We start from the raw sequence: 133,429 nt of genomic DNA, 5'->3' as shown, positions 1-133,429 counted from the left end.
ATGTTCGCCTCCTGTTAGTGCTTCATCTACACGTTATAGCCCTGCATTTTCCAATGCCTAGCTCTTTGCAAAAGAGAGATATTGGCAAGGAAAAGCTGTATTGTACCTTTGCATTTTTCTCCCAAACGAAAGACACTAGAATGAAAATTTTAAAGCCTCCTGTTAGTGCTTCATCTACACGTTATAGCCCTGAATTTTCCAATGCCTATCTCTTTGCAAAAGAGAGATATCGGCAAGGAAAAGCTGTAATGTACCTTTGCATTTTTCTCCCAAACGAAGGACACTAGAATGAAAATTTTAAAGCCTCCTGTTAGTGCTTCATCTACACGTTATAGCCCTGAATTTTCAAATGCCTATCTCTTTGCAAAAGAGAGATATCGGCAAGGAAAAGCTGTATTGTACCTTTGCATTTTTCTCCCAAACGAAAGACACTAGAATGAAAATTTTAAAGCCTCCTGTTAGTGCTTCATCTAAACGTTATAGCCCTGAATTTTCCAATGCCTATCTCTTTGCAAAAGAGAGATATCGGCAAGGAAAAACTGTATTGTACCTTTGCATTTTTCTCCCAAACGAAAGACACTAGAATGAAAATTTTAAAGCCTCCTGTTAGTGCTTCATCTACACGTTATAGCCCTGAATTTTCCAATGCCTAGCTCTTTGCAAAAGAGAGATATTGGCAAGGAAAAGCTGTATTGTACCTTTGCATTTTTCTCCCAAACGAAAGACACTAGAATGAAAATTTTAAAGTCTACTGTTAGTGCTTCATCTACACGTTATAGCCCTGAATTTTCCAATGCCTAGCTCTTTGCAAAAGAGAGATATCGGCAAGGAAAAGCTGTATTGTACCTTTGCATTTTTCTCCCAAACGAAAGACACTAGAATGAAAATTTTAAAGCCTCCTGTTAGTGCTTCATCTACACGTTATAGCCCTGAATTTTCCAATGCCTATCTCTTTGCAAAAGAGAGATATCGGCAAGGAAAAGCTGTATTGTACCTTTGCATTTTTCTCCCAAACGAAGGACACTAGAATGAAAATTTTAAAGCCTCCTATTAGTGCTTCATCTACACGTTATAGCCCTGAATTTTCCAATGCCTATCTCTTTGCAAAAGAGAGATATCGGCAAGGAAAAGCTGTATTGTACCTTTGCATTTTTCTCCCAAACGAAGGACACTAGAATGAAAATTTTAAAGCCTCCTGTTAGTGCTTCATCTACACGTTATAGCCCTGAATTTTCCAATGCCTATCTCTTAGCAAAAGAGAGATATCGGCAAGGAAAAGCTGTATTGTACCTTTGCATTTTTCTCCCAAACGAAAGACACTAGAATGAAAATTTTAAAGCCTCCTGTTAGTGCTTCATATACACGTTATAGCCCTGAATTTTCTCATGCCTATCTCTTTGCAAAAGAGAGATATCGGCAAGGAAAAGCTGCATTGTACTTTTACATTTTTCTCCCAAACGAAAGACACTAGAATGAAAATTTTAAAGCCTCCTGTTAGTGCTTCATCTACACGTTATAGCCCTGAATTTTCCAATGCCTATCTCTTTGCAAAAGAGAGATATCGGCAAGGAAAAGCTGCATTGTACTTTTACATTTTTCTCCCAAACGAAAGACACTAGAATGAAAATTTTAAAGCCTCCTTTTAGTGCTTCATCTACACGTAATAGCCCTGAATTTTCCAATGCCTATCTCTTTGCAAAAGAGAGATATCGGCAAGGAAATGCTGTATTGTACCTTTGCATTTTTCTCCCAAACGAAAGACACTAGAATGAAAATTTTAAAGCCTCCTGTTAGTGCTTCATCTACACGTAATAGCCCTGAATTTTCCAATGCCTAGCTCTTTGCAAAAGAGAGATATTGGCAAGGAAAAGCTGTATTGTACCTTTGCATTTTTCTCCCAAACGAAGGACACTAGAATGAAAATTTTAAAGCCTCCTGTTAGTGCTTCATCTACACGTAATAGCCCTGAATTTTCCAATGCCTATCTCTTTGCAAAAGAGAGATATCGGCAAGGAAAAGCAGCATTGTACTTTTGCATTTTTCTCCCAAACGAAAGACACTAGAATGAAAATTTTAAAGCCTCCTATTAGTGCTTCATCTACACGTTATAGCCCTGAATTTTCCAATGCCTAGCTCTTTGCAAAAGAGAGATATCGGCAAGGAAAAGCTGTATTGTACCTTTGCATTTTTCTCCCAAACGAAAGACACTAGAATGAAAATGTTAAAGCCTCCTGTTAGTGCTTCATCTACACGTTATAGCCCTGAATTTTCCAATGCCTATCTCTTTGCAAAAGAGAGATATCGGCAAGGAAAAGCTGTATTGTACCTTTGCATGTTTCTCCCAAACGAAGGACACTAGAATGAAAATTTTAAAGCCTCCTATTAGTGCTTCATCTACACGTTATAGCCCTGAATTTTCCAATGCCTATCTCTTTGCAAAAGAGAGATATCGGCAAGGAAAAGCTGTATTGTACCTTTGCATTTTTCTCCCAAACGAAGGACACTAGAATGAAAATTTTAAAGCCTTCTGTTAGTGCTTCATCTACACGTTATAGCCCTGAATTTTCAAATGCCTATCTCTTTGCAAAAGAGAGATATCGGCAAGGAAAAGCTGTATTGTACCTTTGCATTTTTCTCCCAAACGAAAGACACTAGAATGAAAATTTTAAAGCCTCCTGTTAGTGCTTCATCTACACGTTATAGCCCTGAATTTTCCAATGCCTATCTCTTTGCAAAAGAGAGATATCGGCAAGGAAAACTGTATTGTACCTTTGCATTTTTCTCCCAAACGAAAGACACTAGAATGAAAATTTTAAAGCCTCCTGTTAGTGCTTCATCTACACGTTATAGCCCTGAATTTTCCAATGCCTAGCTCTTTGCAAAAGAGAGATATTGGCAAGGAAAAGCTGTATTGTACCTTTGCATTTTTCTCCCAAACGAAAGACACTAGAATGAAAATTTTAAAGTCTACTGTTAGTGCTTCATCTACACGTTATAGCCCTGAATTTTCCAATGCCTAGCTCTTTGCAAAAGAGAGATATCGGCAAGGAAAAGCTGTATTGTACCTTTGCATTTTTCTCCCAAACGAAAGACACTAGAATGAAAATTTTAAAGCCTCCTGTTAGTGCTTCATCTACACGTTATAGCCCTGAATTTTCCAATGCCTATCTCTTAGCAAAAGAGAGATATCGGCAAGGAAAAGCTGTATTGTACCTTTGCATTTTTCTCCCAAACGAAAGACACTAGAATGAAAATTTTAAAGCCTCCTGTTAGTGCTTCATCTACACGTTATAGCCCTGAATTTTCCAATGCCTATCTCTTTGCAAAAGAGAGATATCGGCAAGGAAAACTGTATTGTACCTTTGCATTTTTCTCCCAAACGAAAGACACTAGAATGAAAATTTTAAAGCCTCCTGTTAGTGCTTCATCTACACGTTATAGCCCTGAATTTTCCAATGCCTAGCTCTTTGCAAAAGAGAGATATTGGCAAGGAAAAGCTGTATTGTACCTTTGCATTTTTCTCCCAAACGAAAGACACTAGAATGAAAATTTTAAAGTCTACTGTTAGTGCTTCATCTACACGTTATAGCCCTGAATTTTCCAATGCCTAGCTCTTTGCAAAAGAGAGATATCGGCAAGGAAAAGCTGTATTGTACCTTTGCATTTTTCTCCCAAACGAAAGACACTAGAATGAAAATTTTAAAGCCTCCTGTTAGTGCTTCATCTACACGTTATAGCCCTGAATTTTCCAATGCCTATCTCTTAGCAAAAGAGAGATATCGGCAAGGAAAAGCTGTATTGTACCTTTGCATTTTTCTCCCAAACGAAAGACACTAGAATGAAAATTTTAAAGCCTCCTTTTAGTGCTTCATCTACACGTAATACCCCTGAATTTTCCAATGCCTATCTCTTTGCAAAAGAGAGATATCGGCAAGGAAATGCTGTATTGTACCTTTGCATTTTTCTCCCAAACGAAAGACACTAGAATGAAAATTTTAAAGCCTCCTGTTAGTGCTTCATCTACACGTTATAGCCCTGAATTTTCCAATGCCTATCTCTTTGCAAAAGAGAGATATCGGCAAGGAAAAGCTGTATTGTACCTTTGCATTTTTCTCCCAAACGAAGGACACTAGAATGAAAATTTTAAAGCCTCCTTTTAGTGCTTCATCTACACGTTATAGCCCTGAATTTTCCAATGCCTATCTCTTAGCAAAAGAGAGATATCGGCAAGGAAAAGCTGTATTGTACCTTTGCATTTTTCTCCCAAACGAAAGACACTAGAATGAAAATTTTAAAGCCTCCTGTTAGTGCTTCATATACACGTTATAGCCCTGAATTTTCCAATGCCTATCTCTTTGCAAAAGAGAGATATCGGCAAGGAAAAGCTGCATTGTACTTTTACATTTTTCTCCCAAATGAAAGACACTAGAATGAAAATTTTAAAGCCTCCTGTTAGTGCTTCATCTACACGTTATAGCCCTGAATTTTCCAATGCCTATCTCTTTGCAAAAGAGAGATATCGGCAAGGAAAAGCTGCATTGTACTTTTACATTTTTCTCCCAAACGAAAGACACTAGAATGAAAATTTTAAAGCCTCCTTTTAGTGCTTCATCTACACGTAATAGCCCTGAATTTTCCAATGCCTATCTCTTTGCAAAAGAGAGATATCGGCAAGGAAATGCTGTATTGTACCTTTGCATTTTTCTCCCAAACGAAAGACACTAGAATGAAAATTTTAAAGCCTCCTGTTAGTGCTTCATCTACACGTTATAGCCCTGAATTTTCCAATGCCTAGCTCTTTGCAAAAGAGAGATATTGGCAAGGAAAAGCTGTATTGTACCTTTGCATTTTTCTCCCAAACGAAGGACACTAGAATGAAAATTTTAAAGCCTCCTGTTAGTGCTTCATCTAAACGTTATAGCCCTGAATTTTCCAATGCCTATCTCTTTGCAAAAGAGAGATATCGGCAAGGAAAAACTGTATTGTACCTTTGCATTTTTCTCCCAAACGAAAGACACTAGAATGAAAATTTTAAAGCCTCCTGTTAGTGCTTCATCTACACGTTATAGCCCTGAATTTTCCAATGCCTATCTCTTTGCAAAAGAGAGATATCGGCAAGGAAAAGCTGTATTGTACCTTTGCATTTTTCTCCCAAACGAAGGACACTAGAATGAAAATTTTAAAGCCTCCTATTAGTGCTTCATCTACACGTTATAGCCCTGAATTTTCCAATGCCTATCTCTTTGCAAAAGAGAGATATCGGCAAGGAAAAGCTGTATTGTACCTTTGCATTTTTCTCCCAAACGAAGGACACTAGAATGAAAATTTTAAAGCCTCCTGTTAGTGCTTCATCTACACGTTATAGCCCTGAATTTTCCAATGCCTATCTCTTAGCAAAAGAGAGATATCGGCAAGGAAAAGCTGTATTGTACCTTTGCATTTTTCTCCCAAACGAAAGACACTAGAATGAAAATGTTAAAGCCTCCTGTTAGTGCTTCATCTACACGTTATAGCCCTGAATTTTCCAATGCCTATCTCTTTGCAAAAGAGAGATATCGGCAAGGAAAAGCTGTATTGTACCTTTGCATGTTTCTCCCAAACGAAGGACACTAGAATGAAAATTTTAAAGCCTCCTATTAGTGCTTCATCTACACGTTATAGCCCTGAATTTTCCAATGCCTATCTCTTTGCAAAAGAGAGATATCGGCAAGGAAAAGCTGTATTGTACCTTTGCATTTTTCTCCCAAACGAAGGACACTAGAATGAAAATTTTAAAGCCTTCTGTTAGTGCTTCATCTACACGTTATAGCCCTGAATTTTCAAATGCCTATCTCTTTGCAAAAGAGAGATATCGGCAAGGAAAAGCTGTATTGTACCTTTGCATTTTTCTCCCAAACGAAAGACACTAGAATGAAAATTTTAAAGCCTCCTGTTAGTGCTTCATCTACACGTTATAGCCCTGAATTTTCCAATGCCTATCTCTTTGCAAAAGAGAGATATCGGCAAGGAAAACTGTATTGTACCTTTGCATTTTTCTCCCAAACGAAAGACACTAGAATGAAAATTTTAAAGCCTCCTGTTAGTGCTTCATCTACACGTTATAGCCCTGAATTTTCCAATGCCTAGCTCTTTGCAAAAGAGAGATATTGGCAAGGAAAAGCTGTATTGTACCTTTGCATTTTTCTCCCAAACGAAAGACACTAGAATGAAAATTTTAAAGTCTACTGTTAGTGCTTCATCTACACGTTATAGCCCTGAATTTTCCAATGCCTAGCTCTTTGCAAAAGAGAGATATCGGCAAGGAAAAGCTGTATTGTACCTTTGCATTTTTCTCCCAAACGAAAGACACTAGAATGAAAATTTTAAAGCCTCCTGTTAGTGCTTCATCTACACGTTATAGCCCTGAATTTTCCAATGCCTATCTCTTTGCAAAAGAGAGATATCGGCAAGGAAAAGCTGTATTGTACCTTTGCATTTTTCTCCCAAACGAAGGACACTAGAATGAAAATTTTAAAGCCTCCTTTTAGTGCTTCATCTACACGTTATAGCCCTGAATTTTCCAATGCCTATCTCTTAGCAAAAGAGAGATATCGGCAAGGAAAAGCTGTATTGTACCTTTGCATTTTTCTCCCAAACGAAAGACACTAGAATGAAAATTTTAAAGTCTTCTGTTAGTGCTTCATCTACACGTTATAGCCCTGAATTTTCAAATGCCTAGCTCTTTGCAAAAGAGAGATATCGGCAAGGAAAAGCTGTATTGTACCTTTGCATTTTTCTCCCAAACGAAAGACACTAGAATGAAAATTTTAAAGCCTCCTGTTAGTGCTTCATCTACACGTTATAGCCCTGAATTTTCCAATGCCTATCTCTTTGCAAAAGAGAGATATCGGCAAGGAAAAGCTGTATTGTACCTTTGCATTTTTCTCCCAAACGAAAGACACTAGAATGAAAATTTTAAAGCCTCCTGTTAGTGCTTCATATACACGTTATAGCCCTGAATTTTCCAATGCCTATCTCTTTGCAAAAGAGAGATATCGGCAAGGAAAAGCTGCATTGTACTTTTACATTTTTCTCCCAAACGAAAGACACTAGAATGAAAATTTTAAAGCCTCCTGTTAGTGCTTCATCTACACGTTATAGCCCTGAATTTTCCAATGCCTATCTCTTTGCAAAAGAGAGATATCGGCAAGGAAAAGCTGCATTGTACTTTTACATTTTTCTCCCAAACGAAAGACACTAGAATGAAAATTTTAAAGCCTCCTTTTAGTGCTTCATCTACACGTAATACCCCTGAATTTTCCAATGCCTATCTCTTTGCAAAAGAGAGATATCGGCAAGGAAATGCTGTATTGTACCTTTGCATTTTTCTCCCAAACGAAAGACACTAGAATGAAAATTTTAAAGCCTCCTGTTAGTGCTTCATCTACACGTTATAGCCCTGAATTTTCCAATGCCTATCTCTTTGCAAAAGAGAGATATCGGCAAGGAAAAGCTGTATTGTACCTTTGCATTTTTCTCCCAAACGAAGGACACTAGAATGAAAATTTTAAAGCTTCCTTTTAGTGCTTCATCTACACGTTATAGCCCTGAATTTTCCAATGCCTATCTCTTAGCAAAAGAGAGATATCGGCAAGGAAAAGCTGTATTGTACCTTTGCATTTTTCTCCCAAACGAAAGACACTAGAATGAAAATTTTAAAGCCTCCTGTTAGTGCTTCATATACACGTTATAGCCCTGAATTTTCCAATGCCTATCTCTTTGCAAAAGAGAGATATCGGCAAGGAAAAGCTGCATTGTACTTTTACATTTTTCTCCCAAATGAAAGACACTAGAATGAAAATTTTAAAGCCTCCTGTTAGTGCTTCATCTACACGTTATAGCCCTGAATTTTCCAATGCCTATCTCTTTGCAAAAGAGAGATATCGGCAAGGAAAAGCTGCATTGTACTTTTACATTTTTCTCCCAAACGAAAGACACTAGAACGAAAATTTTAAAGCCTCCTTTTAGTGCTTCATCTACACGTAATAGCCCTGAATTTTCCAATGCCTATCTCTTTGCAAAAGAGAGATATCGGCAAGGAAATGCTGTATTGTACCTTTGCATTTTTCTCCCAAACGAAAGACACTAGAATGAAAATTTTAAAGCCTCCTGTTAGTGCTTCATCTACACGTTATAGCCCTGAATTTTCCAATGCCTAGCTCTTTGCAAAAGAGAGATATTGGCAAGGAAAAGCTGTATTGTACCTTTGCATTTTTCTCCCAAACGAAGGACACTAGAATGAAAATTTTAAAGCCTCCTGTTAGTGCTTCATCTAAACGTTATAGCCCTGAATTTTCCAATGCCTATCTCTTTGCAAAAGAGAGATATCGGCAAGGAAAAACTGTATTGTACCTTTGCATTTTTCTCCCAAACGAAAGACACTAGAATGAAAATTTTAAAGCCTCCTGTTAGTGCTTCATCTACACGTTATAGCCCTGAATTTTCCAATGCCTATCTCTTTGCAAAAGAGAGATATCGGCAAGGAAAAGCTGTATTGTACCTTTGCATTTTTCTCCCAAACGAAGGACACTAGAATGAAAATTTTAAAGCCTCCTATTAGTGCTTCATCTACACGTTATAGCCCTGAATTTTCCAATGCCTATCTCTTTGCAAAAGAGAGATATCGGCAAGGAAAAGCTGTATTGTACCTTTGCATTTTTCTCCCAAACGAAGGACACTAGAATGAAAATTTTAAAGCCTCCTGTTAGTGCTTCATCTACACGTTATAGCCCTGAATTTTCCAATGCCTATCTCTTAGCAAAAGAGAGATATCGGCAAGGAAAAGCTGTATTGTACCTTTGCATTTTTCTCCCAAACGAAAGACACTAGAATGAAAATTTTAAAGCCTCCTGTTAGTGCTTCATATACACTTTATAGCCCTGAATTTTCTCATGCCTATCTCTTTGCAAAAGAGAGATATCGGCAAGGAAAAGCTGCATTGTACTTTTACATTTTTCTCCCAAACGAAAGACACTAGAATGAAAATTTTAAAGCCTCCTATTAGTGCTTCATCTACACGTTATAGCCCTGAATTTTCCAATGCCTATCTCTTTGCAAAAGAGAGATATCGGCAAGGAAAAGCTGCATTGTACTTTTACATTTTTCTCCCAAACGAAAGACACTAGAATGAAAATTTTAAAGCCTCCTTTTAGTGCTTCATCTACACGTTATAGCCCTGAATTTTCCAATGCCTATCTCTTTGCAAAAGAGAGATATCGGCAAGGAAATGCTGTATTGTACCTTTGCATTTTTCTCCCAAACGAAAGACACTAGAATGAAAATTTTAAAGCCTCCTGTTGGTGCTTCATCTACACGTTATAGCCCTGAATTTTCCAATGCCTAGCTCTTTGCAAAAGAGAGATATTGGCAAGGAAAAGCTGTAATGTACCTTTGCATTTTTCTCCCAAACGAAGGACACTAGAATGAAAATTTTAAAGCCTCCTGTTAGTGCTTCATCTACACGTTATAGCCCTGAATTTTCCAATGCCTATCTCTTTGCAAAAGAGAGATATCGGCAAGGAAAAGCAGCATTGTACTTTTGCATTTTTCTCCCAAACGAAAGACACTAGAATGAAAATTTTAAAGCCTCCTATTAGTGCTTCATCTACACGTTATAGCCCTGAATTTTCCAATGCCTAGCTCTTTGCAAAAGAGAGATATCGGCAAGGAAAAGCTGTATTGTACCTTTGCATTTTTCTCCCAAACGAAAGACACTAGAATGAAAATTTTAAAGCCTCCTGTTAGTGCTTCATCTACACGTTATAGCCCTGAATTTTCCAATGCCTATCTCTTTGCAAAAGAGAGATATCGGCAAGGAAAAGCTGTATTGTACCTTTGCATGTTTCTCCCAAACGAAGGACACTAGAATGAAAATTTTAAAGCCTCCTATTAGTGCTTCATCTACACGTTATAGCCCTGAATTTTCCAATGCCTATCTCTTTGCAAAAGAGAGATATCGGCAAGGAAAAGCTGTATTGTACCTTTGCATTTTTCTCCCAAACGAAGGACACTAGAATGAAAATTTTAAAGCCTCCTGTTAGTGCTTCATCTACACGTTATAGCCCTGAATTTTCAAATGCCTATCTCTTTGCAAAAGAGAGATATCGGCAAGGAAAAGCTGTATTGTACCTTTGCATTTTTCTCCCAAACGAAAGACACTAGAATGAAAATTTTAAAGCCTCCTGTTAGTGCTTCATCTACACGTTATAGCCCTGAATTTTCCAATGCCTATCTCTTTGCAAAAGAGAGATATCGGCAAGGAAAAACTGTATTGTACCTTTGCATTTTTCTCCCAAACGAAGGACACTAGAATGAAAATTTTAAAGCCTCCTATTAGTGCTTCATCTACACGTTATAGCCCTGAATTTTCCAATGCCTATCTCTTTGCAAAAGAGAGATATCGGCAAGGAAAAGCTGCATTGTACTTTTACATTTTTCTCCCAAACGAAAGACACTAGAATGAAAATTTTAAAGCCTCCTTTTAGTGCTTCATCTACACGTAATAGCCCTGAATTTTCCAATGCCTATCTCTTTGCAAAAGAGAGATATCGGCAAGGAAATGCTGTATTGTACCTTTGCATTTTTCTCCCAAACGAGAGACACTAGAATGAAAATTTTAAAGCCTTCTGTTAGTGCTTCATCTACACGTTATAGCCCTGAATTTTCCAATGCCTAGCTCTTTGCAAAAGAGAGATATCGGCAAGGAAAAGCTGTATTGTACCTTTGCATTTTTCTCCCAAACGAAAGACACTAGAATGAAAATTTTAAAGCCTCCTGTTAGTGCTTCATCTACACGTTATAGCCCTGAATTTTCCAATGCCTATCTCTTTGCAAAAGAGAGATATCGGCAAGGAAAAGCTGTATTGTACCTTTGCATTTTTCTCCCAAACGAAGGACACTAGAATGAAAATTTTAAAGCCTCCTATTAGTGCTTCATCTACACGTTATAGCCCTGAATTTTCCAATGCCTATCTCTTTGCAAAAGAGAGATATCGGCAAGGAAAAGCTGTATTGTACCTTTGCATTTTTCTCCCAAACGAAGGACACTAGAATGAAAATTTTAAAGCCTCCTTTTAGTGCTTCATCTACACGTTATAGCCCTGAATTTTCCAATGCCTATCTCTTAGCAAAAGAGAGATATCGGCAAGGAAATGCTGTATTGTACCTTTGCATTTTTCTCCCAAACGAAAGACACTAGAATGAAAATTTTAAAGCCTCTTGTTAGTGCTTCATCTACACGTTATAGCCCTGCATTTTCCAATGCCTATCTCTTTGCAAAAGAGAGATATCGGCAAGGAAAAGCTGCATTGTACTTTTGCATTTTTCTCCCAAACGAAAGACACTAGAATGAAAATTTTAAAGCCTCCTGTTAGTGCTTCATCTACACGTTATTGCCCTGAATTTTCCAATGCCTAGCTCTTTGCAAAAGAGAGATATTGGCAAGGAAAAGCTGTATTGTACCTTTGCATTTTTCTCCCAAACGAAAGACACTAGAATGAAAATTTTAAAGCCTCCTGTTAGTGCTTCATCTACACGTTATAGCCCTGAATTTTCCAATGCCTATCTCTTTGCAAAAGAGAGATATCGGCAAGGAAAAGCTGTATTGTACCTTTGCATTTTTCTCCCAAACGAAAGACACTAGAATGAAAATTTTAAAGCCTCCTGTTAGTGCTTCATCTACACGTTATAGCCCTGAATTTTCCAATGCCTATCTCTTTGCAAAAGAGAGATATCGGCAAGGAAAAGCTGTATTGTACCTTTGCATTTTTCTCCCAAACGAAGGACACTAGAATGAAAAATTTTAAGCCTCCTGTTAGTGCTTCATCTACACGTTATAGCCCTGAATTTTCCAATGCCTAGCTCTTTGCAAAAGAGAGATATCGGCAAGGAAAAGCTGTATTGTACCTTTGCATTTTTCTCCCAAACGAAAGACACTAGAATGAAAATTTTAAAGCCTCCTGTTAGTGCTTCATCTACACGTTATAGCCCTGAATTTTCCAATGCCTATCTCTTTGCAAAAGAGAGATATCGGCAAGGAAAAGCTGTATTGTACCTTTGCATTTTTCTCCCAAACGAAGGACACTAGAATGAAAATTTTAAAGCCTCCTATTAGTGCTTCATCTACACGTTATAGCCCTGAATTTTCCAATGCCTATCTCTTTGCAAAAGAGAGATATCGGCAAGGAAAAGCTGTATTGTACCTTTGCATTTTTCTCCCAAACGAAGGACACTAGAATGAAAATTTTAAAGCCTCCTGTTAGTGCTTCATCTATACGTTATAGCCCTGAATTTTCAAATGCCTATCTCTTTGCAAAAGAGAGATATCGGCAAGGAAAAGCTGTATTGTACCTTTGCATTTTTCTCCCAAACGAAAGACACTAGAATGAAAATTTTAAAGCCTCCTGTTAGTGCTTCATCTACACGTTATAGCCCTGAATTTTCCAATGCCTATCTCTTTGCAAAAGAGAGATATCGGCAAGGAAAAGCTGTATTGTACCTTTGCATTTTTCTCCCAAACGAAGGACACTAGAATGAAAATGTAAAAGCCTCCTGTTAGTGCTTCATCTACACGGTATAGCCCTGAATTTTCCAATGCCTAGCTCTTTGCAAAAGAGAGATATTGGCAAGGAAAAGCTGTATTGTACCTTTGCATTTTTCTCCTAAACGAAGGACACTAGAATGAAAATTTTAAAGCCTCCTGTTAGTGCTTCATCTACACGTTATAGCCCTGAATTTTCCAATGCCTATCTCTTTGCAAAAGAGAGATATCGGCAAGGAAAAACTGTATTGTACCTTTGCATTTTTCTCCCAAGCGAAAGACACTAGAATGAAAATTTTAAAGCCTCCTGTTAGTTCTTCATCTACACGTTATAGCACTGAATTTTCCAATGCCTAGCTCTTTGCAAAAGAGAGATATTGGCAAGGAAAAGCTGTATTGTACCTTTGCATTTTTCTCCCAAACGAAAGACACTAGAATGAAAATTTTAAAGCCTCCTGTTAGTGCTTCATCTACACGTTATAGCCCTGAATTTTCCAATGCCTAGCTCTTTGCAAAAGAGAGATATTGGCAAGGAAAAGCTGTATTGTACCTTTGCATTTTTCTCCCAAACGAAAGACACTAGAATGAAAATTTTAAAGCCTCCTGTTAGTGCTTCATCTACACGTTATAGCCCTGAATTTTCCAATGCCTAGCTCTTTGCAAAAGAGAGATATCGGCAAGGAAAAGCTGTATTGTACCTTTGCATTTTTCTCCCAAACGAAAGACACTAGAATGAAAATTTTAAAGCCTCCTGTTAGTGCTTCATCTACACGTTATAGCCCTGAATTGTCCAATGCCTAGCTCTTTGCAAAAGAGAGATATTGGCAAGGAAAAGCTGTATTGTACCTTTGCATTTTTCTCCCAAACGAAGGACACTAGAATGAAAATTTTAAAGCCTCCTGTTAGTGCTTCATCTACACGTTATAGCCCTGAATTTTCCAATGCCTATCTCTTTGCAAAAGAGAGATATCGGCAAGGAAAAACTGTATTGTACCTTTGCATTTTTCTCCCAAACGAAAGACACTAGAATGAAAATTTTAAAGCCTCCTGTTAGTGCTTCATCTACACGTTATAGCCCTGAATTTTCCAATGCCTAGCTCTTTGCAAAAGAGAGATATTGGCAAGGAAAAGCTGTATTGTACCTTTGCATTTTTCTCCCAAACGAAAGACACTAGAATGAAAATTTTAAAGCCTCCTGTTAGTGCTTCATCTACACGTTATAGCCCTGAATTTTCCAATGCCTAGCTCTTTGCAAAAGAGAGATATTGGCAAGGAAAAGCTGTATTGTACCTTTGCATTTTTCTCCCAAACGAAAGACACTAGAATGAAAATTTTAAAGCCTCCTGTTAGTGCTTCATCTACACGTTATAGCCCTGAATTTTCCAATGCCTAGCTCTTTGCAAAAGAGAGATATCGGCAAGGAAAAGCTGTATTGTACCTTTGCATTTTTCTCCCAAACGAAAGACACTAGAATGAAAATTTTAAAGCCTCCTGTTAGTGCTTCATCTACACGTTATAGCCCTGAATTGTCCAATGCCTATCTCTTTGCAAAAGAGAGATATCGGCAAGGAAAAGCTGTATTGTACCTTTGCATTTTTCTCCCAAACGAAGGACACTAGAATGAAAATTTTAAAGCCTCCTGTTAGTGCTTCATCTACACGTTATAGCCCTGAATTTTCCAATGCCTATCTCTTTGCAAAAGAGAGATATCGGCAAGGAAAAGCTGTATTGTACCTTTGCATTTTTCTCCCAAACGAAAGACACTAGAATGAAAATTTTAAAGCCTCCTGTTAGTGCTTCATCTACACGTTATAGCCCTGAATTTTCCAATGCCTAGCTCTTTGCAAAAGAGAGATATTGGCAAGGAAAAGCTGTAATGTACCTTTGCATTTTTCTCCCAAACGAAGGACACTAGAATGAAAATTTTAAAGCCTCCTGTTAGTGCTTCATCTACACGTTATAGCCCTGAATTTTCCAATGCCTATCTCTTTGCAAAAGAGAGATATCGGCAAGGAAAAGCAGCATTGTACTTTTGTATTTTTCTCCCAAACGAAAGACACTAGAATGAAAATTTTAAAGCCTCCTATTAGTGCTTCATCTACACGTTATAGCCCTGAATTTTCCAATGCCTAGCTCTTTGCAAAAGAGAGATATCGGCAAGGAAAAGCTGTATTGTACCTTTGCATTTTTCTCCCAAACGAAAGACACTAGAATGAAAATTTTAAAGCCTCCTGTTAGTGCTTCATCTACACGTTATAGCCCTGAATTTTCCAATGCCTATCTCTTTGCAAAAGAGAGATATCGGCAAGGAAAAGCTGTATTGTACCTTTGCATGTTTCTCCCAAACGAAGGACACTAGAATGAAAATTTTAAAGCCTCCTATTAGTGCTTCATCTACACGTTATAGCCCTGAATTTTCCAATGCCTATCTCTTTGCAAAAGAGAGATATCGGCAAGGAAAAGCTGTATTGTACCTTTGCATTTTTCTCCCAAACGAAGGACACTAGAATGAAAATTTTAAAGCCTCCTGTTAGTGCTTCATCTACACGTTATAGCCCTGAATTTTCAAATGCCTATCTCTTTGCAAAAGAGAGATATCGGCAAGGAAAAGCTGTATTGTACCTTTGCATTTTTCTCTCAAACGAAAGACACTAGAATGAAAATTTTAAAGCCTCCTGTTAGTGCTTCATCTACACGTTATAGCCCTGAATTTTCCAATGCCTATCTCTTTGCAAAAGAGAGATATCGGCAAGGAAAAACTGTATTGTACCTTTGCATTTTTCTCCCAAACGAAGGACACTAGAATGAAAATTTTAAAGCCTCCTATTAGTGCTTCATCTACACGTTATAGCCCTGAATTTTCCAATGCCTATCTCTTTGCAAAAGAGAGATATCGGCAAGGAAAAGCTGCATTGTACTTTTACATTTTTCTCCCAAACGAAAGACACTAGAATGAAAATTTTAAAGCCTCCTTTTAGTGCTTCATCTACACGTAATAGCCCTGAATTTTCCAATGCCTATCTCTTTGCAAAAGAGAGATATCGGCAAGGAAATGCTGTATTGTACCTTTGCATTTTTCTCCCAAACGAGAGACACTAGAATGAAAATTTTAAAGCCTCCTGTTAGTGCTTCATCTACACGTTATAGCCCTGAATTTTCCAATGCCTAGCTCTTTGCAAAAGAGAGATATCGGCAAGGAAAAGCTGTATTGTACCTTTGCATTTTTCTCCCAAACGAAAGACACTAGAATGAAAATTTTAAAGCCTCCTGTTAGTGCTTCATCTACACGTTATAGCCCTGAATTTTCCAATGCCTATCTCTTTGCAAAAGAGAGATATCGGCAAGGAAAAGCTGTATTGTACCTTTGCATTTTTCTCCCAAACGAAGGACACTAGAATGAAAATTTTAAAGCCTCCTATTAGTGCTTCATCTACACGTTATAGCCCTGAATTTTCCAATGCCTATCTCTTTGCAAAAGAGAGATATCGGCAAGGAAAAGCTGTATTGTACCTTTGCATTTTTCTCCCAAACGAAGGACACTAGAATGAAAATTTTAAAGCCTCCTTTTAGTGCTTCATCTACACGTTATAGCCCTGAATTTTCCAATGCCTATCTCTTAGCAAAAGAGAGATATCGGCAAAGAAAAGCTGTATTGTACCTTTGCATTTTTCTCCCAAACGAAAGACACTAGAATGAAAATTTTAAAGCCTCCTGTTAGTGCTTCATATACACGTTATAGCCCTGAATTTTCCAATGCCTATCTCTTTGCAAAAGAGAGATATCGGCAAGGAAAAGCTGCATTGTACTTTTACATTTTTCTCCCAAACGAAAGACACTAGAATGAAAATTTTAAAGCCTCCTGTTAGTGCTTCATCTACACGTTATAGCCCTGAATTTTCCAATGCCTATCTCTTTGCAAAAGAGAGATATCGGCAAGGAAAAGCTGCATTGTACTTTTACATTTTTCTCCCAAACGAAAGACACTAGAATGAAAATTTTAAAGCCTCCTTTTAGTGCTTCATCTACACGTAATAGCCCTGAATTTTCCAATGCCTATCTCTTTGCAAAAGAGAGATATCGGCAAGGAAATGCTGTATTGTACCTTTGCATTTTTCTCCCAAACGAAAGACACTAGAATGAAAATTTTAAAGCCTCCTGTTAGTGCTTCATCTACACGTTATAGCCCTGAATTTTCCAATGCCTTACTCTTTGCAAAAGAGAGATATTGGCAAGGAAAAGCTGTATTGTACCTTTGCATTTTTCTCCCAAACGAAGGACACTAGAATGAAAATTTTAAAGCCTCCTGTTAGTGCTTCATCTACACGTTATAGCCCTGAATTTTCCAATGCCTATCTCTTTGCAAAAGAGAGATATCGGCAAGGAAAAACTGTATTGTACCTTTGCATTTTTCTCCCGAACGAAAGACACTAGAATGAAAATTTTAAAGCCTCCTGTTAGTGCTTCATCTACACGTTATAGCCCTGAATTTTCCAATGCCTAGCTCTTTGCAAAAGAGAGATATTGGCAAGGAAAAGCTGTATTGTACCTTTGCATTTTTCTCCCAAACGAAAGACACTAGAATGAAAATTTTAAAGCCTCCTGTTAGTGCTTCATCTACACGTTATAGCCCTGAATTTTCCAATGCCTAGCTCTTTGCAAAAGAGAGATATCGGCAAGGAAAAGCTGTATTGTACCTTTGCATTTTTCTCCCAAACGAAAGACACTAGAATGAAAATTTTAAAGCCTCCTGTTAGTGCTTCATCTACACGTTATAGCCCTGAATTTTCCAATGCCTATCTCTTTGCAAAAGAGAGATATCGGCAAGGAAAAGCTGTATTGTACCTTTGCATTTTTCTCCCAAACGAAGGACACTAGAATGAAAATTTTATAACCTCCTATTAGTGCTTCATCTACACGTTATAGCCCTGAATTTTCCAATGCCTATCTCTTTGCAAAAGAGAGATATCGGCAAGGAAAAGCTGTATTGTACCTTTGCATTTTTCTCCCAAACGAAGTACACTAGAATGAAAATGTTAAAGCCTCCTGTTAGTGCTTCATCTACACGTTATAGCCCTGCATTTTCCAATGCCTATCTCTTTGCAAAAGAGAGATATCGGCAAGGAAAAGCTGCATTGTACTTTTGCATTTTTCTCCCAAACGAAAGACACTAGAATGAAAATTTTAAAGCCTCCTGTTAGTGCTTCATCTACACGTTATAGCCCTGAATTTTCCAATGCCTATCTCTTTGCAAAAGAGAGATATCGGCAAGGAAAAGCTGTATTGTACCTTTGCATTTTTCTCCCAAACGAAGGACACTAGAATGAAAAATTTAAAGCCTCCTGTTAGTGCTTCATCTACACGTTATAGCCCTGAATTTTCCAATGCCTATCTCTTTGCAAAAGAGAGATATCGGCAAGGAAAAGCTGTATTGTACCTTTGCATTTTTCTCCCAAACGAAAGACACTAGAATGAAAATTTTAAAGCCTACTGTTAGTGCTTCATCTACACGTTATAGCCCTGAATTTTCCAATGCCTAGCTCTTTGCAAAAGAGAGATATCGGCAAGGAAATGCTGTATTGTACCTTTGCATTTTTCTCCCAAACGAAAGACACTAGAATTAAAATTTTAAAGCCTCCTGTTAGTGCTTCATCTACACGTTATAGCCCTGAATTTTCCAATGCCTAGCTCTTTGCAAAAGAGAGATATCGGCAAGGAAAAGCTGTATTGTACCTTTGCATTTTTCTCCCAAACGAAAGACACTAGAATGAAAATTTTAAAGTCTACTGTTAGTGCTTCATCTACACGTTATAGCCCTGAATTTTCCAATGCCTATCTCTTTGCAAAAGAGAGATATCGGCAAGGAAAAGCTGTATTGTACCTTTGCATTTTTCTCCCAAACGAAAGACACTAGAATGAAAATTTTAAAGCCTCCTGTTAGTGCTTCATATACACGTTATAGCCCTGAATTTTCCAATGCCTATCTCTTTGCAAAAGAGAGATATCGGCAAGGAAAAGCTGTATTGTACTTTTGCATTTTTCTCCCAAACGAAAGACACTAGAATGAAAATTTTAAAGCCTCCTGTTAGTGCTTCATCTACACGTTATAGCCCTGAATTTTCCAATGCCTAGCTCTTTGCAAAAGAGAGATATCGGCAAGGAAAAGCTGTATTGTACCTTTGCATTTTTCTCCCAAACGAAAGACACTAGAATGAAAATTTTAAAGCCTCCTGTTAGTGCTTCATCTACACGTTATAGCCCTTAATTTTCCAATGCCTATCTCTTTGCAAAAGAGAGATATCGGCAAGGAAAAGCTGTATTGTACCTTTGCATTTTTCTCCCAAACGAAGGACACTAGAATGAAAATTTTATAACCTCCTATTAGTGCTTCATCTACACGTTATAGCCCTGAATTTTCCAATGCCTATCTCTTTGCAAAAGAGAGATATCGGCAAGGAAAAGCTGTATTGTACCTTTGCATTTTTCTCCCAAACGAAGTACACTAGAATGAAAATGTTAAAGCCTCCTGTTAGTGCTTCATCTACACGTTATAGCCCTGCATTTTCCAATGCCTATCTCTTTGCAAAAGAGAGATATCGGCAAGGAAAAGCTGCATTGTACTTTTGCATTTTTCTCCCAAACGAAAGACACTAGAATGAAAATTTTAAAGCCTCCTGTTAGTGCTTCATCTACACGTTATAGCCCTGAATTTTCCAATGCCTATCTCTTTGCAAAAGAGAGATATCGGCAAGGAAAAGCTGTATTGTACCTTTGCATTTTTCTCCCAAACGAAGGACACTAGAATGAAAAATTTAAAGCCTCCTGTTAGTGCTTCATCTACACGTTATAGCCCTGAATTTTCCAATGCCTATCTCTTTGCAAAAGAGAGATATCGGCAAGGAAAAGCTGTATTGTACCTTTGCATTTTTCTCCCAAACGAAAGACACTAGAATGAAAATTTTAAAGCCTACTGTTAGTGCTTCATCTACACGTTATAGCCCTGAATTTTCCAATGCCTAGCTCTTTGCAAAAGAGAGATATCGGCAAGGAAATGCTGTATTGTACCTTTGCATTTTTCTCCCAAACGAAAGACACTAGAATGAAAATGTTAAAGCCTACTGTTAGTGCTTCATCTACACGTTATAGCCCTGAATTTTCCAATGCCTAGCTCTTTGCAAAAGAGAGATATCGGCAAGGAAAAGCTGCATTGTACCTTTGCATTTTTCTCCCAAACGAAAGACACTAGAATGAAAATTTTAAAGCCTCCTGTTAGTGCTTCATCTACACGTTATAGCCCTGAATTTTCCAATGCCTATCTCTTTGCAAAAGAGAGATATCAGCAAGGAAAAGCTGTATTGTACCTTTGCATTTTTCTCCCAAACGAAGGACACTAGAATGAAAATTTTAAAGCCTCCTATTAGTGCTTCATCTACACGTTATAGCCCTGAATTTTCCAATGCCTATCTCTTTGCAAAAGAGAGATATCGGCAAGGAAAAACTGTATTGTAACTTTGCATTTTTCTCCCAAACGAAAGACACTAAAATGAAAATTTTAAAGCCTCCTGTTAGTGCTTCATCTACACGTTATAGCCCTGAATTTTCCAATGCCTATCTCTTTGCAAAAGAGAGATATCGGCAAGGAAAAGCTGTATTGTACCTTTGCATTTTTCTCCCAAACGAAAGATACTAGAATGAAAATTTTAAATCCTACTGTTAGTGCTTCATCTGCACGTTATAGCCCTGAATTTTCCAATGCCTAGCTCTTTGCAAAAGAGAGATATCGGCAAGGAAAAGCTGTATTGTACCTTTGCATTTTTCTCCCAAACGAAAGACACTAGAATGAAAATTTTAAAGCCTACTGTTAGTGCTTCATCTACACGTTATAGCCCTGAATTTTCCAATGCCTAGCTCTTTGCAAAAGAGAGATATCGGCAAGGAAAAGCTGTATTGTACCTTTGCATTTTTCTCCCAAACGAAACACACTAGAATGAAAATTTTAAAGCCTCCTGTTAGTGCTTCATCTACACGTTATAGCCCTGAATTTTCCAATGCCTATCTCTTTTCAAAAGAGAGATATCGGCAAGGAAAAGATGTATTGTACCTTTGCATTTTTCTCCCAAACGAAGGATACTAGAATGAAAATGTTAAAGCCTCCTATTAGTGCTTCATCTACACGTTATAGCCCTGAATTTTCCAATGCCTATCTCTTTGCAAAAGAGAGATATCGGCAAGGAAAAGTGTATTGTACTTTTGCATTTTTCTCCCAAACGAAAGACACTAGAATGAAAATTTTAAAGCCTCCTGTTAGTGCTTCATCTACACGTTATAGCCCTGCATTTTCCAATGCCTATCTCTTTGCAAAAGAGAGATATCGGCAAGGAAAAGCTGCATTGTACTTTTGCATTTTTCTCCCAAACGAAAGACACTAGAATGAAAATTTTAAAGCCTCCTGTTAGTGCTTCATCTACACGTTATAGCCCTGAATTTTCCAATGCCTATCTCTTTGCAAAAGAGAGATATCGGCAAGGAAAAGCTGTATTGTGCCTTTGCATTTTTCTCCCAAACGAAAGACACTAGAATGAAAATTTTAAAGCCTCCTGTTAGTGCTTCATCTACACGTTATAGCCCTGAATTTTCCAATGCCTATCTCTTTGCAAAAGAGAGATATCAGCAAGGAAAAGCTGTATTGTACCTTTGCATTTTTCTCCCAAACGAAGGACACTAGAATGAAAATTTTAAAGCCTCCTATTAGTGCTTCATCTACACGTTATAGCCCTGAATTTTCCAATGCCTATCTCTTTGCAAAAGAGAGATATCGGCAAGGAAAAACTGTATTGTAACTTTGCATTTTTCTCCCAAACGAAAGACACTAAAATGAAAATTTTAAAGCCTCCTGTTAGTGCTTCATCTACACGTTATAGCCCTGAATTTTCCAATGCCTATCTCTTTGCAAAAGAGAGATATCGGCAAGGAAAAGCTGTATTGTACCTTTGCATTTTTCTCCCAAACGAAAGATACTAGAATGAAAATTTTAAATCCTACTGTTAGTGCTTCATCTGCACGTTATAGCCCTGAATTTTCCAATGCCTAGCTCTTTGCAAAAGAGAGATATCGGCAAGGAAAAGCTGTATTGTACCTTTGCATTTTTCTCCCAAACGAAAGACACTAGAATGAAAATTTTAAAGCCTACTGTTAGTGCTTCATCTACACGTTATAGCCCTGAATTTTCCAATGCCTAGCTCTTTGCAAAAGAGAGATATCGGCAAGGAAAAGCTGTATTGTACCTTTGCATTTTTCTCCCAAACGAAAGACACTAGAATGAAAATTTTAAAGCCTCCTGTTAGTGCTTCATCTACACGTTATAGCCCTGAATTTTCCAATGCCTATCTCTTTTCAAAAGAGAGATATCGGCAAGGAAAAGATGTATTGTACCTTTGCATTTTTCTCCCAAACGAAGGATACTAGAATGAAAATGTTAAAGCCTCCTATTAGTGCTTCATCTACACGTTATAGCCCTGAATTTTCCAATGCCTATCTCTTTGCAAAAGAGAGATATCGGCAAGGAAAAGCTGCATTGTACTTTTGCATTTTTCTCCCAAACGAAAGACACTAGAATGAAAATTTTAAAGCCTCCTGTTAGTGCTTCATCTACACGTTATAGCCCTGAATTTTCCAATGCCTATCTCTTTGCAAAAGAGAGATATCGGCAAGGAAAAGCTGTATTGTGCCTTTGCATTTTTCTCCCAAACGAAAGACACTAGAATGAAAATGTTAAAGCCTACTGTTAGTGCTTCATCTACACGTTATAGCCCTGCATTTTCCAATGCCTAGCTCTTTGCAAAAGAGAGATATCGGCAAGGAAAAGCTGTATTGTACCTTTGCATTTTTCTCCCAAACGAAAGACACTAGAATGAAAATTTTAAAGCCTCCTGTTAGTGCTTCATCTACACGTTATAGCCCTGAATTTTCCAATGCCTATCTCTTTGCAAAAGAGAGATATCGGCAAGGAAAAGCTGTATTGTACCTTTGCATTTTTCTCCCAAACGAAGGACACTAGAATGAAAATTTTAAAGCCTCCTATTAGTGCTTCATCTACACGTTATAGCCCTGAATTTTCCAATGCCTATCTCTTTGCAAAAGAGAGATATCGGCAAGGAAAAACTGTATTGTACCTTTGCATTTTTCTCCCAAACGAAAGACACTAGAATGAAAATTTTAAAGCCTCCTGTTAGTGCTTCATCTACACGTTATAGCCCTGAATTTTCCAATGCCTATCTCTTTGCAAAAGAGAGATATCGGCAAGGAAAAGCTGTATTGTACCTTTGCATTTTTCTCCCAAACGAAAGACACTAGAATGAAAATTTTAAATCCTACTGTTAGTGCTTCATCTACACGTTATAGCCCTGAATTTTCCAATGCCTAGCTCTTTGCAAAAGAGAGATATCGACAAGGAAAAGCTGTATTGTACCTTTGCATTTTTCTCCCAAACGAAAGACACTAGAATGAAAATTTTAAAGCCTCCTGTTAGTGCTTCATCTACACGTTATAGCCCTGAATTTTCCAATGCCTATCTCTTTGCAAAAGAGAGATATCGGCAAGGAAAAGCTGTATTGTACCTTTGCATTTTTCTCCCAAACGAAGGACACTAGAATGAAAATTTTAAAGCCTCCTGTTAGTGCTTCATCTACACGTAATAGCCCTGAATTTTCCAATGCCTATCTCTTTGCAAAAGAGAGATATCGGCAAGGAAATGCTGTATTGTACCTTTGCATTTTTCTCCCAAACGAAAGACACTAGAATGAAAATTTTAAAGCCTCCTGTTAGTGCTTCATCTACACGTTATAGCCCTGCATTTTCCAATGCCTATCTCTTTGCAAAAGAGAGATATCGGCAAGGAAAAGTTGCATTGTACTTTTGCATTTTTCTCCCAAACGAAAGACACTAGAATGAAAATTGTAAAGCCTCCTGTTAGTGCTTCATCTACACGTTATAGCCCTGCATTTTCCAATGCCTATCTCTTTGCAAAAGAGAGATATCGGCAAGGAAAAGCTGTATTGTACCTTTGCATTTTTCTCCCAAACGAAAGACACTAGAATGAAAATGTTAAAGCCTACTGTTAGTGCTTCATCTACACGTTATAGCCCTGAATTTTCCAATGCCTATCTCTTTGCAAAAGAGAGATATCGGCAAGGAAAAGCTGTATTGTACCTTTGCATTTTTCTCCCAAACGAAAGACACTAGAATGAAAATTTTAAAGCCTCCTGTTAGTGCTTCATCTACACGTTATAGCCCTGAATTTTCCAATGCCTAGCTCTTTGCAAAAGAGAGATATCGGCAAGGAAAAGCTGTATTGTACCTTTGCATTTTTCTCCCAAACGAAAGACACTAGAATGAAAATTTTAAAGCCTCCTGGTAGTGCTTCATCTACACGTTATAGCCCTGAATTTTCCAATGCCTATCTCTTTGCAAAAGAGAGATATCGGCAAGGAAAAGCTGTATTGTACCTTTGCATTTTTCTCCCAAACGAAGGACACTAGAATGAAAATTTTAAAGCCTCCTATTAGTGCTTCATCTACACGTTATAGCCCTGAATTTTCCAATGCCTATCTCTTTGCAAAAGAGAGATATCGGCAAGGAAAAGCTGTATTGTACCTTTGCATTTTTCTCCCAAACGAAGTACACTAGAATGAAAATTTTAAAGCCTCCTGTTAGTGCTTCATCTACACGTTATAGCCCTGAATTTTCCAATGCCTATCTCTTTGCAAAAGAGAGATATCGGCAAGGAAATGCTGTATTGTACCTTTGCATTTTTCTCCCAAACGAAAGACACTAGAATGAAAATTTTAAAGCCTCCTGTTAGTGCTTCATCTACACGTTATAGCCCTGCATTTTCCAATGCCTATCTCTTTGCAAAAGAGAGATATCGGCAAGGAAAAGCTGCATTGTACTTTTGCATTTTTCTCCCAAACGAAAGACACTAGAATGAAAATTTTAAAGCCTCCTGTTAGTGCTTCATCTAGACGTTATAGCCCTGAATTTTCCAATGCCTAGCTCTTTGCAAAAGAGAGATATTGGCAAGGAAAAGCTGTATTGTACCTTTGCATTTTTCTCCCAAACGAAAGACACTAGAATGAAAATTTTAAAGCCTCCTGTTAGTGCTTCATCTACACGATATAGCCCTGAATTTTCCAATGCCTATCTCTGCAAAAGAGAGATATCGGCAAGGAAAAGCTGTATTGTACCTTTGCATTTTTCTCCCAAACGACGGACACTAGAATGAAAATTTTAAAGCCTCCTGTTAGTGCTTCATCTACACGTTATAGCCCTGAATTTTCCAATGCCTATTTCTTTGCAAAAGAGAGATATCGGCAAGGAAAAGCTGTATTGTACCTTTGCATTTTTCTCCCAAACGAAAGACACTAGAATGAAAATTTTAAAGCCTACTGTTAGTGATTCATCTACACGTTATAGCCCTGAATTTTCCAATGCCTAGCTCTTTGCAAAAGAGAGATATCGGCAAGGAAAAGCTGTATTGTACCTTTGCATTTTTCTCCCAAACGAAAGACACTAGAATGAAAATTTTAAAGCCTCCTGTTAGTGCTTCATCTACACGTTATAGCCCTGAATTTTCCAATGCCTATCTCTTTGCAAAAGAGAGATATCGGCAAGGAAAAGCTGTATTGTACCTTTGTTTTTTTCTCCCAAACGAAAGACACTAGAATGAAAATTTTAAAGCCTCCTATTAGTGCTTCATCTACACGTTATAGCCCTGAATTTTCCAATGCCTATCTCTTTGCAAAAGAGAGATATCGGCAAGGAAAAGCTGCATTGTACTTTTGCATTTTTCTCCCAAACGAAAGACACTAGAATGAAAATTTTAAAGCCTCCTGTTAGTGCTTCATCTACACGTTATAGCCCTGAATTTTCCAATGCCTAGCTCTTTGCAAAAGAGAGATATTGGCAAGGAAAAGCTGTATTGTACCTTTGCATTTTTCTCCCAAACGAAAGACACTAGAATGAAAATTTAAAAGCCTCCTGTTAGTGCTTCATGTACGCGGTATAGCCCTGAATTTTCCAATGCCTAGCTCTTTGCAAAAGAGAGATATCGGCAAGGAAAAGCTGTATTGTACCTTTGCATTTTTCTCCCAAACGAAAGACACTAGAATGAAAATTTTAAAGCCTCCTGTTAGTGCTTCATCTACACGTTATAGCCCTGAATTTTCCAATGCCTATCTCTTTGCAAAAGAGAGATATCGGCAAGGAAATGCTGTATTGTACCTTTGCATTTTTCTCCCAAACGAAAGACACTAGAATGAAAATTTTAAAGCCTCCTGTTAGTGCTTCATCTACACGTTATAGCCCTGCATTTTCCAATGCCTATCTCTTTGCAAAAGAGAGATATCGGCAAGGAAAAGCTGCATTGTACTTTTGCATTTTTCTCCCAAACGAAAGACACTAGAATGAAAATTTTAAAGCCTCCTGTTAGTGCTTCATCTACACGTTATTGCCCTGAATTTTCCAATGCCTAGCTCTTTGCAAAAGAGAGATATTGGCAAGGAAAAGCTGTATTGTACCTTTGCATTTTTCTCCCAAACGAAAGACACTAGAATGAAAATTTTAAAGCCTCCTGTTAGTGCTTCATCTACACGTTATAGCCCTGAATTTTCCAATGCCTATCTCTTTGCAAAAGAGAGATATCGGCAAGGAAAAACTGTATTGTACCTTTGCATTTTTCTCCCAAACGAAAGACACTAGAATGAAAATTTTAAAGCCTCCTGTTAGTGCTTCATCTACACGTTATAGCCCTGAATTTTCCAATGCCTATCTCTTTGCAAAAGAGAGATATCGGCAAGGAAAAGCTGTATTGTACCTTTGCATTTTTCTCCCAAACGAAGGACACTAGAATGAAAATTTTAAAGCCTCCTATTAGTGCTTCATCTACACGTTATAGCCCTGAATTTTCCAATGCCTATCTCTTTGCAAAAGAGAGATATCGGCAAGGAAAAGCTGTATTGTACCTTTGCATTTTCCTCCCAAACGAAGTACACTAGAATGAAAATGTTAAAGCCTCCTGTTAGTGCTTCATCTACACGTTATAGCCCTGAATTTTCCAATGCCTATCTCTTTGCAAAAGAGAGATATCGGCAAGGAAAAGCTGTATTGTACCTTTGCATTTTTCTCCCAAACGAAAGACACTAGAATGAAAATTTTAAAGCCTCCTGTTAGTGCTTCATCTACACGTTATAGCCCTGAATTTTCCAATGCCTATCTCTTTGCAAAAGAGAGATATCGGCAAGGAAATGCTGTATTGTACCTTTGCATTTTTCTCCCAAACGAAAGACACTAGAATGAAAATTTTAAAGCCTCCTGTTAGTGCTTCATCTACACGTTATAGCCCTGCATTTTCCAATGCCTATCTCTTTGCAAAAGAGAGATATCGGCAAGGAAAAGCTGCATTGTACTTTTGCATTTTTCTCCCAAACGAAAGACACTAGAATGAAAATTTTAAAGCCTCCTGTTAGTGCTTCATCTACACGTTATAGCCCTGAATTTTCCAATGCCTAGCTCTTTGCAAAAGAGAGATATTGGCAAGGAAAAGCTGTATTGTACCTTTGCATTTTTCTCCCAAACGAAAGACACTAGAATGAAAATTTTAAAGCCTACTGTTAGTGCTTCATCTACACGTTATAGCCCTGAATTTTCCAATGCCTAGCTCTTTGCAAAAGAGAGATATCGGCAAGGAAAAGCTGTATTGTACCTTTGCATTTTTCTCCCAAACGAAAGACACTAGAATGAAAATTTTAAAGCCTCCTGTTAGTGCTTCATCTACACGTTATAGCCCTGAATTTTCCAATGCCTATCTCTTTGCAAAAGAGAGATATCGGCAAGGAAAAGCTGTATTGTACCTTTGCTTTTTTCTCCCAAACGAAAGACACTAGAATGAAAATTTTAAAGCCTTCTATTAGTGCTTCATCTACACGTTATAGCCCTGAATTTTCCAATGCCTATCTCTTTGCAAAAGAGAGATATCGGCAAGGAAAAGCTGCATTGTACTTTTGCATTTTTCTCCCAAACGAAAGACACTAGAATGAAAATTTTAAAGCCTCCTGTTAGTGCTTCATCTACACGTTATAGCCCTGAATTTTCCAATGCCTAGCTCTTTGCAAAAGAGAGATATTGGCAAGGAAAAGCTGTATTGTACCTTTGCATTTTTCTCCCAAACGAAAGACACTAGAATGAAAATTTAAAAGCCTCCTGTTAGTGCTTCATCTACACGGTATAGCCCTGAATTTTCCAATGCCTAGCTCTTTGCAAAAGAGAGATATCGGCAAGGAAAAGCTGTATTGTACCTTTGCATTTTTCTCCCAAACGAAAGACACTAGAATGAAAATTTTAAAGCCTCCTGTTAGTGCTTCATCTACACGTTATAGCCCTGAATTTTCCAATGCCTATCTCTTTGCAAAAGAGAGATATCGGCAAGGAAATGCTGTATTGTACCTTTGCATTTTTCTCCCAAACGAAAGACACTAGAATGAAAATTTTAAAGCCTCTTGTTAGTGCTTCATCTACACGTTATAGCCCTGCATTTTCCAATGCCTATCTCTTTGCAAAAGAGAGATATCGGCAAGGAAAAGCTGCATTGTACTTTTGCATTTTTCTCCCAAACGAAAGACACTAGAATGAAAATTTTAAAGCCTCCTGTTAGTGCTTCATCTACACGTTATTGCCCTGAATTTTCCAATGCCTAGCTCTTTGCAAAAGAGAGATATTGGCAAGGAAAAGCTGTATTGTACCTTTGCATTTTTCTCCCAAACGAAAGACACTAGAATGAAAATTTTAAAGCCTCCTGTTAGTGCTTCATCTACACGTTATAGCCCTGAATTTTCCAATGCCTATCTCTTTGCAAAAGAGAGATATCGGCAAGGAAAAACTGTATTGTACCTTTGCATTTTTCTCCCAAACGAAAGACACTAAAATGAAAATTTTAAAGCCTCCTGTTAGTGCTTCATCTACACGTTATAGCCCTGAATTTTCCAATGCCTATCTCTTTGCAAAAGAGAGATATCGGCAAGGAAAAGCTGTATTGTACCTTTGCATTTTTCTCCCAAACGAAGGACACTAGAATGAAAATTTAAAAGCCTCCTGTTAGTGCTTCATCTACACGGTATAGCCCTGAATTTTCCAATGCCTATCTCTTTGCAAAAGAGAGATATCGGCAAGGAAAAGCTGTATTGTACCTTTGCATTTTTCTCCCAAACGAAAGACACTAGAATGAAAATTTTAAAGCCTCCTGTTAGTGCTTCATCTACACGTTATAGCCCTGAATTTTCCAATGCCTAGCTCTTTGCAAAAGAGAGATATTGTGCTTCCTAGCTGTTTTTTATAAAATCACTTAATTAAATCTAACTCTGATTACGTCAGAGAAGGCCAGGTACCCTACACCATAAGAGGGGGTTTGAAATTTTGACTTGTCTACTTAAAGATCACCAAAATCTGATGACAAGGTCAATTACATCCCTGGGTGGGATTGAACCTCCAACCTTTTGGTTAATAGCCCATGTAAGTGCAAGAAATCCTGAAGCACTCACTCATCATGGGAAAGTACCAATGTGTATCTTGATTATTGACTTTTTAAAGTTTTTCTAGGAAACGTTCTAGATGAATGATTATTAGCCTTTGTCAGTATTGACTTTTGCAAGGTGTCTCTGTGGCGCAATCAGTTAGTGTGTAAGGCTATTAACCAAAAGGTTGGTGGTTCAATCCCACCCAGGGACTTAATTGACCTTGTTATCAGATTTTGGTGATCTTTAAGTAGACAAGTCAAAATTTCAAACCCACTGTTATGGTGTAGGGTACCTGGCCTTCTCTGATGTTTAGATTTGATTCAGTGATTTTATAAAAACAGCTAGGAAGCACAATTTAGCAGTGGGTTGCAGAGAAAAAGAAATATGCTGGCAGAAAAATCCAATTGAGTGATTAAACAGCTCTTCATTTTCTGGCTTTATTTTTATACTAACAAATTTGTTCTCTGAAAAGTGTCCACAAAGCCAAGTCTCTGATTAACACCTTTGTAGGGATGGTTTTTCACCTATTACTAAATTAAACTTGCTTCATTGGAAAGGCAGCAAGATGCATCCTCATTTCAATGTCTACTGAAATAATACAGGTTGACACCAGGAAACATTAACGCCACTGCATCCTTGCTGCTTTCGCATGTGGAAGTCTGTTTAATGTGAAAACAAGGTGATATCTAATTAGCACACAGGTAAGGAATTAAGAAAATCTTTATTTAAGGGTGAAGATGTTTCTCACAAAATCGTTGCCCCAATGCATCATTGAAATTCAAGCTGGAAAGATGATTTTAATATATCACCTGTACATTTTGCATTGCTCTTCTGGTGACAATGTAGTTTGTTTTGTCAATTACCATTTTAATAATCGGGTAAAGAAAATTAATTGGATTTTTGAAAGAAAACAATACTGTCAATATACTATTAAAACAAATTAAAATGGTAAAAGTTATTGTACTTTAAGTAAAAATAAAAGAGCAAAAATATCAATCCCAGTTTTTGATTACTTTAATTAACAAAAAAAAATGCACATAGCAGAGGATAGTTTCGATCAATCAACCTCTGGGTTATGGGCCCAGCATGCTTCCATTGCACTACTCTGCTGCTCATGGAAGTGTAAGAGATCCTGAAGACTAAATTGATTAAAGGCCTAAAAGTACTGGACTATAAGGAAAGACTTACTAGGCTGAATATTTATACACTAGAAAAGAGGTGCCTAAGAGGAGATATTATTAATATCTTCAAATATGTAAAGATACATAACAAAGAGTTATCAGAGGAATTATTTATTAAACGAACACGTGGTCACTCGCTGCGACTGGAGGAAAGTTCAGAACGCAATGGAGGAAAGGTTTCTTCACTGTTAGGGCAATCAGGATGTGGAATTCCCTGCCAGGGAAGGTGGTAATGGCGGACTCTGTAATTGGATTTAAAAAAGGAATGGATACATTTCTGAATGAAAAAGCTATCCAAGGTTATAATACTTAAAATATCAACATGGTTAATCCGGGGGTAACATGAGTTATAGTAGCTAACTAGTCATAAAACATTATTCAGCAAGTATGTAGAATCATCACAACTTAAAACAGGTTGAACACGATGGGCAATTTGCCTCTATTCAACCTCAAAAACTATGTTACTATATTACTATGTTATTGTAGTATACAGAACACCACAATGCAATGAGCAGTGATAGTGAGCACTGATGAGGATACTAGAACTGACACTGAGCAGCAAGATGCAGCACTGGACTATTAGTAATGTACTGTAGTATGCTGAGCACCACAATGCAGCACAAGACAATGAGCAGTGATACTGAGCACTGATGAGGATACTACTGAGAACTGACACTGAGCAGGAGAGACACACTACTAGTATTACTGAGCAGCAATAAGTAACCACTGATACTGAGCACTGATATTGAGATTTCCACTGAGAGAACATAGCCACGTCCTCTCCGCTCTCTCTTCAATGCACGAGTAAAAATGGCAGCAACGCGCAGCTCTTTATATGGAATCCGAATCTCGCGAGAATCCGACAGCGGGATGATGACATTTTCCCTTGTTCAGGTTTTCCGAGTCAGGCGGGAACAACCGAGCCTGCCTCGGACCAGTGTAAACAACGTGGAGTTCGTGGGGAATTCGGTTCTCGGAGAACCGAACCCGCTCCTCTCTACCTTATACCCATCAATTTTTTTATTTTCAATCTAAGCCCCTGCAGTTTTCTGTAAGCATCTGCTTCGCTATGATGATCAACAAGTCACAAGGGCAAACACTCAGGGTTTGAGGCGTAGATCTTAGGACCAGCTGCTACAAGCATGGCAGAGGTGTCACTATCACTGGTGACACCCAGAGAGGTGGCGAGGGAGATTGTAATGCAGTGCGCGCAGATAAGCAGCGCAATGGTAAAAAGGAGGCATGGTTTCATAGGTAGGGGCGTGGCCTGGTGGCCTGAATCTACATTTTGTTGCTCCGGGTGTCCCGGGGGTTGGGGGCTGCACCCGGGGACTAGTGTGTGAGCGGTGCTGGCTCCTGCACAGTGACAGGGCATGGCCACCCAGCATGACGCCTCCCTTCTTGACCATGCTGTAATTGCAGTCGCACTGCAGTTCAGCGTGATCATAAAAAATGGTGTAGGCTCCTGCTGGTGCAGACTGTATGTGCGCGCAGGAAGCCGCCACCATTTTTGTGATCACAGCGGCTGAATGTGATGTCATACAGCCGCTGTGACCACGCCCCCTGTGTCTCCTCCGTTGCAGACCCCATTTTGAAGCCTTGCCCCCGCACCGCTCCATCCCTGACTTGGAAATGGAGTGTTGCTGACCCACCTCTCCCCCCCTTCCCCGCCCCGATTGACAGGCAGAGGCGATCACATTCTCTGCGGGGTGCCGCAGAAAATGCAGGCACATGCGTATGCTCTTAGCAATTTTTGCAGTTGGATCGCTTATTGCGATTGCAATCCAACCTGAATCAGGCCCTATTACCTATCACAATGCGCTGCGGGCAGTACAAAATTGGGTTAATATAGGAGAAAAACCCCCAGACCTGTGCTCCTTAACTGTACCTGGTGGCTAGTGGAGCGGCTGCCCAGTAATCAGTGTCCACCGCAGTGCGCACACGGCCCACCCCCTACGGCCTCGCTCCCCTTCATCAGCGGCCTCGTGATCCGGAAGGGTGGTGTGTGTGTGACTGACCTTAGGATGAAACCGGAGCCTCCGCTGCAGTGACCCAGCAACCAGGGCACGGGAGTATACAGCGCCGCTGGGAGTGATGAAGCTGCAGTAAAGATGTCTATTAGACCTAGCCTGCTGCAGCCCTTGTAGATTCTCATAAAACAAGTTCTTCTTTTCTTGTCAAAATTAATAGCTAAGAATAGGCTGCCTGAGGCAGGCCCCTGTTAATTGGCCTGCTACTGAAGGCACCAACTACAAACTGAGCTCCCTGTTCATGGAAGCGGGGTTATAGAGGAGAATGCACTGAGCTTCTTGGGAACAGTCAAAAGCTTTGAGCCGGTTGGTGCCTCAGATCAAGATCCTACTCTACACCCCAATGTGAATCCTTGTGGAGTCCAGTGTACCCCACAGAAGAAATTAATGTGTCACACCCATTGGCAGCAACCTTAGAATAGCTGCTGACGGGCACAATTGAGAAAGGAAGGGGGGGGGGGACATTTGAATCCAGCACATAGATGCAATTCAAATATGTAATTTGTACCTTCCTATTTTAAAATATAATGGATGAACCTCACCCTGTGAGAACAATCTTCATGATCAAGAGATCTAATATGTAAAATAAGTATGAGTTGGGATAGGGCTGGGGAGGGTGGCAGCTCGGGCAGCCCCTCCCCCGTCAAGTTAAGGAGATTCAACTGAGGAAGCACAAGGGAACTCTCGTCTGGGGACAACAACTGCAGGGAGACCACATCTTTTCAGATGAACATGGGAGGGCGGAAGGCTGCCTAATACTGAAGCACCATCAAATATCAAACCATATCCAACAACTAGTACAAGCATTCCTGGGGGAAGGTCTGCAGCAGACGGATTTGCATACGGTGATGTCATCCAAGCAGTGGGCCAAAGTTGGCTGGAACCCTCATCTGCATATAAAAAGAGAAAAGGGGCATGCAGGGCATGGCGGCCTTTTGCAGTGCTTGGATGACCCCTAGTTCGCATTAAACACCCCCACCCTCCTTTGGTGTGGGGCTCATGTTGGCCATGCCCCATCCCCTGAAGCATTCATGCTGATTTCTTGCAGCAGCTGGGCACTGTAACAGCTCCAGAGCTGCTCTGTAAGGCAAGTAAAAGGGTGTGGGCCCTGCAGCACCACCTGTAGTTCGCATTGTGCGTTGGAAGGCACAAAGTAAGCAGACGGGAGGAGAAGTCAGGATAGTACACAAGGGCATCCTTTTCTCTTAGTCCGTAGAGGATGCTGGGGTCACATTAAGAACCATGGGGTATAGACGGGATCCGCAAGAGACATGGGCACTTTAAGACTTTCAAAGGGTGTGAACTGGCTCCTCCCTCTATGCCCCTCCTCCAGACTCCAGTTATAGGAACTGTGCCCAGGGAGACGGACATTTCGAGGAAAGGATTTATTGTTAAACTAAGGTGAGCATCTTACCAGCTCACACCTTAAGCATGCCGCAGAACGTGGCATTCAACAGAACACAAGCCAACGGCATGAACAATTGCAGCAAAAAGCTGACCAGAACCGTAACACAACATGTGTATAACCACAAGTAATAACTGCAGACACAGTATGGACTGGGACGGGTGCCCAGCATCCTCTACGTACTAAGAGAAAAGGATTTACCGGTAGGTATTAAAATCCTATTTTCTCATACGACCTAGAGGATGCTGGGGTCACATTAAGAACCATGGGGTTATACCAAAGCTCTTGAACGGGTGGGAGAGTGCGTACGACTCTGCAGCACCGAATGACCCAACTTGAGGTTATCATCAGCCAAGGTATCAAACTTGTAAAACTTAGCAAAAGTGTTTACTAAATAGCTGCTCGGCAAAGTTGCAATGCCGAGACTCCCCGACCAGCTGCCCAGGATGAACCCACCTTTCTAGTAGAATGGGTCTTCACCTAATTCAGTAACGGCAATCCTGCCGTGGAATGAGCATGCTGAATCTTACCACAGATCCAGCGCATAATGGTCTGCATGGAAGCAGGACACCCAATCATGTTGGGAGCATACAGGACAAACAGAGCCTCTGTTTTCCTAATCTGAACCGTTCTGGTGACATAAATTTTCAAAGTTCTGACCACAGCCAGAGACTTTGACTCAACGAAGGTGTCAGTGGCCAAAGGCACCATGTGGAAAGATGAACCACCTTCGGCAGAAATTGTTGACGTGTCCTCAATTCTGCTCTATCTTCATGAAAGATCAAATAAAGGCTCTTGTGATACTGCATGGTTTGTACTGTTTTCCATGTGCTCCCAGATCTTTCAAGCAAGTAGCATGGTCAAGAAAGTTCTGTTTGAAAAGAAACAAACATTTACTGTCATTGTTATGCAAATAAACTTACATTAAAGCTAACAAGAAAGCACACTCGTTCTGTCTTTAAACTGATAAAAGAAACCCCAATAATATGGGGCATGCAAAAATTGAGATAAAACTCAGTTTTGCTCCTCTCCACGGAAATCTTTAATAAAAGGCGAAATATTTGTTAGTTCTGAAGAGAAACCAGAGCATGACCAAGATTCCACCTGTCGCCTGAGTGCCATGCCAGCAGTTCTCATTCAGCTCAAAGTGAGCACCCAATTTGAATGAAAGAAAGCAGATTTCTCACCAGGCTTCCCCTTGCTATAAACATGGTTTGTACTCTTTTCCATGTGCTCCCAGATCTTTCAAACAATTAGTGTGGTCAAGAAAGTTCTGTTTGAAAAGAAACAAACATTTACTGTCATTTCTATGCAAATGAGCTTACATTAAAGCACACTCGTTCTATCTTTAAACCAATAAAATAAAACCCCAATAAGATGGGGCATGCAAAAATTGAGATAAAACTCAGTTTTGCTCCTCTCCACGGAAATCTTTAGTAAAAGGCGAAAGATTTGTTCGTTCTGAAGAGAAACCACAGCATGACCAAGATTCTACCTGTCGCCTGAGTGCCATGCCAGCAGTCCTCATTCAGCTCAAAGTGAGCACCCAATTTGAAAGAAAGAAAGCAGATTTCTCACCAGGCTTCCCCTTGCTATAAACATGGTTTGTACTCTTTTCCATGTGCTCCCAGATCTTTCAAGCAATTAGTATAGTCAAGAAAGTTCTGTTTGAAAAGAAACAAACATTTACTGTCATTTCTACGCAAATGAGCTTACATTAAAGCACACTCGTTCTATCTTTAAACTGATAAAAGAAACCCCAATAAGACGGGGCATGCAAAAATTGAGATAAAACTCAGTTTTGCTCCTCTCCATGGAAATCTTTAGTAAAAGGCGAAAGATTTGTTCGTTCTGAAGAGAAACCAGAGCATGACCAAGATTCCACCTGTCGCCTGAGTGCCGTGCCAGCAGTCCTCATTCAGCTCAAAGTGAGCACCCAATTTGAAAGAAAGAAAGCAGATTTCTCACCAGGCTTCCCCTTGCTATAAGCATGGTTTGTACTCTTTTCCATGTGCTCCCAGATCTTTCAAGCAATTAGTATGGTCAAGAAAGTTCTGCTTGAAAAGAAACAGACATTTATTGTCATTGTTATGCAAATAAACTTACATTAAAGCTAACAAGAAAGCACACTCGTTCTGTCTTTAATCCGATAAAAGAAACCCCAATAATATGGGGCATGCAAAAATTGAGATAAAACTCAGTTTTGCTCCTCTCCACGGAAATCTTTAGTAAAAGGCGAAAGATTTGTTCGTTCTGAAGAGAAACCAGAGCATGACCAAGATTCCACCTGTCGCCTGAGTGCCGTGCCAGCAGTCCTTATTCAGATCAAAGTGAGCGCCCAATTTGAAAGAAAGCAGATTTCTCACCTGTCTTCTCCTTGCTATAAGCATGGTTTGTACTGTATTCCATGTGCTCCCAGATCTTTCAAGCAAGTAGCATGGTCAAGAAAGTTCTGTTTGAAAAGAAACAAACATTTACTGTCATTTCTATGCAAATGAGCTTACATTAAAGCACACTCATTCTATCTTTAAACCGATAAAAGAAACCCCAAAAAGATGGGGCATGCAAAAATTGAGATAAAACTCGGTTTTGCTCCTCTCCACGGAAATCTTTAGTAAAAGGCGAAAGATTTGTTCGTTCTGAAGAGAAACCAGAGCATGACCAAGATTTTTATCTGAAAATATGTGTTCTCCCTGCAGTTGTTGTCCCCAGATGAGAGTTCCCTTGTGCTGCCTCAGTTGAATCTCCTTTACTTGACAGGGGGATGCTCGAGCAGCGACCCTCCCCAGCTCTAGCCCAACTCCTACTTACCTGCCAGGTGAGATACTATGATCATGAAGGTGCTTCTCCCAGGGCAAGGCTCACCCATTGCACTCTGGGTGTGCTGCTTCTGCGATTTCCCCAAATGTGGGAAACTTGACTGCATAATTTGTGTTTCCCCTGGTCGGCTCTCGTATAATTCAGATCTCTTTGTCTCAGGTCTCTCTCCAGCCTAGTTTGCTGTCTGTTTCTACTTCTCTTTTCTTGAGCCGCTCCCTTCTATGCCCTTGCGCACTATCCTGACTTCTCCCGTCTGCTTACTTTGTGCCTTCCAACGCACAATGCAAACTACAGGTAGTGCTGCAGGACCCACACCCTTTTACTTGCCTTACAGAGCGTCTCTGGAGCAGTTACAGTGCCCAGCTGCTGCAAGAAATCAGCTTGAATGCTTCAGGGGCTGGGGAATAGCCAACATGAGCCCCACACCGAAGGAGGGTGGAGGTGTGTAATGCGAACTAGGGGTCATCCAAGCGCCGCAAAAGGCCGCCATGCCCTGCACGCCCCTTGTCTCTTTTCATATGCAGACGAGGGTTGAAGCCAACTTTGACCCACTGTTTGGATGACATCACCATATGCAAATCCATCTGCTGCAGGCCTTCCCCCAGGAATGCTTGCACTAGTTGTTGCATTTGGTTTGTTGTTTGGGGGTGCTTCAGTATTAGGCAGCCTTCTGCCCTCCCATGTTCATCTGAAAATATGTGTTCTCCCTGCAGTTGTTGTCCCCAGATGAGAGTTCCCTTGTGCTGCCTCAGTTGAATCTCCTTTACTTGACAGAGATGTGCCTGAGCAGCGGCCCTCCCCAGCCCTATCCCAAATCATACTTATTTTGCATAGGCGATACCATGGTCATGAAGATTGTTCTCCCAGGGTGAGGTTCATTCATTGCATTCTGGGTATGCTGACCCCTGTGATTTCCCCAAATGTGGGAAACTCGACTGCATTATTTGTGGTAGTGGGGGACTGTGTTTGTGCTTTCCTCTGGTCAGCTCTGGTAAAAATCAGATTTCTTTATCTCAGATCTTCCTCTAGCCTTGTTCTTCTTTCGAGAGTTCCCTTGTGCTGCCTCAGTTGGATCTCTTTCACTTGACAGGGGGGTGCCCGAGCAGCGACCCTCCCCAGCTCTAGCCCAACTCCTACTTACCTGCCAGGTGAGATACTATGATCATGAAGGTGCTTCTCCCAGGGCAAGGCTCACCCATTGCACTCTAGTTGTGCTGCCCCTGTGATTTCCCCAAATGTGGGAAACTTGACTGCATAATTTGTGTTTCCCTTGGTCGGCTCTCGTATAATTCAGATCTCTTTGTCTCAGGTCTCTCTCCAGCCTAGTTTGCTGTCTGTTTCCACTTCTCTTTTCTTGAGCCGCTCCCTTCTATGCCCTTGCGCACTATCCTGACTTCTCCCGTCTGCTTACTTCGTGCCTTCCAACGCACAATGCAAACTACAGGTAGTGCTGCAGGGCCCACACCCTTTTACTTGCCTTACAGAGCAGCTCTGGAGCAGTTACAGTGCCCAGCTGCTGCAAGAAATCAGCTTGAATGCTTCAGGGGCTGGGGCATAGCCAACATGAGCCCCACACCGAAGGAGGGTGGAGGTGTGTAATGCGAACTAGGGGTCATCCAAGCGCCGCAAAAGGCCGCCATGCCCTGCACGCCCCTTTTCTCTTTTCATATGCAGACGAGGGTTGAAGCCAACTTTGACCCACTGCTTGGATGGCATCACCATATGCAAATCCATCTGCTGCAGGCCTTCCCCCAGGAATGCTTGCACTAGTTGTTGCATTTGGTTTGTTGTTTGGGGGTGCTTCAGTATTAGGCAGCCTTCTGCCCTCCCATGTTCATCTGAAAATATGTGTTCTCCCTGCAGTTGTTGTCCCCAGATGAGAGTTCCCTTGTGCTGCCTCAGTTGAATCTCCTTTACTTGACAGAGATGTGCCTGAGCAGCGGCCCTCCCCAGCCCTATCCCAAATCATACTTATTTTGCATAGGAGAGACCATGGTCTTGAAGATTGTTCTCCCAGGGTGAGGTTCATTCATTGCATTCTGGGTATGCTGACCCATGTGATTTCCCCAAATGTGGGAAACTCAACTGCATTATTTGTGGTAGTGGGGGACTGTGTTTGTGCTTTCCTCTGGTCAGCTCTAGTAAAAGTCAGATTTCTTTGTTTCAGTTCTTCCTCTAGCCTTGTTCTTCTTTCGAGAGTTCCCTTGTGCTGCCTCAGTGTGTATGGTTATTAATCAAAAGGTTGGTGGTTCAATCCCACTAAGGGACGTAATTGACCTTGTTATCAGATTTTGGTGATATTTAAGTAGACAAGTCAAAATTTCAAACCCCCTGTTATGGTGTAGGGTACCTGGCCTTCTCTGATGTAATCAGAGTTAGATTTGATTCAGTGATTTTATAAAAACAGCTAGGAAGCACAATTTAGCAGTGGGTTGCAGAGAAAAAGAAATATGCTGGCAAAAAAATCCAATTGAGTGATTAAACAGCTCTTCATTTTCTGGCTTTATTTTTATGCTAACAAATTTGTTCTCTGAAAAGTGTCCACAAAGCCAAGTCTCTGATTAACACCTTTGTAGGGATGGTTTTTCACCTATTACTAAATTAAACTTGCTTCATTGGAAAGGCAGCAAGATGCATCCTCATTTCAATGTCTACTGAAATAATACAGGTTGACACCAGGAAACATTAACGCCACTGCATCCTTGCTGCTTTCGCATGTGGAAGTCTGTTTAATGTGAAAACAAGGTGATATCTAATTAGCACACAGGTAAGGAATTAAGAAAATCTTTATTTAAGGGTGAAGGTGTTTCTCACAAAATCGTTGCCCCAATGCATCATTGAAATTCAAGCTGGAAAGATGATTTTAATATATCACTTGTACATTTTGTATTGCTCTTCTGGTGACAATGTAGTTTGTTTTTGTCAATTACCATTTTAATAATAGGGTAAAGAAAATTAAGTGGATTTTTGAAAGAAAACAATACTGTCAATATACTATTAAAACAAATTAAAATGGTAAAAGTTAGTGTACTTTAAGTAAAAATAAAAGAGCAAAAATATCAATCCCAGTTTTGGATTACTTTAATTAACAAAAAAAATGCATATAGCAGAGGATAGTTTCAATCTGCCTACCTCTGGGTTATGGGCCCAGCATTTTTCCATTGCAGTACTCTGCTGCACATGTAAGTGCAAGAGATCCTGAAGCACTCATTCATCATGGGAAAGTACCAATGTGTTTCTTCGTTGGTTGATGGAAGAAACATCTTACAAAAACTCTCCAGATTATTGACTTTTTAAAGTTTTTCTAGGAAACGTTCTAGATGAATGCTTATTAGCCTTTGTCAGTACGTACGTTTGTAAAGTGTCTCTGTGGCGCAATCTGTTAGTGTGTTTGGTTATTAATCAAAGGGTTGGTGGTTCAATCCCACCCAGGGATGTAATTGACCTTGTTATCAGATTTTGGTGATCTTTAAGTAGACAAGTCAAAATTTCAAACCCCCTTCTTATGGTGTAGGGTACCTGGCCTACTCTGATGTAATCAGAGTTAGATTTGAATCAGTGATTTTATAAAAAAAAAAACAGCTAGGAAGCACAATTTAGCAGTGGGTTGCAGAGAAAAAGAAATATGCTGGCAGAAAAATCCAATTGAGTGATTAAACAGCTCTTCATTTTCTGGCTTTATTTTTATGCTAACAAATTTGTTCTCTGAAAAGTGTCCACAAAGCTAAGTCTCTGATTAACACCTTTGTAGGGATGGTTTTTCACCTATTACTAAATTAAACTTGCTTCATTGGAAAGGCAGCAAGATGCATCCTCATTTCAATGTCTACTGAAATAATACAGGTTGACACCAGGAAACATTAACGCCACTGCATCCTTGCTGCTTTCGCATGTGGAAGTCTGTTTAATGTGAAAACAAGGTGATATCTAATTAGCACACAGGTAAGGAATTAAGAAAATCTTTATTTAAGGGTGAAGATGTTTCTCACAAAATTGTTGCCCCAATGCATCATTGAAATTCAAGCTGGAAAGATGATTTTAATATATCACTTGTACATTTTGTATTGCTCTTCTGGTGACAATGTAGTTTGTTTTTGTCAATTACCATTTTAATAATCGGGTAAAGAAAATTAATTGGATTTTTGAAAGAAAACAATACTGTCAATATACTATTAAAACAAATTAAAATGGTAAAAGTTATTGTACTTTAAGTAAAAATAAAAGAGCAAAAATATCAATCCCAGTTTTGGATTACTTTAATTAACAAAAAAAAATGCATATAGCAGAGGATAGTTTCAATCTGCCTACCTCTGGGTTATGGACCCAGCATGCTTCCATTACAGTACTCTGCTGCACATGCAAGTGCAAGAGGTCCTGAAGCACTCACTTATCATGGGAAAGTACCAATGTGTTTCTTCATTGGTTGATGGAAGAAACATCTTACAAAAACTCTCCACATTATTGACTTTTTAAAATGTTTCTAGGAAACGTTCTAGATGAATGCTTATTAGCCTTTGTCAGTATGTACTTTTGCAAAGTGTCGCTGTGGCGCAATCAGTTAGTGTGTATGGTTATTAACCAAAAGGTTGGTGGTTCAATCCCACCCAGGGACGTAATTGACCTTGTTATCAGATTTTGGTGATCTTTAAGTAGACAAGTCAAAATTTCAAACCCCCTGTTATGGTGTAGGGTACCTGGCCTTCTCTGATGTAATCAGAGTTAGATTTGATTCAGTGATTTTATAAAAACAGCTAGGAAGCACAATTTAGCAGTGGGTTGCAGAGAAAAAGAAATATGCTGGCAAAAAAATCCAATTGAGTGATTAAACAGCTCTTCATTTTCTGGCTTTATTTTTATGCTAACAAATTTGTTCTCTGAAAAGTGTCCACAAAGCCAAGTCTCTGATTAACACCTTTGTAGGGATGGTTTTTCACCTATTACTAAATTAAACTTGCTTCATTGGAAAGGCAGCAAGATGCATCCTCATTTCAATGTCTACTGAAATAATACAGGTTGACACCAGGAAACATTAACGCCACTGCATCCTTGCTGCTTTCGCATGTGGAAGTCTGTTTAATGTGAAAACAAGGTGATATCTAATTAGCACACAGGTAAGGAATTAAGAAAATCTTTATTTAAGGGTGAAGGTGTTTCTCACAAAATCGTTGCCCCAATGCATCATTGAAATTCAAGCTGGAAAGATGATTTTAATATATCACTTGTACATTTTGTATTGCTCTTCTGGTGACAATGTAGTTTGTTTTTGTCAATTACCATTTTAATAATCGGGTAAAGAAAATTAATTGGATTTTTGAAAGAAAACAATACTGTCAATATACTATTAAAACAAATTAAAATGGTAAAAGTTATTGTACTTTAAGTAAAAATAAAAGAGCAAAAATATCAATCCCAGTTTTGGATTACTTTAATTAACAAAAAAAAATGCATATAGCAGAGGATAGTTTCAATCTGCCTACCTCTGGGTTATGGGCCCAGCATTTTTCCATTGCAGTACTCTGCTGCACATGTAAGTGCAAGAGATCCTGAAGCACTCACTCATCATGGGAAAGTACCAATGTGTTTCTTCGTTGGTTGATGGAAGAAACATCTTACAAAAACTCTCCAGATTATTGACTTTTTAAAGTTTTTCTAGGAAACGTTCTAGATGAATGCTTATTAGCCTTTGTCAGTATGTACGTTTGTAAAGTGTCTCTGTGGCGCAATCTGTTAGTGTGTTTGGTTATTAATCAAAGGGTTGGTGGTTCAATCCCACCCAGGGATGTAATTGACCTTGTTATCAGATTTTGGTGATCTTTAAGTAGACAAGTCAAAATTTCAAACCCCCTTCTTATGGTGTAGGGTACCTGGCCTACTCTGATGTAATCAGAGTTAGATTTGAATCAGTGATTTTATAAAAAAAACAGCTAGGAAGCACAATTTAGCAGTGGGTTGCAGAGAAAAAGAAATATGCTGGCAGAAAAATCCAATTGAGTGATTAAACAGCTCTTCATTTTCTGGCTTTATTTTTATGCTAACGAATTTGTTCTCTGAAAAGTGTCCACAAAGCCAAGTATCTGATTAACATATTTGTAGGGATGGTTTTTCACCTATTACTAAATTAAACTTGCTTCATTGGAAAGGCAGCAAGATGCATCCTCATTTCAATATCTACTGAAATAATACAGGTTGACACCCGGAAACATTAACGCCACTGCATCCTTGCTGCTTTCTCATGTGGAAGTCTGTTTAATGTGAAAACAAGGTGATATCTAATTAGCACACAGGTAAGGAATTAAGAAAATCTTTATTTAAGGGTGAAGATGTTTCTCACAAAATCGTTGCCCCAATGCATCATTGAAATTCAAGCTGGAAAGATGATTTTAATATATCACTTGTACATTTTGTATTGCTCTTCTGGTGACACTGTAGTTTGTTTTTGTCAATTACCATTTTAATAATCGGGTAAAGAAAATTAATTGGATTTTTGAAAGAAAACAATACTGTCAATATACTATTAAAACAAATTAAAATGGTAAAAGTTATTGTACTTTAAGTAAAAAAAAAAGCTAAAATATCAATCCCTGTTTTGGATTATTTTAATGAACAAAAAAAAAATGCATATAGCAAAGGATAGTTTCAATCTGCCTACCTCTGGGTTATGGGCCCAGCATGCTTCCATTGCAGTACTCTGCTGCACATGTAAGTGCAAGAGATCCTGAAGCACTCACTCATCATGCGAAAGTAACAATGTGTTTCTTCATTGGTTGCTGGAAGAAACATCTTACAAAAACTCTCCAGATTATTGACTTTTTAAAGTTTTTCTAGGAAACGTTCTAGATGAATGCTTATTAGTCTTTGTCAGTATGTACTTTTCGCAAAGTGTCTCTGTGGCGCGATCGGTTAGTGTGTTCAGCTATTAATCAAAAGGTTGGTGGTTCAATCCCATCCAGGGACGTAATTGACCTTGTGATCAGATTTTGGTAATATTTAAGTAGACAAGTCAAAATTGCAAACCCCCTCTTATGGTGTAGGGTACCTGGCCTTCTCTGATGTAATCAGAGTTAGATTTGATTAAGTGATTTTATAAAAAAAAACAGCTAGGAAGCACAATTTAGCAGTGGGTTGCAGAGAAAAAGAAAAATGCTGGCAGAAAAATCCAATTGAGTGATTAAACAGCTCTTCATTTTCTGGCTTTATTTTTATGATAACAAATTTGTTCTCTGAAAAGTGTCCACAAAGCCAAGTATCTGATTAACATCTTTGTAGGGATGGTTTTTCACCTATTACTAAATTAAACTTGCTTCATTGGAAAGGCAGCAAGATGCATCCTCATTTCAATATCTACGGAAATAATACAGGTTGACACCAGGAAACATTAACGCCACTGCATCTTTGCTGTTTTCTCATGTGGAAGTCTGTTTAATGTGAAAACAAGGTGATATCTAATTAGCACACAGGTAAGGAATTAAGAACATCTTTATTTAAGGGTGAAGATGTTTCTCACAAAATCGTTGCCCCAATGCATCATTGAAATTCAAGCTGGAAAGATGATTTTAATATATCACTTGTACATTTTGTATTGCTCTTCTGGTGACAATGTAGTTTGTTTTTGTCAATTACCATTTTAATAATCGGGTAAAGAAAATTAATAGGATTTTTGAAAGAAAACAATACTATTAAAACAAATTAAAATGGTAAAAGTTATTGTACTTTAAGTAAAAATAAAAGAGCAAAAATATCAATCCCAGTTTTGGATTACTTTAATTAACAAAAAAAATGCATATAGCAGAGGATAGTTTCAATCTGCCTACCTCTGGGTTATGGACCCAGCATGCTTCCATTACAGTACTCTGCTGCACATGTAAGTGCAAGAGATCCTGAAGCACTCACTCATCATGGGAAAGTACCAATGTGTTTCTTCATTGGTTGATGGAAGAAACATCTTACAAAAACTCTCCACATTATTGACTTTTTAAAATGTTTCTAGGAATCATTCTAGATGAATGCTTATTAGCCTTTGTCAGTAAGTACTTTTGCAAAGTGTCGCTGTGGCGCAATCAGTTAGTGTGTAAGGCTATTAACCAAAAGGTTGGTGGTTCAATCCCACCCAGGGACTTAATTGACCTTGTTATCAGATTTTGGTGATCTTTAAGTAGACAAGTCAAAATTTCAAACCCACTGTTATGGTGTAGGGTACCTGGCCTTCTCTGATGTTTAGATTTGATTCAGTGATTTTATAAAAACAGCTAGGAAGCACAATTTAGCAGTGGGTTGCAGAGAAAAAGAAATATGCTGGCAGAAAAATCCAATTGAGTGATTAAACAGCTCTTCATTTTCTGGCTTTATTTTTATACTAACAAATTTGTTCTCTGAAAAGTGTCCACAAAGCCAAGTCTCTGATTAACACCTTTGTAGGGATGGTTTTTCACCTATTACTAAATTAAACTTGCTTCATTGGAAAGGCAGCAAGATGCATCCTCATTTCAATGTCTACTGAAATAATACAGGTTGACACCAGGAAACATTAACGCCACTGCATCCTTGCTGCTTTCGCATGTGGAAGTCTGTTTAATGTGAAAACAAGGTGATATCTAATTAGCACACAGGTAAGGAATTAAGAAAATCTTTATTTAAGGGTGAAGATGTTTCTCACAAAATCGTTGCCCCAATGCATCATTGAAATTCAAGCTGGAAAGATGATTTTAATATATCACTTGTACATTTTGTATTGCTCTTCTGGTGACAATGTAGTTTGTTTTTGTCAATTACCATTTTAATAATCGGGTAAAGAAAATTAATTGGATTTTTGAAAGAAAACAATACTGTCAATATACTATTAAAACAAATTAAAATGGTAAAAGTTATTGTACTTTAAGTAAAAATAAAAGAGCAAAAATATCAATCCCAGTTTTGGATTACTTTAATTAACAAAAAAAATGCATATAGCAGAGGATAGTTTCAATCTGCCTACCTCTGGGTTATGGACCCAGCATGCTTCCATTACAGTACTCTGTTGCACATGTAAGTGCAAGAGGTCCTGAAGCACTCACTTATCATGGGAAAGTACCAATGTGTTTCTTCATTGGTTGATGGAAGAAACATCTTACAAAAACTCTCCACATTATTGACTTTTTAAAATGTTTCTAGGAATCGTTCTAGATGAATGCTTATTAGCCTTTGTCAGTATGTTCTTTTGCAAAGTGTTGTTTTGGCGCAATCAGTTAGTGTGTAAGGCTATTAACCAAAAGGTTGGTGGTTCAATCCCACCCAGGGACTTAATTGACCTTGTTATCAGATTTTGGTGATCTTTAAGTAGACAAGTCAAAATTTCAAACCCCCTGTTATGGTGTAGGGTACCTGGCCTTCTCTAATGTAATCAGAGTTAGATTTGATTCAGTGATTTTATAAAAACAGCTAGGAAGAACAATTTAGCAGTGGGTTGCAGAGAAAAAGAAATATGCTGGCAGAAAAATCCAATTGAGTGATTAAACAGCTCTTCATTTTCTGGCTTTATTTTTACACTAACAAATTTGTTCTCTGAAAAGTGTCCACAAAGACAAGTCTCTGATTAACACCTTTGTAGGGATGGTTTTTCACCTATTACTAAATTAAACTTGCTTCATTGGAAAGGCAGCAAGATGCATCTTCATTTCAATGTCTACTGAAATAATACAGGTTGACACCAGGAAACATTAACGCCACTGCATCCTTGCTGCTTTCGCATGTGGAAGTCTGTTTAATGTGAAAACAAGGTGATATCTAATTAGCACACAGGTAAGGAATTAAGAAAATCTTTATTTAAGGGTGAAGATGTTTCTCACAAAATCGTTGCCCCAATGCATCATTGAAATTCAAGCTGGAAAGATGATTTTAATATATCACTTGTACATTTTGTATTGCTCTTCTGGTGACAATGTAGTTTGTTTTTGTCAATTACCATTTTAATAATCGGGTAAAGAAAATTAAGTGGATTTTTGAAAGAAAACAATACTGTCAATATACTATTAAAACAAATTAAAATGGTAAAAGTTATTGTACTTTAAGTAAAAATAAAAGAGCAAAAATATCAATCCCAGTTTTGGATTACTTTAATTAACAAAAAAAAATGCATATAGCAGAGGATAGTTTCAATTTGCCTACCTCTGGGTTATGGACCCAGCATGCTTCCATTACAGTACTCTGCTGCACATGTAAGTGCAAGAGGTCCTGAAGCACTCACTTATCATGGGAAAGTACCAATGTGTTTCTTCATTGGTTGATGGAAGAAACATCTTACAAAAACTCTCCACATTATTGACTTTTTAAAATGTTTCTAGGAATCGTTCTAGATGAATGCTTATTAGCCTTTGTCAGTATGTACTTTTGCTAAGTGTAGCTGTGGCGCAATCAGTTAGTGTGTAAGGCTATTAACCAAAAGGTTGGTTGTTCAATCCCACCCAGGGATTTAATTGACCTTGTTATCAGATTTTGGTGATCTTTAAGTAGACAAGTCAAAATTTCAAACCCCCTGTTATGGTGTAGGGTACCTGGCCTTCTCTGATGTAATCAGAGTTAGATTTGATTCAGTGATTTTATAAAAACAGCTAGGAAGCACAATTTGGCAGTGGGTTGCAGAGAAAAAGAAATATGCTGGCACAAAAATCCAATTGAGTGTTTAAACAGCTCTTCATTTTCTGGCTTTATTTTTATGCTAACTAATTTGTTCTCTGAAAAGTGTCCACAAAGCCAAGTATCTGATTAACATATTTGTAGGGATGGTTTTTCACCTATTACTAAATTAAACTTGCTTCATTGGAAAGGCAGCAAGATGTATCCTCATTTCAATATCTACTGAAATAATACAGGTTGACACCAGGAAACATTAACGCCACTGCATCCTTGCTGCTTTCTCATGTGGAAGTCTGTTTAATGTGAAAACAAGGTGATATCTAATTAGCACACAGGTAAGGAATTAAGAAAATCTTTATTTAAGGGTGAAGATGTTTCTCACAAAATCGTTGCCCCAATGCATCATTGAAATTCAAGCTGGAAAGATGATTTTAATATATCACTTGTACATTTTGTATTGCTCTTATGGTGACAATGTAGTTTGTTTTTGTCAATTACCATTTTAATAATAGGGTAAAGAAAATTAAGTGGATTTTTGAAAGAAAACAATACTGTCAATATACTATTAAAACAAATTAAAATGGTAAAAGTTATTGTACTTTAAGTAAAAATAAAAGCGAAAATATCAATCCCAGTTTTGGATTACTTTAATGAACAAAAAAAAAAATTCATATAGCAAAGGATAGTTTCAATCTGCCTACCTCTGGGTTATGGGCCCAGCATGCTTCCATTGCAGTACTCTGCTGCACATGTAAGTGCAAGAGATCCTGAAGCACTCACTCATCATGCGAAAGTACTAATGTGTTTCTTCATTGGTTGCTGGAAGAAACATCTTACAAAAACTCTCCAGATTATTGACTTTTTAAAGTTTTTCTAGGAAACGTTCTAGATGAATGCTTATTAGTCTTTGTCAGTATGTGCTTTTTGCAAAGTGTCGCTGTGGCGCAATCAGTTAGTGTGTATGGTTATTAACCAAAAGGTTGGTGGTTCAATCCCACCCAGGGACGTAATTGACCTTGTTATCAGATTTTGGTGATCTTTAAGTAGACAAGTCAAAATTTCAAACCCCCTGTTATGGTGTAGGGTACCTGGCCTTCTCTGATGTAATCAGAGTTAGATTTGATTCAGTGATTTTATAAAAACAGCTAGGAAGCACAATTTAGCAGTGGGTTGCAGAGAAAAAGAAATATGCTGGCAAAAAAATCCAATTGAGTGATTAAACAGCTCTTCATTTTCTGGCTTTATTTTTATGCTAACAAATTTGTTCTCTGAAAAGTGTCCACAAAGCCAAGTCTCTGATTAACACCTTTGTAGGGATGGTTTTTCACCTATTACTAAATTAAACTTGCTTCATTGGAAAGGCAGCAAGATGCATCCTCATTTCAATGTCTACTGAAATAATACAGGTTGACACCAGGAAACATTAACGCCACTGCATCCTTGCTGCTTTCGCATGTGGAAGTCTGTTTAATGTGAAAACAAGGTGATATCTAATTAGCACACAGGTAAGGAATTAAGAAAATCTTTATTTAAGGGTGAAGGTGTTTCTCACAAAATCGTTGCCCCAATGCATCATTGAAATTCAAGCTGGAAAGATGATTTTAATATATCACTTGTACATTTTGTATTGCTCTTCTGGTGACAATGTAGTTTGTTTTTGTCAATTACCATTTTAATAATAGGGTAAAGAAAATTAAGTGGATTTTTGAAAGAAAACAATACTGTCAATATACTATTAAAACAAATTAAAATGGTAAAAGTTATTGTACTTTAAGTAAAAATAAAAGAGCAAAAATATCAATCCCAGTTTTGGATTACTTTAATTAACAAAAAAAATGCATATAGCAGAGGATAGTTTCAATCTGCCTACCTCTGGGTTATGGGCCCAGCATTTTTCCATTGCAGTACTCTGCTGCACATGTAAGTGCAAGAGATCCTGAAGCACTCACTCATCATGGGAAAGTACCAATGTGTTTCTTCGTTGGTTGATGGAAGAAACATCTTACAAAAACTCTCCAGATTATTGACTTTTTAAAGTTTTTCTAGGAAACGTTCTAGATGAATGCTTATTAGCCTTTGTCAGTATGTACGTTTGTAAAGTGTCTCTGTGGCGCAATCTGTTAGTGTGTTTGGTTATTAATCAAAGGGTTGGTGGTTCAATCCCACCCAGGGATGTAATTGACCTTGTTATCAGATTTTGGTGATCTTTAAGTAGACAAGTCAAAATTTCAAACCCCCTTCTTATGGTGTAGGGTACCTGGCCTACTCTGATGTAATCAGAGTTAGATTTGAATCAGTGATTTTATAAAAAAAACCGCTAGGAAGCACAATTTAGCAGTGGGTTGCAGAGAAAAAGAAATATGCTGGCAGAAAAATCCAATTGAGTGATTAAACAGCTCTTCATTTTCTGGCTTTATTTTTATGCTAACGAATTTGTTCTCTGAAAAGTGTCCACAAAGCCAAGTATCTGATTAACATATTTGTAGGGATGGTTTTTCACCTATTACTAAATTAAACTTGCTTCATTGGAAAGGCAGCAAGATGCATCCTCATTTCAATATCTACTGAAATAATACAGGTTGACACCAGGAAACATTAACGCCACTGCATCCTTGCTGCTTTCTCATGTGGAAGTCTGTTTAATGTGAAAACAAGGTGATATCTAATTAGCACACAGGTAAGGAATTAAGAAAATCTTTATTTAAGGGTGAAGATGTTTCTCACAAAATCGTTGCCCCAATGCATCATTGAAATTCAAGCTGGAAAGATGATTTTAATATATCACTTGTACATTTTGTATTGCTCTTCTGGTGACAATGTAGTTTGTTTTTGTCAATTACCATTTTAATAATCGGATAAAGAAAATTAATTGGATTTTTGAAAGAAAACAATACTGTCAATATACTATTAAAACAAATTAAAATGGTAAAAGTTATTGTACTTTAAGTAAAAATAAAAGCTAAAATATCAATCCCAGTTTTGGATTACTTTAATGAACAAAAAAAAAATGCATATAGCAAAGGATAGTTTCAATCTGCCTACCTCTGGGTTATGGGCCCAGCATGCTTCCATTGCAGTACTCTGCTGCACATGTAAGTGCAAGAGATCCTGAAGCACTCACTCATCATGCGAAAGTACTAATGTGTTTCTTCATTGGTTGCTGGTGAAACATCTTACAAAAACTCTCCAGATTATTGACTTTTTAAAGTTTTTCTAGGAAACGTTCTAGATGAATGCTTATTAGTCTTTGTCAGTATGTGCTTTTTGCAAAGTGTCTCTGTGGCGCAATCGGATAGTGTGTTCAGCTATTTATCAAAAGGTTGGTGGTTCAATCCCACCCAGGGACGTAATTGACCTTGTGATCACATTTTGGTGATATTTAAGTAGACAAGTCAAAATTGCAAACCCCCTCTTATGGTATAGGGTACCTGGCCTTCTCTGATGTAATCAGAGTTAGATTTGATTAAGTGATTTTATAAAAAAAACAGCTAGGAAGCACAATTTAGCAGTGGGTTGCAGAGAAAAAGAAAAATGCTGGCAGAAAAATCCAATTGAGTGATTAAACAGCTCTTCATTTTCTGGCTTTATTTTTATGATTACAAATTTGTTCTCTGAAAAGTGTCCACAAAGCCAAGTATCTGATTAACATCTTTGTAGGGATGGTTTTTCACCTATTACTAAATTAAACTTGCTTCATTGGAAAGGCAGCAAGATGCATCCTCATTTCAATATCTACGGAAATAATACAGGTTGACACCAGGAAACATTAACGCCACTGCATCTTTGCTGTTTTCTCATGTGGAAGTCTGTTTAATGTGAAAACAAGGTGATATCTAATTAGCACACAGGTAAGGAATTAAGAAAATCTTTATTTAAGGGTGAAGATGTTTCTCACAAAATCGTTGCCCCAATGCATCATTGAAATTCAAGCTGGAAAGATGATTTTAATATATCACTTGTACATTTTGTATTGCTCTTCTGGTGACAATGTAGTTTGTTTTTGTCAATTACCATTTTAATAATCGGGTAAAGAAAATTAATTGGATTTTTGAAAGAAAACAATACTGTCAATATACTATTAAAACAAATTAAAATGGTAAAAGTTATTGTACTTTAAGTAAAAATAAAAGAGCAAAAATATCAATCCCAGTTTTGGATTACTTTAATTAACAAAAAAAAATGCATATAGCAGAGGATAGTTTCAATATGCCTACCTCTGGGTTATGGACCCAGCATGCTTCCATTACAGTACTCTGCTGCACATGTAAGTGCAAAAGATCCTGAAGCACTCACTCATCATGGGAAAGTACCAATGTGTTTCTTCATTGGTTGATGGAAGAAACATCTTACAAAAACTCTCCACATTATTGACTTTTTAAAATGTTTCTAGGAATCGTTCTAGATGAATGCTTATTAGCCTTTGTCAGTATGTGCTTTTTGCAAAGTGTCGCTGTGGCGCAATCAGTTAGTGTGTAAGGCTATTAACCAAAAGGTTGGTGGTTCAATCCCACCCAGGGACTTAATTGACCTTGTTATCAGATTTTGGTGATCTTTAAGTAGACAAGTCAAAATTTCAAACCCCCTGTTATGGTGTAGGGTACCTGGCCTTCTCTGATGTAATCAGAGTTAGATTTGATTCAGTGATTTTATAAAAACAGCTAGGAAGCACAATTTAGCAGTGGGTTGCAGAGAAAAAGAAATATGCTGGCAGAAAAATCCAATTGAGTGATTAAACAGCTCTTCATTTTCTGGCTTTATTTTTATGCTAACAAATTTGTGCTCTGAAAAGTGTCCACAAAGCCAAGTATCTGATTAACACCTTTGTAGGGATGGTTTTTCACCTATTATTAAATTAAACTTGCTTCATTGGAAAGGCAGCAAGTGATGTCATCCAAGCATTGGGTCAAAGTTGGCTTCAAACCTCGTCTGCTTATGAAAAGAGAAAAGGGGTATGCAGGGCATGGCGGCCTTTTGCGGTGCTTGGATGACCCCTAGTTCGCATTAAATAATGCAGTCGAGTTTCCCACATTTGGGGAAATCACAGAGGTCAGCATACCCAGAATGCAATGAATGAACCGCACCCTGGGAGAACAGTCTTCATGACCATGGTATCTCCTATGCAAAATAAGTATGATTTGGGATAGGGCTGGGGAGGGCCGCTGCTCAGGCACATCTCTGTCAAGTAAAGGAGATTCAACTGAGGCAGCACAAGGGAACTCTCATCTGGGGACAACAACTGCAGGGAGAACACATATTTTCAGATGAACATGGGAGGGCAGAAGGCTGCCTAATACTGAAGCACCCCCAAACAACAAACCAAATGCAACAACTAGTGCAAGCATTCCTGGGGGAAGGCCTGCAGCAGATGGATTTGCATATGGCGATGTCATCCAAGCAGTGGGTCAAAGTTGGCTTCAACCCTCGTCTGCATATGAAAAGAGAAAAGGGGTGTGCAGGGCATGGCGGCCTTTTGCGGCACTTGGATGACCCCTAGTTCGCATTAAACACCTCCACCCTCCGTCGGTGTGGGGCTCATGTTGGCTATGCCCCAGCCCCTGAAGGATTCAAGCTGATTTCTTGCAGCAGCTGGGCACTGTAACAGCTCCAGAGCTGCTCTGTAAGGCAAGTAAAAGGGTGTGGGCCCTGCAGCAATACCTGTAGTTCGCATTGTGCGAGACCCCTAGTTCGCATTAAACACCCCCACCCTCCTTCGGTGTGGGGCTCATGTTGGCCATGCCCCAGCCCCTGAAGCATTCACGCTGATTTCTTGCAGCAGCTGGGCACTGTAACAGCTCAAGAGCTGCTCTGTAAGGCAAGTAAAAGGGTGTGGGCCCTGCAGCACTACCTGTAGTTTGCATTGTGCATTGGAAGGCACAAAGTAAGCAGACGGGAGGAGAAGTCAGGATAGTGCACAAGGGTATAGACGGGAGGGGCTCAAGAAAAAAGAAGTGGAAACAGACAGCAAACTAGGCTTCCAATGCACAATGCAAACTACAGGTAGTGCTGCAGGGCCCACACCCTTTTACTTGCCTTACAGAGCAGCTCTGGAGCTGTTTAATCACTCAATTGGATTTTTCTGCCAGCATAATTTTTCTCTTACGTCCTAGAGGATGCTGGGGATTCCGTAAGGACCATGGGGGATAGACGGGCTCCGCAGGAGACATGGGCACTTTAAGAAAGACTTTAGATCTGGGTGTGCACTGGCTCCTCCCTCTATGCCCCTCCTCCAGACCTCAGTTTACTACTGTGCCCAGAGGAGACTGGGTGCTTTTCAGGGAGCTCTCCTGAGTTTCCTGACAGAAAGTATATTTGTTAGATTTTTTTATTTTCAGGGAGCCTGCTGGCAACAGACTCCCTGCATCGAGGGGCGGAGGGGAGAGATGCACACCTACTTCTGTGAGTTGATAGGCTCTGCTTCTTAGGCTACTGTACAGCATTAGCTCCAGAGGGATCGGTACGCAGGTCTCACCCTCGCCGTCCGTCCCAGAGCCGCGCCGCCGTCCCCCTCGCAGAGCCGGAAGATAGAAGCCGGGTGAGTATGAGAAGAAAAGAAGACTTCAGAGGCGGCGGAAGACTTCATGATCTTCACTGAGGTAACGCACAGCAGTAAAGCTGTGCTCCATTGCTCCAATACACCTCACACACGGCAGTCAGTGTAAGGGTGAAGGGCGCAGGGGGGACGCCCTGGGCAGCAATATAGACCTCTCTTTGGCAAAATAAATATATATGCAGCTAGGCACTGTATATATATATATATAAGAGCCCCCGCCATTTTTTTACTATATTTGAGCGGGACAGAAGCCCGTCGCTGAGGGGGTGGGGCTTCTCCCTCAGCACTCACCAGCGCCATTTTCTCCACAGCACCGCTGAGGGGAAGCTCCACGGACTCTCCCCTGCTTATACCACGGTAGAAAGAGGGTCTTAAAGAAGAGGGGGGCACATAATTAGGCGCATATATATATGGAAATACAGCGCTACTGGGTAAACATAAAATTATTGTGTTTTTTTCCTGGGTCATATAGCGCTGGGGTGTGTGCTGGCATACTCTCTCTCTCTGTCTCTCCAAAGGGCCTTGTTGGGGAACTGTCCTCAGATAAGAGGATTCCCTGAGTGTATGGTGTGTCGGTACACGTGTGTCGACATGTCTGAGGTAGAAGGCTCTCCTAGAGAGGAGCAGGAGCAAATTAATGTGGTGTCTCCATCGACAACGCCGACACCTGACTGGATGGATATGTGGAATGTTTTAAGTGCTAATGTAAACTTATTACACAAGAGATTAGACAAAGCTGAAGCTAGGGAACAGTCAGGGAGTCAACCCATGCCTGTCCCTATGTCGCAGGGACCTTCGGGGTCTCAAAAGCGCCCACTATCCCAAATAGTTGACACAGATACCGACACAGATTCTGACTCCAGTGTCGACTACGATGATGCAAAGTTACAGCCAAAATTGGCTAAATGTATTCGATATATGATTATTGCAATAAAAGATGTTTTGCACATCACAGAGTCCCCTGTCCCTGACACGAGGGTACACATGTATAAGGGAAAGAAACCTGAGATAACCTTTCCCTCCTCACATGAGTTGAACGAATTATGTGAAAAAGCTTGGGAATCTCCAGACAAAAAGCTGCAGATTCCCAAAAGGATTCTTATGGCGTATCCTTTCCCGCCAATGGACAGGATACGGTGGGAATCCTCCCCTAGGGTGGATAAAGCATTGACACGCTTATCCAAAAAGGTAGCGCTGCCATCCCAGGATACGGCTACCATCAGGGACCCTGCTGACCGCAAGCAGGAGGTTACCCTAAAGTCCATTTACACACATTCTGGTACCTTACTCAGACCGGCAATTGCGTCGGCCGGGGTTGTAGCGCGGTGGCAGCATGGACAGATACCTTATCAGCAGAGATTGAGACCCTAGATAAGGATGCTATGTTATTGACCATAGGGCATATAAAAGATGCTGTCCTATATATGAGAGATGCTCAAAGTGACATTAGTCTACTGGGTTCTAGAATAAACGCTATGTCGATTTCTGCTAGACGAGTCCTATGGACCCGGCAATGGACAGGTGATGCCGACTCAAAAAGGCATATGGAGGTTTTACCTTACAGGGGTGAGGAATTGTTTGGGGAAGGTCTCTCGGACCTAGTCTCCACAGCTACAGCTGGTAAATCAAATTTTTTGCCTTATATTCCCTCACAGCCTAAGAAAGCACCACATTATCAAATACAGTCCTTTCGATCACAGAGAAACAAGAAAGTACGAGGTGCGTCCTTTCTTGCCAGAGGTAAGGGCAGAGGGAAGAAGCTGCACAACACAGCTAGTTCCCAGGAACAGAAGTCCTCCCCGGCCTCTACAAAATCCACCGCATGACGCTGGGGCTCCGCTAAAGGAGTCCGCCCAGTTGGGGGCACGTCTTCGAGTTTTCAGCCACATCTGGGTTCATTCGCAGGTGGATCCCTAGGCAATAGAAATTGTTTCTCAGGGTTACAAGCTGAAATTCGAAGAGGTGCCTCCTCGCCGGTTTTTCAAATCGGCCCTACCATCTTCTCCCCAGGAAAGGGAGATAGTGTTAAATGCAATTCACAAATTGTATCTTCAACATATGCAGATGAGGGTTCCAGCCAACTTTGGCCCACTGCTTGGATGACATCACCGTATGCAAATCCGTCTTCTGCAGACCATCTCCCAGGAATGCTTGTACTAGTTGTTGCATTTGGTTTGTTGTTTGGGCGTGCTTCAGTATTAGGCAGCCTTCTGCCCTCCCATGTTCATCTGAAAATATGTGTTCTCCCTGCAGTTGTTGTCCCCAGATGAGAGTTCCCTTGTGCTGCCTCAGTTGAATCTCCTTTACTTGACAGAGATGTGCCTGAGCAGCGGCCCTCCCCAGCCCTATCCCAAATCATACTTATTTTGCATAGAAGTTTCCATGGTCATGAAGATTGTTCTCCCAGGGTGAGGTTCATTCATTGCATTCTGGGTATGCTGACCCCTGTGATTTCCCCAAATGTGGGAAACTCGACTGCATTAATTGTGGTAGTGGGGGACTGTGTTTGTGCTTTCCTCTGGTCAGCTCTGGTAAAAGACAGATTTCTTTGTCTCAGATCTTCCTCTAGCCTTGTTCTTTTTTCGAGAGTTTCCTTGTGCTGCCTCAGTTGGATCTCCTTCACTTGACAGGGGGGTGCCCGAGCAGCGACCCTCCCCATCTCTAGCCCAACTCCTACTTACCTGCCAGGTGAGATACTATGATCAGGAAGGTGCTTCTCCCAGGGCAAGGCTCACCCATTGCACTCTGGGTGTGCTGCTCCTACGATTTCCCCAAATGTGGGACACTTGACTGCATAATTTGTGTTTCCTCTAGTCGGCTACTCGTATAATTCAGATCTCTTTGTCTCAGGTCTCTCTCCAGCCTAGTTTGCTGTCTGTTTCCACTTCTCTTTTCTTGAGCCGCTGCCTTCTATGCCCTTGTGCACTCTCCTGACTTCTCCTGTCTGCTTACTTTGTGCCTTCCAACGCACAATGCAAACTACAGGTAGTGCTGCAGGGCCCACACCCTTTTACTTGCCTTTCAGAGCAGCTCTGGAGCTGTTACAGTGCCCAGCTGCTGCAAGAAATCAGCTTGAATGCTTCAGGGGCTGGGGCATAGCCAACATGAGCCCCACACCGACGGAGGGTGGAGGTGTTTAATGCGAACTAAGGGTCATCCAAGCGCCGCAAAAGGCCGCCATGCCCTGCATACCCCTTTTCTCTTTTCATATGCAGATGAGGGTTCCAGCCAACTTTGGCCCACTGCTTGGATGACATCACCGTATGCAAATCCGTCTTCTGCAGACCTTCCCCCAGGAATGCTTGTACTAGTTGTTGCATTTGGTTTGTTGTTTGGGGTGCTTCAGTATTAGGCAGCCTTCAGCTCTCCCATGTTCATCTGAAAATATGTGTTCTCCCTGCAGTTGTTGTCCCCAGATGAGAGTTCCCTTGTGCTGCCTCAGTTGAATCTCCTTTACTTGAAAGAGATGTGCCTGAGCAGCGGCCCTCCCCAGCCCTATCCCAAATCATACTTATTTTGCATAGGAGATACCATGGTCATGAAGATTGTTCTCCCAGGGTGAGGTTCATTCATTGCATTCTGGGTATGCTGACCCCTGTGATTTCCCCAAATGTGGGAAACTCGACTGCATTATTTGTGGTAGTGGGGGACTGTGTTTGTGCTTTCCTCTGGTCAGCTCTGGTAAAAGTCAGATTTCTTTGTCTCAGATCTTCCTCTAGCCTTGTTCTTTTTTTGAGAGTTTCCTTGTGCTGCCTCAGTTGGATCTCCTTCACTTGACAGGGGGGTGCCCGAGCAGCGACCCTCCCCAGCTCAAGCCCAACTCCTACTTACCTGCCAAGTGAGATACTATGATCAGGAAGGTGCTTCTACCAGGGCAAGGCTCACCCATTGCACTCTGGGTGTGCTGCTCCTACGATTTCCCCAAATGTGGGACACTTGACTGCATAATTTGTGTTTCCTCTGGTCGGCTACTCGTATAATTCAGATCTCTTTGTCTCAGGTCTCTCTCCAGCCTAGTTTGCTGTCTGTTTCCACTTCTCTTTTCTTGAGCCCCTGCCTTCTATGCCCTTGTGCACTCTCCTGACTTCTCCTGTCTGCTTACTTTGTGCCTTCCAACGCACAATGCAAACTACAGGTAGTGCTGCAGGGCCAACACCCTTTTACTTGCCTTACAGAGCAGCTCTGGAGCTGTTACAGTGCCCAGCTGCTGCAAGAAATCAGCTTGAATGCTTCAGGGGCTGGGGCATAGCCAACATGAGCAGCAAGATGCAGCACTGGACTATTAGTAATGTACTGTTGTATGCTGAGCACCACAATGCAGCACAAGACAATGAGCAGTGATACTGAGCACTGATGAGGATACTACTGAGAACTGACACTGAGCAGGAGAGACACACTACTAGTATTACTGAGCAGCAATAAGTAACCACTGATACTGGGCACTGATATTGAGATTTCCACTGAGAGAACATAGCCACGTCCTCTCCGCTCTCTCTTCAATGCACGAGTAAAAATGGCGGCAACGCGCAGCTCTTTATATGGAATCCGAATCTCGCGAGAATCCGACAGCGGGATGATGACATTTTCCCTTGTTCAGGTTTTCCGAGTCAGGCGGGAACAACCGAGCCTGCCACGGACCAGTGTAAACCACGTGGAGTTCGTCGGGAATTCGGTTCTCGGAGAACCGAACCCGCTCCTCTATATATACTATATTACTATGTTACTGTAGTATACAGAACACCACAATGCAATGAGCAGTGATAGTGAGCACTGATGAGGATACTAGAACTGACACTGAGCAGCAAGATGCAGCACTGGACTATTAGTAATGTACTGTAGTATGCTGAGCACCACAATGCAGCACAAGACAATGAGCAGTGATACTGAGCACTGATGAGGATACTACTGAGAACTGACACTGAGCAGGAGAGACACACTACTAGTATTACTGAGCAGCAATAAGTAACCACTGATACTGAGCACTGATATTGAGATTTCCACTGAGAGAACATAGCCACGTCCTCTCCGCTCTCTCTTCAATGCACGAGTAAAAATGGCAGCAACGCGCAGCTCTTTATATGGAATCCGAATCTCGCAAGAATCCGACAGCGGGATGATGACATTTTCCCTTGTTCAGGTTTTCCGAGTCAGGCGGGAACAACCGAGCCTGCCTCGGACCAGTGTAAACCACGTGGAGTTCGTGGGGAATTCGGTTCTCGGAGAACCGAACCCGCTCCTCTCTACCTTATACCCATCAATTTTTTTATTTTCAATCTAAGCCCCTGCAGTTTTCTGTAAGCATCTGCTTCGCTATGATGATCAACAAGTCACAAGGGCAAACACTCAGGGCTTGAGGCGTAGATCTTAGGACCAGCTGCTACAAGCATGGCAGAGGTGTCACTATCACTGGTGACACCCAGAAAGGTGGTGAGGGAGATTGTAATGCAGTGCGCGCAGATAAACAGCGCAATGGTAAAAAGGAGGCATGGTTTCATAGGTAGGGGCGTGGCCTGGTGGCCTGAATCTACATTTTGTTGCTCCGGGTGTCCCGGGGGTTGGGGGCTGCACCCGGGGACTAGTGTGTGAGCTGTGCTGGCTCCTGCACAGTGACAGGGCATGGCCACCCAGCATGACGCCTCCCTTCTTGACCATGCTGTAATTGCAGTCGCACTGCAGTTCAGCGTGATCATAAAAAATGGTGTAGGCTCCTGCTGGTGCAGGCTGTAGAGAAAAGCTGCTGTGACCACGCCCCCTGTGTCTCCTCCGTTGCAGACCCCATTTTGAAGCCTTGCCCCCGGACTAAGAGAAAAGTATGCCCTTGCGCACTATCCTGACTTCTCCTCCCGTCTGCTTAATTTGTGCCTTCCAACGCACAATACGAACAACAGGTGGTGCTGCAGGGCCCACACCCTTTTACTTGCCTTACAGAACAGCTCTGGAGCTGTTACAGTGCCCAGCTGCTGCAAGAAATCAGCTTGAATGCTTCAGGGGATGGGGCATGGCCAACATGAGCCCCACACCAAAGGAGGGTGGGGGTGTTTAATGCGAACTAGGGGTCATCCAAGCACTGCAAAAGGCCGCCATGCCCTGCATGCCCCTTTTCTCTTTTCATATGCAGATGAGGGTTCCAGTCAACTTTGGCCCACTGCTTGGATAACATCACCGTATGCAAATCCGTCTGCTGCAGACCTTCCCCAAGGAGTGCTTGTACTAGTTGTTGCATATGGTTTGATATTTGATGGTGCTTCAGTATTAGGCAGCCTTCCGCCCTCCCATGTTCATCTGAAAAGATGTGGTCTCCCTGCAGTTGTTGTCCCCAGATGAGAGTTCCCTTGTGCTGCCTCAGTTGAATCTCCTTTACTTGACAGAGATGTGCCTGAGCAGCGGCCCTCACCAGCCCTATCCCAAATCATACTTATTTTGCATAGGAGATACCATGGTCATGAAGATTGTTCTCCCAGGGTGAGGTTCATTCATTGCATTCTGGGTATGCTGACCCCTGTGATTTTCCCAAATGTGGGAAACTCGACTGCATTATTTGTGGTAGTGGGGGACTGTGTTTGTGCTTTCCTCTGGTCAGCTCTGGTAAAAGTCAGATTTCTTTGTCTCAGATCTTCCTCTAGCCTTGTTCTTCTTTCGAGAGTTCCCTTGTGCTGCCTCAGTTGGATCTCTTTCACTTGACAGGGGGGTGCCCGAACAGCGACCCTCCCCAGCTCTAGCCCAACTCCTACTTACCTGCCAGGTGAGATACTATGATCATGAAGGTGCTTCTCCCAGGGCAAGGCTCACCCATTGCACTCTGGGTGTGCTGCCCCTGCGATTTCCCCAAATGTGGGAAACTTGACTGCATAATTTGTGTTTCCCCTGGTCGGCTCTCGTATAATTCAGATCTATTTGTCTCAGGTCTCTCTCCAGCCTAGTTTGCTGTCTGTTTCCACTTCTCTTTTCTTCAACCGCTCCCTTCTATACCCTTGTGCACTATCCTGACTTCTCCTCCCGTCTGCTTACTTTGTGCCTTCCAATGCACAATGCAAACTACAGGTAGTGCTGCAGGGCCCACACCCTTTTACTTGCCTTACAGAGCAGCTCTGGAGCTGTTACAGTGCCCAGCTGCTGCAAGAAATCAGCTTGAATGCTTCAGGGGATGGGGCATGGCCAACATGAGCCCCACACCAAAGGAGGGGGGAGGTGTTTAATGCGAACTAGGGGTCATCCAAGCACTGCGAAAGGCCGCCATGCCCTGCATGCCCCTTTTCTCTTTTCATATGCAGATGAGGGTTCCAGTCAACTTTGGCCCACTGCTTGGATAACATCACCGTATGCAAATCCGTCTGCTGCAGACCTTCCCCCAGGAGTGCTTGTACTAGTTGTTGCATATGGTTTGATATTTGATGGTGCTTCAGTATTAGGCAGCCTTCCGCCCTCCCATGTTCATCTGAAAAGATGTGGTCTCCCTGCAGTTGTTGTCCCCAGATGAGAGTTCACTTGTGCTGCCTCAGTTGAATCTCCTTTACTTGACAGAGATGTGCCTGAGCAGCTGCCCTCACCAGCCCTATCCCAAATCATACTTATTTTGAATAGGAGATACCATGGTCATGAAGATTGTTCTCCCAGGGTGAGGTTCATTCATTGCATTCTGGGTATGCTGACCCCTGTGATTTTCCCAAATGTGGGAAACTCGACTGCATTATTTGTGGTAGTGGGGGACTGTGTTTGTGCTTTCCTCTGGTCAGCTCTGGTAAAAGTCAGATTTCTTTGTCTCAGATCTTCCTCTAGCCTTGTTCTTCTTTCGAGAGTTCCCTGGTGCTGCCTCAGTTGGATCTCCTTCACTTCACAGGGGGGAACCCGAGCAGCGACCCTCCCCAGCTCTAGCCCAACTCCTACTTACCTGCCAGGTGAGATACTATGATCATGAAGGTGCTTCTCCCAGGGCAAGGCTCAACCATTGCACTCTGGGTGTGCTGCTCCTGCGATTTCCCCAAATGTGGGAAACTTGACTGCATAATTTGTGTTTCCCCTCGTCGGCTCTCGTATAATTCAGATCTCTTTGTCTCAGGTCTCTCTCCAGCCTAGTTTGCTGTCTGTTTCCACTTCTCTTTTCTTCAGCCGCTCCCTTCTATACCCTTGTGCACTATCCTGACTTCTCCTCCCGTCTGCTTACTTTGTGCCTTCCAATGCACAATGCAAACTACAGGTAGTGCTGCAGGGCCCACACCCTTTTACTTGCCTTACAGAGCAGCTCTGGAGCTGTTACAGTGCCCAGCTGCTGCAAGAAATCAGCTTGAATGCTTCAGGGGCTGGGGCATAGCCAACATGAGCCCCACACCAAAGGAGGGTGGAGGTGTTTAATGCAAACTAGGGGTCAGCCAAGCGCTGCAAAAGGCCACCATGCCCTGCACGCCCCTTTTCTCTTATCATATGCAGACGAGGGTTGAAGCCAACTTTGACCCACTGCTTGGATGACATCACCATATGCAAATCCATCTGCGGCAGGCCTTCCCCCAGGAATGCTTGCACTAGTTGTTGCATTTGGTTTGTTGTTTGGGGGTGCTTCAGTATTAGGCAGCCTTCTGCCCTCCCATGTTCATCTGAAAATATATGTTCTCCCTGCAGTTGTTGTCCCAAGATGAGAGTTCCCTTGTGCTGCCTCAGTTGAATCTCCTTTACTTGACAGAGATGTGCATGAGCAGCGGCCCTCCCCAGCCCTATTCCAAATCATACTTATTTTGCATAGGAGATACCATGGTCATGAAGACTTTTCTCCCAGGGTGAGGTTCATTCATTGCATTTTGGGTATGCTGACCCCTGTGATTTCCCCAAATGTGGGAAACTTGACTGCATTATTTGTGGTAGTGGGAGACTGTGTTTGTGCTTTCCTCTGGTCAGCTCTGGTAAAAGTCAGATTTCTTTGTCTCAGATTTTCCTTTAGCCTTGTTCTTTTTTCGAGAGTTCCCTTGTGCTGCCTCAGTTGGATCTCCTTCACTTTACAGGGGGGTACCCGAGCAGCGACCCTCCCCAGCTCTAGCCCAACTCCTACTTACCTGCCAGGTGAGATACTATGATCATGAAGGTGCTTCTCCCAGGGCAAGGCTCACCCATTGTACTCTGGGTGTGCTGCTCCTGCGATTTCCCCAAATGTGGGAAACTTGACTGCATAATTTGTGTTTCCCCTGGTCGGCTCTCGTATAATTCAGATCTCTTTGTCTCAGGTCTCTCTCCAGCCTAGTTTGCTGTCTGTTTCCACTTCTCTTTTCTTCAGCCGCTCCCTTTTATACCCTTGTGCACTATCCTGACTTCTCCTCCCGTCTGCTTACTTTGTGCCTTCCAATGCACAATGCAAACTACAGGTAGTGCTGCAGGGCCCACACCCTTTTACTTGCCTTACAGAGCAGCTCTGGAGCTGTTACAGTGCCCAGCTGCTGCAAGAAATCAGCTTGAATGCTTCAGGGGATGGGGCATGGCCAACATGAGCCCCACACCAAAGGAGGGTGGAGGTGTTTAATGCGAACTAGGGGTCATCCAAGCACCGCAAAAGGCCGCCATGCCCTGCACGCCCCTTTTCTCTTTTCATATGCAGATGAGGGTTGAAGCCAACTTTGACCCACTGCTTGGATGACATCACCGTATGCAAATCCGTCTTCTGCAGAACTTCCCCCAGGAATGCTTGCACTAGTTGTTGCATTTGGTTTGTTGTTTGGGGGTGCTTCAGTATTAGGCAGCCTTCTGCCCTCCCATGTTCATCTGAAAATATGTGTTCTCCCTGCAGTTGTTGTCCCCAGATGAGAGTTCCATTGTGCTGCCTCAGTTGAATCTCCTTTACTTGACAGAGATGTGCCTGAGCAGCGGCCCTCCCCAGCTCTATCCCAAATCATACTTATTTTGCATAGGAGATACCATGGTCATGAAGATTATTCTCCCAGGGTGAGGTTCATTCATTGCATTATGGGTATGCTGACCCCTGTGATTTCCCCAAATGTGGGAAACTCAACTGCTTTATTTGTGGTAGTGGGGGACTGTGTTTGTGTTTTCCTCTGGTCAGCTCTGGTAAAAGTCAGATTTCTTTGTTCAGATCTTCCTCTAGCCTTGTTCTTCTTTCGAGAGTTCCCTTGTGCTGCCTCAGTTGGATCTCCTTCACTTGACAGGGGGGTGCCCAAGCAGAGACCCTCCCCAGCTCTAGCCCAACTCCTACTTACCTGCCAGGTGAGATACTATGATCATGAAGGTGCTTCTCCCAGGGCAAGGCTCACCCATTGCACTCTGGGTGTGCTGCCCCTGCGATTTCCCCAAATGTGGGAAACTTGACTGCATAATTTGTGTTTCCCCTGGTCGGCTCTCGTGTAATTCAGATCTCTTTGTCTCAGGTCTCTCTCCAACCTAGTTTGCTGTCTGTTTCCACTTCTCTTTTCTTCAGCCGCTCCCTTCTATACCCTTGTGCACTATCCTGACTTCTCCTCCCGTCTGCTTACTTTGTGCCTTCCAATGCACAATGCAAACTACAGGTAGTGCTGCAGGGCCCACACCCTTTTACTTGCCTTACAGAGCAGCTCTGGAGATGTTACAGTGCCCAGCTGCTGCAAAAAATCAGCTTGAATGCTTCAGGGGATGGGGCATGGCCAACATGAGCCCCACACCAAAGGAGGGTGGAGGTGTTTAATGCGAACTAGGGGTCATCCAAGCACCGCAAAAGGCCGCCATGCCCTGCACGCTCCTTTTCTCTTTTCATATGCAGATGAGGGTTGAAGCCAACTTTGACCCACTGCTTGGATGACATCACCGTATGCAAATCCGTCTTCTGCAGAACTTCCCCCAGGAATGCTTGCACTAGTTGTTGCATTTGGTTTGTTGTTTGGGGGTGCTTCAGTATTAGGCAGCCTTCTGCCCTCCCATGTTCATCTGAAAATATGTGTTCTCCCTGCAGTTGTTGTCCCCAGATGAGAGTTCCCTTGTGCTGCCTCAGTTGAATCTCCTTTACTTGACAGAGATGTGCATGAGCAGCGGCCCTCCCCAGCCCTATCCCAAATCATACTTATTTTGCATAGGAGATACCATGGTCATGAAGATTATTCTCCCAGGGTGAGGTTCATTCATTGCATTCTGGGTATGCTGACCCCTGTGATTTCCCCAAATGTGGGAAACTCGACTGCTTTATTTGTGGTAGTGGGGGACTGTGTTTGTGTTTTCCTCTGGTCAGCTCTGGTAAAAGTCAGATTTCTTTGTTCAGATCTTCCTCTAGCCTTGTTCTTCTTTCGAGAGTTCCCTTGTGCTGCCTCAGTTGGATCTCCTTCACTTGACAGGGGGGTGCCCAAGCAGAGACCCTCCCCAGCTCTAGCCCAACTCCTACTTACCTGCCAGGTGAGATACTATGATCATGAAGGTGCTTCTCCCAGGGCAAGGCTCACCCATTGCACTCTGGGTGTGCTGCCCCTGCGATTTCCCCAAATGTGGGAAACTTGACTGCATAATTTGTGTTTCCCCTGGTCGGCTCTCGTGTAATTCAGATCTCTTTGTCTCAGGTCTCTCTCCAACCTAGTTTGCTGTCTGTTTCCACTTCTCTTTTCTTCAGCCGCTCCCTTCTATACCCTTGTGCACTATCCTGACTTCTCCTCCCGTCTGCTTACTTTGTGCCTTCCAATGCACAATGCAAACTACAGGTAGTGCTGCAGGGCCCACACCCTTTTACTTGCCTTACAGAGCAGCTCTGGAGATGTTACAGTGCCCAGCTGCTGCAAGAAATCAGCTTGAATGCTTCAGGGGATGGGGCATGGCCAACATGAGCCCCACACCAAAGGAGGGTGGAGGTGTTTAATGCGAACTAGGGGTCATCCAAGCACCGCAAAAGGCCGCCATGCCCTGCACGCCCCTTTTCTCTTTTCATATGCAGATGAGGGTTGAAGCCAACTTTGACCCACTGCTTGGATGACATCACCGTATGCAAATCCGTCTTCTGCAGAACTTCCCCCAGGAATGCTTGCACTAGTTGTTGCATTTGGTTTGTTGTTTGGGGGTGCTTCAGTATTAGGCAGCCTTCTGCCCTCCCATGTTCATCTGAAAATATGTGTTCTCCCTGCAGTTGTTGTCCCCAGATGAGAGTTCCCTTGTGCTGCCTCAGTTGAATCTCCTTTACTTGACAGAGATGTGCATGAGCAGCGGCCCTCCCCAGCCCTATTCCAAATCATACTTATTTTGCATAGGAGATACCATGGTCATGAAGATTGTTCTCCCAGGGTGAGGTTCATTCATTGCATTTTGGGTATGCTGACCCCTGTGATTTCCCCAAATGTGGGAAACTTGACTGCATTATTTGTGGTAGTGGGGGACTGTGTTTGTGCTTTCCTCTGGTCAGCTCTGGTAAAAGTCAGATTTCTTTGTCTCAGATTTTTCTCTAGCCTTGTTCTTCTTTCGAGAGTTCCCTTGTGCTGCCTCAGTTGGATCTCCTTCAGTTTACAGGGGGGTACCCGAGCAGCGATCCTCCCCAGCTCTAGCCCAACTCCTACTTACCTGCCAGGTGAGATACTATGATCATGAAGGTGCTTCTCCCAGGGCAAGGCTCACCCATTGCACTCTAGGTGTGCTGCTCCTGCGATTTCCCCAAATGTGGGAAACTTGACTGCATAATTTGTGTTTCCCCTGGTCGGCTCTCGTATAATTCAGATCTCTTTGTCTCAGGTCTCTCTCCAGCCTAGTTTGCTGTCTGTTTCCACTTCTCTTTTCTTGAGCCGCTCCCTTCTATGCCCTTGCGCACTATCCTGACTTCTCCTCCTGTCTGCTTACTTTGTGCCTTCCAACGCACAATGCGAACTACAGGTAGTGCTGCAGGGCCCACACCCTTTTACTTGCCTTACAGAGCAGCTCTGGAGCTGTTACAGTGCCCAGCTGCTGCAAGAAATCAGCTTGAATGCTTCAGGGGCTGGGGCATAGCCAACATGAGCCCCACACCAAAGGAGGGTGGAGGTGTTTAATGCAAACTAGGGGTCAGCCAAGTGCCGCAAAAGGCCACCATGCCCTGCACGCCCCTTTTCTCTTTTCATATGCAGACGAGGGTTGAAGCCAACTTTGACCCACTGCTTGGATGACATCACCATATGCAAATCCATCTGCGGCAGGCCTTCCCCCAGGAATGCTTGCACTAGTTGTTGCATTTGGTTTGTTGTTTGGGGGTGCTTCAGTATTAGGCAGCTTTCTGCCCTCCCATGTTCATCTGAAAATATATGTTCTCCCTGCAGTTGTTGTCCCCAGATGAGAGTTCCCTTGTGCTGCCTCAGTTGAATCTCCTTTACTTGACAGAGATGTGCATGAGCAGCGGCCCTCCCCAGCCCTATTCCAAATCATACTTATTTTGCATAGGAGATACCATGGTCATGAAGATTTTTCTCCCAGGGTGAGGTTCATTCATTGCATTTTGGGTATGCTGACCCCTGTGATTTCCCCAAATGTGGGAAACTCAACTGCATTATTTGTGGTAGTGGGGGACTGTGTTTGTGCTTTCCTCTGGTCAGCTCTAGTAAAAGTCAGATTTCTTTGTCTCACATTTTCCTCTAGCCTTGTTCTTCTTTCGAGAGTTCCCTTGTGCTGCCTTTGTTGGATCTCCTTCACTTTACAGGGGGGTACCCGAGCAGCGACCCTCCCCAGCTCTAGCCCAACTCCTACTTACCTGCCAGGTGAGATACTATGATCATTAAGGTGCTTCTCCCAGGGCAAGGCTCACCCATTGTACTCTGGGTGTGCTGCTCCTGCGATTTCCCCAAATGTGGGAAACTTGACTGCATAATTTGTGTTTCCCCTGGTCGGCTCTCGTATAATTCAGATCTCTTTGTCTCAGGTCTCTCTCCAGCCTAGTTTGCTGTCTGTTTCCACTTCTCTTTTCTTCAGCCGCTCCCTTCTATACCCTTGTGCACTATCCTGACTTCTCCACCCGTCTGCTTACTTTGTGCCTTCCAATGCACAATGCAAACTACAGGTAGTGCTGCAGGGCCCACACCCTTTTACTTGCCTTACAGAGCAGCTCTGGAGCTGTTACAGTGCCCAGCTGCTGCAAGAAATCAGCTTGAATGCTTCAGGGGCTGGGGCATAGCCAACATCAGCCCCACACCGAAGGAGGGTGGAGGTGTTTAATGCAAACTAGGGGTCAGTCAAGCGCCGCAAAAGGCCACCATGCCCTGCACGCCCCTTTTCTGTTTTCATATGCAGATGAGGGTTGAAGCCAACTTTGACCCACTGCTTGGATGACATCACCATATGCAAATCCATCTGCGGCAGGCCTTCCCCCAGGAATGCTTGCACTAGTTGTTGCATTTGGTTTGTTGTTTGGGGGTGCTTCAGTATTAGGCAGCCTTCTGCTGCACCCTGCTTTGGTGTGGGGCTCATGTTGGCCATGCCCCATCCCCTGAAGCTTTCAAGCAGATTTCTTGCAGCAGCTGGGCACTGTAACAGCTCAAGAGCTGCTCTGTAAGGCAAGTAAAAGGGTGTGGGCCCTGCAGCACTACCTGTAGTTTGCATTGTGCATTGGAAGGCACAAAGTAAGCAGACGGGAGGAGAAGTCAGGATAGTGCACAAGGGTATAGAAGGGAGCGGCTGAAGAAAAGAGAAGTGGAAACAGACAGCAAACTAGGCTGGAGAGAGATCTGAGACAAAGAGATCTGAATTATACGATAGCCGACCAGGGGAAACACAAATTATGCAGTCAAGTTTCCCACATTTGGGGAAATCGCAGGGGCAGCACACCCAGAGTGCAATGGGTGAGCCTTGCCCTGGGAGAAGCACCTTCATGATCATAGTATCTCACCTGGCAGGTAAGTATGAGTTGGGCTAGAGCTGGGGAGGGTCGCTGCTCGGGCACCCCCCTGTTAAGTGAAGGAGATCCAACTGAGGCAGCACAAGGGAACTCTCAAAAGAAGAACAAGGCTAGAGGAAGATCTGAAACAAAGAAATCTGACTTTTACCAGAGCTGACCAGAAGAAAACACAAACACAGTCCCCCACTACCACAAATAAAGCAGTCGAGGTGAGGTTCATTCATTGCATTTTGGGTATGCTGACCCCTGTGATTTCCCCAAATGTGGGAAACTCGTCTGCTTTATTTGTGGTAGTGGGGGACTGTGTTTGTGTTTTCTTCTGGTCAGCTCTGGTAAAAGTCAGATTTCTTTGTTTCAGATCTTCCTCTAGCCTTGTTCTTCTTTTGAGAGTTCCCTTGTGCTGCCTCAGTTGGATCTCCTTCACTTAACAGGGGGGTGCCCGAGCAGCGACCCTCCCCAGCTCTAGCCCAACTCCTACTTACCTGCCAGGTGAGATACTATGATCATGAAGGTGCTTCTCCCAGGGCAAGGCTCACCCATTGCACTCTGGGTGTGCAGCCCCTGCGATTTCCCCAAATGTGGGAAACTTGACTGCATAATTTGTGTTTCCCCTGGTCGGCTCTCGTATAATTCAGATCTCTTTGTCTCAGATCTCTCTCCAGCCTAGTTTGCTGTCTGTTTCCACTTCTCTTTTCTTCAGCCGCTCCCTTCTATACCCTTGTGCACTATCCTGACTTCTCCTCCCGTCTGCTTACTTTGTGCCTTCCAATGCACAATGCAAACTACAGGTAGTGCTGCAGGGCCCACACCCTTTTACTTGCCTTACAGAGCAGCTCTGGAGCTGTTACAGTGCCCAGCTGCTGCAAGAAATCTGCTTGAATGCTTCAGGGGATGGGACATGGCCAACATGAGCCCCACACCAAAGGAGGGTGGAGCAGAAGGCTGACTAATACTGAAGCACCCCCAAACAACAAACCAAATGCAACAACTAGTGCAAGCATTCCTGGGGGAAGGCCTGCCGCAGATGGATTTGCATATGGTGATGTCATCCAAGCAGTGGGTCAAAGTTGGCTTCAACCCTCGTCTGCATATGAAAACAGAAAAGGGGCGTGCAGGGCATGGTGGCCTTTTGCGGCGCTTGACCGACCCCTAGTTTGCATTAAACACCTCCACCCTCCTTCGGTGTGGGGCTCATGTTGGCTATGCCCCAGCCCCTGAAGCATTCAAGCTGATTTCTTGCAGCAGCTGGGCACTATAACAGCTCCAGAGCTGCTCTGTAAGGCAAGTAAAAGGGTGTGGGCCCTGCAGCACTACCTGTAGTTTGCATTGTGCATTGGAAGGCACAAAGTAAGCAGACGGGAGGAGAAGTCAGGATAGTGCACAAGGGTATAGAAGGGAGCGGCTGAAGAAAAGAGAAGTGGAAACAGACAGCAAACTAGGCTGGAGAGAGACAAAGAGATCTGAATTATACGAGAGCCGACCAGGGGAAACACAAATTATGCAGTCAAGTTTCCCACATTTGGGGAAATCGCAGGAGCAGCACACCCAGAGTGCAATGGGTGAGCCTTGCCCTGGGAGAAGCACCTTCATGATCATAGTATCTCACCTGGCAGGTAAGTAGGAGTTGGGCTAGAGCTGGGGAGGGTCGCTGCTCGGGTACCCCCCTGTCAAGTGAAGGAGATCCAACTGAGGCAGCACAAGGGAACTCTCGAAAGAAGAACAAGGCAAGAGGAAAATCTGAGACAAAGAAATCTGACTTTTACCAGAGCTGACCAGAGGAAAGCACAAACACAGTCCCCCACTACCACAAATAATGCAGTTGAGTTTCCCACATTTGGGGAAATCACAGGGGTCAGCATACCCAAAATGCAATGAATGAACCTCCCCCTGGGAGAACAATCTTCATGACCATGGTATCTCCTATGCAAAATAAGTATGATTTGGAATAGGGCTGGGGAGGGCCGCTGCTCTGGCACATCTCTGTCAAGTAAAGGAGATTCAACTGAGGCAGCACAAGGGAACTCTCATCTGGGGACAACAACTGCAGGGAGAACACATATTTTCAGATGAACATGGGAGGGCAGAAGGCTGCCTAATACTGAAGCACCCCCAAACAACAAACCAAATGCAACAACTAGTGCAAGCATTCCTGGGGGAAGTTCTGCAGAAGACGGATTTGCATACGGTGATGTCATACAAGCAGTGGGTCAAAGTTGGCTTCAACCCTCATCTGCATATGAAAAGAGAAAAGGGGCGTGCAGGGCATGGCGGCCTTTTGCGGTGCTTGGATGACCCCTAGTTCGCATTAAACACCTCCACCCTCCTTTGGTGTGGGGCTCATGTTGGCCATGCCCCATCCCCTGAAGCATTCAAGCAGATTTCTTGCAGCAGCTGGGCACTGTAACAGCTCCAGAGCTGCTCTGTAAGGCAAGTAAAAGGGTGTGGGCCCTGCAGCACTACCTGTAGTTTGCATTGTGCATTGGAAGGCACAAAGTAAGCAGACGGGAGGAGAAGTCAGGATAGTGCACAAGGGTATAGAAGGGAGCGGCTGAAGAAAAGAGAAGTGGAAACAGACAGCAAACTAGGCTGGAGAGAGACCTGAGACAAAGAGATCTGAATTATACGAGAGCCGACCAGGGGAAACACAAATTATGCAGTCAAGTTTCCCACATTTGGGGAAATCGCAGGGGCAGCACACCCAGAGTGCAATGGGTGAGCCTTGCCCTGGGAGAAGCACCTTCATGATCATAGTATCTCACCTGGCAGGTAAGTAGGAGTTGGGCTAGAGCTGGGGAGGGTCTCTGCTCGGGCACCCCCCTGTCAAGTGAAGGAGATCCAACTGAGGCAGCACAAGGGAACTCTCAAAAGAAGAACAAGGCTCTGAAACAAAGAAATCTGACTTTTACCAGAGCTGACCAGAGGAAAACACAAACACAGTCCCCCACTACCACAAATAAAGCAGTCGAGTTTCCCACATTTGGGGAAATCACAGGGGTCAGCATACCCAGAATGCAATGAATGAACCTCACCCTGGGAGAATAATCTTCATGACCATGGTATCTCCTATGCAAAATAAGTATGATTTGGGATAGAGCTGGGGAGGGCCGCTGCTCAGGCACATCTCTGTCAAGTTAAGGAGATTCAACTGAGGCAGCACAAGGGAACTCTCATCTAGGGACAACAACTGCAGGGAGAACACATATTTTCAGATGAACATGGGAGGGCAGACGGCTGCCTAATACTGAAGCACCCCCAAACAACAAACCAAATGCAACAACTAGTGCAAGCATTCCTGGGGGAAGGCCTGCCGCAGATGGATTTGCATATGGTGATGTCATCCAAGCAGTGGGTCAAAGTTGGCTTCAACCCTCGTCTGCATATGAAAACAGAAAAGGGGCGTGCAGGGCATGGTGGCCTTTTGCTGCGCTTGTCTGACCCCTAGTTTGCATTAAACTCCTCCACCCTTCTTCGGTGTGGGGCTCATGTTGGCTATGCCCCAGCCCCTGAAGCATTCAAGCTGATTTCTTGCAGCAGCTTGGCACTGCAACAGCTCCAGAGCTGCTCTGTAAGGCAAGTAAAAGGGTGTGGGCCCTGCAGCACTACCTGTAGTTTGCATTGTGCATTGGAAGGCACAAAGTAAGCAGACGGGAGGAGAAGTCAGGATAGTGCACAAGGGTATAGAAGGGAGCGGCTGAAGAAAAGAGAAGTGGAAACAGACAGCAAACTAGGCTGGAGAGAGACCTGAGACAAAGAGATCTGAATTATACGAGAGCCGACCAGGGGAAACACAAATTATGCAGTCAAGTTTCCCACATTTGGGGAAATCGCAGGAGCAGCACACCCAGAGTACAATGGGTGAGCCTTGCCCTGGGAGAAGCACCTTCATGATCATAGTATCTCACCTGGCAGGTAAGTAGGAGTTGGGCTAGAGCTGGGGAGGGTCGCTGCTCGGGTACCCCCCTGTAAAGTGAAGGAGATCCAACTGAGGCAGCACAAGGGAACTCTCGAAAGAAGAACAAGGCTAAAGGAAAATCTGAGACAAAGAAATCTGACTTTTACCAGAGCTGACCAGAGGAAAGCACAAACACAGTCTCCCACTACCACAAATAATGCAGTCAAGTTTCCCACATTTGGGGAAATCACAGGGGTCAGCATACCCAAAATGCAATGAATGAACCTCACCCTGGGAGAAAAATCTTCATGACCATGGTATCTCCTATGCAAAATAAGTATGATTTGGAATAGGGCTGGGGAGGGCCGCTGCTCATGCACATCTCTGTCAAGTAAAGGAGATTCAACTGAGGCAGCACAAGGGAACTCTCATCTTGGGACAACAACTGCAGGGAGAACATATATTTTCAGATGAACATGGGAGGGCAGAAGGCTGCCTAATACTGAAGCACCCCCAAACAACAAACCAAATGCAACAACTAGTGCAAGCATTCCTGGGGGAAGGCCTGCCGCAGATGGATTTGCATATGGTGATGTCATCCAAGCAGTGGGTCAAAGTTGGCTTCAACCCTCGTCTGCATATGAAAAGAGAAAAGGGGCGTGCAGGGCATGGTGGCCTTTTGCGGCGCTTGGCTGACCCCTAGTTTGCATTAAACACCTCCACCCTCCTTTGGTGTGGTGCTCATGTTGGCTATGCCCCAGCCCCTGAAGCATTCAAGCTGATTTCTTGCAGCAGCTGGGCACTGTAACAGCTCCAGAGCTGCTCTGTAAGGCAAGTAAAAGGGTCTGGGCCCTGCAGCACTACCTGTAGATCGCATTGTGCGTTGGAAGGCACAAAGTAAGCAGACAGGAGGAGAAGTCAGGATAGTGCGCAAGGGCATAGAAGGGAGCGGCTCAAGAAAAGAGAAGTGGAAACAGACAGCAAACTAGGCTGGAGAGAGACCTGAGACAAAGAGATCTGAATTATACGAGAGCCGACCAGGGGAAACACAAATTATGCAGTCAAGTTTCCCACATTTGGGGAAATCGCAGGGGCAGCACACCCAGAGTGCAATGGGTGAGCCTTGCCCTGGGAGAAGCACCTTCATGATCATAGTATCTCACCTGGCAGGTAAGTAGGAGTTGGGCTAGAGCTGGGGAGGGTCGCTGTTCGGGCACCCCCCTGTCAAGTGAAAGAGATCCAACTGAGGCAGCACAAGGGAACTCTCGAAAGAAGAACAAGGCTAGAGGAAGATCTGAGACAAAGAAATCTGACTTTTTCCAGAGCTGACCAGAGGAAAGCACAAACACAGTCCCCCACTACCACAAATAATGCAGTCGAGTTTCCCACATTTGGGGAAATCACAGGGGTCAGCATACCCAGAATGCAATGAATGAACCTCACCTTGGGAGAACAATCTTCATGACCATGGTATCGCCTATGCAAAATAAGTATGATTTGGGATAGGGCTGGGGAGGGCCGCTGCTCAGGCACATCTCTGTCAAGTAAAGGAGATTCAACTGAGGCAGCACAAGGGAACTCTCATCTGGGGACAACAACTGCAGGGAGAACACATATTTTCAGATGAACATGTGAGGGCAGAAGGCTGCCTAATACTGAAGCACCCCCAAACAACAAACCAAATGCAACAACTAGTGCAAGCATTCCTGGGGGAAGGCCTGCAGCAGATGGATTTGCATATGGTGATGTCATCCAAGCAGTGGGTCAAAGTTGGCTTCAACCCTTGTCTGCATATGAAAAGAGAAAAGGGGCGTGCAGGGCATGGCGGCCTTTTGCAGCGCTTGGATGACCCCTAGTTCGCATTACACACCTCCACCCTCCTTCGGTGTGGGGCTCATGTTGGCTATGCCCCAGCCCCTGAAGCATTCAAGCTGATTTCTTGCAGCAGCTGGGCACTGTAACTGCTCCAGAGCTACTCTGTAAGGCAAGTAAAAGGGTGTGGGCCCTGCAGCACTACCTGTAGTTCGCATTGTGCGTTGGAAGGCACGAAGTAAGCAGACGGGAGAAGTCAGGATAGTGCGCAAGGGCATAGAAGGGAGCGGCTCAAGAAAAGAGAAGTGGAAACAGACAGCAAACTAGGCTGGAGAGAGACCTGAGACAAAGAGATCTGAATTATACGAGAGCCGACGAGGGGAAACACAAATTATGCAGTCACGTTTCCCACATTTGGGGAAATCGCAGGAGCAGCACACCCAGAGTGCAATGGTTGAGCCTTGCCCTGGGAGAAGCACCTTCATGATCATAGTATCTCACCTGGCAGGTAAGTAGGAGTTGGGCTAGAGCTGGGGAGGGTCGCTGCTCGGGTTCCCCCCTGTGAAGTGAAGGAGATCCAACTGAGGCAGCACCAGGGAACTCTCGAAAGAAGAACAAGGCTAGAGGAAGATCTGAGACAAAGAAATCTGACTTTTACCAGAGCTGACCAGAGGAAAGCACAAACACAGTCTCCCACTACCACAAATAATGCAGTCAAGTTTCCCACATTTGGGGAAATCACAGGGGTCAGCATACCCAAAATGCAATGAATGAACCTCACCCTGGGAGAAAAATCTTCATGACCATGGTATCTCCTATGCAAAATAAGTATGATTTGGAATAGGGCTGGGGAGGGCCGCTGCTCATGCACATCTCTGTCAAGTAAAGGAGATTCAACTGAGGCAGCACAAGGGAACTCTCATCTTGGGACAACAACTGCAGGGAGAACATATATTTTCAGATGAACATGGGAGGGCAGAGGACTGCCTAATACTGAAGCACCCCCAAACAACAAACCAAATGCAACAACTAGTGCAAGCATTCCTGGGGGAAGGCCTGCCGCAGATGGATTTGCATATGGTGATGTCATCCAAGCAGTGGGTCAAAGTTGGCTTCAACCCTCGTCTGCATATGAAAAGAGAAAAGGGGCGTGCAGGGCATGGTGGCCTTTTGCGGCGCTTGGCTGACCCCTAGTTTGCATTAAACACCTCCACCCTCCTTTGGTGTGGGGCTCATGTTGGCTATGCCCCAGCCCCTGAAGCATTCAAGCTGATTTCTTGCAGCAGCTGGGCACTGTAACAGCTCCAGAGCTGCTCTGTAAGGCAAGTAAAAGGGTGTGGGCCCTGCAGCACTACCTGTAGTTCGCATTGTGCGTTGGAAGGCACAAAGTAAGCAGACAGGAGGAGAAGTCAGGATAGTGCGCAAGGGCATAGAAGTAAGCGGCTCAAGAAAAGAGAAGTGGAAACAGACAGCAAACTAGGCTGGAGAGAGATCTGAGACAAAGAGATCTGAATTATACGAGAGCCGACCAGGGGAAACACAAATTATACAGTCAAGTTTCCCACATTTGGGGAAATCGCAGGAGCAGCACACCCAGAGTGCAATGGGTTAGCCTTGCCCTGGGAGAAGCACCTTCATGATCATAGTATCTCACCTAGCAGGTAAGTAGGAGTTGGGCTAGAGCTGGGGAGGGTCGCTGCTAGGGTACCCCCCTGTAAAGTGAAGGAGATCCAATTAAGGCAGCACAAGGGAACTCTCGAAAGAAGAACAAGGCTAGAGGAAAATCTGAGACAAAGAAATCTGACTTTTACCAGAGCTGACCAGAGGAAAGCACAAACACAGTCCCCCACTACCACAAATAATGCAGTTGAGTTTCCCACATTTGGGGAAATCACAGGGGTCAGCATACCCAAAATGCAATGAATAAACCTCACCCTGGGAGAAAAATCTTCATGACCATGGTATCTCCTATGCAAAATAAGTATGATTTGGAATAGGGCTGGGGAGGGCCGCTGCTCATGCACATCTCTGTCAAGTAAAGGAGATTTAACTGAGGCAGCACAAGGGAACTCTCATCTGGGGACAACAACTGCAGGGAGAACACATATTTTCAGATGAACATGGGAGGGCAGAAGGCTGCCTAATACTGAAGCACCCCCAAACAACAAACCAAATGCAACAACTAGTGCAAGCATTCCTGGGGGAAGTTCTGCAGAAGACGGATTTGCATACGGTGATGTCATCCAAGCAGTGGGTCAAAGTTGGCTTCAACCCTCATCTGCATATGAAAAGAGAAAAGGGGCGTGCAGGGCATGGCGGCCTTTTGCGGTGCTTGGATGACCCCTAGTTCGCATTAAACACCTCCACCCTCCTTTGGTGTGGGGCTCATGTTGGCCATGCCCCATCCCCTGGAGCATTCAAGCTGATTTCTTGCAGCAGCTGGGCACTGTAACAGCTCCAGAGCTGCTCTGTAAGGCAAGTAAAAGGGTGTGGGCCCTGCAGCACTACCTGTAGTTTGCATTGTGCATTGGAAGGCACAAAGTAAGCAGACGGGAGGAGAAGTCAGGATAGTGCACAAGGGTATAGAAGGGAGCGGCTGAAGAAAAGAGAAGTGGAAACAGACAGCAAACTAGGCTGGAGAGAGACCTGAGACAAAGAGATCTGAATTATACGAGAGCCGACCAAGGGAAACACAAATTATGCAGTCAAGTTTCCCACATTTGGGGAAATCGCAGGGGCAGCACACCCAGAGTGCAATGGGTGAGCCTTGCCCTGGGAGAAGCACCTTCATGATCATAGTATCTCACCTGGCAGGTAAGTAGGAGTTGGGCTAGAGCTGGGGAGGGTCGCTGTTCGGGCACCCCCCTGTCAAGTGAAAGAGATCCAACTGAGGCAGCACAAGGGAACTCTCGAAAGAAGAACAAGGCTAGAGGAAGATCTGAGACAAAGAAATCTGACTTTTTCCAGAGCTGGCCAGAGGAAAGCACAAACACAGTCCCCCACTACCACAAATAATGCAGTCGAGTTTCCCACATTTGGGGAAATCACAGGGGTCAGCATACCCAGAATGCAATGAATGAACCTCACCCTGGGAGAACAATCTTCATGACCATGGTATCGCCTATGCAAAATAAGTATGATTTGGGATAGGGCTGGGGAGGGCCGCTGCTCAGGCACATCTCTGTCAAGTAAAGGAGATTCAACTGAGGCAGCACAAGGGAACTCTCATCTGGGGACAACAACTGCAGGGAGAACACATATTTTCAGATGAACATGTGAGGGCAGAAGGCTGCCTAATACTGAAGCACCCCCAAACAACAAACCAAATGCAACAACTAGTGCAAGCATTCCTGGGGGAAGGCCTGCAGCAGATGGATTTGCATATGGTGATGTCATCCAAGCAGTGGGTCAAAGTTGGCTTCAACCCTCGTCTGCATATGAAAAGAGAAAAGGGGCGTGCAGGGCATGGCGGCCTTTTGCAGCGCTTGGATGACCCCTAGTTTGCATTACACACCTCCTCCCTCCTTCTGTGTGGGGCTCATGTTGGCTATGCCCCAGCCCCTGAAGCATTAAAGCTGATTTCTTGCAGCAGCTGGGCACTGTAACTGCTCCAGAGCTACTCTGTAAGGCAAGTAAAAGGGTGTGGGCCCTGCAGCACTACCTGTAGTTCGCATTGTGCGTTGGAAGGCACGAAGTAAGCAGACGGGAGAAGTCAGGATAGTGCGCAAGGGCATAGAAGGGAGCGGCTCAAGAAAAGAGAAGTGGAAACAGACAGCAAACTAGGCTGGAGAGAGACCTGAGACAAAGAGATCTGAATTATACGAGAGCCGACGAGGGGAAACACAAATTATGCAGTCAAGTTTCCCACATTTGGGGAAATCGCAGGAGCAGCACACCCAGAGTGCAATGGTTGAGCCTTGCCCTGGGAGAAGCACCTTCATGATCATAGTATCTCACCTGGCAGGTAAGTAGGAGTTGGGCTAGAGCTGGGGAGGGTCGCTGCTCGGGTTCCCCCCTGTGAAGTGAAGGAGATCCAACTGAAGCAGCACCAGGGAACTCTCGAAAGAAGAACAAGGCTAGAGGAAGATCTGAGACAAAGAAATCTGACTTTTACCAGAGCTGACCAGAGGAAAGCACAAACACAGTCCCCCACTACCACAAATAATGCAGTCGAGTTTCCCACATTTGGGAAAATCACAGGGGTCAGCATACCCAGAATGCAATGAATGAACCTAACCCTGGGAGAACAATCTTCATGACCATGGTATCTCCTATGCAAAATAAGTATGATTTGGGATAGGGCTGGTGAGGGCCGCTGCTCAGGCACATCTCTGTCAAGTAAAGGAGATTCAACTGAGGCAGCACAAGGGAACTCTCATCTGGGGACAACAACTGCAGGGAGACCACATCTTTTCAGATGAACATGGGAGGGCGGAAGGCTGCCTAATACTGAAGCACCATCAAATATCAAACCATGGCCCTCATTCCGAGTTGATCGCTCGCAAGGCGATTTTAGCAGAGTTACACACGCTAAGCCGCCGCCTACTGGGAGTGAATCTTAGCTTCTTAAAATTGCGACCGATGTATTCGCAATATTGCGATTACAAACTACTTAGCAGTTTCAGAGTAGCTTCAGACTTACTCTGCATCTGCGATCAGTTCAGTGCTTGTCGTTCCTGGTTTGACGTCACAAACACTCCCAGAGTTCGCCCAGACACTCCCCCGTTTCTCCGGCCACTCCTGCGTTTTTTCCGGAAACTGTAGCGTTTTTTCCCACACGCCCATAAAACGGCCTGTTTCCGCCCAGTAACACCCATTTCCTGTCAATCACATTACGATCGCCGGAGCGAAGAAAAAGCCGTGAGTAAAAATACTTTCTTCATTGTAAAATTACTTGGCGCAGTCGCAGTGCGAATATTGCGCATGCGTACTAAGCAGAATTTCACTGCGATGCGATGAAATTTACAGAGCGAACGACTCGGAATGAGGGCCCATATGCAACAACTAGTACAAGCACTCCTGGGGGAAGGTCTGCAGCAGACGGATTTGCATACGGTGATGTAAATCCAAGCAGTGGGCCAAAGTTGACTGGAACCCTCATCTGCATATGAAAAGAGAAAAGGGGCATGCAGGGCATGGCGGCCTTTTGCAGTGCTTGGATGACCCCTAGTTCGCATTAAACACCCCCACCCTCCTTTGGTGTGGGGCTCATGTTGGCCATGCCCCATCCCCTGATGCATTCAAGCTGATTTCTTGCAGCAGCTGGGCACTGTAACAGCTCCAGAGCTGTTCTGTAAGGCAAGTAAAAGTGTGTGGGCCCTGCAGCACCACCTGTTGTTCGCATTGTGCGTTGGAAGGCACAAATTAAGCAGACGGGAGGAGAAGTCAGGATAGTGCGCAAGGGCATTCTTTTCTCTTAGTCCGGGGGCAAGGCTTCAAAATGGGGTCTGCAACGGAGGAGACACAGGGGGCGTGGTCACAGCAGCTTTTCTCTACAGTCTGCACCAGCAGGAGCCTACACCATTTTTTATGATCACGCTGAACTGCAGTGCGACTGCAATTACAGCATGGTCAAGAAGGGAGGCGTCATGCTGGGTGGCCATGCCCTGTCACTGTGCAGGAGCCAGCACCGCTCACACACTAGTCCCCGGGTGCAGCCCCCAACCCCCGGGACACCCGGAGCAACAAAATGTAGATTCAGGCCACCAGGCCACGCCCCTACCTATGAAACCATGCCTCCTTTTTACCATTGCGCTGTTTATCTGCGCGCACTGCATTACAATCTCCCTCGCCACCTCTCTGGGTGTCACCAGTGATAGTGACACCTCTGCCATGCTTGTAGCAGCTGGTCCTAAGATCTACGCCTCAAGCCCTGAGTGTTTGCCCTTGTGACTTGTTGATCATCATAGCGAAGCAGATGCTTACAGAAAACTGCAGGGGCTTAGATTGAAAATAAAAACAATTGATGGGTATAAGGTAGAGAGGAGTGGGTTCGGTTCTCCGAGAACCGAATTCCCCACGAACTCCACGTGGTTTACATTGGTCCGAGGCAGGCTCGGTTGTTCCTGCCTGACTCGGAAAACCTGAACAAGGGAAAATGTCATCATCCCGCTGTCAGATTCTCGTGAGATTCGGATTCCATATAAAGAGCTGCGCGTTGCTGCCATTTTTACTCGTGCATTGAAGAGAGAGCGGAGAGGACGTGGCTATGTTCTCTCAGTGGAAATCTCAATATCAGTGCTCAGTATCAGTGGTTACTTATTGCTGCTCAGTAATACTAGTAGTGTGTCTCTCCTGCTCAGTGTCAGTTCTCAGTAGTATCCTCATCAGTGCTCAGTATCACTGCTCATTGTCTTGTGCTGCATTGTGGTGCTCAGCATACTACAGTACATTACTAATAGTCCAGTGCTGCATCTTGCTGCTCAGTGTCAGTTCTAGTATCCTCATCAGTGCTCACTATCACTGCTCATTGCATTGTGGTGTTCTGTATACTACAGTAACATAGTAATATAGTATATATAGAGGAGCGGGTTCGGTTCTCCGAGAACCGAATTCCCGACGAACTCCACGTGGTTTACACTGGTCCGAGGCAGGCTCGGTTGTTCCCGCCTGACTCGGAAAACCTGAACAAGGGAAAATGTCATCATCCCGCTGTCGGATTCTCGCGAGATTCGGATTCCATATAAAGAGCTGCGCGTTGCCGCCATTTTTACTCGTGCATTGAAGAGAGAGCGGAGAGGACGTGGCTATGTTCTCTCAGTGGAAATCTCAATATCAGTGCTCAGTATCAGTGGTTACTTATTGCTGCTCAGTAATACTAGTAGTGTGTCTCTCCTGCTCAGTGTCAGTTCTCAGTAGTATCCTCATCAGTGCTCAGTATCACTGCTCATTGTCTTGTGCTGCATTGTGGTGCTCAGCATACTACAGTACATTACTAATAGTCCAGTGCTGCATCTTGCTGCTCAGTGTCAGTTTTAGTATCCTCATCAGTGCTCACTATCACTGCTCATTACATTGTGGTGTTCTGTATACTACAGTAACATAGTAATATAGTAACATATGGTAACATAGTTTTTGAGGTTGAATAGAGGCAAATTGCCCATCGTGTTCAACCTGTTTTAAGTTGTGATGATTCTACATACTTGCTGAATAATGTTTTATGACTAGTTAGCTACTATAACTCATGTTACCCCCGGATTAACCATGTTGATATTTTAAGTATTATAACCTTGGATAGCTTTTTCATTCAGAAATGTATCCATTCCTTTTTTAAATCCAATTACAGAGTCCGCCATTACCACCTTCCCTGGCAGGGAATTCCACATCCTGATTGCCCTAACAGTGAAGATCATAGTATCTCACCTGGCAGGTAAGTAGGAGTTGGGCTAGAGCTGTGGAGGATTGCTGCTCGGGCACCCCCTGTCAAGTGAAGGAGATCCAACTGAGGCAGCACAAGGGAACTCTCGAAAGAAGAACAAGGCTAGAGGAAGATCTGAGACAAAGAAATCTGACTTTTACCAGAGCTGACCAGAGGAAAGCACAAACACAGTCCCCCACTACCACAAATAATGCAGTCGAGTTTCCCACATTTGGGGAAATCACAGGGGTCAGCATACCCAGAGTGCAATGAATGAACCTCACCCTGGGAGAACAATCTTCATGACCATGGTATCTCCTATGCAAAATAAGTATGATTTGGGATAGGGCTGGGGAGGGCCGCTGCTCAGGCACATCTCTGTCAAGTAAAGGAGATTCAACTGAGGCAGCACAAGGGAACTCTCATCTGGGGACAACAACTGCAGGGAGAACACATATTTTCAGATGAACATGGGAGGGCAGAAGGCTGCCTAATACTGAAGCACCCCCAAACAACAAACCAAATGCAACTACTAGTGCAAGCATTCCTGGGGGAAGGCCTGCAGCAGACGGATTTGCATATGGTGATGTCATCCAAGCAGTGGGTCAAAGTTGGCTTCAACCCTCGTCTGCATATGAAAATAAAAAAGGGGTGTGCAGGGCATGGCTGCCTTTTGCGGCGCTTGGATGACCCCTAGTTCGCATTAAACACCTCCACCCTCCTTCGGTGTGGGGCTCATGTTGGCTATGCCCCAGCCCCTGAAGCATTCAAGCTGATTTCTTGCAGCAGCTGGGCACTGTAACAGCTCCAGAGCTGCTCTGTAAAGCAAGTAAAAGGGTGTGGGCCCTGCAGCACTACCTGTAGTTTGCATTGTGCGTTGGAAGGCACAAAGTAAGCAGACGGGGAAGTCAGGATAGTGCACAAGGGCATAGAAGGGAGCGGCTGAAGAAAAGAGAAGTGGAAACAGACAGCAAACTAGGCTGGAGAGAGACCTGAGACAAAGAGATCTGAATTATACGAGAGCCGACCAGGGGAAACACAAATTATGCAGTCAAGTTTCCCACATTTGGGGAAATCGCAGGGGCAGCACACCCAGAGTGCAATGGGTGAGCCTTGCCCTGGGAGAAGCACCTTCATGATCATAGTATCTCACCTGGCAGGTAAGTAGGAGTTGGGCTAGAGCTGGGGAGGGTCTCTGCTCGGGCACCCCCCTGTCAAGTGAAGGAGATCCAACTGAGGCAGCACAAGGGAACTCTCAAAAGAAGAACAAGGCTCTGAAACAAAGAAATCTGACTTTTACCAGAGCTGACCAGAGGAAAACACAAACACAGTCCCCCACTACCACAAATAAAGCAGTCGAGTTTCCCACATTTGGGGAAATCACAGGGGTCAGCATACCCAGAATGCAATGAATGAACCTCACCCTGGGAGAATAATCTTCATGACCATGGTATCTCCTATGCAAAATAAGTATGATTTGGGATAGAGCTGGGGAGGGCCGCTGCTCAGGCACATCTCTGTCAAGTTAAGGAGATTCAACTGAGGCAGCACAAGGGAACTCTCATCTAGGGACAACAACTGCAGGGAGAACACATATTTTCAGATGAACATGGGAGGGCAGAAGGCTGCCTAATACTGAAGCACCCCCAAACAACAAACCAAATGCAACAACTAGTGCAAGCATTCCTGGGGGAAGGCCTGCCGCAGATGGATTTGCATATGGTGATGTCATCCAAGCAGTGGGTCAAAGTTGGCTTCAACCCTCGTCTGCATATGAAAACAGAAAAGGGGCGTGCAGGGCATGGTGGCCTTTTGCTGCGCTTGTCTGACCCCTAGTTTGCATTAAACACCTCCACCCTCCTTCGGTGTGGGGCTCATGTTGGCTATGCCCCAGCCCCTGAAGCATTCAAGCTGATTTCTTGCAGCAGCTTGGCACTGCAACAGCTCCAGAGCTGCTCTGTAAGGCAAGTAAAAGGGTGTGGGCCCTGCAGCACTACCTGTAGTTTGCATTGTGCATTGGAAGGCACAAAGTAAGCAGACGGGAGGAGAAGTCAGGATAGTGCACAAGGGTATAGAAGGGAGCGGCTGAAGAAAAGAGAAGTGGAAACAGACAGCAAACTAGGCTGGAGAGAGACCTGAGACAAAGAGATCTGAATTATACGAGAGCCGACCAGGGAAACACAAATTATGCAGTCAAGTTTCCCACATTTGGGGAAATCGCAGGAGCAGCACACCCAGAGTACAATGGGTGAGCCTTGCCCTGGGAGAAGCACCTTCATGATCATAGTATCTCACCTGGCAGGTAAGTAGGAGTTGGGCTAGAGCTGGGGAGGGTCGCTGCTCGGGCACCCCCCTGTAAAGTGAAGGAGATCCAACTGAGGCAGCACAAGGGAACTCTCGAAAGAAGAACAAGGCTAAAGGAAAATCTGAGACAAAGAAATCTGACTTTTACCAGAGCTGACCAGAGGAAAGCACAAACACAGTCTCCCACTACCACAAATAATGCAGTCAAGTTTCCCACATTTGGGGAAATCACAGGGGTCAGCATACCCAAAATGCAATGAATGAACCTCACCCTGGGAGAAAAATCTTCATGACCATGGTATCTCCTATGCAAAATAAGTATGATTTGGAATAGGGCTGGGGAGGGCCGCTGCTCATGCACATCTCTGTCAAGTAAAGGAGATTCAACTGAGGCAGCACAAGGGAACTCTCATCTTGGGACAACAACTGCAGGGAGAACATATATTTTCAGATGAACATGGGAGGGCAGAAGGCTGCCTAATACTGAAGCACCCCCAAACAACAAACCAAATGCAACAACTAGTGCAAGCATTCCTGGGGGAAGGCCTGCCGCAGATGGATTTGCATATGGTGATGTCATCCAAGCAGTGGGTCAAAGTTGGCTTCAACCCTCGTCTGCATATGAAAAGAGAAAAGGGGCGTGCAGGGCATGGTGGCCTTTTGCGGCGCTTGGCTGACCCCTAGTTTGCATTAAACACCTCCACCCTCCTTTGGTGTGGGGCTCATGTTGGCTATGCCCCAGCCCCTGAAGCATTCAAGCTGATTTCTTGCAGCAGCTGGGCACTGTAACAGCTCCAGAGCTGCTCTGTAAGGCAAGTAAAAGGGTCTGGGCCCTGCAGCACTACCTGTAGATCGCATTGTGCGTTGGAAGGCACAAAGTAAGCAGACAGGAGGAGAAGTCAGGATAGTGCGCAAGGGCATAGAAGGGAGCGGCTCAAGAAAAGAGAAGTGGAAACAGACAGCAAACTAGGCTGGAGAGAGACCTGAGACAAAGAGATCTGAATTATACGAGAGCCGACCAGGGGAAACACAAATTATGCAGTCAAGTTTCCCACATTTGGGGAAATCGCAGGTGCAGCACACCCAGAGTGCAATGGGTGAGCCTTGCCCTGGGAGAAGCACCTTCATAATCATAGTATCTCACCTGGCAGGTAAGTAGGAGTTGGGCTAGAGCTGGGGAGGGTCGCTGTTCGGGCACCCCCCTGTGAAGTGAAGGAGATCCAACTGAGGTAGCACAAGGGAACTCTCGAAAGAAGAACAAGGCTAGAGGAAGATCTGAGACAAAGAAATCTGACTTTTTCCAGAGCTGACCAGAGGAAAGCACAAACACAGTCCCCCACTACCACAAATAATGCTGTCGAGTTTCCCACATTTGGGGAAATCACAGGGGTCAGCATACCCAGAATGCAATGAATGAACCTCACCTTGGGAGAACAATCTTCATGACCATGGTATCGCCTATGCAAAATAAGTATGATTTGGGATAGGGCTGGGGAGGGCCGCTGCTCAGGCACATCTCTGTCAAGTAAAGGAGATTCAACTGAGGCAGCACAAGGGAACTCTCATCTGGGGACAACAACTGCAGGGAGAACACATATTTTCTGATGAACATGTGAGGGCAGAAGGCTGCCTAATACTGAAGCACCCCCAAACAACAAACCAAATGCAACAACTAGTGCAAGCATTCCTGGGGGAAGGCCTGCAGCAGATGGATTTGCATATGGTGATGTCATCCAAGCAGTGGGTCAAAGTTGGCTTCAACCCTCGTCTGCATATGAAAAGAGAAAAGGGGCGTGCAGGGCATGGCGGCCTTTTGCAGCGCTTGGATGACCCCTAGTTCGCATTACACACCTCCACCCTCCTTCGGTGTGGGGCTCATGTTGGCTATGCCCCAGCCCCTGAAGCATTCAAGCTGATTTCTTGCAGCAGCTGGGCACTGTAACTGCTCCAGAGCTACTCTGTAAGGCAAGTAAAAGGGTGTGGACCCTGCAGCACTACCTGTAGTTCGCATTGTGCGTTGGAAGGCACGAAGTAAGCAGACGGGAGAAGTCAGGATAGTGCGCAAGGGCATAGAAGGGAGCGGCTCAAGAAAAGAGAAGTGGAAACAGACAGCAAACTAGGCTGGAGAGAGACCTGAGACAAAGAGATCTGAATTATACGAGAGCCGACGAGGGGAAACACAAATTATGCAGTCAAGTTTCCCACATTTGGGGAAATCGCAGGAGCAGCACACCCAGAGTGCAATGGTTGAGCCTTGCCCTGGGAGAAGCACCTTCATGATCATAGTATCTCACCTGGCAGGTAAGTAGGAGTTGGGCTAGAGCTGGGGAGGGTCGCTGCTCGGGTTCCCCCCTGTGAAGTGAAGGAGATCCAACTGAGGCAGCACCAGGGAACTCTTGAAAGAAGAACAAGGCTAGAGGAAGATCTGAGACAAAGAAATCTGACTTTTACCAGAGCTGACCAGAGGAAAGCACAAACACAGTCTCCCACTACCACAAATAATGCAGTCAAGTTTCCCACATTTGGGGAAATCACAGGGGTCAGCATACCCAAAATGCAATGAATGAACCTCACCCTGGGAGAAAAATCTTCATGACCATGGTATCTCCTATGCAAAATAAGTATGATTTGGAATAGGGCTGGGGAGGGCCGCTGCTCATGCACATCTCTGTCAAGTAAAGGAGATTCAACTGAGGCAGCACAAGGGAACTCTCATCTTGGGACAACAACTGCAGGGAGAACATATATTTTCAGATGAACATGGGAGGGCAGAAGGCTGCCTAATACTGAAGCACCCCCAAACAACAAACCAAATGCAACAACTAGTGCAAGCATTCCTGGGGGAAGGCCTGCCACAGATGGATTTGCATATGGTGATGTCATCCAAGCAGTGGGTCAAAGTTGGCTTCAACCCTCGTCTGCATATGAAAAGAGAAAAGGGGCGTGCAGGGCATGGTGGCCTTTTGCGGCGCTTGGCTGACCCCTAGTTTGCATTAAACACCTCCACCCTCCTTTGGTGTGGGGCTCATGTTGGCTATGCCCCAGCCCCTGAAGCATTCAAGCTGATTTCTTGCAGCAGCTGGGCACTGTAACAGCTCCAGAGCTGCTCTGTAAGGCAAGTAAAAGGGTGTGGGCCCTGCAGCACTACCTGTAGTTCGCATTGTGCGTTGGAAGGCACAAAGTAAGCAGACAGGAGGAGAAGTCAGGATAGTGCGCAAGGGCATAGAAGGGAGCGGCTCAAGAAAAGAGAAGTGGAAACAGACAGCAAACTAGGCTGGAGAGAGACCTGAGACAAAGAGATCTGAATTATACGAGAGCCGACCAGGGGAAACACAAATTATACAGTCAAGTTTCCCACATTTGGGGAAATCGCAGGAGCAGCACACCCAGAGTGCAATGGGTTAGCCTTGCCCTGGGAGAAGCACCTTCATGATCATAGTATCTCACCTGGCAGGTAAGTAGGAGTTGGGCTAGAGCTGGGGAGGGTCGCTGCTCGGGTACCCCCCTGTAAAGTGAAGGAGATCCAACTAAGGCAGCACAAGGGAACTCTCGAAAGAACAAGGCTAGAGGAAAATCTGAGGCAAAGAAATCTGACTTTTACCAGAGCTGACCAGAGGAAAGCACAAACACAGTCCCCCACTACCACAAATAATGCAGCTGAGTTTCCCACATTTGGGGAAATCACAGGGGTCAGCATACCCAAAATGCAATGAATGAACCTCACCCTGGGAGAAAAATCTTCATGACCATGGTATCTCCTATGCAAAATAAGTATGATTTGGAATAGGGCTGGGGAGGGCCGCTGCTCATGCACATCTCTGTCAAGTAAAGGAGATTTAACTGAGGCAGCACAAGGGAACTCTCATCTGGGGACAACAACTGCAGGGAGAACACATATTTTCAGATGAACATGGGAGGGCAGAAGGCTGCCTAATACTGAAGCACCCCCAAACAACAAACCAAATGCAACAACTAGTGCAAGCATTCCTGGGGGAAGTTCTGCAGAAGACGGATTTGCATACGGTGATGTCATCCAAGCAGTGGGTCAAAGTTGGCTTCAACCCTCATCTGCATATGAAAAGAGAAAAGGGGCGTGCAGGGCATGGCGGCCTTTTGCGGTGCTTGGATGACCCCTAGTTCGCATTAAACACCTCCACCCTCCTTTGGTGTGGGGCTCATGTTGGCCATGCCCCATCCCCTGAAGCATTCAAGCTGATTTCTTGCAGCAGCTGGGCACTGTAACAGCTCCAGAGCTGCTCTGTAAGGCAAGTAAAAGGGTGTGGGCCCTGCAGCACTACCTGTAGTTTGCATTGTGCATTGGAAGGCACAAAGTAAGCAGACGGGAGGAGAAGTCAGGATAGTGCACAAGGGTATAGAAGGGAGCGGCTGAAGAAAAGAGAAGTGGAAACAGACAGCAAACTAGGCTGGAGAGAGACCTGAGACAAAGAGATCTGAATTATACGAGAGCCGACCAAGGGAAACACAAATTATGCAGTCAAGTTTCCCACATTTGGGGAAATCGCAGGGGCAGCACACCCAGAGTGCAATGGGTGAGCCTTGCCCTGGGAGAAGCACCTTCATGATCATAGTATCTCACCTGGCAGGTAAGTAGGAGTTGGGCTAGAGCTGGGGAGGGTCGCTGTTCGGGCACCCCCCTGTCAAGTGAAAGAGATCCAACTGAGGCAGCACAAGGGAACTCTCGAAAGAAGAACAAGGCTAGAGGAAGATCTGAGACAAAGAAATCTGACTTTTTCCAGAGCTGGCCAGAGGAAAGCACAAACACAGTCCCCCACTACCACAAATAATGCAGTCGAGTTTCCCACATTTGGGGAAATCACAGGGGTCAGCATACCCAGAATGCAATGAATGAACCTCACCCTGGGAGAACAATCTTCATGACCATGGTATCGCCTATGCAAAATAAGTATGATTTGGGATAGGGCTGGGGAGGGCCGCTGCTCAGGCACATCTCTGTCAAGTAAAGGAGATTCAACTGAGGCAGCACAAGGGAACTCTCATCTGGGGACAACAACTGCAGGGAGAACACATATTTTCAGATGAACATGTGAGGGCAGAAGGCTGCCTAATACTGAAGCACCCCCAAACAACAAACCAAATGCAACAACTAGTGCAAGCATTCCTGGGGGAAGGCCTGCAGCAGATGGATTTGCATATGGTGATGTCATCCAAGCAGTGGGTCAAAGTTGGCTTCAACCCTCGTCTGCATATGAAAAGAGAAAAGGGGCGTGCAGGGCATGGCGGCCTTTTGCAGCGCTTGGATGACCCCTAGTTTGCATTACACACCTCCTCCCTCCTTCGGTGTGGGGCTCATGTTGGCTATGCCCCAGCCCCTGAAGCATTCAAGCTGATTTCTTGCAGCAGCTTGGCACTGCAACAGCTCCAGAGCTGCTCTGTAAGGCAAGTAAAAGGGTGTGGGCCCTGCAGCACTACCTGTAGTTTGCATTGTGCATTGGAAGGCACAAAGTAAGCAGACGGGAGGAGAAGTCAGGATAGTGCACAAGGGTATAGAAGGGAGCGGCTGAAGAAAAGAGAAGTGGAAACAGACAGCAAACTAGGCTGGAGAGAGACCTGAGACAAAGAGATCTGAATTATACGAGAGCCGACCAGGGGAAACACAAATTATGCAGTCAAGTTTCCCACATTTGGGGAAATCGCAGGAGCAGCACACCCAGAGTACAATGGGTGAGCCTTGCCCTGGGAGAAGCACCTTCATGATCATAGTATCTCACCTGGCAGGTAAGTAGGAGTTGGGCTAGAGCTGGGGAGGGTCGCTGCTCGGGCACCCCCCTGTAAAGTGAAGGAGATCCAACTGAGGCAGCACAAGGGAACTCTCGAAAGAAGAACAAGGCTAAAGGAAAATCTGAGACAAAGAAATCTGACTTTTACCAGAGCTGACCAGAGGAAAGCACAAACACAGTCTCCCACTACCACAAATAATGCAGTCAAGTTTCCCACATTTGGGGAAATCACAGGGGTCAGCATACCCAAAATGCAATGAATGAACCTCACCCTGGGAGAAAAATCTTCATGACCATGGTATCTCCTATGCAAAATAAGTATGATTTGGAATAGGGCTGGGGAGGGCCGCTGCTCATGCACATCTCTGTCAAGTAAAGGAGATTCAACTGAGGCAGCACAAGGGAACTCTCATCTTGGGACAACAACTGCAGGGAGAACATATATTTTCAGATGAACATGGGAGGGCAGAAGGCTGCCTAATACTGAAGCACCCCCAAACAACAAACCAAATGCAACAACTAGTGCAAGCATTCCTGGGGGAAGGCCTGCCGCAGATGGATTTGCATATGGTGATGTCATCCAAGCAGTGGGTCAAAGTTGGCTTCAACCCTCGTCTGCATATGAAAAGAGAAAAGGGGCGTGCAGGGCATGGTGGCCTTTTGCGGCGCTTGGCTGACCCCTAGTTTGCATTAAACACCTCCACCCTCCTTTGGTGTGGGGCTCATGTTGGCTATGCCCCAGCCCCTGAAGCATTCAAGCTGATTTCTTGCAGCAGCTGGGCACTGTAACAGCTCCAGAGCTGCTCTGTAAGGCAAGTAAAAGGGTCTGGGCCCTGCAGCACTACCTGTAGATCGCATTGTGCGTTGGAAGGCACAAAGTAAGCAGACAGGAGGAGAAGTCAGGATAGTGCGCAAGGGCATAGAAGGGAGCGGCTCAAGAAAAGAGAAGTGGAAACAGACAGCAAACTAGGCTGGAGAGAGACCTGAGACAAAGAGATCTGAATTATACGAGAGCCGACCAGGGGAAACACAAATTATGCAGTCAAGTTTCCCACATTTGGGGAAATCGCAGGGGCAGCACACCCAGAGTGCAATGGGTGAGCCTTGCCCTGGGAGAAGCACCTTCATAATCATAGTATCTCACCTGGCAGGTAAGTAGGAGTTGGGCTAGAGCTGGGGAGGGTCGCTGTTCGGGCACCCCCCTGTGAAGTGAAGGAGATCCAACTGAGGTAGCACAAGGGAACTCTCGAAAGAAGAACAAGGCTAGAGGAAGATCTGAGACAAAGAAATCTGACTTTTTCCAGAGCTGACCAGAGGAAAGCACAAACACAGTCCCCCACTACCACAAATAATGCTGTCGAGTTTCCCACATTTGGGGAAATCACAGGGGTCAGCATACCCAGAATGCAATGAATGAACCTCACCTTGGGAGAACAATCTTCATGACCATGGTATCGCCTATGCAAAATAAGTATGATTTGGGATAGGGCTGGGGAGGGCCGCTGCTCAGGCACATCTCTGTCAAGTAAAGGAGATTCAACTGAGGCAGCACAAGGGAACTCTCATCTGGGGACAACAACTGCAGGGAGAACACATATTTTCAGATGAACATGTGAGGGCAGAAGGCTGCCTAATACTGAAGCACCCCCAAACAACAAACCAAATGCAACAACTAGTGCAAGCATTCCTGGGGGAAGGCCTGCAGCAGATGGATTTGCATATGGTGATGTCATCCAAGCAGTGGGTCAAAGTTGGCTTCAACCCTCGTCTGCATATGAAAAGAGAAAAGGGGCGTGCAGGGCATGGCGGCCTTTTGCAGCGCTTGGATGACCCCTAGTTCGCATTACACACCTCCACCCTCCTTCGGTGTGGGGCTCATGTTGGCTATGCCCCAGCCCCTGAAGCATTCAAGCTGATTTCTTGCAGCAGCTGGGCACTGTAACTGCTCCAGAGCTACTCTGTAAGGCAAGTAAAAGGGTGTGGACCCTGCAGCACTACCTGTAGTTCGCATTGTGCGTTGGAAGGCACGAAGTAAGCAGACGGGAGAAGTCAGGATAGTGCGCAAGGGCATAGAAGGGAGCGGCTCAAGAAAAGAGAAGTGGAAACAGACAGCAAACTAGGCTGGAGAGAGACCTGAGACAAAGAGATCTGAATTATACGAGAGCCGACGAGGGGAAACACAAATTATGCAGTCAAGTTTCCCACATTTGGGGAAATCGCAGGAGCAGCACACCCAGAGTGCAATGGTTGAGCCTTGCCCTGGGAGAAGCACCTTCATGATCATAGTATCTCACCTGGCAGGTAAGTAGGAGTTGGGCTAGAGCTGGGGAGGGTCGCTGCTCGGGTTCCCCCCTGTGAAGTGAAGGAGATCCAACTGAGGCAGCACCAGGGAACTCTTGAAAGAAGAACAAGGCTAGAGGAAGATCTGAGACAAAGAAATCTGACTTTTACCAGAGCTGACCAGAGGAAAGCACAAACACAGTCTCCCACTACCACAAATAATGCAGTCAAGTTTCCCACATTTGGGGAAATCACAGGGGTCAGCATACCCAAAATGCAATGAATGAACCTCACCCTGGGAGAAAAATCTTCATGACCATGGTATCTCCTATGCAAAATAAGTATGATTTGGAATAGGGCTGGGGAGGGCCGCTGCTCATGCACATCTCTGTCAAGTAAAGGAGATTCAACTGAGGCAGCACAAGGGAACTCTCATCTTGGGACAACAACTGCAGGGAGAACATATATTTTCAGATGAACATGGGAGGGCAGAAGACTGCCTAATACTGAAGCACCCCCAAACAACAAACCAAATGCAACAACTAGTGCAAGCATTCCTGGGGGAAGGCCTGCCGCAGATGGATTTGCATATGGTGATGTCATCCAAGCAGTGGGTCAAAGTTGGCTTCAACCCTCGTCTGCATATGAAAAGAGAAAAGGGGCGTGCAGGGCATGGTGGCCTTTTGCGGCGCTTGGCTGACCCCTAGTTTGCATTAAACACCTCCACCCTCCTTTGGTGTGGGGCTCATGTTGGCTATGCCCCAGCCCCTGAAGCATTCAAGCTGATTTCTTGCAGCAGCTGGGCACTGTAACAGCTCCAGAGCTGCTCTGTAAGGCAAGTAAAAGGGTGTGGGCCCTGCAGCACTACCTGTAGTTCGCATTGTGCGTTGGAAGGCACAAAGTAAGCAGACAGGAGGAGAAGTCAGGATAGTGCGCAAGGGCATAGAAGGGAGCGGCTCAAGAAAAGAGAAGTGGAAACAGACAGCAAACTAGGCTGGAGAGAGACCTGAGACAAAGAGATCTGAATTATACGAGAGCCGACCAGGGGAAACACAAATTATACAGTCAAGTTTCCCACATTTGGGGAAATCGCAGGAGCAGCACACCCAGAGTGGAAAGGGTTAGCCTTGCCCTGGGAGAAGCACCTTCATGATCATAGTATCTCACCTGGCAGGTAAGTAGGAGTTGGGCTAGAGCTGGGGAGGGTCGCTGCTCGGGTACCCCCCTGTAAAGTGAAGGAGATCCAACTAAGGCAGCACAAGGGAACTCTCGAAAGAAGAACAAGGCTAGAGGAAAATCTGAGACAAAGAAATCTGACTTTTACCAGAGCTGACCAGAGGAAAGCACAAACACAGTCCCCCACTACCACAAATAATGCAGCTGAGTTTCCCACATTTGGGGAAATCACAGGGGTCAGCATACCCAAAATGCAATGAATGAACCTCACCCTGGGAGAAAAATCTTCATGACCATGGTATCTCCTATGCAAAATAAGTATGATTTGGAATAGGGCTGGGGAGGGCCGCTGCTCATGCACATCTCTGTCAAGTAAAGGAGATTTAACTGAGGCAGCACAAGGGAACTCTCATCTGGGGACAACAACTGCAGGGAGAACACATATTTTCAGATGAACATGGGAGGGCAGAAGGCTGCCTAATACTGAAGCACCCCCAAACAACAAACCAAATGCAACAACTAGTGCAAGCATTCCTGGGGGAAGTTCTGCAGAAGACGGATTTGCATACGGTGATGTCATCCAAGCAGTGGGTCAAAGTTGGCTTCAACCCTCATCTGCATATGAAAAGAGAAAAGGGGCGTGCAGGGCATGGCGGCCTTTTGCGGTGCTTGGATGACCCCTAGTTCGCATTAAACACCTCCACCCTCCTTTGGTGTGGGGCTCATGTTGGCCATGCCCCATCCCCTGAAGCATTCAAGCTGATTTCTTGCAGCAGCTGGGCACTGTAACAGCTCCAGAGCTGCTCTGTAAGGCAAGTAAAAGGGTGTGGGCCCTGCAGCACTACCTGTAGTTTGCATTGTGCATTGGAAGGCACAAAGTAAGCAGACGGGAGGAGAAGTCAGGATAGTGCACAAGGGTATAGAAGGGAGCGGCTGAAGAAAAGAGAAGTGGAAACAGACAGCAAACTAGGCTGGAGAGAGACCTGAGACAAAGAGATCTGAATTATACGAGAGCCGACCAAGGGAAACACAAATTATGCAGTCAAGTTTCCCACATTTGGGGAAATCGCAGGGGCAGCACACCCAGAGTGCAATGGGTGAGCCTTGCCCTGGGAGAAGCACCTTCATGATCATAGTATCTCACCTGGCAGGTAAGTAGGAGTTGGGCTAGAGCTGGGGAGGGTCGCTGTTCGGGCACCCCCCTGTCAAGTGAAAGAGATCCAACTGAGGCAGCACAAGGGAACTCTCGAAAGAAGAACAAGGCTAGAGGAAGATCTGAGACAAAGAAATCTGACTTTTTCCAGAGCTGGCCAGAGGAAAGCACAAACACAGTCCCCCACTACCACAAATAATGCAGTCGAGTTTCCCACATTTGGGGAAATCACAGGGGTCAGCATACCCAGAATGCAATGAATGAACCTCACCCTGGGAGAACAATCTTCATGACCATGGTATCGCCTATGCAAAATAAGTATGATTTGGGATAGGGCTGGGGAGGGCCGCTGCTCAGGCACATCTCTGTCAAGTAAAGGAGATTCAACTGAGGCAGCACAAGGGAACTCTCATCTGGGGACAACAACTGCAGGGAGAACACATATTTTCAGATGAACATGTGAGGGCAGAAGGCTGCCTAATACTGAAGCACCCCCAAACAACAAACCAAATGCAACAACTAGTGCAAGCATTCCTGGGGGAAGGCCTGCAGCAGATGGATTTGCATATGGTGATGTCATCCAAGCAGTGGGTCAAAGTTGGCTTCAACCCTCGTCTGCATATGAAAAGAGAAAAGGGGCGTGCAGGGCATGGCGGCCTTTTGCAGCGCTTGGATGACCCCTAGTTTGCATTACACACCTCCTCCCTCCTTCGGTGTGGGGCTCATGTTGGCTATGCCCCAGCCCCTGAAGCATTCAAGCTGATTTCTTGCAGCAGCTGGGCACTGTAACTGCTCCAGAGCTACTCTGTAAGGCAAGTAAAAGGGTGTGGGCCCTGCAGCACTACCTGTAGTTCGCATTGTGCGTTGGAAGGCACGAAGTAAGCAGACGGGAGAAGTCAGGATAGTGCGCAAGGGCATAGAAGGGAGCGGCTCAAGAAAAGAGAAGTGGAAACAGACAGCAAACTAGGCTGGAGAGAGACCTGAGACAAAGAGATCTGAATTATACGAGAGCCGACGAGGGGAAACACAAATTATGCAGTCAAGTTTCCCACATTTGGGGAAATCGCAGGAGCAGCACACCCAGAGTGCAATGGTTGAGCCTTGCCCTGGGAGAAGCACCTTCATGATCATAGTATCTCACCTGGCAGGTAAGTAGGAGTTGGGCTAGAGCTGGGGAGGGTCGCTGCTCGGGTTCCCCCCTGTGAAGTGAAGGAGATCCAACTGAAGCAGCACCAGGGAACTCTCGAAAGAAGAACAAGGCTAGAGGAAGATCTGAGACAAAGAATTCTGACTTTTACCAGAGCTGACCAGAGGAAAGCACAAACACAGTCCCCCACTACCACAAATAATGCAGTCGAGTTTCCCACATTTGGGAAAATCACAGGGGTCAGCATACCCAGAATGCAATGAATGAACCTCACCCTGGGAGAACAATCTTCATGACCATGGTATCTCCTATGCAAAATAAGTATGATTTGGGATAGGGCTGGTGAGGGCCGCTGCTCAGGCACATCTCTGTCAAGTAAAGGAGATTCAACTGAGGCAGCACAAGGGAACTCTCATCTGGGGACAACAACTGCAGGGAGACCACATCTTTTCAGATGAACATGGGAGGGCGGAAGGCAGCCTAATACTGAAGCACCATCAAATATCAAACCATGGCCCTCATTCCGAGTTGATCGCTCGCAAGGCGATTTTAGCAGAGTTACACACGCTAAGCCGCCGCCTACTGGGAGTGAATCTTAGCTTCTTAAAATTGCGACCGATGTATTCGCAATATTGCGATTACAAACTACTTAGCAGTTTCAGAGTAGCTTCAGACTTACTCGGCATCTGCGATCAGTTCAGTGCTTGTCGTTCCTGGTTTGACGTCACAAACACTCCCAGAGTTCGCCCAGACACTCCCCCGTTTCTCCGGCCACTCCTGCGTTTTTTCCGGAAACTGTAGCGTTTTTTCCCACACGCCCATAAAACGGCCTGTTTCCGCCCAGTAACACCCATTTCCTGTCAATCACATTACGATCGCCGGAGCGAAGAAAAAGCCGTGAGTAAAAATACTTTCTTCATTGTAAAATTACTTGGCGCAGTCGCAGTGCGAATATTGCGCATGCGTACTAAGCAGAATTTCACTGCGATGCGATGAAATTTACAGAGCGAACGACTCGGAATGAGGGCCCATATGCAACAACTAGTACAAGCACTCCTGGGGGAAGGTCTGCAGCAGACGGATTTGCATACGGTGATGTAAATCCAAGCAGTGGGCCAAAGTTGACTGGAACCCTCATCTGCATATGAAAAGAGAAAAGGGGCATGCAGGGCATGGCGGCCTTTTGCAGTGCTTGGATGACCCCTAGTTCGCATTAAACACCTCCACCCTCCTTTGGTGTGGGGCTCATGTTGGCCATGCCCCATCCCCTGATGCATTCAAGCTGATTTCTTGCAGCAGCTGGGCACTGTAACAGCTCCAGAGCTGTTCTGTAAGGCAAGTAAAAGGGTGTGGGCCCTGCAGCACCACCTGTTGTTCGCATTGTGCGTTGGAAGGCACAAATTAAGCAGACGGGAGGAGAAGTCAGGATAGTGCGCAAGGGCATTCTTTTCTCTTAGTCCGGGGGCAAGGCTTCAAAATGGGGTCTGCAACGGAGGAGACACAGGGGGCGTGGTCACAGCAGCTTTTCTCTACAGTCTGCACCAGCAGGAGCCTACACCATTTTTTATGATCACGCTGAACTGCAGTGCGACTGCAATTACAGCATGGTCAAGAAGGGAGGCGTCATGCTGGGTGGCCATGCCCTGTCACTGTGCAGGAGCCAGCACCGCTCACACACTAGTCCCCGGGTGCAGCCCCCAACCCCCGGGACACCCGGAGCAACAAAATGTAGATTCAGGCCACCAGGCCACGCCCCTACCTATGAAACCATGCCTCCTTTTTACCATTGCGCTGTTTATCTGCGCGCACTGCATTACAATCTCCCTCGCCACCTCTCTGGGTGTCACCAGTGATAGTGACACCTCTGCCATGCTTGTAGCAGCTGGTCCTAAGATCTACGCCTCAAGCCCTGAGTGTTTGCCCTTGTGACTTGTTGATCATCATAGCGAAGCAGATGCTTACAGAAAACTGCAGGGGCTTAGATTGAAAATAAAAACAATTGATGGGTATAAGGTAGAGAGGAGCGGGTTCGGTTCTCCGAGAACCGAATTCCCCACGAACTCCACGTGGTTTACATTGGTCCGAGGCAGGCTCGGTTGTTCCTGCCTGACTCGGAAAACCTGAACAAGGGAAAATGTCATCATCCCGCTGTCAGATTCTCGTGAGATTCGGATTCCATATAAAGAGCTGCGCGTTGCTGCCATTTTTACTCGTGCATTGAAGAGAGAGCGGAGAGGACGTGGCTATGTTCTCTCAGTGGAAATCTCAATATCAGTGCTCAGTATCAGTGGTTACTTATTGCTGCTCAGTAATACTAGTAGTGTGTCTCTCCTGCTCAGTGTCAGTTCTCAGTAGTATCCTCATCAGTGCTCAGTATCACTGCTCATTGTCTTGTGCTGCATTGTGGTGCTCAGCATACTACAGTACATTACTAATAGTCCAGTGCTGCATCTTGCTGCTCAGTGTCAGTTCTAGTATCCTCATCAGTGCTCACTATCACTGCTCATTGCATTGTGGTGTTCTGTATACTACAGTAACATAGTAATATAGTATATATAGAGGAGCGGGTTCGGTTCTCCGAGAACCGAATTCCCGACAAACTCCACGTGGTTTACACTGGTCCGAGGCAGGCTCGGTTGTTCCCGCCTGACTCGGAAAACCTGAACAAGGGAAAATGTCATCATCCCGCTGTCGGATTCTCGCGAGATTCGGATTCCATATAAAGAGCTGCGCGTTGCCGCCATTTTTACTCGTGCATTGAAGAGAGAGCGGAGAGGACGTGGCTATGTTCTCTCAGTGGAAATCTCAATATCAGTGCTCAGTATCAGTGGTTACTTATTGCTGCTCAGTAATACTAGTAGTGTGTCTCTCCTGCTCAGTGTCAGTTCTCAGTAGTATCCTCATCAGTGCTCAGTATCACTGCTCATTGTCTTGTGCTGCATTGTGGTGCTCAGCATACTACAGTACATTACTAATAGTCCAGTGCTGCATCTTGCTGCTCAGTGTCAGTTCTAGTATCCTCATCAGTGCTCACTATCACTGCTCATTACATTGTGGTGTTCTGTATACTACAGTAACATAGTAATATAGTAACATATGGTAACATAGTTTTTGAGGTTGAATAGAGGCAAATTGCCCATCGTGTTCAACCTGTTTTAAGTTGTGATGATTCTACATACTTGCTGAATAATGTTTTATGACTAGTTAGCTACTATAACTCATGTTACCCCCGGATTAACCATGTTGATATTTTAAGTATTATAACCTTGGATAGCTTTTTCATTCAGAAATGTATCCATTCCTTTTTTAAATCCAATTACAGAGTCCGCCATTACCACCTTCCCTGGCAGGGAATTCCACATCCTGATTGCCCTAACAGTGAAGATCATAGTATCTCACCTGGCAGGTAAGTAGGAGTTGGGCTAGAGCTGTGGAGGATTGCTGCTCGGGCACCCCCTGTCAAGTGAAGGAGATCCAACTGAGGCAGCACAAGGGAACTCTCGAAAGAAGAACAAGGCTAGAGGAAGATCTGAGACAAAGAAATCTGACTTTTACCAGAGCTGACCAGAGGAAAGCACAAACACAGTCCCCCACTACCACAAATAATGCAGTCGAGTTTCCCACATTTGGGGAAATCACAGGGGTCAGCATACCCAGAGTGCAATGAATGAACCTCACCCTGGGAGAACAATCTTCATGACCATGGTATCTCCTATGCAAAATAAGTATGATTTGGGATAGGGCTGGGGAGGGCCGCTGCTCAGGCACATCTCTGTCAAGTAAAGGAGATTCAACTGAGGCAGCACAAGGGAACTCTCATCTGGGGACAACAACTGCAGGGAGAACACATATTTTCAGATGAACATGGGAGGGCAGAAGGCTGCCTAATACTGAAGCACCCCCAAACAACAAACCAAATGCAACTACTAGTGCAAGCATTCCTGGGGGAAGGCCTGCAGCAGACGGATTTGCATATGGTGATGTCATCCAAGCAGTGGGTCAAAGTTGGATTCAACCCTCGTCTGCATATGAAAATAAAAAAGGGGTGTGCAGGGCATGGCTGCCTTTTGCGGCGCTTGGATGACCCCTAGTTCGCATTAAACACCTCCACCCTCCTTCGGTGTGGGGCTCATGTTGGCTATGCCCCAGCCCCTGAAGCATTCAAGCTGATTTCTTGCAGCAGCTGGGCACTGTAACAGCTCCAGAGCTGCTCTGTAAAGCAAGTAAAAGGGTGTGGGCCCTGCAGCACTACCTGTAGTTTGCATTGTGCATTGGAAGGCACAAAGTAAGCAGACGGGAGAAGTAAGGATAGTGCGCAAGGCCATAGAATGGAGCGGCTTAAGAAAAGAGAAGTGGAAACAGACAGCAAACTAGGCTGGAGAGAGACCTGAGACAAAGAGATCTGAATTATACGAGAGCCGACCAGGGGAAACACAAATTATGCAGTCAAGTTTCCCACATTTGGGGAAATCGCAGGGGCAGCAAATCCAGAGTGCAATGGGTGAGCCTTGCCCTGGGAGAAGCACCTTCATGATTATAGTATCTCACCTGGCAGGTAAGTAGAAGTTGGGCTAGAGCTGGGGAGGGTCGCTGCTCGGGCACCCCCCTGTCAAGTGAAGGAGATCCAACTGAGGCAGCACAAGGGAACTCTCGAAAGAAGAACAAGGCTAGAGGAAGAACTGAAACAAAGAAATCTGACTTTTACCAGAGCTGACCAGAGGAAAGCACAAACACAGTCCCCCACTACCACAAATAATGCAGTTGAGTTTCCCACATTTGGGGAAATCACAGGGGTCAGCATACCCAGAATGCAATGAATGAACCTCACCCTGGGAGAACAATCTTCAAGACCATGGTCTCTCCTATGCAAAATAAGTATGATTTGGGATAGGGCTGGGGAGGGCCGCTGCTCAGGCACATCTCTGTCAAGTAAAGGAGATTCAACTGAGGCAGCACAAGGGAACTCTCATCTGGGGACAACAACTGCAGGGAGAACACATATTTTCAGATGAACATGGGAGGGCAGAAGGCTGCCTAATACTGAAGCACCCCCAAACAACAAACCAAATGCTACAACTAGTGCAAGCATTCCTGGGGGAAGGCCTGCAGCAGATGGATTTGCATATGGTGATGCCATCCAAGCAGTGGGTCAAAGTTGGCTTCAACCCTCGTCTGCATATGAAAAGAGAAAAGGGGCGTGCAGGGCATGGCGGCCTTTTGCGGCGCTTGGATGACCCCTAGTTAGCATTACACACCTCCACCCTCCTTCGGTGTGGGGCTCATGTTGGCTATGCCCCAGCCCCTGAAGCATTCAAGCTGATTTCTTGCAGCAGCTGGGCACTGTAACTGCTCCAGAGCTGCTCTGTAAGGCAAGTAAAAGGGTGTGGGCCCTGCAGCACTACCTGTAGATTGCATTGTGCGTTGGAAGGCACGAAGTAAGCAGACGGGAGAAGTCAGGATAGTGCGCAAGGGCATAGAAGGGAGCGGCTCAAGAAAAGAGAAGTGGAAACAGACAGCAAACTAGGCTGGAGATAGACCTGAGACAAAGAGATCTGAATTATACGAGAGCCGACCAAGGGAAACACAAATTATGCAGTCAAGTTTCCCACATTTGGGGAAATCACAGGGGCAGCACAACCAGAGTGCAATGGGTGAGCCTTGCCCTGGGAGAAGCACCTTCATGATCATAGTATCTCACCTGGCAGGTAAGTAGGAGTTGGGCTAGAGCTGGGGAGGGTCGCTGCTCGGGCACCCCCCTGTCAAGTGAAAGAGATCCAACTGAGGCAGCACAAGGGAACTCTCGAAAGAAGAACAAGGCTAGAGGAAGATCTGAGATAAAGAAATCTGATTTTTACCAGAGCTGACCAGAGGAAAGCACAAACACAGTCCCCCACTACCACAAATAATGCAGTCGAGTTTCCCACATTTGGGGAAATCACAGGGGTCAGCATACCCAGAATGCAATGAATGAACCTCACCCTGGGAGAACAATCTTCATGACCATGGTATCGCCTATGCAAAATAAGTATGATTTGGGATAGGGCTGGGGAGGGCCGCTGCTCAGGCACATCTCTGTCAAGTAAAGGAGATTCAACTGAGGCAGCACAAGGGAACTCTCATCTGGGGACAACAACTGCAGGGAGAACATATATTTTCAGATGAACATGGGAGGGCAGAAGGCTGCCTAATACTGAAGCACCCCCAAACAACAAACCAAATGCAACAACTAGTGCAAGCATTCCTGGGGGAAGGCCTGCAGCAGATGGATTTGCATATGGTGATGTCATCCAAACAGTGGGTCAAAGTTGGCTTCAACCCTCGTCTGCATATGAAAAGAGACAAGGGGCGTGCAGGGCATGGCGGCCTTTTGCGGCGCTTGGATGACCCCTAGTTCGCATTACACACCTCCACCCTCCTTCGGTGTGGGGCTCATGTTGGCTATTCCCCAGCCCCTGAAGCATTCAAGCTGATTTCTTGCAGCAGCTGGGCACTGTAACTGCTCCAGAGACGCTCTGTAAGGCAAGTAAAAGGGTGTGGGTCCTGCAGCACTACCTGTAGTTTGCATTGTGCGTTGGAAGGCACAAAGTAAGCAGACGGGAGAAGTCAGGATAGTGCGCAAGGGCATAGAAGGGAGCGGCTCAAGAAAAGAGAAGTAGAAACAGACAGCAAACTAGGCTGGAGAGAGACCTGAGACAAAGAGATCTGAATTATACGAGAGCCGACCAGGGGAAACACAAATTATGCAGTCAAGTTTCCCACATTTGGGGAAATCGCAGAAGCAGCACACCCAGAGTGCAATGGGTGAGCCTTGCCCTGGGAGAAGCACCTTCATGATCATAGTATCTCACCTGGCAGGTAAGTAGGAGTTGGGCTAGAGCTGGGGAGGGTCGCTGCTCGAGCATCCCCCTGTCAAGTAAAGGAGATTCAACTGAGGCAGCACAAGGGAACTCTCATCTGGGGACAACAACTGCAGGGAGAACACATATTTTCAGATAAAAATCTTGGTCATGCTCTGGTTTCTCTTCAGAACGAACAAATCTTTCGCCTTTTACTAAAGATTTCCGTGGAGAGGAGCAAAACCGAGTTTTATCTCAATTTTTGCATGCCCCATCTTTTTGGGGTTTCTTTTATCGGTTTAAAGATAGAATGAGTGTGCTTTAATGTAAGCTCATTTGCATAGAAATGACAGTAAATGTTTGTTTCTTTTCAAACAGAACTTTCTTGACCATGCTACTTGCTTGAAAGATCTGGGAGCACATGGAATACAGTACAAACCATGCTTATAGCAAGGAGAAGACAGGTGAGAAATCTGCTTTCTTTCAAATTGGGCGCTCACTTTGATCTGAATGAGGACTGCTGGCACGGCACTCAGGCGACAGGTGGAATCTTGGTCATGCTCTGGTTTCTCTTCAGAACGAACAAATCTTTCGCCTTTTACTAAAGATTTCCGTGGAGAGGAGCAAAACTGAGTTTTATCTCAATTTTTGCATGTCCCATATTATTGGGGTTTCTTTTATCGGATTAAAGACAGAACGAGTGTGCTTTCTTGTTAGCTTTAATGTAAGTATATTTGCATAACAATGACAATAAATGTCTGTTTCTTTTCAAGCAGAACTTTCTTGACCATACTAATTGCTTGAAAGATCTGGGAGCACATGGAAAAGAGTACAAACCATGCTTATAGCAAGGGGAAGCCTGGTGAGAAATCTGCTTTCTTTCTTTCAAATTGGGTGCTCACTTTGAGCTGAATGAGGACTGCTGGCATGGCACTCAGGCGACAGGTGGAATCTTGGTCATGCTCTGGTTTCTCTTCAGAACGAACAAATCTTTCGCCTTTTACTAAAGATTTCCGTGGAGAGGAGCAAAACTGAGTTTTATCTCAATTTTTGCATGCCCCGTCTTATTGGGGTTTCTTTTATCAGTTTAAAGATAGAACGAGTGTGCTTTAATGTAAGCTCATTTGCGTAGAAATGACAGTAAATGTTTGTTTCTTTTCAAACAGAACTTTCTTGACTATACTAATTGCTTGAAAGATCTGGGAGCACATGGAAAAGAGTACAAACCATGTTTATAGCAAGGGGAAGCCTGGTGAGAAATCTGCTTTCTTTCTTTCAAATTGGGTGCTCACTTTGAGCTGAATGAGGACTGCTGGCATGGCACTCAGGCGACAGGTAGAATCTTGGTCATGCTGTGGTTTCTCTTCAGAACGAACAAATCTTTCGCCTTTTACTAAAGATTTCCGTGGAGAGGAGCAAAACTGAGTTTTATCTCAATTTTTGCATGCCCCATCTTATTGGGGTTTTATTTTATTGGTTTAAAGATAGAACGAGTGTGCTTTAATGTAAGATCATTTGCATAGAAATTACAGTAAATGTTTGTTTCTTTTCAAACAGAACTTTCTTGACCACACTAATTGTTTGAAAGATATGGGAGCACATGGAAAAGAGTACAAACCATGTTTATAGCAAGGGGAAGCCTGGTGAGAAATCTGCTTTCTTTCATTCAAATTGGGTGCTCACTTTGAGCTGAATGAGAACTGCTGGCATGGCACTCAGGCGACAGGTGGAATCTTGGTCATGCTCTGGTTTCTCTTCAGAACTAACAAATATTTCGCCTTTTATTAAAGATTTCCGTGGAGAGGAGCAAAACTGAGTTTTATCTCAATTTTTGCATGCCCCATATTATTGGGGTTTCTTTTATCAGTTTAAAGACAGAACGAGTGTGCTTTCTTGTTAGCTTTAATGTAAGTTTATTTGCATAACAATGACAGTAAATGTTTGTTTCTTTTCAAACAGAACTTTCTTGACCATGCTACTTGCTTGAAAGATCTGGGAGCACATGGAAAACAGTACAAACCATGCAGTATCACAAGAGCCTTTATTTGATCTTTCATGAAGATAGAGCAGAATTGAGGACACGTCAACAATTTCTGCCGAAGGTGGTTCATCTTTCCACATGGTGCCTTTGGCCACTGACACCTTCGTTGAGTCAAAGTCTCTGGCTGTGGTCAGAACTTTGAAAATTTATGTCACCAGAACGGTTCAGATTAGGAAAACAGAGGCTCTGTTTGTCCTGTATGCTCCCAACATGATTGGGTGTCCTGCTTCCATTCAGACCATTATCCGCTGGATCTGTGGTAAGATTCAGCATGCTCATTCCACGGCAGGATTGCCGTTACTGAATTAGGTGAAGACCCATTCTACTAGAAAGGTGGGTTCATCCTGGGCAGCTGGTCGGGGAGTCTCGGCATTGCAACTTTGCCGAGCAGCTATTTAGTAAACACTTTTGCTAAGTTTTACAAGTTTGATACCTTGGCTGATGATAACCTCAAGTTGGGTCATTCGGTGCTGCAGAGTCGTACGCACTCTCCCACCCGTTCAAGAGCTTTGGTATAACCCCATGGTTCTTAATGTGACCCCAGCATCCTCTAGGTCGTATGAGAAAATAGGATTTTAATACCTACCGGTAAATCCTTTTCTCTTAGTACGTAGAGGATGCTGGGCACCCGTCCCAGTCCATACTGTGTCTGCAGTTATTACTTGTGGTTATACACATGTTGTGTTACGGTTCTGGTCAGCTTTTTGCTGCAATTGTTCATGCCGTTGGCTTGTGTTCTGTTGAATGCCACGTTCTGCGGCATGCTTAAGGTGTGAGCTGGTAAGATGCTCACCTTAGTTTAACTATAAATCCTTTCCTCGAAATGTCCGTCTCCCTGGGCACAGTTCCTATAACTGGAGTCTGGAGGAGGGGCATAGAGGGAGGAGCCAGTTCACACCCTTTGAAAGTCTTAAAGTGCCCATGTCTCTTGCGGATCCCGTCTATACCCCATGGTTCTTAATGTGACCCCAGCATCCTCTACGGACTAAGAGAAAAGGATGCCCTTGTGTACTATCCTGACTTCTCCTCCCGTCTGCTTACTTTGTGCCTTCCAACGCACAATGCGAACTACAGGTGGTGCTGCAGGGCCCACACCCTTTTACTTGCCTTACAGAGCAGCTCTGGAGCTGTTACAGTGCCCAGCTGCTGCAAGAAATCAGCTTGAATGCTTCAGGGGATGGGGCATGGCCAACATGAGCCCCACACCAAAGGAGGGTGGGGGTGTTTAATGCGAACAAGGGGTCATCCAAGCACTGCAAAAGGCCGCCATGCCCTGCATGCCCCTTTTCTCTATGGAATCCGAATCTCGCAAGAATCCGACAGCGGGATGATGACATTTTCCCTTGTTCAGGTTTTCCGAGTCAGGCGGGAACAACCGAGCCTGCCTCGGACCAGTGTAAACCACGTGGAGTTCGTGGGGAATTCGGTTCTCGGAGAACCGAACCCGCTCCTCTCTACCTTATACCCATCATTTTTTTTATTTTCAATCTAAGCCCCTGCAGTTTTCTGTAAGCATCTGCTTCGCTATGATGATCAACAAGTCACAAGGGCAAACACTCAGGGTGTGAGGCGTAGATCTTAGGACCAGCTGCTACAAGCATGGCAGAGGTGTCACTATCACTGGTGACACCCAGAGAGGTGGCGAGGGAGATTGTAATGCAGTGCGCGCAGATAAGCAGCGCAATGGTAAAAAGGAGGCATGGTTTCATAGGTAGGGGCGTGGCCTGGTGGCCTGAATCTACATTTTGTTGCTCCGGGTGTCCCGGGGGTTGGGGGCTGCACCCGGGGACTAGTGTGTGAGCGGTGCTGGCTCCTGCACAGTGACAGGGCATGGCCACCCAGCATGACGCCTCCCTTCTTGACCATGCTGTAATTGCAGTCGCACTGCAGTTCAGCGTGATCATAAAAAATGGTGTAGGCTCCTGCTGGTGCAGACTGTATGTGCGCGCAGGAAGCCGCCACCATTTTTGTGATCACAGCGGCTGAATGTGATGTCATACAGCCGCTGTGACCACGCCCCCTGTGTCTCCTCCGTTGCAGACCCCATTTTGAAGCCTTGCCCCCGCACCGCTCCATCCCTGACTTGGAAATGGAGTGTTGCTGACCCACCTCTCCCCCCCTTCCCCGCCCCGATTGACAGGCAGAGGCGATCACATTCTCTGCGGGGTGCCGCAGAAAATGCAGGCACATGCGTATGCTCTTAGCAATTTTTGCAGTTGGATCGCTTATTGTGATTGCAATCCAACCTGAATCAGGCCCTATTACCTATCACAATGCGCTGCGGGCAGTACAAAATTGGGTTAATATAGGAGAAAAACCCCCAGACCTGTGCTCCTTAACTGTACCTGGTGGCTAGTGGAGCGGCTGCCCAGTAATCAGTGTCCACCGCAGTGCGCACACGGCCCACCCCCTACGGCCTCGCTCCCCTTCATCAGCGGCCTCGTGATCCGGAAGGGTGGTGTGTGTGTGACTGACCTTAGGATGAAACCGGAGCCTCCGCTGCAGTGACCCAGCAACCAGGGCACGGGAGTATACAGCGCCGCTGGGAGTGATGAAGCTGCAGTAAAGATGTCTATTAGACCTAGCCTGCTGCAGCCCTTGTAGATTCTCATAAAACAAGTTCTTCTTTTCTTGTCAAAATTAATAGCTAAGAATAGGCTGCCTGAGGCAGGCCCCTGTTAATTGGCCTGCTACTGAAGGCACCAACTACAAACTGAGCTCCCTGTTCATGGAAGCGGGGTTATAGAGGAGAATGCACTGAGCTTCTTGGGAACAGTCAAAAGCTTTGAGCCGGTTGGTGCCTCAGATCAAGATCCTACTCTACACCCCAATGTGAATCCTTGTGGAGTCCAGTGTACCCCACAGAAGAAATGAATGTGTCACACCCATTGGCAGCAACCTTAGAATAGCTGCTGACGGGCACAATTGAGAAAGGAAGGGGGGGGGGACATTTGAATCCAGCACATAGATGCAATTCAAATATGTAATTTGTACCTTCCTATTTTAAAATATAATGGATGAACCTCACCCTGTGAGAACAATCTTCATGATCAAGAGATCTAATATGTAAAATAAGTATGAGTTGGGATAGGGCTGGGGAGGGTGGCAGCTCGGGCAGCCCCTCCCCCGTCAAGTTAAGGAGATTCAACTGAGGAAGCACAAGGGAACTCTCGTCTGGGGACAACAACTGCAGGGAGACCACATCTTTTCAGATGAACATGGGAGGGCGGAAGGCTGCCTAATACTGAAGCACCATCAAATATCAAACCATATCCAACAACTAGTACAAGCATTCCTGGGGGAAGGTCTGCAGCAGAAGGATTTGCATACGGTGATGTCATCCAAGCAGTGGGCCAAAGTTGGCTGGAACCCTCATCTGCATATAAAAAGAGAAAAGGGGCATGCAGGGCATGGCGGCCTTTTGCAGTGCTTGGATGACCCCTAGTTCGCATTAAACACCCCCACCCTCCTTTGGTGTGGGGCTCATGTTGGCCATGCCCCATCCCCTGAAGCATTCATGCTGATTCGGATTCCATAGAGAAAAGGGGCATGCAGGGCATGGCGGCCTTTTGCAGTGCTTGGATGACCCCTAGTTTGCATTAAACACCCCCACCCTCCTTTGGTGTGGGGCTCATGTTGGCCATGCCCCATCCCCTGAAGCATTCAAGCTGATTTCTTGCAGCAGCTGGGCACTGTAACATATAAAGAGCTGCGCGTTGCTGCCATTTTTACTCGTGCATTGAAGAGAGAGCGGAGAGGACGTGGCTATGTTCTCTCAGTGGAAATCTCAATATCAGTGCTCAGTATCAGTGGTTACTTATTGCTGCTCAGTAATACTAGTAGTGTGTCTCTCCTGCTCAGTGTCAGTTCTCAGTAGTATCCTCATCAGTGCTCAGTATCACTGCTCATTGTCTTGTGCTGCATTGTGGTGCTCAGCATACTACAGTACATTACTAATAGTCCAGTGCTGCATCTTGCTGCTCAGTGTCAGTTCTAGTATCCTCATCAGTGCTCACTATCACTGCTCATTGCATTGTGGTGTTCTGTATACTACAGTAACATAGTAATATAGTATATATAGAGGAGCGGGTTCGGTTCTCCGAGAACCGAATTCCCGACGAACTCCACGTGGTTTACACTGGTCCGAGGCAGGCTCGGTTGTTCCCGCCTGACTCGGAAAACCTGAACAAGGGAAAATGTCATCATCCCGCTGTCGGATTCTCGCGAGATTCGGATTCCATATAAAGAGCTGCGCGTTGCCGCCATTTTTACTCGTGCATTGAAGAGAGAGCGGAGAGGACGTGGCTATGTTCTCTCAGTGGAAATCTCAATATCAGTGCCCAGTATCAGTGGTTACTTATTGCTGCTCAGTAATACTAGTAGTGTGTCTCTCCTGCTCAGTGTCAGTTCTCTGTAGTATCCTCATCAGTGCTCAGTATCACTGCTCATTGTCTTGTGCTGCATTGTGGTGCTCAGCATACAACAGTACATTACTAATAGTCCAGTGCTGCATCTTGCTGCTCATGTTGGCTATGCCCCAGCCCCTGAAGCATTCAAGCTGATTTCTTGCAGCAGCTGGGCACTGTAACAGCTCCAGAGCTGCTCTGTAAGGCAAGTAAAAGGGTGTTGGCCCTGCAGCACTACCTGTAGTTTGCATTGTGCGTTTGAAGGCACAAAGTAAGCAGACAGGAGAAGTCAGGAGAGTGCACAAGGGCATAGAAGGCAGGGGCTCAAGAAAAGAGAAGTGGAAACAGACAGCAAACTAGGCTGGAGAGAGACCTGAGACAAAGAGATCTGAATTATACGAGTAGCCGACCAGAGGAAACACAAATTATGCAGTCAAGTGTCCCACATTTGGGGAAATCGTAGGAGCAGCACACCCAGAGTGCAATGGGTGAGCCTTGCCCTGGTAGAAGCACCTTCCTGATCATAGTATCTCACTTGGCAGGTAAGTAGGAGTTGGGCTTGAGCTGGGGAGGGTCGCTGCTCGGATACCCCCCTGTCAAGTGAAGGAGATCCAACTGAGGCAGCACAAGGAAACTCTCGAAAAAAGAACAAGGCTAGAGGAAGATCTGAGACAAAGAAATCTGTCTTTTACCAGAGCTGACCAGAGGAAAGCACAAACACAGTCCCCCACTACCACAATTAATGCAGTCGAGTTTCCCACATTTGGGGAAATCACAGGGGTCAGCATACCCAGAATGCAATGAATGAACCTCACCCTGGGAGAACAATCTTCATGACCATGGAAACTCCTATGCAAAATAAGTATGATTTGGGATAGGGCTGGGGAGGGCCGCTGCTCAGGCACATCTCTGTCAAGTAAAGGAGATTCAACTGAGGCAGCACAAGGGAACTCTCATCTGGGGACAACAACTGCAGGGAGAACACATATTTTCAGATGAACATGGGAGGGCAGAAGGCTGCCTAATACTGAAGCACCCCCAAACAACAAACCAAATGTAACAACTAGTAAAAGCATTCCTGGGAGAAGGTCTGCAGAAGACGGATTTGCATACGGTGATGTCATCCAAGCAGTGGGCCAAAGTTGGCTGGAACCCTCATCTGCATATGAAAAGAGAAAAGGGTTATGCAGGGCATGGCGGCCTTTTGCGGTGCTTGGATGACCCCTAGTTCGCATTAAATACCTCCACCCTCCTTCGGTGTGGGGCTCATGTTGGCTATGCCCCAGCCCCTGAAGCATTCAAGCTGATTTCTTGCAGCAGCTGGGCACTGTAACAGCTCCAGAGCTGCTCTGTACGGCAAGTAAAAGGGTGTGGGCCCTGCAGCACTACCTGTAGTTCGCATTGTGCGTTGGAAGGCACAAAGTAAGCAGACGGGAGAAGTCAGGATAGTGCGCAAGGGCATAGAAGGGAGCGGCTCAAGAAAACAGAAGTGGAAACAGACAGCAAACTAGGCTGGAGAGAGACCTGAGACAAAGAGATCTGAATTATACGAGAGCCGACCAGGGGAAACACAAATTATGCAGTCAAGTTTCCCACATTTGGGGAAATCGCAGGAGCAGCACACCCAGAGTGCAATGGGTGAGCCTTGCCCTGGGAGAAGCACCTTCATGATCATAGTATCTCACCTGGCAGGTATGTAGGAGTTGGGCTAGAGCTGGGGAGGGTCGCTGCTCGGGTACCCCCCTGTCAAGTGAAGGAGATCAAACTGAGGCAGCACAATGGAACTCTCGAAAGAAGAACAAGGCTAGAGGAAGATCTGAGACAAAGAAATCTGACTTTTACCAGAGCTGACAAGAGGAAAACACAAACACAGTCCCCCACTACCACAAATAATGCAGTTGAGTTTCCCACATTTGGGGAAATCACAGGGGTCAGCATACCCAGAATGCAATGAATGAACCTCACCCTGGGAGAACAATCTTTATGACCATGGTATCTCCTATGCAAAATAAGTATGATTTGAGATAGGGCTGGGGAGGGCCGCTGCTCAGGCACATCTCTGTCAAGTAAAGGAGATTCAACTGAGGCAGCACAAGGGAACTCTCATCTGGGGACAACAACTGCCGGGAGAACACATATTTTCAGATGAACATGGGAGGGCAGAAGGCTGCCTAATACTGAAGCACGCCCAAACAACAAACCAAATGCAACAACTAGTACAAGCATTCCTGGGAGAAGGTCTGCAGAAGACGGATTTACATACGGTAAAGTCATCCAAGCAGTGGGCCAAAGTTGGCTGGAACCCTCATCTGCATATGTTGAAGATACAATTTGTGAATTGCATTTAACACTATCTCCCTTTCCTGGGGAGAAGATGGTAGGGCCGATTTGAAAAACCGGCGAGGAGGCACCTCTTCGAATTTCAGCTTGTAACCCTGAGAAACAATTTCTATTGCCTAGGGATCCACCTGCGAATGAACCCAGATGTGGCTGAAAACTCGAAGACGTGCCCTCAACTGGGCGGACTCCTTTAGCGGAGCCCCAGCGTCATGCGGTGGATTTTGTGGAGGCCGGGGAGGACTTCTGTTCCTGGGAACTAGCTGTGTTGTGCAGCTTCTTCCCTCTGCCCTTACCTCTGGCAAGAAAGGACGCACCTCGTACTTTCTTGTTTCTCTGTGATCGAAAGGACTGCATTTGATAATGTGGTGCTTTCTTAGGCTGTGAGGGAATATAAGGCAAAAAATTTGATTTACCAGCTGTAGCTGTGGAGACTAGGTCCGAGAGACCTTTCCCAAACAATTCCTCACCCCTGTAAGGTAAAACCTCCATATGCCTTTTTGAGTCGGCATCACCTGTCCATTGCCGGGTCCATAGGACTCGTCTAGCAGAAATCGACATAGCGTTTATTCTAGAACCCAGTAGACTAATGTCACTTTGAGCATCTCTCATATATAGGACAGCATCTTTTATATGCCCTATGGTCAATAACATAGCATCCTTATCTAGGGTCTCAATCTCTGCTGATAAGGTATCTGTCCATGCTGCCACCGCGCTACAACCCCGGCCGACGCAATTGCCGGTCTGAGTAAGGTACCAGAATGTGTGTAAATGGACTTTAGGGTAACCTCCTGCTTGCGGTCAGCAGGGTCCCTGATGGTAGCCGTATCCTGGGATGGCAGCGCTACCTTTTTGGATAAGCGTGTCAATGCTTTATCCACCCTAGGGGAGGATTCCCACCGTATCCTGTCCATTGGCGGGAAAGGATACGCCATAAGAATCCTTTTGGGAATCTGCAGCTTTTTGTCTGGAGATTCCCAAGCTTTTTCACATAATTCGTTCAACTCATGTGAGGGGGGAAAGGTTATCTCAGGTTTCTTTCCCTTATACATGTGTACCCTCGTGTCAGGGACAGGGGACTCTGTGATGTGCAAAACATCTTTTATTGCAATAATCATATATCGAATACATTTAGCCAATTTTGGCTGTAACTTTGCATCATCGTAGTCGACACTGGAGTCAGAATCTGTGTCGGTATCTGTGTCAACTATTTGGGATAGTGGGCGCTTTTGAGACCCCGAAGGTCCCTGCGACATAGGGACAGGCATGGGTTGACTCCCTGACTGTTCCCTAGCTTCAGCTTTGTCTAATCTCTTGTGTAATAAGTTTACATTAGCACTTAAAACATTCCACATATCCATCCAGTCAGGTGTCGGCGTTGTCGATGGAGACACCACATTAATTTGCTCCTGCTCCTCTCTAGGAGAGCCTTCTACCTCAGACATGTCGACACACGTGTACCGACACACCATACACTCAGGGAATCCTCTTATCTGAGGACAGTTCCCCAACAAGGCCCTTTGGAGAGACAGAGAGAGAGAGTATGCCAGCACACACCCCAGCGCTATATGACCCAGGAAAAAAACACAATAATTTTATGTTTACCCAGTAGCGCTGTATTTCCATATATATATGCGCCTAATTATGTGCCCCCCTCTTCTTTAAGACCCTCTTTCTACCGTGGTATAAGCAGGGGAGAGTCCGTGGAGCTTCCCCTCAGCGGTGCTGTGGAGAAAATGGTGCTGGTGAGTGCTGAGGGAGAAGCCCCACCCCCTCAGCGACGGGCTTCTGTCCCGCTGAAATATAGTAAAAAAATGGCGGGGGCTCTTATATATATATACAGTGCCTAGCTGCATATATATTTATTTTGCCAAAGAGAGGTCTATATTGCTGCCCAGGGCGTCCCCCCTGCGCCCTTCACCCTTACACTGACTGCCGTGTGTGAGGTGTATTGGAGCAATGGAGCACAGCTTTACTGCTGTGCGTTACCTCAGTGAAGATCATGAAGTCTTCCGCCGCCTCTGAAGTCTTCTTTTCTTCTCATACTCACCCGGCTTCTATCTTCCGGCTCTGCGAGGGGGACGGCGGCGCGGCTCTGGGACGGACGGCGAGGGTGAGACCTGCGTACCGATCCCTCTGGAGCTAATGCTGTACAGTAGCCTAAGAAGCAGAGCCTATCAACTCACAGAAGTAGGTGTGCATCTCTCCCCTCCGCCCCTCGATGCAGGGAGTCTGTTGCCAGCAGGCTCCCTGAAAATAAAAAAATCTAACAAATATACTTTCTGTCAGGAAACTCAGGAGAGCTCCCTGAAAAGCACCCAGTCTCCTCTGGGCACAGTAGTAAACTGAGGTCTGGAGGAGGGGCATAGAGGGAGGAGCCAGTGCACACCCAGATCTAAAGTCTTTCTTAAAGTGCCCATGTCTCCTGCGGAGCCCGTCTATCCTTACGGAGTCCCCAGCATCCTCTAGGACGTAAGAGAAAAATTATGCTGGCAGAAAAATCCAATTGAGTGATTAAACAGCTCCAGAGCTGCTCTGTAAGGCAAGTAAAAGGGTGTGGGCCCTGCAGCACTACCTGTAGTTTGCATTGTGCATTGGAAGCCTAGTTTGCTGTCTGTTTCCACTTCTTTTTTCTTGAGCCCCTCCCGTCTATACCCTTGTGCACTATCCTGACTTCTCCTCCCGTCTGCTTACTTTGTGCCTTCCAATGCACAATGCAAACTACAGGTAGTGCTGCAGGGCCCACACCCTTTTACTTGCCTTATAGAGCAGCTCTTGTGCTGTTACAGTGCCCAGCTGCTGCAAGAAATCAGCGTGAATGCTTCAGGGGCTGGGGCATGGCCAACATGAGCCCCACACCGAAGGAGGGTGGGGGTGTTTAATGCGAACTAGGGGTCTCGCACAATGCGAACTACAGGTAGTGCTGCAGGGCCCACACCCTTTTACTTGCCTTACAGAGCAGCTCTGGAGCTGTTACAGTGCCCAGCTGCTGCAAGAAATCAGCTTGAATCCTTCAGGGGCTGGGGCATAGCCAACATGAGCCCCACACCGACGGAGGGTGGAGGTGTTTAATGCGAACTAGGGGTCATCCAAGTGCCGCAAAAGGCCGCCATGCCCTGCACGCCCCTTTTCTCTTTTCATATGCAGACGAGGGTTGAAGCCAACTTTGACCCACTGCTTGGATGACATCGCCATATGCAAATCCATCTGCTGCAGGCCTTCCCCCAGGAATGCTTGCACTAGTTGTTGCATTTGGTTTGTTGTTTGGGGGTGCTTCAGTATTAGGCAGCCTTCTGCCCTCCCATGTTCATCTGAAAATATGTGTTCTCCCTGCAGTTGTTGTCCCCAGATGAGAGTTCCCTTGTGCTGCCTCAGTTGAATCTCCTTTACTTGACAGAGATGTGCCTGAGCAGCGGCCCTCCCCAGCCCTATCCCAAATCATACTTATTTTGCATAGGAGATACCATGGTCATGAAGACTGTTCTCCCAGGGTGCGGTTCATTCATTGCATTCTGGGTATGCTCACCCCTGTGATTTCCCCAAATGTGGGAAACTCGACTGCATTATTTAATGCGAACTAGGGGTCATCCAAGCACCGCAAAAGGCCACCATGCCCTGCATACCCCTTTTCTCTTTTCATAAGCAGACGAGGTTTGAAGCCAACTTTGACCCACTGCTTGGATGACATCACTTGCTGCCTTTCCAATGAAGCAAGTTTAATTTAATAATAGGTGAAAAACCATCCCTACAAAGGTGTTAATCAGATACTTGGCTTTGTGGACACTTTTCAGAGCACAAATTTGTTAGCATAAAAATAAAGCCAGAAAATGAAGAGCTGTTTAATCACTCAATTGGATTTTTCTGCCAGCATATTTCTTTTTCTCTGCAACCCACTGCTAAATTGTGCTTCCTAGCTGTTTTTATAAAATCACTGAATCAAATCTAACTCTGATTACATCAGAGAAGGCCAGGTACCCTACACCATAACAGGGGGTTTGACATTTTGACTTGTCTACTTAAAGATCACCAAAATCTGATAACAAGGTCAATTAAGTCCCTGGGTGGGATTGAACCACCAACCTTTTGGTTAATAGCCTTACACACTAACTTATTGCGCCACAGCGACACTTTGCAAAAGTACATACTGACAAAGGCTAATAAGCATTCATCTAGAACGATTCCTAGAAACATTTTAAAAAGTCAATAATGTGGAAAGTTTTTGTAAGATGTTTCTTCCATCAACCAATGAAGAAACACATTGGTACTTTCCCATGATGAGTGAGTGCTTCAGGATCTTTTGCACTTACATGTGCAGCAGAGTACTGTAATGGAAGCTTGCTGGGTCCATAACCCAGAGGTAGGCAGATTGAAACTATCCTCTGCTATATGCATTTTTTTTTGTTAATTAAAGTAATCCAAAACTGGGATTGATATTTTTGCTCTTTTATTTTTACTTAAAGTACAATAACTTTTACCATTTTAATTTGTTTTAATAGTATATTGACAGTATTGTTTTCTTTCAAAAATCCAATTAATTTTCTTTACCCGATTATTAAAATGGTAATTGACAAAAACAAACTACATTGTCACCAGAAGAGCAATACAAAATGTACAAGTGATATATTAAAATCATCTTTCCAGCTTGAATTTCAATGATGCATTGGGGCAACGATTTTGTGAGAAACATCTTCACCCTTAAATAAAGATTTTCTTAATTCCTTACCTGTGTGCTAATTAGATATCACCTTGTTTTCACATTAAACAGACTTCCACATGAGAAAACAGCAAATATGCAGTGGCGTTAATGTTTCCTGGTGTCAACCTGTATTATTTCCGTAGATATTGAAATGAGGATGCATCTTGCTGCCTTTCCAATGAAACAAGTTTAATTTAGTAATAGGTGAAAAACCATCCCTACAAAGATGTTAATCAGATACTTGGCTTTGTGGACACTTTTCAGAGAACAAATTTGTAATCATAAAAATAAAGCCAGAAAATGAAGAGCTGTTTAATCACTCAATTGGATTTTTCTGCCAGCATTTTTCTTTTTATCTGCAACCCACTGCTAAATTGTGCTTCCTAGCTGTTTTTTTATAAAATCACTTAATCAAATCTAACTCTGATTACATCAGAGAAGGCCAGGTACCCTATACCATAAGAAGGGGGTTTGAAATTTTGACTTGTCTACTTAAAGATCACCAAAATCTGATAACAAGGTCAATTACATCCCTGTGTGGGATTGAACCACCAACCCTTTGATTAATAACCAAACACACTAACAGATTGCGCCACAGAGACACTTTACAAACGTACATACTGACAAAGGCTAATAAGCATTCATCTAGAACGTTTCCTAGAAAAACTTTAAAAAGTCAATAATCTGGAGAGTTTTTGTAAGATGTTTCTTCCATCAACCAACGAAGAAACACATTGGTACTTTCCCATGATGAGTGAGTGCTTCAGGATCTCTTGCACTTACATGTGCAGCAGAGTACTGCAATGGAAAAATGCTGGGCCCATAACCCAGAGGTAGGCAGATTGAAACTATCCTCTGCTATATGCATTTTTTTTTGTTAATTAAAGTAATCCAAAACTGGGATTGATATTTTTGCTCTTTTATTTTTACTTAAAGTACAATAACTTTTACCATTTTAATTTGTTTTAATAGTATATTGACAGTATTGTTTTCTTTCAAAAATCCACTTAATTTTCTTTACCCTATTATTAAAATGGTTATTGACAAAAACAAACTACATTGTCACCAGAAGAGCAATACAAAATGTACAAGTGATATATTAAAATCATCTTTCCAGCTTGAATTTCAATGATGCATTGGGGCAACGATTTTGTGAGAAACACCTTCACCCTTAAATAAAGATTTTCTTAATTCCTTACCTGTGTGCTAATTAGATATCACCTTGTTTTCACATTAAACAGACTTTCACATGCGAAAACAGCAAAGATGCAGTGGCGTTAATGTTTCCTGGTGTCAACCTGTATTATTTCCGTAGATATTGAAATGAGGATGCATCTTGCTGCCTTTCCAATGAAGCAAGTTTAATTTAGTAATAGGTAAAAAACCATCCCTACAAAGATGTTAATCAGATACTTGGCTTTGTGGACACTTTTCAGAGAACAAATTTGTAATCATAAAAATAAAGCCAGAAAATGAAGAGCTGTTTAATCACTCAATTGGATTTTTCTGCCAGCATTTTTCTTTTTCTCTGCAACCCACTGCTAAATTGTGCTTCCTAGCTGTTTTTTTATAAAATCACTTAATCAAATCTAACTCTGATTACATCAGAGAAGGCCAGGTACCCTATACCATAAGAGGGGGTTTGCAATTTTGACTTGTCTACTTAAATATCACCAAAATCTGATCACAAGGTCAATTACGTCCCTGGGTGGGATTGAACCACCAACCTTTTGATAAATAGCTGAACACACTAACCGATTGCGCCACAGAGACACTTTGCTAAAAGCACATACTGACAAAGACTAATAAGCATTCATCTAGAACGTTTCCTAGAAAAACTTTAAAAAGTCAATAATCTGGAGAGTTTTTGTAAGATGTTTCTTCCAGCAACCAATGAAGAAACACATTGGTACTTTCGCATGATGAGTGAGTGCTTCAGGATCTCTTGCACTTACATGTGCAGCAGAGTACTGCAATGGAAGCATGCTGGGCCCATAACCCAGAGGTAGGCAGATTGAAACTATCCTTTGCTATATGAATTTTTTTTTTTGTTCATTAAAGTAATCCAAAACTGGGATTGATATTTTAGCTTTTATTTTTACTTAAAGTACAATAACTTTTACCATTTTAATTTGTTTTAATAGTATATTGACAGTATTGTTTTCTTTCAAAAATCCACTTAATTTTCTTTACCCTATTATTAAAATGGTAATTGACAAAAACAAACTACATTGTCACCATAAGAGCAATACAAAATGTACAAGTGATATATTAAAATCATCTTTCCAGCTTGAATTTCAATGATGCATTGGGGCAACGATTTTGTGAGAAACATCTTCACCCTTAAATAAAGATTTTCTTAATTCCTTACCTGTGTGCTAATTAGATATCACCTTGTTTTCACATTAAACAGACTTCCACATGAGAAAGCAGCAAGGATGCAGTGGCGTTAATGTTTCCTGGTGTCAACCTGTATTATTTCAGTAGATATTGAAATGAGGATGCATCTTGCTGCCTTTCCAATGAAGCAAGTTTAATTTAGTAATAGGTGAAAAACCATCCCTACAAATATGTTAATCAGATACTTGGCTTTGTGGACACTTTTCAGAGAACAAATTAGTTAGCATAAAAATAAAGCCAGAAAATGAAGAGCTGTTTAATCACTCAATTGGATTTTTCTGCCAGCATATTTCTTTTTCTCTGCAACCCACTGCCAAATTGTGCTTCCTAGCTGTTTTTATAAAATCACTGAATCAAATCTAACTCTGATTACATCAGAGAAGGCCAGGTACCCTACACCATAACAGGGGGTTTGAAATTTTGACTTGTCTACTTAAAGATCACCAAAATCTGATAACAAGGTCAATTAAGTCCCTGGGTGGGATTGAATAACCAACCTTTTGGTTAATAGCCTTACACACTAACTGATTGCGCCACAGCTACACTTTGCAAAAGTACATACTGACAAAGGCTAATAAGCATTCATCTAGAACGATTCCTAGAAACATTTTAAAAAGTCAATAATGTGGAGAGTTTTTGTAAGATGTTTCTTCCATCAACCAATGAAGAAACACATTGGTACTTTCCCATGATAAGTGAGTGCTTCAGGACCTCTTGCACTTACATGTGCAGCAGAGTACTGTAATGGAAGCATGCTGGGTCCATAACCCAGAGGTAGGCAGATTGAAACTATCCTCTGCTATATGCATTTTTTTTTGTTAATTAAAGTAATCCAAAACTGGGATTGATATTTTTGCTCTTTTATTTTTACTTAAAGTACAATAACTTTTACCATTTTAATTTGTTTTAATAGTATATTGACAGTATTGTTTTCTTTCAAAAATCCACTTAATTTTCTTTACCCGATTATTAAAATGGTAATTGACAAAAACAAACTACATTGTCACCAGAAGAGCAATACAAAATGTACAAGTGATATATTAAAATCATCTTTCCAGCTTGAATTTCAATGATGCATTGGGGCAACGATTTTGTGAGAAACATCTTCACCCTTAAATAAAGATTTTCTTAATTCCTTACCTGTGTGCTAATTAGATATCACCTTGTTTTCATATTAAACAGACTTCCACATGCGAAAGCAGCAAGGATGCAGTGGCGTTAATGTTTCCTGGTGTCAACCTGTATTATTTCAGTAGACATTGAAATGAAGATGCATCTTGCTGCCTTTCCAATGAAGCAAGTTTAATTTAGTAATAGGTGAAAAACCATCCCTACAAAGGTGTTAATCAGAGACTTGGCTTTGTGGACACTTTTCAGAGAACAAATTTGTTAGTATAAAAATAAAGCCAGAAAATGAAGAGCTGTTTAATCACTCAATTGGATTTTTCTGCCAGCATATTTCTTTTTCTCTGCAACCCACTGCTAAATTGTTCTTCCTAGCTGTTTTTATAAAATCACTGAATCAAATCTAACTCTGATTACATTAGAGAAGGCCAGGTACCCTACACCATAATAGGGGGTTTGAAATTTTGACTTGTCTACTTAAAGATCACCAAAATCTGATAACAAGGTCAATTAAGTCCCTTGGTGGGATTGAATCACCAACCTTTTGGTTAATAGCCTTACACACTAACTGATTGCGCCACAGCTACACTTTGCAAAAGTACATACTGACAAAGGCTAATAAGCATTCATCTAGAACGATTCCTAGAAACATTTTAAAAAGTCAATAATGTGGAGAGTTTTTGTAAGATGTTTCTTCCATCAACCAATGAAGAAACACATTGGTACTTTCCCATGATGAGTGAGTGCTTCAGGATCTCTTGCACTTACATGTGCAGCAGAGTACTGTAATGGAAGCATGCTGGGTCCATAACCCAGAGGTAGGCAGATTGAAACTATCCTCTGCTATATGCATTTTTTTTGTTAATTAAAGTAATCCAAAACTGGGATTGATATTTTTGCTCTTTTATTTTTACTTAAAGTACAATAACTTTTACCATTTTAATTTGTTTTAATAGTATATTGACAGTATTGTTTTCTTTCAAAAATCCTATTAATTTTCTTTACCCGATTATTAAAATGGTAATTGACAAAAACAAACTACATTGTCACCAGAAGAGCAATACAAAATGTACAAGTGATATATTAAAATCATCTTTCCAGCTTGAATTTCAATGATGCATTGGGGCAACGATTTTGTGAGAAACATCTTCACCCTTAAATAAAGATGTTCTTAATTCCTTACCTGTGTGCTAATTAGATATCACCTTGTTTTCACATTAAACAGACTTCCACATGAGAAAACAGCAAAGATGCAGTGGCGTTAATGTTTCCTGGTGTCAACCTGTATTATTTCCGTAGATATTGAAATGAGGATGCATCTTGCTGCCTTTCCAATGAAGCAAGTTTAATTTAGTAATAGGTGAAAAACCATCCCTACAAAGATGTTAATCAGATACTTGGCTTTGTGGACACTTTTCAGAGAACAAATTTGTTATCATAAAAATAAAGCCAGAAAATGAAGAGCTGTTTAATCACTCAATTGGATTTTTCTGCCAGCATTTTTCTTTTTCTCTGCAACCCACTGCTAAATTGTGCTTCCTAGCTGTTTTTTTATAAAATCACTTAATGAAATCTAACTCTGATTACATCAGAGAAGGCCAGGTACCCTACACCATAAGAGGGGGTTTGCAATTTTGACTTGTCTACTTAAATATTACCAAAATCTGATCACAAGGTCAATTACGTCCCTGGATGGGATTGAACCACCAACCTTTTGATTAATAGCTGAACACACTAACCGATTGCGCCACAGAGACACTTTGCGAAAAGTACATACTGACAAAGACTAATAAGCATTCATCTAGAACGTTTCCTAGAAAAACTTTAAAAAGTCAATAATCTGGAGAGTTTTTGTAAGATGTTTCTTCCAGCAACCAATGAAGAAACACATTGGTACTTTCGCATGATGAGTGAGTGCTTCAGGATCTCTTGCACTTACATGTGCAGCAGAGTACTGCAATGGAAGCATGCTGGGCCCATAACCCAGAGGTAGGCAGATTGAAACTATCCTTTGCTATATGCATTTTTTTTTGTTCATTAAAGTAATCCAAAACTGGGATTGATATTTTAGCTTTTATTTTTACTTAAAGTACAATAACTTTTACCATTTTAATTTGTTTTAATAGTATATTGACAGTATTGTTTTCTTTCAAAAATCCAATTAATTTTCTTTACCCGATTATTAAAATGGTAATTGACAAAAACAAACTACATTGTCACCAGAAGAGCAATACAAAATGTACAAGTGATATATTAAAATCATCTTTCCAGCTTGAATTTCAATGATGCATTGGGGCAACGATTTTGTGAGAAACATCTTCACCCTTAAATAAAGATTTTCTTAATTCTTTACCTGTGTGTTAATTAGATATCACCTTGTTTTCACATTAAACAGACTTCCACATGAGAAAGCAGCAATGATGCAGTGGCGTTAATGTTTCCTGGTGTCAACCTGTATTATTTCAGTAGATATTGAAATGAGGATGCATCTTGCTGCCTTTCCAATGAAGCAAGTTTAATTTAGTAATAGGTGAAAAACCATCCCTACAAATATGTTAATCAGATACTTGGCTTTGTGGACACTTTTCAGAGAACAAATTCGTTAGCATAAAAATAAAGCCAGAAAATGAAGAGCTGTTTAATCACTCAATTGGATTTTTCTGCCAGCATATTTCTTTTTCTCTGCAACCCACTGCTAAATTGTGCTTCCTAGCTGTTTTTTTTATAAAATCACTTATTCAAATCTAACTCTGATTACATCAGAGTAGGCCAGGTACCCTACACCATAAGAAGGGGGTTTGAAATTTTGACTTGTCTACTTAAAGATCACCAAAATCTGATAACAAGGTCAATTACATCCCTGGGTGGGATTGAACCACCAACCCTTTGATTAATAACCAAACACACTAACAGATTGCGCCACAGAGACACTTTACAAACGTGCATACTGACAAAGGCTAATAAGCATTCATCTAGAACGTTTCCTAGAAAAACTTTAAAAAGTCAATAATCTGGAGAGTTTTTGTAAGATGTTTCTTCCATCAACCAACGAAGAAACACATTGGTACTTTCCCATGATGAGTGAGTGCTTCAGGATCTCTTGCACTTACATGTGCAGCAGAGTACTGCAATGGAAAAATGCTGGGCCCATAACCCAGAGGTAGGCAGATTGAAACTATCCTCTGCTATATGCATTTTTTTTTGTTAATTAAAGTAATCCAAAACTGGGATTGATATTTTTGTTCTTTTATTTTTACTTAAAGTACAATAACTTTTACCATTTTAATTTGTTTTAATAGTATATTGACAGTATTGTTTTCTTTCAAAAATCCACTTAATTTTCTTTACCCTATTATTAAAATGGTAATTGACAAAAACAAACGACATTGTCACCAGAAGAGCAATACAAAATGTACAAGTGATATATTAAAATCATCTTTCCAGCTTGAATTTCAATGATGCATTGGGGCAACGATTTTGTGAGAAACACCTTCACCCTTAAATAAAGATTTTCTTAATTCCTTACCTGTGTGCTAATTAGATATCACCTTGTTTTCACATTAAACAGACTTCCACATGCGAAAGCAGCAAGGATGCAGTGGCGTTAATGTTTCCTGGTGTCAACCTGTATTATTTCAGTAGACATTGAAATGAGGATGCATCTTGCTGCCTTTCCAATGAAGCAAGTTTAATTTAGTAATAGGTGAAAAACCATCCCTACAAAGGTGTTAATCAGAGACTTGGCTTTGTGGACACTTTTCAGAGAACAAATTTGTTAGCATAAAAATAAAGCCAGAAAATGAAGAGCTGTTTAATCACTCAATTGGATTTTTTTGCCAGCATATTTCTTTTTCTCTGCAACCCACTGCTAAATTGTGCTTCCTAGCTGTTTTTATAAAATCACTGAATCAAATCTAACTCTGATTACATCAGAGAAGGCCAGGTACCCTACACCATAACAGGGGGTTTGAAATTTTGACTTGTCTACTTAAAGATCACCAAAATCTGATAACAAGGTCAATTACGTCCCTGGGTGGGATTGAACCACCAACCTTTTGGTTAATAACCATACACACTAACTGATTGCGCCACAGTGACACTTTGCAAAAGTACATACTGACAAAGGCTAATAAGCATATATCTAGAACATTTCCTAGAAACATTTTAAAAAGTCAATAATGTGGAGAGTTTTTGTAAGATGTTTCTTCCATCAACCAATGAAGAAACACATTGGTACTTTCCCATGATAAGTGAGTGCTTCAGGACCTCTTGCACTTACATGTGCAGCAGAGTACTGTAATGGAAGCATGCTGGGTCCATAACCCAGAGGTAGGCAGATTGAAACTATCCTTTGCTATATGCATTTTTTTTTGTTAATTAAAGTAATCCAAAACTGGGATTGATATTTTTGCTCTTTTATTTTTACTTAAAGTACAATAACTTTTACCATTTTAATTTGTTTTAATAGTATATTGACAGTATTGTTTTCTTTCAAAAATCCAATTAATTTTCTTTACCCGATTATTAAAATGGTAATTGACAAAAACAAACTACATTGTCACCAGAAGAGCAATACAAAATGTACAAGTGATATATTAAAATCATCTTTCCAGCTTGAATTTCAATGATGCATTGGGGCAACGATTTTGTGAGAAACATCTTCACCCTTAAATAAAGATTTTCTTAATTCCTTACCTGTGTGCTAATTAGATATCACCTTGTTTTCACATTAAACAGACTTCCACATGAGAAAGCAGCAAGGATGCAGTGGCGTTAATGTTTCCTGGTGTCAACCTGTATTATTTCTGTAGATATTGAAATGAGGATGCATCTTGCTGCCTTTCCAATGAAGCAAGTTTAATTTAGTAATAGGTGAAAAACCATCCCTACAAAGGTGTTAATCAGAGACTTGGCTTTGTGGACACTTTTCAGAGAACAAATTTGTTAGCATAAAAATAAAGCCAGAAAATGAAGAGCTGTTTAATCACTCAATTGGATTTTTTTGCCAGCATATTTCTTTTTCTCTGCAACCCACTGCTAAATTGTGCTTCCTAGCTGTTTTTATAAAATCACTGAATCAAATCTAACTCTGATTACATCAGAGAAGGCCAGGTACCCTACACCATAAGAGGGGGTTTGAAATTTTGACTTGTCTACATAAAGATCACCAAAATCTGATAACAAGGTCAATTACGTCCCTGGGTGGGATTGAACCACCAACCTTTTGGGTTAATAGCCTTACACACTAACTGATTGCGCCACAGCGACACTTTGCAAAAGCATATACTGAAAAAGCCTAATAAGCATTCATCTAGAACGTTTCCTAGAAACATTTTAAAAAGTCAATAATGTGGAGAGTTTTTGTAAGATGTTTCTTCCATCAACCAATGAAGAAACACATTGGTACTTTCCCATGATGAGTGAGTGCTTCAGGATCTCTTGCACATACATGTGCAGCAGAGTACTGTAATGGAAGCATGCTGGGTCCATAACCCAGAGGTAGGCAGATTGAAACTATCCTCTGCTATATGCATTTTTTTTGTTAATTAAAGTAATCCAAAACTGGGATTGACATTTTTGCTCTTTTATTTTTACTTAAAGTACAATAACTTTTACCATTTTAATTTGTTTTAATAGTATATTGACAGTATTGTTTTCTTTCAAAAATTCACTTAATTTTCTTTTCTGTGTGCTAATTAGATATCACCTTGTTTTCACATTAAATAGACTACCACATGAGAAAGCAGCAAGGATGCAGTGGCGTTAATGTTTCCTGGTGGTAGTGGGGTACTGTGTTTGTGCTTTCCTCTGGTCAGCTCTGGTAAAAGTCAGATTTCTTTGTCTCAGATCTTCCTCTAGCCTTGTTCTTCTTTCGAGAGTTCCCTTGTGCTGCCTCAGTTGGATCTCCTTCACTTGACAGGGGCGTACCCGAGCAGCGACCCTCCCCAGCACTAGCCCAACTCCTACTTACCTGCCAGGTGAGATACTATGATCATGAAGGTGCTTCTCCCAGGGCAAGGCTCACCCATTGCACTCTGGGTGTGCTGCTCCTGCGATTTCCCCAAATGTGGGAAACTTGACTGCATAATTTGTGTTTCCCCTGGTCGGCTCTCGTATAATTCAGATCTCTTTGTCTCAGGTCTCTCTCCAGCCTAGTTTGCTGTCTGTTTCCACTTCTCTTTTCTTAAACCGCTCCCTTCTATGCCCTTGCGCACCTTAATTAAATCTAACTCTGATTACGTCAGAGAAGGCCAGGTACCCTACACCATAAGAGGGGGTTTGAAATTTTGACTTGTCTACTTAAAGATCACCAAAATCTGATCACAAGGTCAATTACATCACTGGGTGGGAACCTTTTGGTTAATAGCCCATGTAAGTGCAAGAGATCCTGAAGCACTCACTCATCATGGGAAAGTACCAATGTGTTTCTTACAAAAATTCTCCAGATTATTGACTTTTTAAAGTTTTTCTAGGAAACGTTCTAGATGAATGCTTATTAGCCTTTGTCAGTATGTACTTTCGCAAAGTGTCGCTATGGCGCAATCAGTTAGTGTGTATGGCTATTAACCTAAAGGTTGGTGATTCAATCCCACCCAGGGACGTAATTGACCTTGTTATCAGATTTTGGTGATCTTTAAGTAGACAAGTCAAAATTTCAAACCCCCTCTTATGGTGTAGGGTACCCGGCCTTCTCTGATGTAATCAGAGTTAGATTTGATTAAGTGATTTTATAAAAAACAGCTAGGAAGCACAATTTAGCAGTGGGTTGCAGAGAAAAAAAATTATGCCTGCAGAAAAGTCCAATTGAGTGATTAAACAGCTCTTCATTTTCTGATTTTATGTTTATGCTAACAAATTTGCTCTCTGAAAAGTGTCCACAAAGCCAAGTCTCTGATTAACACCTTTAGTAGGAATGGTTTTTCACCTATTACTGAATTAAACTTGCTTCATTGGAAAGGCAGCAAGATGCATCCTCATTTCAATGTCTACTGAAATAATACAGGTTGACACCAGGAAACATAAACGTCACTGCATCCTTGCTGCTTCCTCAAGGGGAAGTCTGTTTAATGTGAAAACAAGGTGATATCTAATCAGCACACAGGTAAGGAATTAAGAAAATCTTTCTTTATGGGTGAAGATGTTTCTCACAAAATTGTTGCACCAAGGCATCATTGAAATTAAAGCTGGAAAGATGATTTTAATATATCACTTGTATATTTTGTACTGCTCTTCTGGTGACAATGTAGTTTGTTTTTGTCAATTACCATTTTAATAATAGGGTAAAGAAAATTAAGTGGATTTTTGAAAGAAAACAATACTGTCAATATACTATTAAAACAAATTAAAATGGTAAAAGTTATTGTACTTTAAGTAAAAATAAAAGAGCAAAAATATCAATCCCAGTTTTGGATTACTTTAATTAACAAAAAACAATGCATATAGCAGAGGATAGTTTCAATCTGCCTACCTCTGGGTTATGGACCCAGCATGCTTCCATTACAGTACTCTGCTGCACATGTAAGTGCAAGAGATCCTGAAGCACTCACTCATCATGGGAAAGTACCAATGTGTTTCTTCATTGGTTGATGGAAGAAACATCTTACAAAAACTCTCCAGATTATTGACTTTTTAAAGTTTTTCTAGGAAACGTTCTAGATGAATGCTTATTAGCCTTTGTCAGTATGTACTTTCGCAAAGTGTCTCTGAGGCACAAACAGTTAGCGTGTTCAGTTGTTAACCAAAAGGTTGGTGGTTCAATCCCACCTAGGGACGTAATTGACCTTGTTATCAGATTTTGGTGATCTTTAAGTAGACAAGTAAAAATTTCAAACCACCTCTTATGGTGTAGGGTACCTGGCCTTCTCTGATGTAATCAGAGTTAGATTTGATTAAGTGATTTTATAAAAAAAACAGCCACAAAGCACAATTTAGCAGTGGGTTGCAGAGAAAAAGAAATATGCTGGCAGAAAAATCCAATTGAGTGATTAAACAGCTCTTCATTTTCTGGCTTTATTTTTATGCTAACAAATTTGTGCTCTGAAAAGTGTCCACAAAGCCAAGTATCTGATTAACACCTTTGTAGGGATGGTTTTTCACCTATTATTAAATTAAACTTGCTTCATTGGAAAGGCAGCAAGTGATGTCATCCAAGCAGTGGGTCAAGGTTGGCTTCAAACCTCGTCTGCTTATGAAAAGAGAAAAGGGGTATGCAGGGCATGGCGGCCTTTTGCGGTGCTTGGATGACCCCTAGTTCGCATTAAATAATGCAGTCGAGTTTCCCACATTTGGGGAAATCACAGGGGTCAGCATACCCAGAATGCAATGAATGAACCGCACCCTGGGAGAACAGTCTTCATGACCATGGTATCTCCTATGCAAAATAAGTATGATTTGGGATAGGGCTGGGGAGGGCCGCTGCTCAGGCACATCTCTGTCAAGTAAAGGAGATTCAACTGAGGCAGCACAAGGGAACTCTCATCTGGGGACAACAACTGCAGGGAGAACACATATTTTCAGATGAACATGGGAGGGCAGAAGGCTGCCTAATACTGAAGCACCCCCAAACAACAAACCAAATGCAACAACTAGTGCAAGCATTCTTGGGGGAAGGCCTGCAGCAGATGGATTTGCATATGGCGATGTCATCCAAGCAGTGGGTCAAAGTTGGCTTCAACCCTCGTCTGCATATGAAAAGAGAAAAGGGGCGTGCAGGGCATGGCGGCCTTTTGCGGCACTTGGATGACCCCTAGTTCGCATTAAACACCTCCACCCTCCGTCGGTGTGGGGCTCATGTTGGCTATGCCCCAGCCCCTGAAGGATTCAAGCTGATTTCTTGCAGCAGCTGGGCACTGTAACAGCTCCAGAGCTGCTCTGTAATGCAAGTAAAAGGGTGTGGGCCCTGCAGCACTACCTGTAGTTCGCATTGTGCGAGACCCCTAGTTTGCATTAAACACCCCCACCCTCCTTCGGTGTGGGGCTCATGTTGGCCATGCCCCAGCCCCTGAAGCATTCACGCTGATTTCTTGCAGCAGCTGGGCACTGTAACAGCTCAAGAGCTGCTCTGTAAGGCAAGTAAAAGGGTGTGGGCCCTGCAGCACTACCTGTAGTTTGCATTGTGCATTGGAAGGTACAAAGTAAGCAGACGGGAGGAGAAGTCAGGATAGTGCACAAGGGTATAGACGGGAGGGGCTCAAGAAAAAAGAAGTGGAAACAGACAGCAAACTAGGCTTCCAATGCACAATGCAAACTACAGGTAGTGCTGCAGGGCCCACACCCTTTTACTTGCCTTACAGAGCAGCTCTGGAGCTGTTTAATCACTCAATTGGATTTTTCTGCCAGCATAATTTTTCTCTTACGTCCTAGAGGATGCTGGGGACTCCGTAAGGACCATGGGGGATAGACGGGCTCCGCAGGAGACATGGGCACTTTAAGAAAGACTTTAGATCTGGGTGTGCACTGGCTCCTCCCTCTATGCCCCTCCTCCAGACCTCAGTTTACTACTGTGCCCAGAGGAGACTGGGTGCTTTTCAGGGAGCTCTCCTGAGTTTCCTGACAGAAAGTATATTTGTTAGATTTTTTTATTTTCAGGGAGCCTGCTGGCAACAGACTCCCTGCATCGAGGGGCGGAGGGGAGAGATGCACACCTACTTCTGTGAGTTGATAGGCTCTGCTTCTTAGGCTACTGTACAGCATTAGCTCCAGAGGGATCGGTACGCAGGTCTCACCCTCGCCGTCCGTCCCAGAGCCGCGCCGCCGTCCCCCTCGCAGAGCCGGAAGATAGAAGCCGGGTGAGTATGAGAAGAAAAGAAGACTTCAGAGGCGGCGGAAGACTTCATGATCTTCACTGAGGTAACGCACAGCAGTAAAGCTGTGCTCCATTGCTCCCATACACCTCACACACGGCAGTCAGTGTAAGGGTGAAGGGCGCAGGGGGGACGCCCTGGGCAGCAATATAGACCTCTCTTTGGCAAAATAAATATATATGCAGCTAGGCACTGTATATATATATAAGAGCCCCCGCCATTTTTTTACTATATTTGAGCGGGACAGAAGCCCGTCGCTGAGGGGGTGGGGCTTCTCCCTCAGCACTCACCAGCGCCATTTTCTCCACAGCACCGCTGAGGGGAAGCTCCATGGACTCTCCCCTGCTTATACCACGGTAGAAAGAGGGTCTTAAAGAAGAGAGGGCACATAATTAGGCGCATATATATATGGAAATACAGCGCTACTGGGTAAACATAAAATGATTGTGTTTTTTTCCTGGGTCATATAGCGCTGGGGTGTGTGCTGGCATACTTTCTCTCTCTGTCTCTCCAAAGGGCCTTGTTGGGGAACTGTCCTCAGATAAGAGGATTCCCTGAGTGTATGGTGTGTCGGTACACGTGTGTCGACATGTCTGAGGTAGAAGGCTCTCCTAGAGAGGAGCAGGAGCAAATTAATGTGGTGTCTCCATCGACAACGCCGACACCTGACTGGATGGATATGTGGAATGTTTTAAGTGCTAATGTAAACTTATTACACAAGAGATTAGACAAAGCTGAAGCTAGGGAACAGTCAGGGAGTCAACCCATGCCTGTCCCTATGTCGCAGGGACCTTCGGGGTCTCAAAAGCGCCCACTATCCCAAATAGTTGACACAGATACCGACACGGATTCTGACTCCAGTGTCGACTACGATGATGCAAAGTTACAACCAAAATTGGCTAAATGTATTCGATATATGATTATTGCAATAAAAGATGTTTTGCACATCACAGAGTCCCCTGTCCCTGACACGAGGGTACACATGTATAAGGGAAAGAAACCTGAGATAACCTTTCCCCCCTCACATGAGTTGAACGAATTATGTGAAAAAGCTTGGGAATCTCCAGACAAAAAGCTGCAGATTCCCAAAAGGATTCTTATGGCGTATCCTTTCCCGCCAATGGACAGGATACGGTGGGAATCCTCCCCTAGGGTGGATAAAGCATTGACACGCTTATCCAAAAAGGTAGCGCTGCCATCCCAGGATACGGCTACCATCAGGGACCCTGCTGACCGCAAGCAGGAGGTTACCCTAAAGTCCATTTACACACATTCTGGTACCTTACTCAGACCGGCAATTGCGTCGGCCGAGGTTGTAGCGCGGTGGCAGCATGGACAGATACCTTATCAGCAGAGATTGAGACCCTAGATAAGGATGCTATGTTATTGACCATAGGGCATATAAAAGATGCTGTCCTATATATGAGAGATGCTCAAAGTGACATTAGTCTACTGGGTTCTAGAATAAACGCTATGTCGATTTCTGCTAGACGAGTCCTATGGACCCGGCAATAGACAGGTGATGCCGACTCAAAAAGGCATATGGAGGTTTTACCTTACAGGGGTGAGGAATTGTTTGGGGAAGGTCTCTCGGACCTTGTCTCCACAGCTACAGCTGGTAAATCAAATTTTTTGCCTTATATTCCCTCACAGCCTAAGAAAGCACCACATTATCAAATGCAGTCCTTTCGATCACAGAGAAACAAGAAAGTACGAGGTGCGTCCTTTCTTGCCAGAGGTAAGGGCAGAGGGAAGAAGCTGCACAACACAGCTAGTTCCCAGGAACAGAAGTCCTCCCCGGCCTCTACAAAATCCACCGCATGACGCTGGGGCTCCGCTAAAGGAGTCCGCCCAGTTGGGGGCACGTCTTCGAGTTTTCAGCCACATCTGGGTTCATTCGCAGGTGGATCCCTAGGCAATAGAAATTGTTTCTCAGGGTTACAAGCTGAAATTCGAAGAGGTGCCTCCTCGCCGGTTTTTCAAATCGGCCCTACCATCTTCTCCCCAGGAAAGGGAGATAGTGTTAAATGCAATTCACAAATTGTATCTTCAACAGGTGGTGGTCAAGGTTCCCCTGCTTCAACAAGGAAAGGGAAATTATTCGACCCTGTTTGTAGTCCCAAAACCGGACGGTTTGGTCAGACCCATATTAAATTTAAAATCCCTGAACCTATACTTGAAAAGGTTCAAGTTCAAGATGGAATCGCTAAGAGCGGTCATCGCCAGCCTAGAAGGGGGGGATTTTATGATATCTCTGGACATAAAGGATGCATACCTTCATGTACTCATTTATCCACCTCATCAGGCGTACCTAAGATTTGCGGTACAGTATTGTCATTACCAATTTCAGACGTTGCCGTTTGGTCTCTCCAGAATTTTCTCCGAGAATTTTCACCAAGGTAATGACAGAAATTATGGTGCTCCTGCGAAAGCAAGGTGTCACAATTATCCCGTACTTGAACGATCTCCTCATAAAAGCGAGATCAAGAGAGCAGTTGCTGAACAGCGTATAACTTTCATTGAAGGTGTTACAGCAAAACGGCTGGATTCTCAATATCCCGAAGTCGCAGTTGGTTCCTACGACTCGTCTGACTTTGCTTGGGCATTATTCTGGATACGGACCAGAAAAGGGTTTATCTTCCGATAGAAAAGGCCCAGGAACTCATGACTCTGGTCAGGAACCTATTGAAACCAAAACAGGTGTCAGTGCATCACTGCACTCGAGTCCTGGGAATGATGGTGGCATCATACGAGGCCATTCCCTTCGGCAGGTTCCATGCGAGGATCTTGCAATGGGACCTACTGGACAAGTGGTCCGGGTCACATCTACAGATTCATCAGTTGATCACCCTGTCCCCCAGGGCCAGGGTATCTCTCCTGTGGTGGCTGCAGAGTGCTCACCTTCTAGAGGGCCGCAGGTTCGGCATTCAGGACTGGATCCTGGTGACCACGAACGCGAGCCTCCGAGGTTGGGGAGCAGCCACACAGGGAAGAAATTTCCAAGGTCTTTGGTCAAGTCAGGAGACTTGTCTTCACATCAACATCCTGGAGCTAAGGGCCATATACAACGCCCTATGTCAAGCGGAGACCTTACTTCGCGACCAACCAGTTCTGATCCAGTCAGACAACGTCACCGCAGTAGTTCATGTAAACCGCCAAGGCGGCACAAGGAGCAGAGTGGCGATGGCGGAAGCCACCAGAATTCTTCGCTGGGTGGAGAATCATGTAAGCGCACTGTCAGCAGTGTTCATTCCGGGAGTGGACAACTGGGAAGCAGACTTCCTCAGCAGACACGACCTACATCCAGGAGAGTGGGGACTCCATCAGGAAGTCTTCGCACAGATTGCAAGTCGGTGGGGACTGTTCCAGATAGACATGATGGCGTCCCGCCTCAACAAAAAGCTACAGAGGTATTGCACCAGGTCAAGAGACCCTCAGGCAGTAGCTGTTTAAACAGCTCTTCATTTTCTGATTTTATGTTTATGCTAACAAATTTGCTCTCTGAAAAGTGTCCACAAAGCCAAGTCTCTGATTAACACCTTTGTAGGAATGGTTTTTCACCTATTACTGAATTAAACTTGCTTCATTGGAAAGGCAGCAAGATGCATCCTCATTTCAATGTCTACTGAAATAATACAGGTTGACACCAGGAAACATTAACGCCACTGCATCCTTGCTGCTTTCGCATGTGGAAGTATGTTTAATGTGAAAACAAGGTGATATCTAATTAGCACACAGGTAAGGAATTAAGAAAATCTTTATTTAAGGGTGAAGGTGTTTCTCACAAAATCGTTGCCCCAATGCATCATTGAAATTCAAGCTGGAAAGATGATTTTAATATATCACTTGTACATTTTGTATTGCTCTTCTGGTGACAATGTAGTTTGTTTTTGTCAATTACCATTTTAATAATAGGGTAAAGAAAATTAATTGGATTTTTGAAAGAAAACAATACTGTCAATATACTATTAAAACAAATTAAAATGGTAAAAGTTATTGTACTTTAAGTAAAAATAAAAGAGCAAAAATATCAATCCCAGTTTTGGATTACTTTAATTAACTAAAAAAAATGCATATAGCAGAGGATAGTTTCAATCTGCCTACCTCTGGGTTATGGGCCCAGCATGTTTCCATTGCAGTACTCTGCTGCACATGTAAGTGCAAGAGATCCTGAAGCACTCACTCATCATGGGAAAGTACCAATGTGTTTCTTCGTTGGTTGATGGAAGAAACATCTTACAAAAACTCTCCAGATTATTGACTTTTTAAAGTTTTTCTAGGAAACGTTCTAGATGAATGCTTATTAGCCTTTGTCAGTATGTATGTTTGTAAAGTGTCTCTGTGGCGCAATCGGTTAGTGTGTTTGGTTATTAATCAAAGG

The 133,429-nt window shown here is 43.7% G+C and overlaps 80 non-coding genes and 9 pseudogenes across 80 annotated transcripts; 30 read left to right on the top strand and 59 right to left on the bottom strand.

The window, feature by feature from the left end:
• Window positions 1-34,729: 34,729 nt before the first annotated feature.
• Window positions 34,730-34,845, bottom strand: LOC135040750 (U5 spliceosomal RNA). Its single transcript, XR_010234578.1, has one exon. It is a non-coding gene; the product is annotated as a U5 spliceosomal RNA (small nuclear RNA).
• A 275-nt stretch (window positions 34,846-35,120) lies between these two features.
• LOC135040744 (U5 spliceosomal RNA) lies at window positions 35,121-35,236 on the bottom strand. Its single transcript, XR_010234572.1, has one exon. It is a non-coding gene; the product is annotated as a U5 spliceosomal RNA (small nuclear RNA).
• A 274-nt stretch (window positions 35,237-35,510) lies between these two features.
• On the bottom strand, window positions 35,511-35,626 carry LOC135040747 (U5 spliceosomal RNA). Its single transcript, XR_010234575.1, has one exon. It is a non-coding gene; the product is annotated as a U5 spliceosomal RNA (small nuclear RNA).
• A 286-nt stretch (window positions 35,627-35,912) lies between these two features.
• On the bottom strand, window positions 35,913-36,028 carry LOC135040734 (U5 spliceosomal RNA). Its single transcript, XR_010234562.1, has one exon. It is a non-coding gene; the product is annotated as a U5 spliceosomal RNA (small nuclear RNA).
• A 270-nt stretch (window positions 36,029-36,298) lies between these two features.
• On the bottom strand, window positions 36,299-36,414 carry LOC135040736 (U5 spliceosomal RNA). The gene has a single exon (XR_010234564.1). It is a non-coding gene; the product is annotated as a U5 spliceosomal RNA (small nuclear RNA).
• A 144-nt stretch (window positions 36,415-36,558) lies between these two features.
• LOC135040675 (U1 spliceosomal RNA) lies at window positions 36,559-36,721 on the top strand. Its single transcript, XR_010234525.1, has one exon. It is a non-coding gene; the product is annotated as a U1 spliceosomal RNA (small nuclear RNA).
• A 671-nt stretch (window positions 36,722-37,392) lies between these two features.
• On the top strand, window positions 37,393-37,556 carry LOC135040772 (U1 spliceosomal RNA). Its single transcript, XR_010234600.1, has one exon. It is a non-coding gene; the product is annotated as a U1 spliceosomal RNA (small nuclear RNA).
• Window positions 37,557-37,708: 152 nt separating this feature from the next.
• Window positions 37,709-37,871, top strand: LOC135040725 (U1 spliceosomal RNA). Its single transcript, XR_010234560.1, has one exon. It is a non-coding gene; the product is annotated as a U1 spliceosomal RNA (small nuclear RNA).
• Window positions 37,872-38,542: 671 nt separating this feature from the next.
• LOC135040782 (U1 spliceosomal RNA) lies at window positions 38,543-38,706 on the top strand. Its single transcript, XR_010234610.1, has one exon. It is a non-coding gene; the product is annotated as a U1 spliceosomal RNA (small nuclear RNA).
• A 13,430-nt stretch (window positions 38,707-52,136) lies between these two features.
• LOC135040733 (U1 spliceosomal RNA) lies at window positions 52,137-52,315 on the bottom strand (annotated as a pseudogene).
• Window positions 52,316-56,090: 3,775 nt separating this feature from the next.
• On the top strand, window positions 56,091-56,254 carry LOC135040636 (U1 spliceosomal RNA). The gene has a single exon (XR_010234488.1). It is a non-coding gene; the product is annotated as a U1 spliceosomal RNA (small nuclear RNA).
• A 152-nt stretch (window positions 56,255-56,406) lies between these two features.
• LOC135040688 (U1 spliceosomal RNA) lies at window positions 56,407-56,570 on the top strand. The gene has a single exon (XR_010234538.1). It is a non-coding gene; the product is annotated as a U1 spliceosomal RNA (small nuclear RNA).
• A 670-nt stretch (window positions 56,571-57,240) lies between these two features.
• Window positions 57,241-57,404, top strand: LOC135040644 (U1 spliceosomal RNA). The gene has a single exon (XR_010234495.1). It is a non-coding gene; the product is annotated as a U1 spliceosomal RNA (small nuclear RNA).
• Window positions 57,405-57,556: 152 nt separating this feature from the next.
• Window positions 57,557-57,720, top strand: LOC135040720 (U1 spliceosomal RNA). Its single transcript, XR_010234555.1, has one exon. It is a non-coding gene; the product is annotated as a U1 spliceosomal RNA (small nuclear RNA).
• A 2,424-nt stretch (window positions 57,721-60,144) lies between these two features.
• LOC135040689 (U1 spliceosomal RNA) lies at window positions 60,145-60,308 on the top strand. The gene has a single exon (XR_010234539.1). It is a non-coding gene; the product is annotated as a U1 spliceosomal RNA (small nuclear RNA).
• A 152-nt stretch (window positions 60,309-60,460) lies between these two features.
• LOC135040652 (U1 spliceosomal RNA) lies at window positions 60,461-60,623 on the top strand. The gene has a single exon (XR_010234503.1). It is a non-coding gene; the product is annotated as a U1 spliceosomal RNA (small nuclear RNA).
• A 674-nt stretch (window positions 60,624-61,297) lies between these two features.
• LOC135040780 (U1 spliceosomal RNA) lies at window positions 61,298-61,461 on the top strand. Its single transcript, XR_010234607.1, has one exon. It is a non-coding gene; the product is annotated as a U1 spliceosomal RNA (small nuclear RNA).
• A 152-nt stretch (window positions 61,462-61,613) lies between these two features.
• Window positions 61,614-61,749, top strand: LOC135040696 (U1 spliceosomal RNA; annotated as a pseudogene).
• A 701-nt stretch (window positions 61,750-62,450) lies between these two features.
• Window positions 62,451-62,614, top strand: LOC135040637 (U1 spliceosomal RNA). The gene has a single exon (XR_010234489.1). It is a non-coding gene; the product is annotated as a U1 spliceosomal RNA (small nuclear RNA).
• Window positions 62,615-62,766: 152 nt separating this feature from the next.
• On the top strand, window positions 62,767-62,929 carry LOC135040672 (U1 spliceosomal RNA). The gene has a single exon (XR_010234522.1). It is a non-coding gene; the product is annotated as a U1 spliceosomal RNA (small nuclear RNA).
• A 674-nt stretch (window positions 62,930-63,603) lies between these two features.
• Window positions 63,604-63,767, top strand: LOC135040781 (U1 spliceosomal RNA). Its single transcript, XR_010234608.1, has one exon. It is a non-coding gene; the product is annotated as a U1 spliceosomal RNA (small nuclear RNA).
• Window positions 63,768-63,918: 151 nt separating this feature from the next.
• On the top strand, window positions 63,919-64,081 carry LOC135040639 (U1 spliceosomal RNA). Its single transcript, XR_010234491.1, has one exon. It is a non-coding gene; the product is annotated as a U1 spliceosomal RNA (small nuclear RNA).
• A 674-nt stretch (window positions 64,082-64,755) lies between these two features.
• On the top strand, window positions 64,756-64,919 carry LOC135040789 (U1 spliceosomal RNA). The gene has a single exon (XR_010234616.1). It is a non-coding gene; the product is annotated as a U1 spliceosomal RNA (small nuclear RNA).
• A 151-nt stretch (window positions 64,920-65,070) lies between these two features.
• LOC135040638 (U1 spliceosomal RNA) lies at window positions 65,071-65,233 on the top strand. Its single transcript, XR_010234490.1, has one exon. It is a non-coding gene; the product is annotated as a U1 spliceosomal RNA (small nuclear RNA).
• A 674-nt stretch (window positions 65,234-65,907) lies between these two features.
• Window positions 65,908-66,071, top strand: LOC135040761 (U1 spliceosomal RNA). The gene has a single exon (XR_010234589.1). It is a non-coding gene; the product is annotated as a U1 spliceosomal RNA (small nuclear RNA).
• Window positions 66,072-66,223: 152 nt separating this feature from the next.
• Window positions 66,224-66,386, top strand: LOC135040709 (U1 spliceosomal RNA). The gene has a single exon (XR_010234548.1). It is a non-coding gene; the product is annotated as a U1 spliceosomal RNA (small nuclear RNA).
• Window positions 66,387-67,060: 674 nt separating this feature from the next.
• LOC135040737 (U1 spliceosomal RNA) lies at window positions 67,061-67,224 on the top strand. Its single transcript, XR_010234565.1, has one exon. It is a non-coding gene; the product is annotated as a U1 spliceosomal RNA (small nuclear RNA).
• A 152-nt stretch (window positions 67,225-67,376) lies between these two features.
• Window positions 67,377-67,539, top strand: LOC135040682 (U1 spliceosomal RNA). Its single transcript, XR_010234532.1, has one exon. It is a non-coding gene; the product is annotated as a U1 spliceosomal RNA (small nuclear RNA).
• An 828-nt stretch (window positions 67,540-68,367) lies between these two features.
• Window positions 68,368-68,530, bottom strand: LOC135040641 (U1 spliceosomal RNA). The gene has a single exon (XR_010234493.1). It is a non-coding gene; the product is annotated as a U1 spliceosomal RNA (small nuclear RNA).
• Window positions 68,531-68,998: 468 nt separating this feature from the next.
• On the top strand, window positions 68,999-69,161 carry LOC135040665 (U1 spliceosomal RNA). The gene has a single exon (XR_010234515.1). It is a non-coding gene; the product is annotated as a U1 spliceosomal RNA (small nuclear RNA).
• An 821-nt stretch (window positions 69,162-69,982) lies between these two features.
• On the bottom strand, window positions 69,983-70,145 carry LOC135040656 (U1 spliceosomal RNA). The gene has a single exon (XR_010234507.1). It is a non-coding gene; the product is annotated as a U1 spliceosomal RNA (small nuclear RNA).
• Window positions 70,146-70,297: 152 nt separating this feature from the next.
• Window positions 70,298-70,461, bottom strand: LOC135040632 (U1 spliceosomal RNA). Its single transcript, XR_010234484.1, has one exon. It is a non-coding gene; the product is annotated as a U1 spliceosomal RNA (small nuclear RNA).
• Window positions 70,462-71,135: 674 nt separating this feature from the next.
• LOC135040649 (U1 spliceosomal RNA) lies at window positions 71,136-71,298 on the bottom strand. Its single transcript, XR_010234500.1, has one exon. It is a non-coding gene; the product is annotated as a U1 spliceosomal RNA (small nuclear RNA).
• Window positions 71,299-71,440: 142 nt separating this feature from the next.
• LOC135040787 (U1 spliceosomal RNA) lies at window positions 71,441-71,604 on the bottom strand. The gene has a single exon (XR_010234615.1). It is a non-coding gene; the product is annotated as a U1 spliceosomal RNA (small nuclear RNA).
• Window positions 71,605-72,278: 674 nt separating this feature from the next.
• On the bottom strand, window positions 72,279-72,441 carry LOC135040671 (U1 spliceosomal RNA). The gene has a single exon (XR_010234521.1). It is a non-coding gene; the product is annotated as a U1 spliceosomal RNA (small nuclear RNA).
• Window positions 72,442-72,593: 152 nt separating this feature from the next.
• LOC135040624 (U1 spliceosomal RNA) lies at window positions 72,594-72,757 on the bottom strand. Its single transcript, XR_010234477.1, has one exon. It is a non-coding gene; the product is annotated as a U1 spliceosomal RNA (small nuclear RNA).
• A 674-nt stretch (window positions 72,758-73,431) lies between these two features.
• LOC135040648 (U1 spliceosomal RNA) lies at window positions 73,432-73,594 on the bottom strand. Its single transcript, XR_010234499.1, has one exon. It is a non-coding gene; the product is annotated as a U1 spliceosomal RNA (small nuclear RNA).
• Window positions 73,595-73,746: 152 nt separating this feature from the next.
• LOC135040616 (U1 spliceosomal RNA) lies at window positions 73,747-73,910 on the bottom strand. The gene has a single exon (XR_010234469.1). It is a non-coding gene; the product is annotated as a U1 spliceosomal RNA (small nuclear RNA).
• Window positions 73,911-74,608: 698 nt separating this feature from the next.
• LOC135040717 (U1 spliceosomal RNA) lies at window positions 74,609-74,744 on the bottom strand (annotated as a pseudogene).
• A 152-nt stretch (window positions 74,745-74,896) lies between these two features.
• On the bottom strand, window positions 74,897-75,060 carry LOC135040623 (U1 spliceosomal RNA). Its single transcript, XR_010234476.1, has one exon. It is a non-coding gene; the product is annotated as a U1 spliceosomal RNA (small nuclear RNA).
• Window positions 75,061-75,734: 674 nt separating this feature from the next.
• LOC135040712 (U1 spliceosomal RNA) lies at window positions 75,735-75,897 on the bottom strand. Its single transcript, XR_010234550.1, has one exon. It is a non-coding gene; the product is annotated as a U1 spliceosomal RNA (small nuclear RNA).
• A 152-nt stretch (window positions 75,898-76,049) lies between these two features.
• Window positions 76,050-76,213, bottom strand: LOC135040614 (U1 spliceosomal RNA). Its single transcript, XR_010234467.1, has one exon. It is a non-coding gene; the product is annotated as a U1 spliceosomal RNA (small nuclear RNA).
• Window positions 76,214-76,887: 674 nt separating this feature from the next.
• Window positions 76,888-77,050, bottom strand: LOC135040663 (U1 spliceosomal RNA). The gene has a single exon (XR_010234513.1). It is a non-coding gene; the product is annotated as a U1 spliceosomal RNA (small nuclear RNA).
• Window positions 77,051-77,202: 152 nt separating this feature from the next.
• LOC135040771 (U1 spliceosomal RNA) lies at window positions 77,203-77,366 on the bottom strand. Its single transcript, XR_010234599.1, has one exon. It is a non-coding gene; the product is annotated as a U1 spliceosomal RNA (small nuclear RNA).
• A 698-nt stretch (window positions 77,367-78,064) lies between these two features.
• On the bottom strand, window positions 78,065-78,200 carry LOC135040695 (U1 spliceosomal RNA; annotated as a pseudogene).
• Window positions 78,201-78,352: 152 nt separating this feature from the next.
• On the bottom strand, window positions 78,353-78,516 carry LOC135040766 (U1 spliceosomal RNA). The gene has a single exon (XR_010234594.1). It is a non-coding gene; the product is annotated as a U1 spliceosomal RNA (small nuclear RNA).
• A 3,240-nt stretch (window positions 78,517-81,756) lies between these two features.
• On the bottom strand, window positions 81,757-81,920 carry LOC135040762 (U1 spliceosomal RNA). Its single transcript, XR_010234590.1, has one exon. It is a non-coding gene; the product is annotated as a U1 spliceosomal RNA (small nuclear RNA).
• Window positions 81,921-82,590: 670 nt separating this feature from the next.
• Window positions 82,591-82,753, bottom strand: LOC135040647 (U1 spliceosomal RNA). Its single transcript, XR_010234498.1, has one exon. It is a non-coding gene; the product is annotated as a U1 spliceosomal RNA (small nuclear RNA).
• Window positions 82,754-82,895: 142 nt separating this feature from the next.
• LOC135040786 (U1 spliceosomal RNA) lies at window positions 82,896-83,059 on the bottom strand. Its single transcript, XR_010234614.1, has one exon. It is a non-coding gene; the product is annotated as a U1 spliceosomal RNA (small nuclear RNA).
• Window positions 83,060-83,734: 675 nt separating this feature from the next.
• Window positions 83,735-83,895, bottom strand: LOC135040669 (U1 spliceosomal RNA). Its single transcript, XR_010234519.1, has one exon. It is a non-coding gene; the product is annotated as a U1 spliceosomal RNA (small nuclear RNA).
• A 152-nt stretch (window positions 83,896-84,047) lies between these two features.
• Window positions 84,048-84,211, bottom strand: LOC135040622 (U1 spliceosomal RNA). The gene has a single exon (XR_010234475.1). It is a non-coding gene; the product is annotated as a U1 spliceosomal RNA (small nuclear RNA).
• A 674-nt stretch (window positions 84,212-84,885) lies between these two features.
• On the bottom strand, window positions 84,886-85,048 carry LOC135040704 (U1 spliceosomal RNA). Its single transcript, XR_010234544.1, has one exon. It is a non-coding gene; the product is annotated as a U1 spliceosomal RNA (small nuclear RNA).
• Window positions 85,049-85,200: 152 nt separating this feature from the next.
• Window positions 85,201-85,364, bottom strand: LOC135040631 (U1 spliceosomal RNA). The gene has a single exon (XR_010234483.1). It is a non-coding gene; the product is annotated as a U1 spliceosomal RNA (small nuclear RNA).
• A 698-nt stretch (window positions 85,365-86,062) lies between these two features.
• Window positions 86,063-86,198, bottom strand: LOC135040693 (U1 spliceosomal RNA; annotated as a pseudogene).
• A 152-nt stretch (window positions 86,199-86,350) lies between these two features.
• LOC135040621 (U1 spliceosomal RNA) lies at window positions 86,351-86,514 on the bottom strand. The gene has a single exon (XR_010234474.1). It is a non-coding gene; the product is annotated as a U1 spliceosomal RNA (small nuclear RNA).
• A 674-nt stretch (window positions 86,515-87,188) lies between these two features.
• On the bottom strand, window positions 87,189-87,351 carry LOC135040684 (U1 spliceosomal RNA). Its single transcript, XR_010234534.1, has one exon. It is a non-coding gene; the product is annotated as a U1 spliceosomal RNA (small nuclear RNA).
• Window positions 87,352-87,500: 149 nt separating this feature from the next.
• LOC135040757 (U1 spliceosomal RNA) lies at window positions 87,501-87,664 on the bottom strand. The gene has a single exon (XR_010234585.1). It is a non-coding gene; the product is annotated as a U1 spliceosomal RNA (small nuclear RNA).
• A 674-nt stretch (window positions 87,665-88,338) lies between these two features.
• Window positions 88,339-88,501, bottom strand: LOC135040662 (U1 spliceosomal RNA). The gene has a single exon (XR_010234512.1). It is a non-coding gene; the product is annotated as a U1 spliceosomal RNA (small nuclear RNA).
• A 152-nt stretch (window positions 88,502-88,653) lies between these two features.
• On the bottom strand, window positions 88,654-88,817 carry LOC135040770 (U1 spliceosomal RNA). Its single transcript, XR_010234598.1, has one exon. It is a non-coding gene; the product is annotated as a U1 spliceosomal RNA (small nuclear RNA).
• Window positions 88,818-89,491: 674 nt separating this feature from the next.
• On the bottom strand, window positions 89,492-89,654 carry LOC135040670 (U1 spliceosomal RNA). The gene has a single exon (XR_010234520.1). It is a non-coding gene; the product is annotated as a U1 spliceosomal RNA (small nuclear RNA).
• Window positions 89,655-89,806: 152 nt separating this feature from the next.
• On the bottom strand, window positions 89,807-89,970 carry LOC135040619 (U1 spliceosomal RNA). The gene has a single exon (XR_010234472.1). It is a non-coding gene; the product is annotated as a U1 spliceosomal RNA (small nuclear RNA).
• A 674-nt stretch (window positions 89,971-90,644) lies between these two features.
• Window positions 90,645-90,807, bottom strand: LOC135040677 (U1 spliceosomal RNA). Its single transcript, XR_010234527.1, has one exon. It is a non-coding gene; the product is annotated as a U1 spliceosomal RNA (small nuclear RNA).
• A 152-nt stretch (window positions 90,808-90,959) lies between these two features.
• Window positions 90,960-91,123, bottom strand: LOC135040630 (U1 spliceosomal RNA). Its single transcript, XR_010234482.1, has one exon. It is a non-coding gene; the product is annotated as a U1 spliceosomal RNA (small nuclear RNA).
• Window positions 91,124-91,821: 698 nt separating this feature from the next.
• LOC135040692 (U1 spliceosomal RNA) lies at window positions 91,822-91,957 on the bottom strand (annotated as a pseudogene).
• Window positions 91,958-92,109: 152 nt separating this feature from the next.
• LOC135040618 (U1 spliceosomal RNA) lies at window positions 92,110-92,273 on the bottom strand. Its single transcript, XR_010234471.1, has one exon. It is a non-coding gene; the product is annotated as a U1 spliceosomal RNA (small nuclear RNA).
• Window positions 92,274-92,947: 674 nt separating this feature from the next.
• Window positions 92,948-93,110, bottom strand: LOC135040723 (U1 spliceosomal RNA). The gene has a single exon (XR_010234558.1). It is a non-coding gene; the product is annotated as a U1 spliceosomal RNA (small nuclear RNA).
• A 152-nt stretch (window positions 93,111-93,262) lies between these two features.
• LOC135040756 (U1 spliceosomal RNA) lies at window positions 93,263-93,426 on the bottom strand. The gene has a single exon (XR_010234584.1). It is a non-coding gene; the product is annotated as a U1 spliceosomal RNA (small nuclear RNA).
• A 674-nt stretch (window positions 93,427-94,100) lies between these two features.
• On the bottom strand, window positions 94,101-94,263 carry LOC135040661 (U1 spliceosomal RNA). Its single transcript, XR_010234511.1, has one exon. It is a non-coding gene; the product is annotated as a U1 spliceosomal RNA (small nuclear RNA).
• A 152-nt stretch (window positions 94,264-94,415) lies between these two features.
• LOC135040769 (U1 spliceosomal RNA) lies at window positions 94,416-94,579 on the bottom strand. Its single transcript, XR_010234597.1, has one exon. It is a non-coding gene; the product is annotated as a U1 spliceosomal RNA (small nuclear RNA).
• A 698-nt stretch (window positions 94,580-95,277) lies between these two features.
• Window positions 95,278-95,413, bottom strand: LOC135040691 (U1 spliceosomal RNA; annotated as a pseudogene).
• A 152-nt stretch (window positions 95,414-95,565) lies between these two features.
• LOC135040678 (U1 spliceosomal RNA) lies at window positions 95,566-95,729 on the bottom strand. The gene has a single exon (XR_010234528.1). It is a non-coding gene; the product is annotated as a U1 spliceosomal RNA (small nuclear RNA).
• A 3,240-nt stretch (window positions 95,730-98,969) lies between these two features.
• Window positions 98,970-99,133, bottom strand: LOC135040730 (U1 spliceosomal RNA). Its single transcript, XR_010234561.1, has one exon. It is a non-coding gene; the product is annotated as a U1 spliceosomal RNA (small nuclear RNA).
• A 671-nt stretch (window positions 99,134-99,804) lies between these two features.
• Window positions 99,805-99,967, bottom strand: LOC135040715 (U1 spliceosomal RNA). Its single transcript, XR_010234552.1, has one exon. It is a non-coding gene; the product is annotated as a U1 spliceosomal RNA (small nuclear RNA).
• A 152-nt stretch (window positions 99,968-100,119) lies between these two features.
• LOC135040754 (U1 spliceosomal RNA) lies at window positions 100,120-100,283 on the bottom strand. Its single transcript, XR_010234582.1, has one exon. It is a non-coding gene; the product is annotated as a U1 spliceosomal RNA (small nuclear RNA).
• Window positions 100,284-100,954: 671 nt separating this feature from the next.
• On the bottom strand, window positions 100,955-101,117 carry LOC135040707 (U1 spliceosomal RNA). The gene has a single exon (XR_010234546.1). It is a non-coding gene; the product is annotated as a U1 spliceosomal RNA (small nuclear RNA).
• A 152-nt stretch (window positions 101,118-101,269) lies between these two features.
• Window positions 101,270-101,433, bottom strand: LOC135040768 (U1 spliceosomal RNA). Its single transcript, XR_010234596.1, has one exon. It is a non-coding gene; the product is annotated as a U1 spliceosomal RNA (small nuclear RNA).
• Window positions 101,434-102,104: 671 nt separating this feature from the next.
• Window positions 102,105-102,267, bottom strand: LOC135040674 (U1 spliceosomal RNA). Its single transcript, XR_010234524.1, has one exon. It is a non-coding gene; the product is annotated as a U1 spliceosomal RNA (small nuclear RNA).
• A 144-nt stretch (window positions 102,268-102,411) lies between these two features.
• On the top strand, window positions 102,412-102,527 carry LOC135040735 (U5 spliceosomal RNA). The gene has a single exon (XR_010234563.1). It is a non-coding gene; the product is annotated as a U5 spliceosomal RNA (small nuclear RNA).
• Window positions 102,528-102,797: 270 nt separating this feature from the next.
• Window positions 102,798-102,913, top strand: LOC135040741 (U5 spliceosomal RNA). Its single transcript, XR_010234569.1, has one exon. It is a non-coding gene; the product is annotated as a U5 spliceosomal RNA (small nuclear RNA).
• Window positions 102,914-103,199: 286 nt separating this feature from the next.
• LOC135040739 (U5 spliceosomal RNA) lies at window positions 103,200-103,315 on the top strand. The gene has a single exon (XR_010234567.1). It is a non-coding gene; the product is annotated as a U5 spliceosomal RNA (small nuclear RNA).
• Window positions 103,316-103,589: 274 nt separating this feature from the next.
• Window positions 103,590-103,705, top strand: LOC135040743 (U5 spliceosomal RNA). Its single transcript, XR_010234571.1, has one exon. It is a non-coding gene; the product is annotated as a U5 spliceosomal RNA (small nuclear RNA).
• A 275-nt stretch (window positions 103,706-103,980) lies between these two features.
• Window positions 103,981-104,096, top strand: LOC135040749 (U5 spliceosomal RNA). The gene has a single exon (XR_010234577.1). It is a non-coding gene; the product is annotated as a U5 spliceosomal RNA (small nuclear RNA).
• A 4,977-nt stretch (window positions 104,097-109,073) lies between these two features.
• On the bottom strand, window positions 109,074-109,237 carry LOC135040719 (U1 spliceosomal RNA). The gene has a single exon (XR_010234554.1). It is a non-coding gene; the product is annotated as a U1 spliceosomal RNA (small nuclear RNA).
• A 152-nt stretch (window positions 109,238-109,389) lies between these two features.
• On the bottom strand, window positions 109,390-109,553 carry LOC135040783 (U1 spliceosomal RNA). Its single transcript, XR_010234611.1, has one exon. It is a non-coding gene; the product is annotated as a U1 spliceosomal RNA (small nuclear RNA).
• A 671-nt stretch (window positions 109,554-110,224) lies between these two features.
• LOC135040680 (U1 spliceosomal RNA) lies at window positions 110,225-110,387 on the bottom strand. The gene has a single exon (XR_010234530.1). It is a non-coding gene; the product is annotated as a U1 spliceosomal RNA (small nuclear RNA).
• Window positions 110,388-110,539: 152 nt separating this feature from the next.
• On the bottom strand, window positions 110,540-110,703 carry LOC135040759 (U1 spliceosomal RNA). Its single transcript, XR_010234587.1, has one exon. It is a non-coding gene; the product is annotated as a U1 spliceosomal RNA (small nuclear RNA).
• Window positions 110,704-114,464: 3,761 nt separating this feature from the next.
• Window positions 114,465-114,643, top strand: LOC135040732 (U1 spliceosomal RNA; annotated as a pseudogene).
• Window positions 114,644-125,208: 10,565 nt separating this feature from the next.
• Window positions 125,209-125,371, top strand: LOC135040657 (U1 spliceosomal RNA). The gene has a single exon (XR_010234508.1). It is a non-coding gene; the product is annotated as a U1 spliceosomal RNA (small nuclear RNA).
• Window positions 125,372-127,454: 2,083 nt separating this feature from the next.
• Window positions 127,455-127,633, bottom strand: LOC135040726 (U1 spliceosomal RNA; annotated as a pseudogene).
• Between the last annotated feature and the right edge of the window lie 5,796 nt (window positions 127,634-133,429).

The sequence above is a fragment of the Pseudophryne corroboree genome, unplaced genomic scaffold (assembly GCF_028390025.1).
Source record: "Pseudophryne corroboree isolate aPseCor3 unplaced genomic scaffold, aPseCor3.hap2 scaffold_758, whole genome shotgun sequence".
NCBI lineage: Eukaryota > Metazoa > Chordata > Amphibia > Anura > Myobatrachidae > Pseudophryne > Pseudophryne corroboree.
The sequence above is the reverse complement of the archived record's forward strand: the minus strand, read 5'-3'. Positions and strand labels throughout refer to the sequence as shown.